This window comes from Ruditapes philippinarum, unplaced genomic scaffold, assembly GCF_026571515.1.
Source record: "Ruditapes philippinarum isolate M1 unplaced genomic scaffold, ASM2657151v2 ctg306_1_1_1_1, whole genome shotgun sequence".
Taxonomy (NCBI): domain Eukaryota; kingdom Metazoa; phylum Mollusca; class Bivalvia; order Venerida; family Veneridae; genus Ruditapes; species Ruditapes philippinarum.
Window position 1 is genome coordinate 245,386 of NW_026852218.1, and position 120,550 is coordinate 365,935.

Consider the following 120,550-nt stretch of genomic DNA (forward strand, 5'->3'; position numbering starts at 1 on the left):
TAATTGCTTTCTAGTCACGGCAAATGACAATTGTCACAAAAACAACGATCGACTTTGTTACAACGTTTAAATATGATCAGATTTAAACTATGAAATAACATATTGGATTTATGTTCTTATTTGAAAGTTTCAGCAACGTTGAACAATCATTGTCATTACAACGTTGAAAACCCACAACATTTCTATTTTAAATATTTCATTTGTTGTTGGATATTAAGTCAGAAAGGTTGTAAAAATAATGGCCTTATTAATCATGCAACATTTTAATTTATTTTATTTATGTGGAAATGGCATCACAAACAAACATCATTTGTATACGATTATTTTGTTTGCTTACAATTATTATAATATCTTATCACATTGTTTTACTTGTATCTCCAAGACGGGTTCTGTTCAACTGCTTATATGAAACAAAAACGAACACGAGTTGCACTGCAATTTATCATTATATATTGTATCTGACATTTAGGATTCAAAAACAAATAGCAGGGTTTAACAAATAAGAATCAAGACAATATTGGAAAAAGATAAATATTTTACTTCAAACATCAGCTAAGGTCCAGCTCATATTCATATGATTTAGTCTCTTAATTAGTTTAAGTCTTGAGTTACAATCTGTTACCATCGACATGCCAACCCTTAAATTATAGGTCTTTTTGGAAATAGTTTAATGTTTCATTGCTTCTTTGGCTTTCTCTTAATTATTGAACATTTTTGACACGCTGTACCGTTTGCGTATTACAGTGGTTGATATATCACAGGTGTGTGTGTGTTGAGTTTATTTACCCTCGCCACCGGTTAAAAACCATATGGGCGAGCATATGCTTCATTTATTAAAGGGAAAACACTTTATCTAGTTAATATCTGCATATGTGACTAGTGAGTACAATATTTCCTGCCCCAACCATGCAAAATAATTGCACTGAATGGGGCCGGAAAACGGTGGGATTACATCCCACACTAAGATTAAAAAGCTGTATTTAAAATTTAAACTTAAATTAAAAAGGGGGGAAGACGCTTATACGCGGACGTCTTCTATATAGGGAACAAAAAAAACCCCTAATAATTATGTTTAATGATAGCTTCATTTATTGCAAATCATATTTATAATGTTAAAACAAGTATTAAAAGGGGGGAAGACGCTTATACGCGTACGCCTTCTATAACAGACCAACACAGTTAGATTTGTAGATCTTAGTTTTTTATAAACTTTATTTAACACATGAGAAGGTTTATAAATATAAACCTTAGCAACACGCCCGAGAACATAGTTTTTTACAATTGGCCATCATTTAATAATTTACTTTTCGTAGGGAGAACAGTGCAGAAACGATTTTGACAGATAGCGCCGAACCACGTTTAGTAGGTAAATTTTGATTGGCCGAAAAATGGTGTGATTTGTATGGCTAATTAGGGATAAGATATGATTGGTTGATAGTAAACAGATTTCATTGGCGCATTTACTATCCGATTTTGGAGCTTAGCTCGAAGAATTTTGTGGTCTAGACCACGTGGTCTCTGTATTGACATTTCTGCACCGTCTCCCATATAGTGCTAAAAATAGTAACAACGGTGTCTGTTGGAGACCAACCACGACACGGCTGTTTAAATATTTAAAAACAAGGAGGGGAATAGTACTGATACAATTGGTACATGATCTTATAAGAATAACAATGATATTCAGTAATTATATTGTTATTCTAGACTCTCTATAGACCTATACAAAAAGAATATAGAGAGATAGAAAAATTATACCCTAAAATGGCTATTAATAACTTGCTTGGTTACCTACAATGTGATGAGTACTGCCTTTTAGAGAAGAAAAAAGCTGCCTCATACTTGTTCTACTCAATGAATTAACGTATGCTCCATTTTTGTCATTGAGTAGATCACAGTATAAACTGTTTTATAAAATATTTGTTTATATGGGTACAATCTGATATGGAGTCTTTGCTAACATTAAGGTTGTCTTTAAGAAAAAAGAACAGCATTGTAGTCCATAGGGACTTGTTATGCTTGTTTTGAAATAGAATAGGACATCCTTAATGTGATGAAGTCCTCTTATTAACATATAAAAGAAGACTTCATACTTGATTGAGCCCTATATAGCCTTTGCTCCATATTATTGAATAGGGCTCAATTTTAACATATAGTATGTTATAGATTGTACCCTATATAAGAAAGAATAAAAATTAAGAAGATATATTATATATTATATATTTACAAACAGACCAGCTGTTTATTATTTACAGGGGATAAAAATATAGATAAGAGGTATAAATCACAGGGAACACGTCTTTAGCTATTTATATGACGAATTATGCCCAAACTGTAGGCTATACATTTAATGATCGCCGTACATATCAAAATATGTCAGTTTTAATGGATTATGAACGTTGTATTTCACTTAATTCAGTCACTGAGGAATCATACATAAAGCTTTTCTTTTTCTTTTCATTATTCTCGACTTAATTTAGTCTCATACCAATGAAAGAAATAAAAATATTGAACTTGAATATTGAAACAGAACTGTTTTAATAACTTACATATTTTTTAGAATTTTTTATCGGTTTTGTGCGCATCGTACATGACTTTAGCTTAATTGTTTACATTCCAATAGAAACAGGTGCTTAATCGTATAGAAGTATAGAAACGCAAACATTGACTATATATAGAAGCCGTTTTGGTTAGCCACCTTGTATTAGGACTAACTTAGAACTCTGAATTATCCGTTAATTTAACCTGTCACTTGGCTCTTGTATAATCAGAAATGAATTATGCAGGCATTTATTTTCATCACGGACAACGAGAAAGACGGATAGTTTATAATATTGATATAATAAGCTCCGTAATTTTTTTGCAGATTTTTTAAGTACTGTACATGTTTTGCTAAAGCGCATGGTATACTATCGGTAGTTTGTAATATTTGTTTCACAGGTTAAAATGGACTGTTTCTTAGGAATGCCGGACATATTTTTTAAGCATTTCAATTCCAGAAATCTATCTTAATTTAATGTATACGGGTATCTAGAAACGTTAACTTGTGGTATATATGACAATATAATGATAATATCATCACGTTAAAAACACGAAGCAGAAGAAAGCATCACATAAGATCTAAAAAATTTCAAACATTACACATAGCATTCGAATCCAAGCTAATCCCCATTTGAATGTCCAGCTGGGTGTGTTAAACTGGTCCAGAATAATTCCTTTATAGTATGAACACGTGGTTATTTACCATTCGACATCTGTTTTCGACATATGGATTTGAAAAAGGACTAAAAGTCACATTTGATATGATTAATTTATAACTAAGTAATGGATAATATCGATAGAAATATTAATAATAAATACGCAAAAAATCAGGGAAATATACATAAAACACATACTATATATTGTAATATATGTCAGCATGCATATAAAACACAAAACATGCAACAAAAATGTAATTATAAAATTAAGTAGTATGTTTTTATGATAGGCCTACCCTAAGATTGTCCATTTAAAACATGTTTCCAATGGGGTCCAAATTATTACAGGTACATTAACACACTAAATTATATAATAACAATTATGAATTTAAAATAATGAAATTAAGTGTAACATAAAATGTCCCTAATTGGCTGGGACTATATGTAGTTAAGTAAAATAATTATGTTCATTTTGTCATGTTGACCAAAACGGACACTTTTCAGTGTTTTATATTTATTTTCGGCGTTTCAATCCCTTTGAGTTGATAAATATATCGGAAGCGAAATTCTGTTCAATAGAAAATAGATATGTAATTGAAATGAATTAAATCCAACAATATCTGTGCAATCTTTTATACATATATTATCTTTTTTTACTCTTTGTATTTTAATAATTTAAATAAAAATGGGAGATGTTGAAAATGGTCAAGAAATTGATCCGTTACAGGATGATCAGGATGGAGTAGGCGATTTTGACGCTGACGCAGAGGTTTCACTGGATGAAACTGTGGAGACAGAAGCGACGTCTGGACAAGATGCAGGCATCGAAGATCCAGTATGTAGTTGATCGTATATACTGTGTAGATCTAATACCACATTAATTTCATTAAATGTATAAACACAGCTGTTGGTCCGAAAGTTTTAGAGCCAGCTTACGCCATATCCAACGTTTCACTGACTATTAGGACCACAGGGGGCCCATACAGTGTTTGGATGGTATATACTGCTTGCTGGTGACCTTAAAATGAGAGTTAACTGTATAATATGTAAATGTATATATAATATATAAATAAAAGATAGCCTGGATTAGACCCCGGGGTCTAAACCAGGAGTATATATAAGGTTCATTCCGTTTTCTTTAGTGTATTATATGCAAGTTTTACTCCTGAAAAATACATAGGGGTCTGAACCAGGAGATTGCCCACGTTTTCATTTACTTGCCACAATTATATCTTTCTTGCTGAGAGTTTTATGCAATAAATTTATGTTATATTATAATAATATATCATATTTGAAGCAACCTTGCTTAGCAATTTTGTCAAGAAACTGTTATCATTATTTAATAAGCAAGTATTGTTTGGCAATATTTACCCGATACTCAATAATTTTCGGGAGCTGTTTCGTTTGCTTACAAAACTTTATCTTATTATGATTAATGTTAACGTTTTTATTGTAAGTATAATTACATGGCTCCCGAGTCACCTATTGAAGCATATTGTTGATGCGGGTACCACGGCGAAACAGTCAATAATTGTGGTACCCGTATTAGCCAATAGTCTCTATTCATCGAATCGGGAACTAGTGTTTTTTAATGAAAATTGTACACCAGTCAACATACTTCCGTTGCGTTAAAACATGGTGGCTGCGAAACCTTGTAGTATTTTATATACATGATATAAAATTTTTTTTAAGTAAATTAAAATCATAGAAGGTTTTGGAACCGAGTGCCTATGGCATTGACCAGTTTTTGGTTGCATGTTATTCAAATTAAATAATTAACGCTACATTGTATTCCGGTTCATTCCAGAAATAAGAACCCTTTTTTGTAAAACTGTCACAATGTCTTAATTAACTCTTAAATGACCAAATTTCGAATCACTTCATGAATACATCTCCAAATCCTACTCTTTAGTCAGCAGTGTTTTTTTTCACTTTTGGGGGAAGGGGGTCGGTGCCCATTGGAGGGGGAAAAATGCAATAGGAGGGGGATTTTTATACAGATCTAAAATATTGATGTGTCACATGAGAAACTTGTTGGGATACCAGAAGTAGCTCCCCTTACCTATATGAAAAACCTTGCTTAACAGTAAGTCTTACAGGCATAAAATAAAGCATTTTTCGGCAGTTAGTTGCAAAAAAAAATGATATTTATTGCAGGCAAACTTGGGCTGCCATATTATAGGGGGAAATTTCAGCTTTGAGGGGGAAAAAAACATACTATTTTGAGTGGGGAATAGGGAGAATTTCGCCGAATATTTTGGTGAAAAAAAACACTGGTCAGTCATGAATCAAATGTTTGGCTTCAGACAGTATGTCTTTTTTGTTTATAACATACTTTTTCACTTAATTATTGGTGTATATTGAAAGGACAAATAAAGTAATAGTCCTGTCCTGCAGGACGAGTGACTGTAAATATTTTCCGATGCCTGTCATCATTAGTTTAGTCTAGATGTGTACATTCAAAATTGAATTTGCAATAAAAGTAATGAGCTTTCTTCACAATAGATCTTGAAGAAATAAAGATATAATAATAAATAATATGGTTTTAAATTATTGATGTCTTGTTTTAGGAACTTGAAGCTATTAAAGCTCGTGTCAAAGAAATGGAAGAAGAGGCAGAGAAATTAAAAGAAATGCAAAATGCTGTTGATCTCAAAATGAACATGTCATCACCAACATTATGTAAGTATGCCTTATTTTTTAAACAAATAAAATATTTCTAATAATGGAGTTGATGTGGAGCAGTTTTACATATTACTTTTGTGGAAGAGAACTATCTCAGTATGATTGGAAAGGATAAGACTATGACCCGTTAGTTTTTAGATCCTTACTCAGTGATTTTTTTCAGCCGAATAAAGGCTGTTTCCCCTAGCCCAAAATAGGTATATTTTCCCCTAAAAATGCTAATATTTTCCCTTAAAATGCCTTGTGCTCTTCCTTACCAGAACCATGACTTAACAGCATCTGACATATATCATCTAGAACACAGAAATCTGTCCCTATATATAGCCTCTGCTATAAACCATGCATGTTAAATTGAATTGATATTAATTTTTTTTCATAAAATGTGTGGGTAAATTCCATTTTCAGTTGTTGGAATGTATTTCAGGTTTTCCCCCTTTTCTGATTTATCACGCTATATTTTCCCCTTCGGAAAGCCACAAGTAGTTTTGAAAATTGGAAAAAAAATCACTGTTACTATTTTACTTAAGATCAGCTCTGATGGTAATTCAAACTTCCTTGGCCATTTTAAGAGACCTTAATAGCAAAGAATAAAATATTTTACAATAAGCCAATATATCTTTAGATGGATCATGCAAATTCTTTGGTTCCTTTGTGGAGACAATCATAGTGTGAATTGTTTTACCTTACTCAAGTATATATTGTTTATATGATATCTCAGAATTAATGATTGCCTGCTGTCCATCTATCCATCCACAGCCATAGTCTGTATTCTAAGTCATTTCCATGCCCCTAGCTGATAGATATTTTTGGAAATAATTTGTCGCATTTTGATAAATTTGAGAAATTAAAAAAGGTCTTCATCAGTAAAGCTAGATGGTCACCATATATCAGTGATTCAGATTAGACTGTCTTTCCTTTGGACAAAATTGTCCAAAAAATTACATTTGTCCTTAATTACAAAAATAACTCTGGAAAAATTTTTATGCGACAGTAGCATAATTTTTTGTTTATATTATATTGTAAATAATACAGCTAGCCATCATTGTTGATAAGCAATGCCACTGTTATCTTTAGGGATTGAGTTATTCAATGATATACTGACTTTTTACTACGAAATATTTCGTAAATCATCATAAAACCCAACCAAAAGAAGAAAAAAAGAGAAGAAAATATACTAGTATTCAGTATTACGTTTATGTGTATTGCAGCATCAGCATTTCCTTCAATTGAAGAGAAGATGGAGACGGACACTAGATCTATCTATGTTGGTAATGTAGACTATGGTGCCACAGCAGAGGAACTAGAACAACATTTCCATGGTTGTGGCTCAATAAACAGAGTCACTATCCAATGTGATAAATTTACTGGACATCCTAAAGGGTAAAACTTTAATTTCCTCATTATTCTACCTCAGCAAATGTAAGGCTAAGCTTTTGTTACAAAATTTGGTCATAATGAAGTTTCAAATACTACATGATTCTGACAAATTTCAAGAATAGCATCTTTTCAAATTGAAATGGTGTATTTATTTCCTTAAAGCAAATTAAAATTTAGATGAACAAAGAGAGACTGTAAGCTGTTGTGTATTCTACCTGATCAGACAGCCTTGACAAAAACATGTTGGCTTTACCCTATTTTTAGTTGTCTTTGACAGTCAGACAAGCCTTGCAAATCTCTTACTTTTCTGTTTCTTGCTGTATACTAACTCTATACATATAAGTTATAAAATGACAGTGAAAATATTATTTCAGATTTGCATATGTAGAGTTTGCTGATAAAGACTCTGTGGCGACAAGTTTAGCCTTAGATGATTCTTTATTTCGAGGCAGGCAAATTAAGGTAAATTTATCAATCTTAATAAATGAAAGGCTTGATTCTTTATTTCGAAAGAAAATATTTCCTGACACTCCATTGTTATTAGCATACTATAATAGATTTTGGCCCAGTCACACCACTAAAATATAAAATGGAGACCTTCAGAATTCCTGGTCACAACCATATTTGTGTTGTAACTTCCATTATTTAGGTTACTAAAGTAAAATTGTTATATACACTTACCTTGATTGCTGTAAAGACAACTGCGTGGAATCTTTCTTTTTGGTCTCTAGTGTTGTGTTTATTTGCTTTTAAGTGGATGTGAGTTTAAATACCACGAGTTGTAGGATGTTTCAAATATAGTTGCATATTTCTCTTTTGATTTTATATATTTGCACTACTACAAGAGCTAAGAAAGACTTCTTTTTATGCCACAGCAGCATCTGTGCTGCTGTGGCATATAGCGATTCACCTGTGTGTGTGTTTGTGTGTGTGTGTGTTCTATAGATTATATAGTGAACTTAAAAAGTCTTCTTTTGAAAAACCACTAGTCCAATTTCAACCAAACTTGGCAGGATTGATCCTTGGGTGAAGGGCTTCCAAAGTTGTTCAAAGAATTTCATTCCATGCAGAAATCTGGTTGCCATGGCAACCAAAAGGAATTATAAGAATAAATTTAAAAAGTCTTCTTGTAAAGACCCCAAAGGCCTAGAGCTTAGATATTTTGCATAAGGCATTGTCTGTTAGACCTTTTATTGGATTAACAATAGATTTAACCACTAATCTGATAATAAGAATTAGATAGGGTCAGGGATCTATGCATTAAGACAATCTTCAATTGTATAGAAACAAAAAAAATCTGTTCCTACACTACTATTTAGTGTTGTATTAATGCGGTGGCATAGCATTTTCTCAAATGCAATCTTGTTTTTTAGCTCACCTGTCACAAAGGTGACAGATCGCTTTTCGTCCGGCGTCCGTCCGTTAGTCCGTAAACTTTTACTTTAAATGACATCTCCTCATAAACCACTAGGCCAATTTCATCCAAACTTCACAGGAATGTTCCTTTGGTGGTCACCTTTAAAAATTGTTCAAAGAATTTAATTCCATGCAGATCTCTGGTTGCTATGGCAACCGAAAGAAAAAACTTTAAATATCTTCTTTTAAAAACCCAAAGAGCTAGAGCTTAGATATTTGGCATGAAACATCTTCTAGTGAGTGTCTACCAAGTTTGTTCAAATAAAAGCCCTTGGGTCAAAATTGGCCCCGCCCCAGGGGGTCATTGATTTTCCCTATATGCATATAGTAAAAACTTAAAAAATCTTCTTTAAAAGAACTCAAAGAGCTAGAGCTAAGATATTTAGCATGAAACATGTTCTATTGGGTGTCTACCAAGTTTGTTCAAATAAAAGCCCTGGGGTCAAAATTGGCCCCGTCCCAGGGGGTCATTGATTTTCCTTATATGTGTATAGCAAAAACTTAAAAATCTTCCTTGAAAAAACCCAAATAGCTAGAGTTTAGATATTAAGCATGAAACATCTTCTAGTAAGTGTCTACAAAGTTTGTTCAGATAAAAGCCCTGGGGTCAAAATTGGCCCTGCCCCGGGGGTCATTGATTTTCCTTATATGTGTATAGCAAAAACTTAAAAATCTTCCTTGAAAAAACCCAAATAGCTAGAGTTAAGATATAAAGCATAAAACATCTTCTAGCAAGTGTCTACAAAGTTTGTTCAAATTAAAGCCCTGGGGTCAAAACTGGCCCCGCCCCGGGGTGTCATTGTTTTTAAACTATATGTGTATAGTAAACTTAAAAAATCTACTTTTAAAAAACCCAATGAGCTAGAGCTTAGATGTTTAGCATGAAACATCTTCTTATGGGTGTCTACCAAGTTTGTTCAAATAAAAGCCCTTGGGTTAAAATTTTCCCTGTTGGGGGGGGGGGATAATTATTTTTAACCAGGTTTTCCGAAGGAAAAAACTGGTTATTAGATTGAGGTATGTCGGCGGGCGGACGGGCGGGCGGGCGTAAACAATTTCTTCTGTGCGCAACTCCTCCTACATTTCTCAACGGATTTTGACCAAACTTTCTTAGAAGCTTTGTTATCAAGTGCCTGGCACATATTGTCAGGGTTTTGTGATTGGATAATATTTGACCGAATTATGGCCCTTTGTATATTTTTTCCTTATACAGAATATATAGAGAACAATTTCTTCTGTGCTCAACTCCTCCTACATTTCTCAACGGATTTTGACCAAACTTTCTTAGAAGCTTTGTTTTCAAGTGCCTGGCACATTTTGTCGGGGTTTTGTGATTGGATAATATTTGACCGAATTATGGCCCTTTGTATATTTTTTCCTTATACAGAATATATAGTGAACAATTTCTACAGTGCGCAACTTCTCCTACATTTCTCAATGGATTTTGACCAAACTTTCACAGAAGCTTTGTCATCAAGTGCCCTGGCGCTCACTAAATTCCCATGTTTCTTCCAAGACATCATTCAAGTATTTTTTTTAAATTGTGAACATACTTTTCTTGATATCGCACAAAACACCACACGCCAATATTGTTGACAAAAGAAAATGACAAGAGACGCAAAAATGCAAAAATTAAGCAAAAATAAAGTACTGTTTACCTTTCTAAAACATTTGGGAAAAAAAGGAGAATAGACAACATAAAATTTCTCAATCATTTTTGTTTGAGGAATATTAAAAAAGCCATAATTCCTCCTAAAAGTTCAATTAAAAACAAATGCCACTTCATGACAAAGCTTCTGTGAAATATTTTGCTGAAAACCTGGTTGCATCGCATTGCGATGTTCCTTGTTCATTATATGTGTGTAGTTAAAACTTAACATCATGAAACATCTTCTAATGGGTGTCTTCCAAGTTTGTTAAAATAAAAGCCCTGGGGTTTAAACTGGCCCCGCTCCAGGGGGCCTATATACAGGTGAGCGACCTCAGGGCCATCATGCCCCTCTTGTTTTGGAAAACAACCGATGTGTTAGAAGATAATATGTTTGTAAATGTTTCACGTGTACAAAGCTCACTGGTTTTATGAGTACATGTATTAACTTGAAATTTGTTATGTATCGCTTAAAGAGAAAGAGTGCTGTGTTTCAGGTGTTTGCAAAACGTACAAATAGACCTGGTATTAGCTCAACAAATCGTGGTAGAGGTAGAGGTCGAGGAAGAGGTAGAGGGGGTTTCTATGGTGGTTATGCTCCAAGACCAAGAGCAAGAGGGTAAGCTAGATGTATAGTATAATTATTGGTGTACTCCTTTATGTTTGTCTGGCTGAAATGAATTATCATGATATGGTCAGCTTTTATCTACTGAGCATTTCCTGTTCTTTTAATACAAGGAAACTCAGTTGAAATAACATATTTTATGTTCCTATACAAGGTAATTCAGTTGAAAAATTTTGATAGTTGAGCATGTGCATACAGAGTGTTGCAACGTGTTCCTATTCCTCATGGCAAATTGAACCAAAGCTGATATGAATGTTCAGAGAACATAATACAATTAGTCATTGTTATATAAATTCATTAAATGCTTTTTATACGCCCGTTTGAAAAACGGGACGTATTATGGGAACGCCCCTGGCGGGCGGGCGGGCGGGCGGCGTCCAATTTTGTCCGGAGCATATCTCCTACATGTATGGAGGGATTTTAATGAAACTTCATATAAATGTTCACCACTATGAGGAGCAGTGTCGTGCACATGAACCAGGTCTCTAGGTCAAAGGTCAAGGTCACACTTGGAGCTCATTGAAAAATGCTTGTCCGGAGCAAAACTTCCACATGTGTAGAGGGATTTCAATATTACTTGGCACAAATGTTCACCATTATGAGGCGGAGTGTCGCGTGCAAGATTCAGGTCCTTGCGGCCAAGGTCAAGGTCACACATAGAGGTCAAAGTTCAGATAAAAATATGAAGATGTGTAAATGGACCATTTAGTCATCATTTATTGAGGGATTGTAACACAAATGGTCATTATCAAGACTATGGCTGTGATACATATAATTTAGGTCAATATATACAAGGTCAAGGTCACTAAAGATGATGAAATATCAAGATTTTGTAAATAGAATTTAATCAAAGGGCAACAACAAAGTTATTACTTTGTTCATAAATGACTTACACAATTACTCCCCTTGATCTACTTTCACTTTCAATTCTAAAAATAGAATTTAATCAAAGGGCATGAAATAATCCTCTTTCTTGGACTTGAGTATGTTCTAAAGAATGTAACATTTATTTGCACATGTTTCATTCATTGGTCAAAATTTTTAACTGTGATAACTATGGTGTTCTGTAGACTTGGTATTTGTTCATAAAGATCATACAGTAATTACCTTATCAAATGTAAATACTTTCTCATAGAAATTTAATTATATTTTAATTTTCAAGTAAATATCAGTTCAGCTCATTCAAAGATTAAGAATTGTAATGAAATGTATTTCCCTAGAATAAAATCTTAAATCAGAATTTTTTAGTAATTAAATTACAATTACATGTACTTATACGCCCGTTTAAAAAAAAGATAAAAATATGAAGATGTGTATAGACGATTTAATCATCATTTATTGAGGGATTGTAACACAAATGGTCATTATAATGACTACAGCTGTGACACATGTACTTTAGGTCAATATATGCAAGGTCAAGGTCACTAAAGATGGTGAAATATCCAGATTTTGTCTGGAGCATATCTCCTACATGTATGGAAGAATTTTTATAATACTTTATGGAAATGTTCACCACCATGATAAGTATTGCTCCATGCATGATCCAGGTCTCCAGGTCAAAGGTCAAGGTCACACTTAGAGCTCATTGAAAAACGCTTGTCCGGAGCAAAACTTCTACATTCATAGGGGGTTTTCAATATAACTTGGCACAGATGTTCACCATTGTGAGGCTGAGTGTCGCATGCAAAATTCAGATCCCTGCGACCAAAGTCAAGGTTACACATAGAGGTCAAAGTTCAGATAAAAATTTGAAGATGGTTATAGGGACCATTTAGTTATCATTTATTGATGGATTGTAGCACAAATGGTCACTTATCCATAATGCCCCCATCTCCATCTAAAGCTTTTTCGTAAACGGGCGTATTTTGTGACTATGGCACCCTTGTTAGTACTTCACATAGGATGATTGTCTATATTGAGTAGAAGACCCCTATTGATTTTGGGGTCACAAGATCAAGGGTCAAGGTCATTATTACCTTAAAACTGAAAACAGTTTCCGGAGCATAACTTAAGTTCCATTTGGCCCACAGTGTTCAAACTTCATAGGATGATTGTCCATATTGGGTAGAAGGCCCCTATAGATGTTGGGGTCACAAGGTCAAAGTCACTATTACTTTCAAACTGAAACAGCCGGAGCATAACTCCAGTTCCATTTGCCCTCAATATTCAAACTTCAAAGGATGATTGTCCATATGAGATAGAAGACCCCTATTGATTTTGGGGTTACAAGGTCAAAGGTCAAGGTCACTATTACTTTAAAACTGAAAACAGTTTCCGGAGCATAACTTAAGTTTCATTTGGCCCAAAGTGTTCAAACTTCATAGGATTATTGTCCATATTGGGTAGAAGACCCCCTTTGATATTGAGGTCTAAGGTCAAGGTCACTATTACTTTCAAACTGAAACAGTTTCCGGAGCATAACTTAAGTTCCATTTGGCCCACAGTGTTCAAACTTTATAGGATGATTGTCATTGTTGGGTAGAACACCCCTATTGATTTTGGGGTCACAAGGTCAAAGGTCAAGGTCACTATTACTTTCAAACTGAAAACAGTTACTGGAGCATAACTTAAATTCCATTTGACCCACAATATTCAAACTTCATAGGAGGAAGGTTATACTTTATTTAAGTCCCAAGTCTTACAAGTGCTTCATCCTTACTAAAAAAAAACAAAAACACAGGCATATAATGCTCCGCCTAGCTGTGCTCTTGTATTTTACTTGTAACACCAGCTGTTATGTTTTACTCGTGACTTTGCCACTTATAAAAAAATGGCATTGAATTTATTCAAGATTGATGAAGCTTGAAAGTAAATTGAAATGTCCTCTTCACATTTTATTCCAACTACATAAAACTATATATGTATATATTTGTTTGTTTTTGTTTCAGAAGATACAGAAGGGCTTCACCTTACTACTCCCCATACTGACGTGATGAATAGAGGATACTTGATGGATAAATCTATTAATAAACACTATTTGCTTAAGAATGAAGAAAACACAAACAAGAAAACAATCAAAACATATGCATTTTGACTTCTATAAATAACAGATAAATAACAAATAAAAGGACATGAATTCAGATAGAATGATCTGAAAATAGATCTTGTATAAATATTTGAGAATATCCAGAAAGATTTTCAGCTGAAAATAAGTATATAATGCTGAGCTCTCAACATTCTTGAGCTGTTCCATTTCAATTAATATCTGTACAGAAGAGAAGGTATAGGCTTGTTTATATTGTTCTAAGTCATAATATTTCCTTATAATTTGACAGATATTGTTTTCCATTGCAAAAAATGTGAAAATAAGGTGGGAATAGTACTGGTTTTAATGAGGATTTAATAGTACATTGGCATTTTGTTATCAGGAAGGTAAATGGGTTGAGGAAAAGTAATTTAAGAACTTTCATTTTAAATGTAGTCTTAAAAAATATGACTTATTCTATATATTGATTCCAGCCCATTTTGAAATATTTTTAATGTTGACCCTCATGTGACTAGAATAACTTGTAGAGAATTTAACTATCTGTCAAAACTGTTATCTGAACTTGTCTCTTAGGCAAAAGCTGTAATACTTATTCACAGAATTCAATATTCTTTCACAAAAAGGGGATAAAAGATAATGTAAAAACTAGCATTTGTCAGCTTCATAAAAAAATGTTTGGCACTTACAAAGAATATATTAAAGCTGTTTGAATTGTCTTATCATGTGAGAAAGGAAACTTTCTTTTTTTAAAAAAGTATCAATTTGCACATAGAATGGTGATTCTAATGTTGTTTTCCCCCACAGAGATTGGTAGAGTGAATTTTAGTCATACGGTTTTAATATATATAGAATTAGTTTAAATTATTCACCTGAACTTTTTTAATAAGTTTTTATTTGTTTGATTATCACTATCATTTGTGATTTTATTCTAAACCCATTTCAACCAAGAACTGCATTGATTAAACATGGTTTTCATGTCGAATTGATTATTGATAGTAACATTTTTGTTGATGTATTGTTTGAGATGAAAAAGGTACAAGGATTTTTGTTTTGATGCAAGAAAATAAAATTTCTAGAATAATTGAAAATAATTTTGCTCTTACTAATCTGGAATGATACAAGTATTATTGTATGTTGGCCTGTATTAATCTTTATGTTATTATCAAGGTATTTTACCAGCTTTTTTTACAGTGTAGCTTCAGATGAGGATGGCATCTTTGGTGAGTATATACACATTTATTTTATACATTTCATAGTATTTCTAATGATGCTGTAAAGGATTGTTCTCATTTCATGAAATGAAAATAAGAAACTGTAAAATATATTCAACAGTTTGCCACTTCTATTACTTACAAATTCTCAAGGCATATGAGATCTTGAGCCAAATAACTGGGGTGATATTTTAGTGATCGTCGCATCTGGTTTGATAAATAGCTAAAATTTATGCATGCACTACAGAAAATGCATTGATCTACTTCCAAACATTGATGAAATTGTTGATGGTGTTCATTTAGAATCATTTTTTAAACTTTAATTGTAAACATACATGGAATTGGATTTGTTACCTAGATGTGGTTGGTGTTGGTCCTCGGGTTATGCAAACTTTTCTGTGACAGATTAGTCTCGCCTCTTCAGAAATCATGTTGGATAAGTAGTCTGTACTTTAAGAAAATTGGTAACTACTGGTTAGTTACCCAGGAGAGCTGGTTAGGTAGACCAAGGTATGATCAAAATCAATGTGAAAAACTTACCAATCAAACAAGATTACCAGTAATCAAATAAATTCAGAGCTTTTAACTTGATTACCTGTCAGTACATTTCCTGTGCTTGCTTGTCATTTTGATAGATAGTATCTTCTATCTCCAAATTATGTCTTAACAGCTGACAGGTATGTTAATTCCTTGACTAATTTTGGAAAGTAAGTATATATTGCAATATAGATTGACTTACTCACATAATATGCTTTTTAATTGACATTCAACATTTCAGGTAAAAATGTATAAACAAAAGAAAAAAGAGAAAAATGTAGAAAAAAAGAAGAGAAAAAAAAGAAAAAGATGTGAAAAAAAAAGATAAATATGTATAAAAAGACATGTAAACTGTACAAAAAAAATGTTAATAGAAATGTAGAAATTGTAAACAACATCGAGAAATAAAAATCATAAAAAATATTTTACATTTTGTTTCTTTCTCCCAAGTATATTTTACAATTATTGGAGCCCTTTTTCAGCTGTCTTAAAATTATTTTCTTTGCAAAATAGTTTGGTAGTTTAGAGCAATAAAAGTTATGTTTATAGTATGACCCCCCCCCCCTCCCCCAAATGGGCACCATAAGGAACAAAAAAAATCATGGCATACCAGCAGGTCTGAGTAATATGCCTTTAAGGACATCTCTATGCCAAATTTGAAAAGTAGACTTAGTTTACGAGTTAAGGCATTTTTCTAAATCTTGGATATTAGATCTTTTTAAGAAATGAGGAAACTAATTAATCTTTATCATCGTTAAGAAATCACACAAGCAAAATGATTGTTACTACTCAAAATGTTTGAAATATGCATAAAAATGTTTCCCTACCCCATCCATTTCAAACACTGGATCAGAGAGATGCAGTTTTTATGCAGTTGAAAGTAATGCTAGCCTGTTTGAATACTGAGGTAATGCATGACATCTGATTGTAAACAATCTTTACTTAGTATAACGCTGAATCAACTTAACAAAACATGTCAAGATTGTTTCCATGTGGTTCATTCCGTCTTCTTGTTTGAAACTCGTTTTTTCATGGAAATGACAAAAGTTATCGATTGTTACACAGTTGTTAACTGGAATGTCTCAAGCTTACCAGAGCATAATTTGAACTTATCTGATCACTTGATGTCTGTTTACATGTGTCTTTAAACATCTAGTACTTCTCCTTTCAGTTTGTTAAAATTTTCATTCCATGGAACTTGAAAAATGTTTGTGTCATTATTTGCACATTTAATGCAAAATTTTCAGTCGTATATATAGTCAAAATTGTACCAGTGTTATATCCTATGACATGGTCAAAAATAATTGAGGCCTTGTATGCTCTAGTAAATAATAGAAAGTTGTGTAACAAATATATGTATGATGAGGCAAATTGGAAAGTTATGTATACGTGTCCCAAGAATGCGGATCGAGATTAAGGAAATGTCAAACTTTTACATTTAAATATTCAGAAAAATTAAAGTAGAATGTTTCTGTACATTGTTTTCATTGCATGTTTGAATTAAGAATGATTTCGATTTATCAGAAAAGATCAGATTGGAATGGAATGTGTGACAATATGTACAACTAGTAAAATGATATCAAACTTGTCATTTTCATAGTTGATGCTATATTTATATCCAAATGACTATCAGTGTTGACTATGTTAAAGATTTGGTTTATGCTCTACAGTTTCTGTCCAAAAAAACAGCCACTGCTTCAACTGCTGGCTCCTATCTTTTCAAGTTAAATTATTTGAGACACATCACAAAACTTGGGAAAGCTATGCTCCTGCTTATTGTGTGCTATGAAAACTAACAGTGAAAGAAGAATATTATCACCATGAAAGATTGAGATTGAATGTGACAAAAATCTGGTAACACAGACGGAACAGATTTTTGAGACTTGTTTCCATTGACACTAACACTCAATATTTCGGGGGGGGGGGGGGGGAAAGAGAGAATACTTTATACTGGACAACAAAAATAAAAGAAGTGATATAGTTGATTATTTTATTTCTCAATTCTGTACAAAAATGTATAAAATGTATTTACAGATCATAAATGATTTCATATAAATGATTTAAAGTTCTAGATTTATACTGATACACAGGAAATCTTTTTGTATCTACATATACATTTACTCATCTATAAAGTATATATTTCCCGTAACTATGTCGGTATGTGTTTCCTGAAAAAAATATTGAAAGATATATGTAAACTCGTTGTACAAAATAACTGGTACATGTCCATGTGCAAATTTTAAATGAATTCATTAATGTAGGCATGTTTTTATGGCAATCACTTTTCTGGATAATCCATCATGCACTCACTAGTAAACAAATACATCATCTACAATTAAAAACATTTTTGGACCATACACAATTTTATCTTAACAAAAGTTTAGTAAAAGATACAATGTATAAAAACACAAAATGGCAGGTAATGTGGAACTGTTTTACACATTATCACTTTTAATTATGTTGCCACAAGAAAGCTGAAAGATGCTAAAATGGTCTTGTACATTTAAAAACGTTTTATTTAAGGCACCAGCAGATAGAGATTCAAGAAAAAGGTTTACAAATATGTATATAATATCGCACATTTTTATTTCAAATTGACCATAATAGGTTATTGATCTGAAAATTAACATTCATCGAGTTGTATATAAAAATACAGTAAACGGCACAACTACATAGTTTGAAATAACTGAATGCATTGCATACACAGTTGAGGCTACATCTAATATAAGGCCTATATGAGATGCAAGCTAATAAAAATAAACAAATATGTAAAGTCTTGGTAATAATTATTGGATACTTTTTAAATTCATCCGTAAACAAAGCTGTCGCTATTGATAACAGACTGTAGCCCACATTTCTAATTGTTGTCACAGTACCCTTCAATAAATTCATATCTGAGGTTGAACTGTCTGGTTTACAGGCTTTCTTCCAGATTATTAATAACACCCATAGATGGTAACTTCTACATTTTCCACAATTGCCAATTTTAATCAATGGGATGCAAGGCAAATGAATTACTTTTAAATAAACATTTTGCAAAAGATACTGTTCCCTATTGCTAATAAGAAATATATCTGACATCCCTTATATCTATAATGCACAAGTTGATATGTATATTCTGAGCGACATTCAAACACCGTATAGTTTGGTATTATCTATATACACATAAAGATATCAGGTGAATAAATGGAGGATCTATAATTAGGCTTTAATAAAAGAAATTTCCCCAGATACCATTAAAGAGGTAGCATATCAAACACAAGAACAAACTCTGGAAGAACAATATAAATTATAAATATAATCATTGAAAATGACCCACAACCTACAATAATAAACTTAAAGCGTGCAAACTTAACACACATGTATGTCATACAACCACTTATTGATTTATGATCTCAGCCACTGAACAATAGTTCAATTTCAGTGCCATGTTTTCACATTAATTTTGTATAGCAAAACTGATGAATAAAAGAGAACCTTAATTAGTTGTACTCAATTTGCATAAAAAAAGTTCCATGTTAATCAACAGGTTCACAGAAATTTGTATGTTCCTGCTTTTTCAAGTTCAGATAAATGTTTTTTTTAAGACATAATTTTTTAATAATGGGTTATGGCTGAAATAAATGTAGCTGTGAATTAAAAAAAGAAAGAAGATATATCTTCACATTACCAACAAACATCAGAGTGGCAGTAACCTCAGCCATTCACATAATAACACATTTATGATTTTTTAAAAGGGTATAAAGCTATATCTAAAGAATTGTTTTTTTTTTTTATAAAATCTTTTGAATAGTTATATTGTTTTCATACTGTGTGGTAGATTCTCGAAAAAGTTGTCGCATAGAATTTCTCTGTTTTTTAACACATGAACATAAACAGAATAAAATGTTCTTGAATAAAACATTATCTGCTTATTTATGTAGGGTTTAGCCGTTTAGCAATGATTTTGTATCTGCCACATACTCTCAAGGTAATATACAAATATTTTCCTTTCATACAGGTATTTTGAAAGTATTCTTTTTCAAAATTCATGTAACAAATTGTGCAGCTTTATACACTTAAAGAAAAAGGTGTTGAGAAAAATTACTTAAACACACTAACAAATATCTGAATTACATTTGTTGTAGTTAAATAGTATCAGACAAACTATTCTTCAAAGCAATATATGTTGCCCGAGCTTAAATTTGAGATAGTTTTTCCTTAAAGGCCCATGAAGCCTCAAAAATGCTATTATCTTATAAAAAGCGTTTTATTTTTGGTGACCAAGTTACTCAATGGCCATATACCTAAGCCGGCTTCTGCTCCTCTTGTGTTTTGGCATGTAGTACACTTACAGTAATTTAGTATATTGTATGGAAGTCAAAACATCATGTTAACATTTTGCTACCATTAACACAAATCATTTAACATTCAATGATACTTTTTTCAAGTGATAAGCATTTCACATGTTCTTAATCTGTGTTTACAAGATAATAAAACAAATGTTTGCCCTTTCTACAGAAGTAAAACATATTTAATGAGTTTTAATGTGCCTCCAAGCTAACATAAATAAAATATATAAATAACATTACATAAAATGTATAACTAACTTCATTATAAATAACTGCTGAATATTCACATAAAGATATCACATATTCTGAACTTGGTTTTCAGTATTTCTTCATATAATAGTGTACACTTCTAGCACATTCACAGATTAACACGTCAACTTTATACATGTATATCACTAAACAGTTGTTGTATTCTAGATGAGGAATCTTTCATCAACAAGTGTTTTCTTGGCTAAATTTTTCTGTCCTCCACCATCCCTGGCTACACATACAATCTAAAAATAGATCAGAGGTTTAAATTTAGTAATATACAACATCATGTATCAGTTCCAGTGTGCCATCCATCTTGCAGCTCTTGTTAGCTATTATTAGCTTTTTTGAATATTCTTGGCATATTTGAATATTCTTAGCAAATTTGATTATTCTCAGTAGTTCATAGTAAAACAAGATCCTTGTTTATCATTATGTCAGCATTTTCCAAGTTATCAAGGGTATAATTCAGTTGAATTTTATGCTTTAGTTTTTGGTCTTAAACTTGAATTTTTTTTAATAATGGTAAAGACAGGTTTCATTGAACACACTCGATGGTTATAAAGAACAATTTTGCAAGCATAAACATCATCATAAAGACAGAAGTACATATAGGAAATTCAGTAAAATTCCATGTTTTGAAATTATGATCTTGCAAATATGTTTGAAGTGAATATTTTCGAAGATAAATGAAAAACAACTTTAACCAATTGTTATGCAAAGAAAAGAATGAGTGTGATAGATCCACTTTTCTTTGAATAGCTGAGCTAAAATGCGACGTAACAATAAGAGAATACTTACCTCTGAGAGAAGGTATGTTATGACACCGGCAATAACAAAGTTAGTGAAGATAAGATCACTGATACAGAATGTGAGAACATCAAACAGTAACAGTGTCATCTCATGTCCATAGAATAATACATTGTCAAATGAATGACCATCATCTGTAATATAAACAAAGTTTAAACTTAATTTATCATTTTCAGTATCTTCTTTCACAAAATATAACAACAACAAATAGTTACAAATGATTCAAATGAGACATGCATGCTATAAATTGATAACTTGGAGTTATCACAGCATTGTTTATACCAAGTCTGATGAAGATCCATCAAATGATCAGAAAAATTGTATAAAGTTTTCTATTATTAAGATAAAATATCGCCAGAATGTATAAACTTTGTGAAGACGATCAAAGAGGGTAAAGAAATGATCAGTTAAGATCCATCAACAGGTTCATAAAGGTAAAAACTAAAGAAATACAGCTTGTAGAATACCTAACAGTTATATGACTGTATTGTAGTTATTATTAAGAATTCTGTATTCAAGCTATAATCATTGAATGTGTCATTTACTTTATTGTATTAAACAAAACAGTTTGGAATCTTGTGAAGTAATTCAGCTGTCAACTTTCGTGTCATTGTTTTATATATTTTAATATTTAAAATATTACCATTATAAAAGACCCCAGTTTCTGATGTATCATCAAACTCTGTATCCATGATACTCTCCAAGATTGTCTTGTCTTTTATCACATAGTCCATATCTCTCAGTGACTGAAATTTTATATAATTTTATATTTTTATGACTTATTTGTTTGTTTGATTGGGTTTTACGTCACACCGACACATTTCACCTATATACAGGTTTGAGGAAGACCTCAGGTGCCTTTCTGTGCATTATTTCAGGCATGAATGGGCACCCGAGTAGAACCACCGACGTTTCGTAAGCTATCTGGATAGTTTCCTCGCATGAAAGAATCCAAAATCCCTGTGGGAATTTGAACCCACGTCAGTGAGGGGCAAGTGGTTTGAAGTCAACAACCTTAACCACTTGGCCACAGAGGCCCCTTTATGACTTATCAATATATAAGTGTATAAAGATTATTTTTCCTCTGTGTAATATATTAAACTACAGGAAACATAATGTTCAGATTATTCTGGAAATTCAGATTTGGATGCTCCAGGAGTACTTTTGAGGTTGATGTAATTCCAATGAGTAAGGGGTGTTACGTAAAAGTTTTTTGACTATGTACAATGAAATTTTTACTTTGTTTAAACAATAAAAGTGACTGAAATATCTGATCTGACATATTATATTTTGGAAAAAAACCCACATTTTTACTTAAGAGGGATCTGAAAATGCCTTTAATCATTTTCAGCCGTGGGGTTATGCCCCTACATGAATGCCATGCTACCCATTTACCCTGCTTGATACCTGCAGATATTTTCAGAATTGGCAATCTTGGACTTTTGTGATCCCTGTAAACTAGAACATAGATGCAGCAACAATCCTCTGTTTTGTAAGTCTAAAGACAAAACATGGGCAAATCTATACCCAAGTTATGGTACATAAATGCTGAAATGAACATACCCTGTCAATGAATGCTGAGAAGAATCTGTTTATTGTACAATAAGCTTCCACTTGTTTTTCCATGGCTGAACCAGATAACCTCCCCCCACGTCCTGAATCTGCCCTCGTAGCAGCTGCGGCACTCTACAAAATAATATTAGTTAAAATAGTAGTCTATACCTTACATTAAGAATCATTTGTTGTTATAAATGATATCTTTTACATGCTTCCTCTATTTCTCTTTAATCATTTAAAGGTTCATAAAATTTGGAACTGGGTGCACAATAAAAACTAGTGCTTAGAAAATGTAAACAGAAAATACATGTTGTAAGAAATGTTTCATAAATGGAATGTTTCATAAAAGTTATTGATCCAGACCTACATCAAAAGCTACTAAAATCTTGAAAAAAAAATTTCCAGTCCCTTTATGCCCAAAAACCAAAGTAGAGTTCTTTTAATTTTTTTATTATGCATAAAAATAAAGCTGAGAAAATAGTAACATTTTATGATTATCTGTACATAGTATTACTTTCTAAAACAGTCCAAGAGCTCTCTTTAAAAAATATTAAGTATGTCTTGACATTTTACATATCCCTCAAAGTTTTCATGAAAATTGAAAATGTAGTCACAAAAGAAAATGAACATTTGTTACTTTTCTGTTTTTTTTACACCAATATAAAGATATTTTGGTCATACCTTGGCAGTCAGTCACCCTTACTGGTTTTCGTGGATAACTAAAGAGTGTTTATTCTCCGCAAATGAATGATTACTTATCCCATATGATTTTTGAATCGGCATTGAGAGACAAACGACCGTTAGGCTCATTATCCCAGATCAGCTGTCATGGAGAAATTTCGCTTTGCCCAGGGATCAAACCAGTGACCCCTTAATAACAAATCCAATACTCTCCTTATTGAGCTAAACGGGTGGACATGGTCCTTCTTGTAAAAATTGATTGTGTTTTTGTATAATTGATATAACCAACCTCTAACTTAGCAGGTAAAAGGACAGCCTCATATCTAAGCCTTAATCTTTTTGGTAATGCCATAACAAATGTCTGTTGTTCAGTGTTTGGTAACAGACCTCTTTGTCCACACATATCCTCCTGAAATTAAGATTTCATCAATGTCACAATGTCGACAAACAGATTACATTTCTTCTCATGATACTGTATCAAATACCTTAAAAGTTATAACATTAAATAATATATAGAAGCATGGCTAATTTGCCATGGTTTTGGCATGACACTGGTTCAGTAACTAAGATACATTATAACTTGATCATGAAACCTGAGTTTTATAATTTAACTTTCAATATTTTTTACCAATTTTTCTGTTATGCACATAAAACAAACATTACTTAGTATCTAATTATTACACAGTTTTCAACAAAAATCAACAATTGGTGTTCTTGTCTAATGAACTGGTCTTCTTATGAATTTGGAAATGTCCTTAGTCAAATATGGTGGATTTTGAAATCAAATGTTAAATTCAAGGAGGTGAGAAATGTTCTGACCTCTTCCTTCTTCATTAGTTCAGCCATTTCCTTCATGTTGGTATCAGCTTTGCCGTGTACAGATCTACCATGTATATAGTGACCAAACTGAGCATGGGCCATCACAAACACACTGATGTTACTCATTGAACAAAGGTCAACAAACTGACGAACCTTGTCCTCAAAAAATCTCTCATAGATAAAGGTGAAGAAAATCCACTGTAACACTCCTATTGATAGTAAAGAAAAACACCGAGTAAGTCAGCAAGCAAAAGTATACAAAAACAAATGACAAATAAACTAGATTTTCATGTAGAGATAGTGGAAAGTATTTGACTACATGATAGCTTTAATTGTTTATATCTTATATCACTTGAGCAGAACATATGTTAGAATAGTTTGCTCTTATACTGCCTTACACTAACATCATGTCTTGTTTATTTAAGCATAGAATGTTGTAAGGTGTTGATTTCAATAGCATAAAAATATTTAGAAATAAAAAAAAGCAACAACAACAACATTAGCTGACTTTTATTCTTAAAATTTCACCATATGAAAAAGTTAAGATGGCAAACTTTATGATGTTTATATTTCACATTCTGCCCAAATTGACACATTTCCTACTTTCAATAATTCACTTTAAGCTTGCTGACAGAAAATCCTACCTATAACAATATAGACCAGAACAGCCACAGCGTATCTGTAAACACGACTGTATTCCGCCTTGTAAGCATTACTATCCTTTGTAACACTTCCATCAGGATCCTTTGTGGCAGTATTCTCAAAGCCAACAACAACCAGGAAGAACACTGCTGCCCACACTTGGAATGTTTTGTTGATCTTTCGTACAGCTTGAATCTCATTCCATTCATTAGCAACAAAATATGTCCTCCATATAGATACTGGAACCTTATATTGAATGAAGATTTATACATTATATCATTCAATCACATTATTACTGATTTAGTACACTTATATAGCAACTGAACAAAATTTGATAAAAATAAACAAAACAAAGACGCATAGCTTGCATTAGTTCATGTACTCATTTAACATAGTCATTTAATGTAGTCAAACTGACAAAGTAAACACAAATTTATACTGCCAGTTGCCATGAGCAATCTATAAGGGTAACAGGTTTGGTCTACTAGTCTGTACTACGAGCCTGCAATGTATGCATTATAAATTCAGTCATGTAAAGACAACAAAATTAAAATTACCTCTTTTGTTTTGGTAGTTTCAGCAGAATTACTAATAACACCTCGTGACCGTTCCCAATCAATGAAGAACACATCTATACTACACTGCAAGAATATCATATGCGCAACTTCTAGAAATTTTAGGGCAAATGCAGCCCCAAATAAACCTAACCAGTCCCGTAACTGTTTGTCTGTTGGATGTACAAGGTATACAACACTTTGCCTCTGAAATAGTCAAACATTTCCTTGTTAAAAGCACAATGAAATTTATTATACACAATATTCTAACATTAAATATACATTCAAGCATATTTTGTAATACTTCATTTCATATTGATATGTTAAAATCAACAGTTATAACATTGTTACACATGTAAAGTCTAAAGTCTCCATTATTTAGTATATAATTACTGTTTGATGATGATATATGTTGTGATATTAACCAAGGCCATAAGCTAGGTCAACATACTTGAATATTTACCCAAATCTTCAAAACTGCCATGTGACCATGTGTTGACCAATCACAGAACAGAATATTGTTAGACATATAATAATTGTGTTTTAACAGAGAAGGGAAACATCCAAACTTTTATTGATGCATTTAGATGATATACAATTTACATCAACATTAAATGATGAATATGATATTGATATCAATACTGGTCGCAAATGCACTATGTTGGTTTTGTCATGGCACGCCTTATATAAACTGAGCTTTAAAACAAGTTTGAAAGGCAGAATACAAACACATAAAAATTCCTGTGATATGAAATAATTTTATTGAGACTATAACTGCATGTGTATTAAATAAGAAAAGCTTTCTACACTCTTACCTTAAAAAATATGAACCAATAGAAAGCCATTCCAAATGTGACCACAAAGAAGACATTGGCCAAGGTTCCAGCACAGAAGAAGAAAAAGTTAGCAATGGTTGGAAAGTCTATACTTGGACGTCCTGACCTCTTGGACCAGACCCAGGATCTATAGCCAGCATAAATCACACCTAAAGTACTGAGTGTTCCTACAGCAATCTGGAAATCTCTACGATAGCTAGTGTCTGAATAGGTGTAATCTACATCAAATGATATCTGCAAGAGATTATTTTTAAGTATGCAAGATGTTCCAAGTAATCCATAAACGTGAAGTCAAATAAAAGACACTAGAGAGAAGACACATATTATTTCGAAAAATATCAATGATGAGTCTTTGTAATTTGTATGTATATTTGCTATGGTTTGGGAACTCTTGATATTCAATCTAGCACACAAAAATTTAATGCTCCAATATTTTTTTTACTCCTTATCAGCTATGTAGCACTTGAGTCTTGACCTTTGCATTATAGTCAAGAATCCCACCACCTTAGTCACACTGAACCAAAACAAGACAGTTGACAGGTCATCTTGCTTTGTTATTATTACATTCCAGCAGAATGATCTATTATATGTCTAGATAGTATTAAAGTTTGGCAAATCTGCATGTCTATACAGTCTAGCCAATCTCTATAGCTTTTACATACCAAAAAGCCTTAAAATAACAATGGATAGTTTAAAATTCAAAGATGGGTAAGTCCATTAGTAAAAGAGTAAAGATAAAGACTAAACAAACCTCAACTTCAACTCCAGCTTGGGCATCAGCCAGTGTAACAGTGCTATATTCTACCTGTATGGCAGGAGGGTAAATTACACCTTGTGTTGTATCAGTCTGTAATTCTACATCTATTCTAATACTCTTAGCATACCTTACAAGCGTCGCTTCACCACCTAAAATCATAATAAATAACTATAACAATTATCTTTATCAAGCTTTTCAAAAAAAAGAGAATATTATAACACTTCACACTTTCAGTTGAGAGAACAAAGTTAAAAGAAATGCAAACTTTGTCAATATTTAATGATTAAGAAATGTATAAATTGTCACAAATTATACATGTGAAATAAGCCAGAGTTTATTTTTATAGCCACAAGTTTTTTGACACCATAAGCCTTGTTGTTCATTACGGTGCCTTCATTTCAACCCTGAGATCTTAGGTATGAGTCCAGCTTGGATAACTGCTTATGTTTTCCTCATATGACAACTGTACAGTTTAGTTCCATGATGCCATCTCATCAAACTTGTTCCTGAAACGAGCTGAAATAAATATATATTAACTATGTTCCAGTCTTCATTAGTTGAGGCTTAAAACAAACAAACAAAAAGTATTATTACCAGTTGTTGGAATAAATCCAACATTATCCACAAGGAAAAATCTTCTAAATAACTGCATATCTACTTCTTCATCTGAAAAAAAAGAAGAAAATAAATTATTATAATCTTGAACCAAATGACAAACAACAGAAAATAATATGTAGCATCACTTTGTGAATTGTTTCGTTCTTATTAAAATTTTGGAATTGATCTCATTACTGTTTTGTATTGTTACTGTGTCTATGTGTTTTTTTGTTGTTATTTTTTTGGTGGGTGGGGGTATGGTTAGTCATGACATAGTAAATATTGTATGGTAACCAACTATACTGGTGGAGGAAAATATCAGGTCATTATTCAATGAAGTGTATGCTGGGACTTGGACCCACAGCAGTGCAGGGCCAGTGGTTCAAAGGCAGCAACTTTAAGTATTCAGCTACAGGGGCATCGCAAACATCTCATAATGTTTCATTTTTATAAAGTATTAATGAACACTTTACATGTTATATAGGAAGAGTATGTATATCAGAGTCCACTTCAAGATACATGTAGTTGACTTTTACTGGAGAATAAATTTATTATATTATAGATTAAGAATAAATATTGATGTATCAAAATATATTCACTAATGTGATACATTATTATCATTGATAAAACTGCTCAACCTGATATGTGAAAACTTATGATACCTTTGGCATTCAAGATTGTGAAAATAAGAATATTTATGTTTATACAAGATTAAAATAATGAAATAAAGAGATATATGACGTATGTACCTCTATTAATTTCTTTTGACAAGTCAAGACTGTAGTAATTAAGTACATTGACTGGTATAGGGAATAACTTCTTCTCGCCATCTTCTGTAATCTCTATATCTGATCAATCATTAAGGTGATTCCTGCTTCTCAAGACATTCATATTTGAAAACTTATCTTGCTGAATTTTAAGACACACAGGCACTGTTATATGGTGTCTTTCCAACTTTCCTGTTGGAGGAAGGCCTCAGGTGCCCCTTAATGTATTATATAAGGCACAAACTGGTACCTGAGTAGAACCACCAGTCTTGCGTAAGCTAGCTGGATAGTTCTTCACATGTAAAAATCTAAAGTCCCTACTGATATCTGTATAGGGATAAACAGATCTGCTGACAGACTGACAATTTTTTTACTTATATAACATAATCAGATAGCAGAAAAACCTTTTTTATTAACTAAAATAGCTGTTATTGAAATTTACTTAACAAAATGCATGAACATTATTAGTTATAAAAATTTTTGACAGATTATATGGCCCTTTATAATACTGCACGTTTGTAACATTGCTTTTCATTGGATAATCGTGACGTTTATATAGTTTTATATACACGGCTGTTGTCGATTCATAAAGAAATCTTAATTTTTTCTCTAAAAAATGATGCTTGCTGTATTATAAATTTGTTATAAAGATTGCTGACAGGTTATAAACGGCTGTTTGCAATATAACCCTCGCCTAGTGGCACCGGTTATATATTTACAAATAGCCATTTATATAGGGCCATATAACCTGTCAACAATCTTTATAACTAATATTATAAACAGTTGTTTGTACATGTATACAATGTATAGCGGTGAGGGTTATATTGCAAACAACTGTTTATATATATACGGCCATATAATCTATCAGGAATCTTTATGACATGTTTATAATACAGCAAACTTCCTTTCTTTAGGGTTAAAAAATGTGATTTCTTCATGAAATGACAGTAGCTGTGTATACAAAACTATATAAATGTCTCGATAATCCAATGAAAAGTAACATTACAAACATGAATTTTTATAAGTATATTTTTACACTGTTCTTGTAAATGTGTGCTATGAGATTATCATACATTGTAGAGTAAAATACTGAATTCTATTGGACAAGTACACAGCTGTCAAATCTATATTGTATGCAACGCTAGCGATTGTTCTGTATCGTGTATGTATTGCTTATTGCTGCATCATAACATAACTGTATATCACCAAATCAGTGCACCTCAACTAATAAATCCTAAAAATGTTAGCATTAAGTGTAACTGACAGATGGAATATTTCAATTATCTATATTGTACACTGTGGAATATAAAAGGATACACACATCAAAAAACTCAACTTGGTATTTACTCTTATCCCAGAGGTCGATTGCTGCTATCTTACACTGAAAATAAACACTAGTATTATAAATACATGATGAAAAATGAACAAAATTACATAATATTGTACATGTAACAAGTTATGTTTTCAGTCAAATGAAATTGGTTAAATCAATAATACCTTAATAGTTAGTTGAGTGAAAATGTGTATTTCATCTTAAATTTGATTTCATCAATTATAACAGGATTTTACTTTTAAATATCAATTTTATCCGGTGCTATACTGGATATATGGATAAAAAGATTATTGTTCATTATAAGGTTTATCCATTAACTATTATAACCAACTCAAAATTACAATATTAAAAAAAAAGATGAAAAAAAACTATTCTACTATTGGTAGGAAATATCTCTCTTTTGAAGAAAACTTGGTAAATATGATCAGCTATTTAAAAAAAGTTTTTTTTTCACAGCAATTTTTCAATATTTGTACTTTATGAACTTCTGTATCAGATTTTCAAAGAAGAACAAAAATATCATATATTGAAGAACGATTAACTTGTTGTTATAAATAATTTGAATGCCAGGTAGGACCTATGATAATTTCTAACTGTGTTACTTACAGACTGTGAATAAGTTGTACCAAACACAAAGGCTGCATCCAGTTTTTCTGTAGTATCAGTACACAGTTGTATACGACCATTTTGAGCTGTATTCAAACCAAGATATTTTCCATCTAAAGAGTATGTTGCTAACCTATACTCTAGCCTTGACTCGGGACTAAATGTGTACCGTGTTTGAAGACGATCATCACGTAACACATCATCGCCATCTGTTGGGTTAATCTGTGAAGCTATCTGAAAGCCTATTGTGGCATAATATAAACGTGGAACCTCTAGTGGTCTGTAAACAAATAACAAAAATCAGCAATTACATAAACAAGAATTTGTAACAGAGCTACCAACGTCCCCCGCCTCAGGAAGTTTTATATGAAGCATAAAATTGAACTATTTCAAAAGATTGAGGTATGAACCTCAGGACATTCAGTCCAAAATTATGATCAATGCTAGATCTGCAAAAGCAACAATAAATTTGTTAGAAAAATAAAATGAAACACAGAATTTAAAAATCTATCATGTTAAGCTTTGACCTCTAAGTGTGACCTTGACCTTGGAGGTAGGGGAGCAGGTCTTGTGCATGACATATCGTCTTATTATTGAGACTATTTGTGCCAAGTATTTTCAAAATCCCTTGAACTATGAAGAAGTTATAGATTGGACACAAAATATACCCTATAACAGACTATGTAAATCTTTGACCTCTAAGTGTGACCTTGACCTTGGAGGTAGGGACACAGATGTTACGCATGACATATCATCTAATCATTGTGACTATTTGTACCAAGTATTTTCAAAATCCCTTAATCTATGAAGAAGTAATGGACGGGACACAAAATATACCAAATAACAGACTCTGTTCACCTTTGACCTCTAAGTGTGACCTTGACCTTGGAGGTAGGGATGCAGGTGTTGTATTTGACATATTGTCTTATTATTGTGACTATTTGTGCCAAGTTATTTCAAAATCCCTTGAACTATGAAGAAGTTCTAGATCCGACACAAAATATACCCTATAACAGACTATGTTAATTTTTGACCTCTAAGTGTGACATTGACCTTGGAGGTAGGGATGCAGGTGTTGCGCATGACACATCCTCTTATTATAGTGACTATTTGTGCGAAGTATTTTCAAAATCCTTTGACCTATAAAAAAGTTATGGACCGGACACAAAATATACCCTGTAACAGACTATGTAAGTATTTGACCTCCAAGTGTGACCTTGACGTTGTAGGTAGGTGACCGGTTTTTGGGCATGACACATCTTCTGATTATTGTGAACAATTAAAGCAAGTATTAACAAAATTCCTTCATAGATAAGAAAGTTATGGACCGGACACAACATATACCCTCAAATAGACAATGTTGACCTTGAATGAGCAAGTGCGACCTTGACGTTGCAGGTAGGGGTCTAGTTGTTGCGAATAACACATCATCTTATTATAACAAACATTTGTGTCAAGTTATTTCAAATTCCTTTGATAAATGACAAAGTTATGGACCGGACACGAAATATACCCTGTAACAGACTATGTTAATATTTGACCTCCAAATGTGACCTTGACCTTGAAGGTAGGTGACTGGTTTTTGCGCATGACACATCGTCTGATTATTGTGAACAATTATGGCAAGTATTTACAAAATCCCTTCATAGTTAAGAAAGTTATGGACCGGACAAGACATATACCCTCAAATAGACTATGTTGACCTTGAATGAGCAAGTGCGACCTTGACCCTGGAGGTAGGGGTCTGGTTGTTGCGCATGACACATCGTCTTATTATAATAAACATTTGTGCCAAGTTATTTCAAATTCCTTTCATAAATGACAAAGTTATGGACCGGACACAAAAGTGTGACGGACGGACACGAAAGTGTGACGGACGGACGTTCTCACAGGACGTGTTTGTGGGGTTATTCCTTTGATCTCTTAACCCCACAAGAGCAAATTTTTTAACCCCATAAGAGCATTTTTAACCCCATAATACATGTCTCTACGGAATGAACCCCATACAGAGTGCCTGTACATAAACCTAAACCTCATAATGTAGCTCTCGTATGCTCGGACAGACAGACGGACGGAGCCTATTTCTATATCCCCCTTTTTTCTTCGAAAAGGCGGGGGACAAAAAAATAAGAATTAATTTTTTGTAAGTATGTTTATAGTAATCATGATGGTAGACAATAGTATTCTATTTGATATTGAATACTTACATTATCTTACTCTCTCATATTTCATTCAAAAGAATCTAAATGGCAGACATTATATTTTTGCTTCCTAAAAATTGAAAAATTAAAAATAATTTTGAAAAAACATCGTGCAATTCAGAAACAAACAACTTTTATAAAATAAATATATGCATAAAATGAATATAATTATGCAAAGTTCACTTAATTAAATCATGGTGATCATCTGTGAGTCATGACTTTGCTTGCATGTGACTCAAGATTTATAATACCGTAGAAGTGGTTTTTTCTGCGGTGACTTTAGTTCTGCGTATTCTGAGGTCAGTTTCAGGACCGCAGAAATAAAAAACAATATATTTGTTTGTAAATACTGTACAGTTTTGTGGTGACAATGATAGACAATGTGTACATGCAAATAAAATATGTAGAGTAATGTGACTTAGATCTTGATGAGATGAGCAGCAGAATTTAGATCACGATTTTTTCCAAAGAATGTGCTGCAGAAATAAAGTCTGCAGAAATAAAAACATGCCAAAATTTGGAAAAAACGCAGAATTTGCAACCTGTAGAAAAAAACACTTGTGCTGTAAACAGAAGCATCAAATCAAGCTTCATGCAACTATGCAGAGTGCTTAACAGTAAAATAAACAGCTGGGCAGTGTAGTAATTCACAAAAGGAATAAATCAACACAAAACCAAAGTTAGAATTTTTGGTCTTGATCAGTGACCTTAAAATCATTATACTGAAAACATATGTGATGTTTCAAGTCAATATATCCAGTGATATATCCCATATATCCATACTCATCTTGTGCAACTTTTCCTGTTCTTTAAAGTATGTTACAGATATTGTATAATAACTTACCTTGAAATCAATGCACTAAGATACATCTCACAGGCATTATTTAGGGTAGCAGTTGAAAAAGCTTTATTCCTATACCGATACTCAGTGAGAACACACATATTTGCTAACACAGTACAAGCTGTCTGGTTTTTGTAGAATTTACATAAGGCATATGATGAAACCAAGTTGTGAGAGAAAAATTCAGAAGCTTCACCAGACTGAAATTGAATAGAATGAAAATTAAAATTTTTTATTTCAAGCATCTAGATTAAAGCTACATGCCTCCAGATGAGTCAAAATATTTCAATGAAATCAAACTTGAGAAAAATGTACTACGATGTAAGGAAAAGTTAAAAGTTTCAAGATTCAAGTAACTATCAGTAGTTGCAGATGTAGTGGCAATATTTACACAAAGAAAAGTAATATTCCTAATGACAAAACAATTCGAAAACAATTTTGAAACTCTGAAATATTTTTTAATGCTTAATTTCACATGTAGTTTTCCATTAAACTTATTCAACAAGATATGAGATTATGCAAAAGAACTTTGATAACACAATTACTTACAGGGGGTATCATAAGCATTCCATCATCCCCAGTAGGAATGTTTGCTAAGTTTCCAGATGGTAGACAAAATCCTCCAGTCTGAAAAACACAAAAGAAATAATAAATGAAAACTCATTTTCTATAACAACAGACTTTTATTAGCATGTATCACCAACACGTTAATGTGTTCCTTTAGAACACATCTGGTTTAGCAGACATCGGAATATTAACAATAATCACATCATCTTATTTGGGGCAAAAGCACCCCTCCCGCCTCCGCCCTACTTTTTTACATATTTATTTTTCAGAATTACAACAAAATTCAGAATCTTTAAATCATTTGTACAAGACAGCACTGTATATGTGTGCTCCAGCCATAATAAGCCAACTATGGCACTCTAGAATTGTTAACCTTTGACAAAGATAAACTTAATTTCTATGAAATTACTGGTTAAATTGTTATGTTTTCAGGATAAATTATTTTGTTATCATGTGATAAGAACTATTCTATTATATTATTGTTCTTCATATAAAATTTCATATCACAACAACTGTAAAGTATCTTGGCATCTTCCAAGCTTTAGGTCACCATCAAAGTATTATTTCAGACATTTGCTGGTTAGTGATTGACAGAGATGGATTTATTTAGCAAAATAAGGCACATCTTTGTAAACAAATAAATATGAATTGTTAAGGAACTGTTGACAATCCTAAAATTGTAGGAGAAAAAAAAAGAAGCTTTTTGAGATAATAAAATTCAGCATTACAAATGACAAATAAGGAATTTGGTAATTCGAATATTAATGTTACACATACTTAAATATTCATTTTCATAAAATATGTTCCAATCCAACATGTCTCTTCCTCTTAAAGGAACTTCCCTGAGGTCCATAGTTTAAAAACATACAAGAAACATGGCAATGCCATGAAACCAGGTTTTCAATTATCACCATTGTAGATAAATATGTTGTATTTGAAATACAAATACAAGCAACAAACAATGTAACTATGTGCAATGTAAAACATGAATAATGTAGGAGGAATTGCCACTGAAGAAGTGTTCACTATAATATTATGTATAAGGAAAAAAACAAAGGGCCATAATTAGGTCAAAAACTATCCAATCACAAAGCCCCGACAATATGTGCCAGGGTGCTTGATGACAAAGCTTCTGTGAAAGTTTGAACAAAATCCGTTGAGAAATGTAGGACGAGTTCAGCACAGAAGAATTTGTTCACTATAATTATATTGATAATTCTGTATAATGAAAAACAAGTTACAAAGTAGACATGAAATAATATATCATATCTTTTTTAAATTACCTCCAAAGATGATATGACCTTTGACTGCCAAATCAAGTTAAAATCATGTAAACAGGATTTTCAATGTTAATGTCACTGTGACCTTGACCTTGGAGCCAGCCATGCGGAACATGCGTTCTGCACGTCATCTTGATGTGGTAAACATTTGTCTGAAGTTTCATCAAAATTCTTCAAAGGGTTGAAGAGTTACAGAGCGGACAGGATTTTCAATGTTAATGTCACTGTGACCTTGACCTTGGAGCCAGCCATGCGGAACATGCGTTCTGCACGTCATCTTGATGTGGTAAACATTTGTCTGAAGTTTCATCAAAAATTCTTCAAAGGGTTGAAGAGTTACAGAGCGGACAGGATTTTCAATGTTAATGTCACTGTGACCTTGACCTTGGAGCCAGCCATGCGGAACATGCGTTCTGCACGTCATCTTGATGTGGTAAACATTTGTCTGAAGTTTCATCAAAATTCTTCAAAGGGTTGAAGAGTTACAGAGCGGACACAATTTCGTTTGACGCCCGCCCGCCCATCCGCCCAATGTCACTGTGACCTTGACCTTGGAGCCAGCCATGCGGAACATGCGTTCTGCACGTCATCTTGATGTGGTAAAACATTTGTCTGAAGTTTCATCAAAATTCTTCAAAGGGTTGAAGAGTTACAGAGCGGACAGGATTTTCAATGTTAATGTCACTGTGACCTTGACCTTGGAGCCAGCCATGCGGAACATGCGTTCTGCACGTCATCTTGATGTGGTAAACATTTGTCTGAAGTTTCATCAAAATTCTTCAAAGGGTTGAAGAGTTACAGAGCGGACACAATTTCGTTTGACGCCCGCCCGCCCATCCGCCCAATGTCACTGTGACCTTGACCTTGGAGCCAGCCATGCGGAACATGCGTTCTGCACGTCATCTTGATGTGGTAAACATTTGTCTGAAGTTTCATCAAAATTCTTCAAAGGGTTGAAGAGTTACAGAGCGGACAGGATTTTCAATGTTAATGTCACTGTGACCTTGACCTTGGAGCCAGCCATGCGGAACATGCGTTCTGCACGTCATCTTGATGTGGTAAACATTTGTCTGAAGTTTCATCAAAATTCTTCAAAAGGGTTGAAGAGTTACAGAGCGGACACAATTTCGTTTGACGCCCGCCCGCCCATCCGCCCAATGTCACTGTGACCTTGACCTTGGAGCCAGCCATGCGGAACATGCGTTCTGCACGTCATCTTGATGTGGTAAACATTTGTCTGAAGTTTCATCAAAATTCTTCAAAGGGTTGAAGAGTTACAGAGCGGACAGGATTTTCAATGTTAATGTCACTGTGACCTTGACCTTGGAGCCAGCCATGCGGAACATGCGTTCTGCACGTCATCTTGATGTGGTAAACATTTGTCTGAAGTTTCATCAAAATTCTTCAAAGGGTTGAAGAGTTACAGAGCGGACACAATTTCGTTTGACGCCCGCCCATCCGCCCATCCGCCCGCCATACCCCAATCTAATAACCAGGATTTTCAAAATTGAAAACCTGGTTAAAAATCTGAATTTCTAACATAGATCATAACACAGAAAGGTATGCAAAAGATAATTAAGAAATATATTAAAAACAAAATTGAGAACGTATTTTTGTGCTACTCTTAGCCTGTCTTGAGTGAAATCACTTTTCAATTTTGAGTAATTTTTCGCAAATAGAATGATAACAATGTATACTGAAAAAACAGATTAAGTGAAAAAACGGAAATTTTGAACACAAGTTAAAATGTTAGATCTATAATCAATAAGAATATAAATCTCAAGAAATTATTTCCAGTTCAGTCATGTAAAAAAACCTGTGCAGTCTGTTAAAGGCTCAGAAACAAATAAATTTTTATTTCTTTAGAAAAAGCAAACATGAATTTTATATTAGATGCTTGTAACCTGAAAAAAAGCATTAAATGCGAAATAATTTGTCATAAAAGTAGCAAAATGTAAACAAAGTAGTATTTTCACTTCCATACAAAATACTAATTCTCTATAACTGTTCTTATTGCCAAAAAGTAACGTATGAAAAAAATGGTTTCAGGTCATTGGCCAATTGGTAGCTTTTTGGATACTTAAAAAGTACACAAAAATCAAAAAGCTTTTAAATAACAACAAGAGGGCCATGATGGTCCTGAAATCTCTCACCTGTATATAGGCCCTGGGCCAAGGCCAATTTTAAACCAGGGACTTTTATTTGAATAAACTTGGTAGACACCTATTAGAAGATGTTTCATGATAAATATCTAAGCTATAGCTCTTTTGGGTTTTTATAGGAAGATTTTTAAGTTTTTACTACATAAATATAAATAAAGGGAAAAAACAATGACCTCTCCCCCTGGGAGGGGCCAATTTTGACCCCAGGGCTTTTATTTGAACAAACTTGGTAGACACTCACTAGAAGATATTTCATGCTTAGTATCTAAACTCTAGCTCTTTGGGTTTTTTATAAGATTTTTTTTTAAAGTTTTTACTATGTATACACAAATAAGGAAAATCAATGACCCCCAGGGCGGGGCCAATTTTAACCCCAGGGCCCCTTATTTGAACAAACTTGGTAGACATCCATTAGAAGATGTTTCATGCTTAATATTTAAGCTCTAGCTATTTTGGGTTTTCAAAAGAGGATTTTTTAAGTTTTTACTATATACAAATTAGGAAAATCAATGACCCCCTGGGGCGGGGCCAATTTTAACCCAAAGGCTTTTATTTGAACAAACTTGGTAGACAGCCACTAGAGGATGTTTCATGCTTAATATCTAAGCTCTAGCTATTTGTTTTTTTTTTAAAGAAGATTTTACAAGTTTTTACTATATACAAATAAGGAAAATCAATGACACCCCATCCCCCCTGGCAGGACAAATTTTGAACTCCGGTCATTTAATTGAACAAACTTGGTAGACACTGACTAGATGATGTTTCATGCCAATCATTCATGCCAATCATTTAAGCTCTAGCTCTTTAGGTTTTCTAAAAGAAGATATTTTAAGTTTTTTCTTTAGGTTGTCATGGCAACCAGAGTTCTGCTTGGAATTAAATTTTTTGAACAATGTTTAAAGTTGACTACCAAAGGAACATTTCTGTGAAGTTTGGATGAAATTGACTTAGCGGTTTATGAGGAGATGTCGTTTAAAGTAAAAGTTTGCAGACAGGCGGCCGGACGAAAATCTCTAAAGCTCACCATGTCAATTTGTGACAGGTGAGCTAAAAATAAAAGCATTTTAGAGGCATAATGGGCCTTAAATTTTTTGTCAGATATTGTACAATGTTATTTTCCAACAACAACTGCCTGAATAATGAACTGTTCAGACTATGATTAGGGCTGGGTATTGATCAGAAATTTCCGATACGATACGTATTGCGATACAGACCAACGATACACAATACGTATTGACGATACAGTACAATGATGTTTCATTGTTAGGATGTACTTATTAAAAGTACTTTTTACATTTCATATTGAATCTTACTTATATCTTTTTTAGATTTTGACTTTGTTAATGATGATATATAATACAGAGCAGGTGCATAGGTACCTTAATTAGTACATTTGAGGTAATATTTTAAAAATGACATGATGGTCCCTTTTTTAGATAAAACAATTATTTTGAAAAAAAATTAAAAAGCTTTGTAGAGAAATTATTCAATGCAAAAATATAATTATGTAAATACTAGGAAAAGTTAACGCAGAAAATAATTAAAACATCACTATTTATTATGGCAGGAGGCTAGTACTGTCTACAAGTCAACTGTTCTAAATTATAAAATCTTTATAATAAAATCAAATTTTTGTAGAATTTGAAATATATACGCTGAGAAAGTATTGGAACATTGAAAATTTTCTAACAAATCATGTTTTTTTCTTTCTTAAACGGTAAAATTACAATAAAAATATAAATATCATGTCATGATGTTGTGGTGTCGTAATCCGTAACGTACCGGGAAACGGTGTTTAGCTACATCTTCGCGCAGTCACATTTATTTACGAATTGGCTATATTTATTTAGTTAGCAAACTACATCTTGGAAAATTAATAAATTTGTAGGATTTATGTGTTCACAATATGTGTTTAAAAAATTACAAGTAAATTTTTGGTCTAATACAAACTACTGCCGACCTGAAAGTAGTTTTTACCAGTGTTAGAAATAGGAGATTGAATGGCCGGATAAATTTTGTCACGGATTTATCCGTCATTTTGTGTATTGACATATTCGTTGTTCCACCTGAACTAATCAATGCAGCCTTTCAAATATTGATGAGGGCCTTCTTAACATTTACTTTAGAGAAAATTCCACACTTTTGACTTTTGTGCGGACATTTTAAAGACGATAGTTTTAATGTAAAGCCATCATGTTTATAAGTTATTAGGTTGTCTCCCTTTGTATCGGTATAGCTAAAACCCGATAACCGTACCGTATTGAAAAACGGAAAATCGATAAATACCGATTTACCGGTATATTGATCCAGCCCTAACTATGATTAGATGGCACAGAAATTGCATAGGTTGGGATCACTTCCCGCAAGCAACCTAACAATTAAACAGATCGAACAAATGTTTAAGTGAGTACCAGTAGACACTGCAAGATTTTTTAAACCATAAATGAAACTTAATATCACAGGTTAAAGGTACAGCTGAACTTTACTAAGGTTATATTTACCCTTTCTTTCCCAGTACAATCACAGCTGTTATCTCCACTTAATGGGTAAACATTGGTACATTTCTGACATCTGTAAAACAATATTCAACTATTGAACTTATGAGACAGGAGCACCATAATACACTGACGTAACAAAATAAATACACACATAAAGCATGTATAACATTACAGAGTAATTTAACAATCTTCTGGGTAGTAGTGAATACATGTAGTTAAAATATCATTTACTTAACAACATCTGAAATTGGCATGGTAAATAATAATTAAAATAATAAAAGAAAACATGAGCTATGTAAAGGAACACATTTTTCCTTAGCTTCTAAATAGTTTTTATTTGTTACCTTACTGTTCTGTTATTACAAAAGAATGATTGTATACTGACTAAGTTAAAGTCAGTTCTTATGTTGTTGTTTTTAATTTGCTTGAGATTTGAGACAGCATTTGATTTTCATGGTAAAAGAGTTGTCTACCTTGTGTTATCAGCACTAGGCTGGGTACCAGCTGTACATGTTTGACAATTTATTGTATTATCTCCTCCGTCTGTATACCACTGTCCTAGAAGGTCACGCTCTGGACTGATTTCTGTAAAATAATGACTTTTGGTAAGATTGATTTCAATAAAACAAAACTAACAATTTACTGTACCAGGAAGATCCTTATAAAGAATAACATTTATTGTGACACTTAACTACAGCTTTTAGAGATTGATCAGATTGGTTCACCATAGTATTTTGACTGTCTCATTACTGAAACGAAAATAGATAAGCCTTTGCCACTAGTGGAGAGCCATATCAGTCAGTACTTTCATACTGTCTTAGTAACCAGACACTATACTGTTGGTAGCTCGATTTTTTTATTTTCATATTGAAATCCCTTCAACTTTGAATGAACTGTTCCAAATGTAGGTAAATCTAGGTAAATCCATTACACAAATTTACCAGGTAACGGCTTAAATGAAAATAAGAATTTCTTACCTAAGTTATTGGAGCAAGATGTACATGTTTTAGTCGTTTCATCTATTCCTCCTGGACATTTCAAACAATTGAACCCAGAAGACGAGGCGACCTGTAAAACCAAAGAAACACATACATGTACAGCAAATTCACACAGATCTCTCAATCTTAGAAACATATTTATTTATCATATAAACCTAAGATATTTATTAATTAGGTGAGGGTAGTCTGGTGAATAAAAAACAAAACAATTTGTAGCCTCAGAGACCTTGGCTTTATGGACCCCAAAACCCTCTGTTATTACAATAACCTGTTTATAATTTTTTTTCAAAACAGCATACATTAAGTTTTACAGATAAGATACCAGCATCACATGCCAAAAATTACAACCTTTAAAACAGACCACTTATCTCATCAAGGAAATTTAAATAGCCTCAGTAATTGTTCTTGTAAATTACCTGACCAGTTGGACAAGCCTCGCATGTAATATTACCTCCACCATAGTTCTGTATGTACTTGTAACCTTGCTTACAAATACAGGAGTAACCTGTAATTAAAAAATATATATATACATTAAAAATTACATCCACTGTTGATACCGCCTCCGTGGTCGAGGGGTTAGAGTCGATGACTTCTAATCCGGTTACCTCTCTGGCGTGGGTTCGATCCCCGGGAGATGCTTTGGTAGTTTAGCACGGAGGAAGGTGGTCTAGTACTGGTGTAACTCTCCAGGAACGATGGTTAGGAAACTACCCGCCTATATCATAGTATATGACTGAAATACTGTTGGGAAAAGGCGTAAAATCAAACAAACAAACAAACATCCACTGTTTTATGCCATATTTGTCCAGATTCATAGTACACGAGATGATTTTGTGTCTCATTTTGACATTTCTTAAAATAGTTTTTCTTTTAAGTTATGTAGTTAAATCTTTTGGAAATGCTTATAGCATGTTGTTGTTTTTCTGATGTGGTATACATGTGAGTGGCTGTATGTACTATTTTTTTTAGGAGCTATTCACAAAGACAATGGACATTGTTCAACCGGACGTGAGAAGTAAAATATGAAGGAAAAAAATTATTATTATATTTTAATTTATGTGTACAGAGCAAGTCTAAATCTAATTGCAACTTCTGCATGTCTCAAATAAACATTGTATTGCCTTTAAACATTACTAAATAAAAGATTAAAAAAATAACATTACATTGCCATGAACAAGCAAAGCAACAACTTATTCAACAAGTTTAAAAACCTAATTATTTAAAAATACCAGACTATTCTCCCCTTCACTAGTTTCTCTAAGTTCTCCCCATAACAGCTTCCTACCCTGTCAGTTCTATAATCTAATATGAGATGGCTATAAATTTTTAATTTACGGTTACCTGTTTTTAAGGGATTTTATTATTATTATTTTTTTTAATATAGGGTTAGCGCACATTTTTTCGTGTTATAACGTCTGCAGAGTCCTGAGGAACGGTTGGTGCCCGAGTCCCGTAGGGCAAGGGCTCCAACAGTTCCGAGGGACTCTGCCAAATCGTCAATTTTTTTGTCTGTTTACTTGGCCCTGTATGTATTGCGCATAGGTAAAACCGGGCTATAACAAGAGCGCGTGACTATGTTAACACATGGTTTTGGTCCCGTTATAACATGGGCTAAAGAGCGAAAAATAACCGATTTTATGCTATAATATAAATATTTACCCTACGTCAAAATTTTATGAGATTTATATTCATATTCTGTATTCTTTTCATATTCGCGAATATGAATTCATATTTGGTATTTAGTCATAGACTACCCGTTTGAAAATGACTCTTTCATAAATTATTTGGCAATCGCATGTATTAATTATGGAATGCCGGTATACATGGTTAAAAAATCTTACATATTTGTATCGAATTCCGCACTGCAAAATAGATTTAGTTATGTTGTTACTTTACTAGAAGATTTAAAAAACATGCGACATCACAACTCAAAAACATGTCTGGACTCACCATCAGAGCTCGTAACCTGAAAAGTTTCATCTTGAGAACAATCTTTACAACTCAAAGTTGTAACATCATAATATTGCCGCACTGTTCCCACTGTAGTACAGCTAGACACATCTTCAAGTGGTATTGGATTAAACAATTGAGCATAACTATAGCAGATATAAATGGAAAATAAAGATGTCAATATTGATAATGCGTTAAACGCCGCCATTTTTGTTGATTCTGGATACCATTCGGTGTACTTTTGTTATTTTCCTCTTTTCGGTATCTAACAGCAGGACATTACGGACTACAATAAAGGCGGGAACATAACATATAGTACAAAAGGACCGATTACCCCTGATTAGGATCATCCTTGGAAACAGATTTGAATATGACAGACCATAGACCGACAAGCTACGAAAGAAACCGTTTAACAATTTATACTTTACTTTTCAAAATGTTTATCACAGTAGAAATGTTTATATAAATATAAAACCTTATTGTGCTTTGAAGACATTTTAGTGATCAGAAAGTACTTTATTATGCCACTTTCCCTGAAAAACCCTCTTCTTTTAACACTAACATGATATTATCTAGTCCTTTTATCAAATTTCGTTTATTTTTTTTTCTTTTACTTTTATGGCTGCATATTTGTTTTCGTTTTCACACTGTCAACATGGAAAAAGTAAAAATACACAATTCCTCTATATTTATTTGACAAAAGTCAAAAGCAATCTTAGACAATTTACAATTGAGACGCTTCACTGCCAGGACAGCTAACATCTAGACGTTTCAAAATTCACTGGCATTTTTTTTTTGGGGGGGGGGGGGGGGGGTAATTGATAGAAAAGTTACTTTCAATTGGAACACGGATTTATATTACATATATAAATCCGTGATTGGAATGACAATTAAATTTTATATTCCCTTTTTATATTATGAGTATTGTGTCTGAAAACTTATGTTTTTGATGAAAATGATAACAGAATTTGCTTTAACTGTACATTATATTCAGAAATACTATCTGAGTTATTAAAGCCGCGTGATTTATTTCTAGCCCCTGGTGACTGAGTTTTTGCCTTTACGGGTTGAGTCATTAGAATTCCAGCAATCGTTTAATGATGCGAGTTCGTAAGAGGCGAATAAATGTGTTCGAATTACTGGAATCTATACATCTCTTAGGTTCAGCAGGTAATGTGGTTTTGACCCCAGGTATTAGCTTCAAGTTTAGCTTCCGAGATTAGCCGTATCATTTTTCCTGTTTCGACGTCATGTGACCAAAAATGTGTTGGTGCGCTTTAAACCCAAAGGAAAAGACTCAAATAGAAAAAAAAATGATAAGTATACAACTTTCTAAAATCAAAAGAAATTTGTTATCAACTTCTTCCTGAAATTTAATTTCATTATTTAGTTTCCTTATTGAAAATGTAATGTAAAGTATCTCACTTTATAACAACAATAGATCAATTACTGAAAAGATATTTCAAATTTAGAGATCAAACATATATATGCAATTAAGTATCGATTATTTAATTGAACCTATGACAATTATGATATACAAACTTAAAGTGCAATGTACATAGATTTAAAGTCACTGAAGTGCCCCTATTTTCATTCAATTTTATTGTCATTTATTAATCAAAATACCGTTCATCTCATGATGATCTTAATTTTAAGAAATCTTATTAAATAAAACGTGTCAAACTGATTTTGGCATAAAAATAGGAATGGAACTTCTTGGTATGAATTGTTTTGGGAGTAAAATGTCCGTCTACCTCTCAGAATTATAAAGTATATTTTATATTTTTGCCTGTGTTTAAATAAGTGTCTAGTATGAAAATACACAATGTACTTTAGGACCAACTGAGAGAAGAAAAATAATTATAATAACGAAAACACACACACTTTTGAGAAAATAACACCTAAGTAAAACTTTCTCTCAAATCTCTTTCATACAACGTACAATTGGACATTCAAAATTCACAAAGTTGCACGAGATACAGACAAAGTTGAATTGTTTCGGCCGTTTTCGTGAATTTCCGCTTATAAGCGTACGTTACGGAACCATCCGAAACAATACAATAGCAGACGATAAAAGACGCCACATAGACAAAAGATAATCGACGCATGCGCGGACATTAAGTATACTGACAGTGCACGGCAAAATAAACATTTAACTTAACAAATAATCGACCCGTGACAAGTGTTTTATTTGAATTAGTATGTATGTATGTATGTATGTATGTATGTATGTATGTATGTATGTATGTATGTATGTATGTATGTATGTATGTATGTATGTATGTATGTATGTATGTATGTATGTATGTATGTATGTATGTATGTATGTATGTATGTATGTATGTATGTATGTATGTATGTATGTATGTATGTATGTATGTATGTATGTATGTATGTATGTATGTATGTATGTATGTATGTATGTATGTATGTATGTATGTATGTATGTATGTATGTATGTATGTATGTATGTATGTATGTATGTATGTATGTATGTATGTATGTATGTATGTATGTATGTATGTATGTATGTATGTATGTATGTATGTATGTATGTATGTATGTATGTATGTATGTATGTATGTATGTATGTATGTATGTATGTATGTATGTATGTATGTATGTATGTATGTATGTATGTATGTATGTATGTATGTATGTATGTATGTATGTATGTATGTATGTATGTATGTATGTATGTATGTATGTATGTATGTATGTATGTATGTATGTATGTATGTATGTATGTATGTATGTATGTATGTATGTATGTATGTATGTATGTATGTATGTATGTATGTATGTATGTATGTATGCAAGCATTTTGTCGTTTTGATGCGACAAAATTAATCACTCAGGCCTACGGCCTTCGTGGTCAATTCCTACGCATCAAAACTCCAAACCGGTGTTAAATAGCCGATATACACCTCTCAAGCCGATGTTATTTCTTAATCATTCAGTGAATTACCGAATTCAAAATTTATAGGTCACCTTTTGGTTGATAGTAACATTTAAGGACATGAAGGGTGACATGTCCGGAGTCCGTACTTTCAGTGCCCGAAAGGACGGATGGACCCTCATTAAGCCTAAAATACATACATACATTATGCAAGTCGATTTTTGTGATGATACAATTTTGATGCACGGGAAACCAATGAGACCATTATATGCATCATGGAGAAAAATAAAAATGAGCTTGACTGATCGATAAGATGTTACAACTGGGACTGATACCTGACACATATTTTCTGTATGCACGACCGACATGCACGAACATTCTTTCCAGGTTTTAACAAGCGAATTTTGAATGGAATTGCCAAACATTGGTGTCTTTTTCAATTTTGTATAATAATAATAATCAATGAATCAATATGTTCTTTATCTGGTATCTTTTATACTTCCTAAATTGTTCTGTCCATTGCTGGCTAATGTCTCCAAACTGATTACGATCCGCCTCATTGCGATTCGCCCCACTTTAGTGACAATTTGCACTAGACTAGTGTTGATTTGCCCCACTTCAAAAAGAAACAACAACAAAAAGAAAAACAAGAAAACATTTAAAACACACTCAAAAATATTTAAATTACAGGTACATTATGCTTTAGAAATGAATATTTTTTTCTTTTTTAGAACGATTAAACTTGATATCTATAACATTGAAATAATTGTTTTAGATATTTATTGCTTCTTTCCTGAAATGAGCAGCGCAGAATAAAATTATTTTTCATAAAAGTGCAACAGCAATATTCTGCTACTATTGATTGGATCCTGACAGCACTATATTCCTTACTACGAATAGCAATTCTTCTTGGAGATTGACAACGTAGCTGCAGTCAATGAAGATTCATTGTAAAAAAACTGTATGGTTAAGATGTTTGTAGAAAATAAAAGTAACTGCTACATGTACAAGGCTATATATAAATGTACATGTATATAAACTGAAACACTGGTACATGGTGGGTTTAGTGCACCTCTTGTGTACTTCTATGTTCCCAATGAAGTGCACAAGAGGTGCACTAAACCCACCATGTGTGAACATTGAAGTGCACCACAGATGCAAATTAATGCATATCAAGTGCACTTTATGTAACCTTTAGTGGAATCCCAATTATTTGACCAACCGAAGCAAAGCTGAACATTAAGACATGGAAATGTTGTTTACTTTACACATGGAGCAAAATATATTATATAGTATATTGTATATATGTCTGTGCTTTACAGCAAAATTTAAAGTATCGTAAAATTTGTTCATACAATGTTTTAAGTCATTTGATATATTCTTCTTGACAAAACACGACAGTTGTCATTTTATAACTAGCTAGTATTATGAATTGTATACCTAAGAAATTATCATAATTATAGAAGTAATGAATTCAGCATGCAAGTATTTAGTGGTGTTCAACATTTTAAGCTTTGTCCCTCGTCCGAAATGTCTATATGCCGTCTCGTTCATTCTATTTTTATGTTTGCAGTGAATATTCCCCCTCCCCCTGCAATATATTTATTTTATTAGTCACTTATATATTTAAAAAATGTGTGTGCTTCAGATTTATTTATTTACGTATACAAAATTCATTGATCGAATTTATTTTTGTCGGTTAGAATAAAAAATAGATATTCGAAAAAAAAATATTGACCAATAACTGGTCGAAATTATCTCAAGCAGCATGCCGCCATTTTGCAAGACAACAAACTAAAGAAGTATTATTGAGGATTCATTTACGTACACAGAAGTAAAATTATTTCTTACTTTTACGTCACAAAGCAGGTACGAAGTTACTTTCAGCCTAATGTTCATGTTTTAAGTTTCAATATTCAATAGGTGCTTTGCCGCGAATTGATTTTGGAGGCCACCTGCCATGCCATGGCGTTGGGCATATTTTTCTTCAGTTTGTAGTTTTTCTTCTTTATTTGGCATGTGGACATTAACTATTGTACGACATTTTCTCTTTCAATGAAAGTGTCACTAATATAGATTTATATGATTGTGTTAGCATTTAATATTGAATACAATTATTCACTTAGTTTCAACTCAGCATATGTAGGTCATTTCGGAACGCTATCAAAAATTATATGTGATAATGAATATGGCAAAGCCTCAAAGCGAGCTCTCAGAAAGAATTAACTTTACATAACTTCTATGTATTTAGGACTTAAATTCGTTTAAAATCGGCCTTAAAATCAAATTTCGGGGTTGGGGAAAAGGATACAGTGTAAGGATTTGAGTAATTTCAGCCCCAAGACCTAATCAGCCCCAAATAACCCAAGGCTGCCACGGATGTTTCGGCCCTTTATCAAATCGGCTGCATATTTAGTACAGAAAGTCTTTATACATTTACATGTTTTATATATTAGGCCATTATTTTTTGATATTTCGGTTTACTGACCTGCCGACTCTGTATTTTGGGAAAATGAAAAAAAAAATCTGCCCCCAAAAAAATTCTGTGTTGTCTTGAAATACGCTGCTAATAATACGACTTGTCAAAGAAATGTCGCGGTAAGTTTAATTAACTGTTAAACCTACCATATGCCAGACTATTTTACATACAATTTATACAGTGAGATACGCAACCGGTTATCTTTACTAGAGAATAGCCTGTCGTCTGCTAGTTGGGGAAAGTGTTTATTGGTGTATGATGAAAGAATGTCTGTTAAATGGGGTCAAGCCATTCTCACAGAATTATAATTAGGCTTTGATCATATTTCATCAATGCATTGAAGGTCGAAATGCGCAAAAATGTAAAAAAAAAACAACCAAACAAAAAAAAAAACACGCCAAATTACGTAAGCAATTACATTCAAGGACAGAGCTGCAATTGACAAGATCAGTATTTTCAGATTTAACAAAAAAAAATTAGTCTTTAAAAGCAGATTGAATACAGGTTTTCAAACAAACAAAATAAAAAATGCCCGCACTTACTTTTAATAGATTTTTATGTCAAAAATTGACCTAAAATATTTTCACAATGGGCAAAATTGAACATGACTTTGTGTAATCTTTTCTTGACAATTTTTTTTTAACATCTGATCTATAAAGAAATGAGTGCAAGTCAGCTGATTTTCGGCACCTTTGATGATTCAGATTACACAGCAGTGTGTAAACATCAAAGAATGACAGATTCTTTTGAAGGGCTGGCTTGCCACTTGTCATAAGTCATCGTGTGTAGATTTCATGTGTGTTTTTAAACAATGGCAATGTGAGCAAAAGTTTTTTTTTGTGTATTTAGACAATCTTTGGAATAGACAATCGGCGATGTATTTAATTTCATTGCTCTAGTAAGTACTATGTATATGTATGCACCACATTTATAGTTATGAAAACTTTTTTTTTTTTTTTTTTTCCCGCCGCCGACCCTACCTTTTTTTGGAAAAAATCAGTAAACCAAAATATAAAAAAAATTGGCTTTAGTAATCAAAATGTATAGAACAGAACATAAACTTTATCAAATAAAACATAGTACACCACACTGAAACAGACATTTATTATCAACAACTATTTAACAAAATACAACAAATTATTTGAATGATTAAAAAGCAATCTTGACGAAGACGCAGACATATATACAACGGATAGGAAGCCCCGAAAATAGATGACAGTCAGATTCAGACCTCACAATTTCACCAATTCTGAATTTAACTGTGTGATGTCACAGTTTCTTCTCCATCTATATTTCGGAGCTCCATGACGTAGAACACTTACATGAAACAAACACTTACTATCAAATATTATTTAATTAATAGTAAGTGACAAGTTTGAACAATACAAAACAACACAGAGCAGTTAAACAATTATACTTGTACTTTTAATATGAAATAAAACAAAAATATTGCAAACAGACATTTTTTATGATTAACATTTTTTACAATGAAAAGGACAGATTTTTAATCAGAACGTTACAATACCAAATACTGTCAAGAAATTATAACAAACCATTGGTTAATAAACTTGAGTTTTTTGTGTTTTTTCTTTTATAATATAAAAAACTGCTAATTAGCAATAACCTATGAATAGTTAATTTGTTACACTTTGGAAAAATAACAACATACATTTAAATAGTAAAGAGATCAATAGATAATGATTTCTGAGGTACAATTGTAGTAAACTTTGTTTATCAAAAAGTTTTTGCAGTTTGTCATCTGTCTTATTATAATTAAGGATTAGTGTCTTAATTAATTGTTACACCTTGAAAAAAAAAGCATATAATTATCTAAATAGTTAAATTAAGAGATAGACAGATAATGGCATTAAAAGGGCTGGATTGTCTCAAGGAAAAGGGTCAAACGTCTTGGGGGGGGTCTGATTTTTGCACAGGGGCCGATTTTGTTTGGGGCTGAAATGTCCTTATTGCCAGTGCAATGGGAGCCTGTTGAATTTTGATACTGACTCAGTGTCTGTGTTTATTTATTCTATATTTTTTATTAAGTTGCTTATACCGCCTCCATGGTCGAGGGGTTAGAGTCAGTGACTTCTAATCCAGTTACCTCTCTGGCATGGGTTTGATCCCCGAGAGATGCTTTGGTAGTTTAGCGCGGAGGAAGGTAGTCTAGTACTATTGTAACTCTCCAGGAACGATGGTTAGGAAACTACCCGCCTATATGACTGAAATACTGTTGGGAAAAGGCGTAAAATGAAACAAACAAACAAACAAATTAAGTTGCTTTATAATTTTGCCTGTAATTTATCATAAATTGTTCCTTATACTTGAATCAAACTTCAGGGATGTCATATTTCCGTGTAAATCCATAGATTTCAAGGTCGTCCGGATGTCATTTGTGAACGATGTAAATCTAATGAACAATGTAAATGTCTATCTCTGAGTTTGCTACTGTCTATTGTCCGATTGTTTCGTATATCTATTTGTTTAGTTATTGCCGCTTTTATAATAAGCCAATGAATGATAGCATTACATATACTGACCAGTCGTAACATAGCCTCTCTGTAGTTGAAGAAAGGAAAACCAAATGTCCGCCAATTAGCAAAAGTGATATTAGGTAATGAAAATGTTTGATAAAGCACTAAAAGAAAATGAATTCTTAAGGATGAAAATCCAGGAATTTTGCTGGTGACCCCCATGACCTCTAAGTCTTGTGTTCATTTTTTCTCTTCAAATTACCTGTTGGCATCCCTGAAATTTTACACTTTTTACATTCATTTTTATAAAACAATCGTGAACACGAAAAAAGTCCCAGATTGTAATCGGCAAGGTTTTCTGAATGTCAATTTGAATGGGAATTGTGATGAAAAAACAGTTTTATGTGTGCTTTAATAAATAATAGTGCAGGTAACCTGCTGGTACTGATTCCTGGTGTGCTCCAAATATAATAGGACAGGAACAAAAAATAACCACCAATCAAGAGCAGGCAAACTTATTACCAATAATTTTGCTGTACTTTTGGCAAAAGTATTCAAAACCATCACTTCTGGAGATACTCTCGTTCCTGTAATGCTTGAGCAGGCTGTTCGAGCTCGGTACTAAAACTTTCAGGCTTTTAACAAATTGATATCCTATACTATGTATGCATAGTTTACTCCCATTGAACATGTCTAAAATTTTCTTAATTCATAAATGTCAGGGTTCGACATTAACGGGATCCCGGGATTCCGAGGATCCCAAAAAGTCGGGAGGAATCTCTGTGATTCCTAGCTGGGGATTCCGTTGGGATCCCTGAAAAATTGCTGTGTAAATTTTTGAAATTGTCTGAATTAATATTGAATCACAAATATTCAAGAAAAATGTTAATAAAGACTGGCACAACTGCAATGTTCAAGAAAGAAAAGTAAAATCCCGCCGGTAAAATCTACGCTCTTGAATCATGTACGCCAGATTTCCTTTGTGCAGTGACTGCTATCAACTCATTTGCGATATATAATGAAAAATATTTTGGCTAAAGAAACATTCTTGAATAATTTTATATCATGCATTGACTTCATAATATTAAGTTGTGAAAATTCAAGAAAGAAATATAATTATCGTATAATTTTTTACACGAGCGGTGTGTACTTCAAATATGTGCAGATCGGCGTTGCCGGCGGTAGCTAGGAAGTTAACAATACGTGTTTTTGTTTTTTTTTGTGTGCCAAACTTCGGCATTTGTGATCATTGTAAATTTTCGTAAAAAAGTGAAAAAACAAAAAGATTACTGATGTATTTTTTTTTCTCCCTGTAGTACAGCAAAAGTATAATGAATAAATATAATAAAAAGAATCCATACTTTTCAGTTTAAAATCCTTTTTGAAACTCTGCAGCCTTAAATGCTAAAAAATATTGTCTAACTAAAGACTGAAGTGTTCTAAGGTCAATCAAGGTCACGCATAATTTACCGACAAAAAAATAGAAAAATCCTTAGGTGAAACATACACCAAATGACGTATATTTCATCTGACAGTTCTTTGGGCCAATCAGTGTTCTGAACTACATGACTGCTGTATGCGGTGAGTGCCTTTGATGTGACATATGTCAAAACTTTAAAAAAATCAATACACATAGGGAGGAAAAGAATCGGACATTTCAGTGTAAAAATTGAGAACAATAAATTTGGATATTACACATCCTGTCATGGACTTGGAGCAACTTTTTACTTTTAAAAACGAAATCATTTGAAGGTACCCTACTTGTAATGCAAACAAAACTTTTTTCTTGATATTTTAGCTTTAGTAAAAATTTAACAAAATATTTTATTTACAACAATCTATGGGATATTTCCTTTTAAACACAAAAAGTGTACAGTAAGCTGAAAATCACTTATTTTTTTAAAGTGATCATAATTAAACTTTTCTTTTTAAATGACATGAAAGTAAATATTTTCTAAAAGTTATCCATACCAGAACTTACTGGAATTTGGAGCCTAATCATTACCTGTAAGTTTTTAAAGATCTACAGATGATATGTTGGCTCTATTTCAGTGAACCCTAGGCTATCTGGGAAAATGTTTCCCCAGTTCCTACTTAACTTAAAAAGTTCAAACCCTAAGTCCCATTGCCCAGTCACTTGCATTATACCTTCATTTACAGAAACTGGTTCACAATTATCAACCCCAGGGAGAAAACAGGTTTTATTTTCAAATCGAACTCTTGTTCAGTGGGTGAGCTTAATGTTATTCTGTTTACGTGCATGTAAAAATGTATTATGTTTTAATTTATCTTAGCAGTCCAATTATATATATACTAGTAAAGTAAACACTTTGAAACACTTTTAAAACTTTAAACAGCAATATTTCCAAAGGGCTCATATGGCCAGTTATGTGTTGACGGCACGTAAAAATCCAAGCAAACAAAAAAACCCAAAGGGTTCATAAACTACATTTTCTGCATCTGAAACAAGGCAATATATCATGTAAGTGGTCTTTAAAAAAAGAATTTGAAATCGGATTGCTGCACTTCCTTGTTATTCTTCGCCTTCATATTTTACTATTTTGATCTGAGGAATCCCTGACATTTAGGAGGAATCCCTGAATTAAATCTCAGGGATTCCTATGGGATCCCTTGTTAAAACAGTTAGTGTCGAACCCTGAATGTTAATAAATTTAAGCAATATTAACTATAGATATTTATATGATAATGCTGTTTAAATAATAATACATTACTCGGGAATAGGTCAACTTCATTGACCCATGCCAAGTTGGTATGACTCTTGCAAGACTGTTTTTGGACTGTTCTGACCTTGATATTAAAGTGATATAAGAATACTATAATATGACAAGAAGGTATTGATTAGATGAGCGTACTTATCATTATTATCACTTTAATATCAGTATTATAATAATGTCCAGTTGATTGTAGATTTATAGATTAGTGTTTTAAAGCAGATATTATACATAAAGTTTGTCAAAATTAAAGTGAGTATACAAAAGTTTATCAAATCAAGCCCTTTTAACAATTGCACAACAAATACGTATGTATGTAATTTTAGTAATAAAATGGATTTGACCGATACATAACATGTTGTGCATAAATATGTACCCAACCTTAGCACAAATTAAAAAAAAAACCATTTAAGTTACATGTGGGTATATGTGTATGTATTTACATGAATTTTAGCATATACTAGGCATACATGTGCCATGTGGAAATCATTTATTTATGGTAAAATATGAAAACAAAGATCAAGAAGGAAGAGTGACATTCTGTTTTTGGATAATTGGTCTTAAATGCATGAAGGTTAACAAAGATGTTTATAAACTCTATTCCAAGTCTTACTAAGAAACAGGAGTGAGGACTACATTAAATATATTTTAAACTACATGCCATGGGATGATATAAGAATTTATTTTTATCTAAAGTCAGAAAAAATCTATTATAGCAAAAAGTTAGCCATTGTTTTTTTTGTGAGAATTTATATTCATTTTTTAACAACAAAGGATATTTTAAACATGTTTCTTTCATTATAAATAACATTTCAACTTGTTATAATCACTAGCTTCATGGTACAAAATAACACCCTCATAAATTGATTATAATTTCACAGGGGTCACACATTTCATTTTTTATCGTAGATATTCAAGTGCATCAACTGTGCATGCATCATTATCAATTATTAATGCTTTTTTACAAACAAGCTATTATCAGTTATGCATTCAATGATGCAAAGACCCTCTGCCATTTTACAAAAGAAACAACAACAAAGCAAAAAAAAAAATGAAAAGAACACAAGTTATAAATAAACTGACATGTGAAATTAAGTTACTTGTCGTAGAGACTGATCAAAAACATTCACAGACAAAAATAAATAAATGAAAATCAGAAAGTTTAATATCGTTTTTATTTGTTTGGGTCGTCAGACCAAACAAATAATGGTAGCGAAATTTCAGACTCTATTGCTGTTAATTGCAATTGCCGAAAGTAGTCCGCTTTTTTGAAGCGGTTACTTCCCTTTATATGTAAACTAACACCGAAAAATTCAGGGGAGATCACTGCGTAAAGATGGTCAAATGACAGGCGCATTAATTTTCAAGCAAAATAATTCCCGAATGGTCGAAGATTTCTAATATTGTTTTATATTCTTTATAGATATACATGCTTATAGTAAGCTCCATGATTATTTACATCCGTGTTAAACAACAGTTAGCGTCGTTACAAACCCTAATCTAGAATAATATAGTTTTCTTCAGGCTGTTAACATATAAATTCACCGTGGCCGAGGGGTTTGCACGCTCGCTAAGGAAGTGAGAGGTCTGGAGTTCAAATCCCAGTTAAGGCAACTCATTAAATCATTTTTTTTTCAAATTGTTTTACGGTAAGTCAAATAAACAATGGATTGAATATCAGTGTTTAAATTAGTCTTATAGCCAATTTACTACAATTAAAACGCTGGAAAGCATTGGTGGCACTTTACAAAAACAAATTGGTTTATAATCTCACAACCTTCACCTTTCTGACATTCTGAGACCCAAACAAATTCAGCGCCTTCTGTGCTTTGATTATCTATCATAAACATAAAGGAAATTACACTTAAGACTTGATCACACTCATAGTGTTCTGGTAAATGTACTACAATTAAAGGTATAAATTTTGATAAATGAGTTATGAGCTATATAGATACATTAAGCTTATAAATATGCAAAACTTGAACAATCATTAAAAAAGAAAAAAATGTCTCCATCTGTTTTTCTCTTGAATTAATCATTAAAGGAAAAACGATGGTGGCAGTTTTTGTTTTAATACAATTGGGTTGTAACAATCGACATTGTAACGGGCATTTTTGGATATCCCCAAATTGTAGTAAAATTTTCTTCATTTTTACATACACTGTACTTTATCAGGTTGTTTTATGATGGCTAACAGTGTGTATAAAGTATAATGAATTTTATGGAGTACAATGTTGTTCTAACGCAACACTTCAACAGGTACAATATATGAAATGACCTAAATGTAAGTCATTTTATCCGTTACAAGCCACAGGTATTTTCACTCCATATGCAGCATTGCTGGAATACATGAATACATTTCTCAACCATCAATCTACAGTCTGAAAAATTGTAACATTCACACAGAATCATGAAAACTGTTTTTCCGTGGACATGAGATCTAAATCATTTAAAACACTACAGCCAGTGGGTTTAAATTATTTTTATCCAGTCTTGATATCAAAATGAACACTTTAACCAACAAATTAAAGTGAACAAAACTACAGCTTTTGAATTGTTTTAATAGGTCACCATGTTAGAATATCAGATATAAATAGACGAGGCTATTATGTTGGGGTATAATTATTCAAATTATGAATGTAATCTCAATGGGAGCATACACTTGTACGTAGCTAAAACCTTGCCATTCTACGTTCAATTTTTCAAGGAAAAAAACAACAACAAAAAACATAAATTTTCTCACAGCAAGATCAGGAGGCAAAACTGTACTGTATTCATTCTTTTGCAAAATGTATAACTATGATGAATTTAGGCATTCTACATTCTACAAAAAAATCAAAAGGGGAAGTCAGACGTTTTTTTTGTGACCTAAAAGAAACAATAAAAAGTTTTTCGAGTATACTTTCTATTTCAAATCAGATTCATTGATATACATTATTGGTTTAAAGTGTTGTTGCATATGGGTGCTGCTTGTTCACCCTTTATATCTTAAAATTTCGAATTTCACGTCGGCACATTGGTTGAAACGGAAGCAGCAACTCATTTTAGCATTGAGCTGATACTATTTTGATCCAAGGTCTATGATTTTTCGTCAAATTATAGTGCTAAGTACTATACTTATGCTAGTACTTGTCTTCAGTCAAGGCCAGCAGAGTGAATGAAAAGAAAATGTAGATGGCAAGCCATCTTCATTCTATTTGAGTTGGTTTAACATAACTTGAGAGTTGAGCGCAAAAAATAGATTGTTTTGAGAAATTAAGACAGAATGTATTGAAATAATGTGATAATGCTCCGGAAACCCAAAACTATAGTGTAAAAATGCAAAGCTTGTTTCATTGTACGCCAGTCATTTAATGTCATGACACATTTGTATGCCTATCTATCCTAATTTTTTTCAAACGACATCTCTAATTTCAGGAATTACCCATTTATGTGTTAAGTAATATTCCCTTTGAATCATTTTGAACGAACTAAGTATAAAATATAAAGATTTATGAAAAACTGTCCAGTTAAAGAAATGTTTATGTAGATTTAAGCTCATGTGACAACCAATGAAATCGTTTTGAAATTGTTCCATTCAACGTTAAAATAGGCTACAAAACAGTTAATAATTAAAAAGTTGTTCATTTTAATTATTAAGTGTTCAGCCATCAATGCACTAGCGAATTTATTTCTGTACAGCGGACTACATTCATTCTGATGAACTTAAACATTCGAAATAAAATAACATCATCACGAAGATACTTGACATCGATTTTAATAATTTTATTTATATCTATGGTATATTCTCAGACACAAATGAAACCTGGCACATTTTGATGTGTTTGTAGATTAAATTTTAAGTGCTATATCTGTAACCGCTTGAACAATATCACTATAATACAATACATTTCTATGCATACACGTAAGTTTGTGTCGTTTGTCAGAATTCAACGTCAACAGAAATGGGTAATTAGGATGTTTACATACCGTTGACACTAGCACGATGGACTTGTCATACCTTCTATTAATAGGTGATCGACCGTTCATCCAAGGGCATGTAGACCGTGAGCAACTAGCGGAAAGAATTATACAGAATCAAATATCCAATTGGCAACTTCATTTGATAATGTTTTATTATGTTAATCTCAGCTTTGTTAAAAAACGTTACTAAATTCATTTTACAAAATTTGTTAGTCTGAGAATAATAACACCGTCAGGTTTCATTTTTGACTGAGTATACATTTTGATGGGTTTGGTTGTACGGTGCATCAACACAATTGGAGGTCATATGACGCCGAAACAGAAAAGATGATTTTGGGTAACCTCGAGTGTCAAAAACTCGAAGCAACACCAGGGGTCAAAAACGCCTCAGCGATATGTAGATCCCACTATTTCGAACCCATTTAATCGCCTCTTACGATCACGGTGACTGCAGTTCTGATGCCTCAGCCCTTGAGGGCAACCTTTCAGTCACAAGAGGATTGAGTAAACATGATCACAACATTGGATTTTATAGTGTCGCATAAGAGTTGGCACGGATCTATAAAGTATAAGTGAGATGTTCACCAACTACAAAGAGCACACTGCATCCTTGTTGCAGTCATTTCGACCTGTTCATGTTAATCATCTGACAGAATCTGTGGTAGTTCCGGCCAGAAGAGACAATTAACCTATGCGTTAAATGATTGACGTCAAACAATTAAAATATTTAACTTACAATTCTGAATCACATAGGCGTACTTTATCTTCAATATCAATTATTCTAATTAATCAATTACATACATTGTTTAATTAATCAATTACATACACTGCTTTACCACCGTCATCCCTGCAACGTCATTTAGTTATTGGATATCCAATAGAATCTACTGAATATGAAAAGACAGTTAAAGTGACTTCTTTTACACAATTCCTATAATACTATATGTGGATTTTTATTTACATTCTGAAACAACCTTTTTTGTTTGCAAACTTTTTTGAAATATTCAAATTGACACTTCAATTTCCCTCACATTTTCTTAGAAATTACATTTATACTTTTACGCATTGGTGAAAATTTCAGGCTTTGCCGAACTTAGTTTATGATACTACTTTTGACGTTATAAAGTACATGTAGTTGATGCACGTGGTAGTAATGGCAAATGCTAAATACAGTATACATGAATATTTCTCATGACACACATAGCAACCGCGGATTATGAGTACTACTGACTGAATATTTCTCATGACACACGTAGCAACCGGATTATGAGTACTGCTGACTTAATATTTCTCATGACACACGTAGCAACCGGATTATGAGTACTGCTGACTTAATAAAATTAAAGTTAAATGATTAAGGAAAATCTGTTACCAACCGGAACCAAATAGTAAACTAATTGCTGATGCAACATATAATTGTATTATATTCCTAGTATGGCAGTCTTTGACAGCATAAATTTAGAAGTTTCAAACATTATAAGCTTACTAAGAGTTCCGTTACTTATGAACAAATAAAATTGTTTACCTGTGTAATGCTTCATTAAATTATTTTCAAACTGTATTACACATAGTCCTGTGCTCACAAGTATCATTCTTACCAAACATTTGTAGATCAGAGATTAATAGAGAACATCTGTCGATGGCCATACAGTATCCGTACAAAAATTATTCTGCGTTCATACACCTTTACCTTTATCAGACTTTCTCACCGCCTCCGTGGCCAGTTACCTCTCTGGCGTGGGTACGATCCCAGGGAGATGCTTAGGTGTTAAGCACGGAGGAAGGTAGTCTTGTACAGGTGTAACTCTCCAGGAACGATGGTTAGGAAACTACCGCCTATATGACTGAAATACCGTTGGAAAAAGGCGTAAAATGAAACAAACAAACAAAATCAGACTTTCAAGAAGGTATTAAATCGCCCATTGCCAGTGTTGTGTAGTGGACTTTTACACAAAAGACTTAGAAAAATTAGGGACAGTTCGTAATTCACAGCCTGAAATCTTAGACATCATTAATTTAACCCTTTGCAAACCTGATTAAAGATTGTCTGGTGTTTTCAATTTGTCCTTTTGTAGTTATGCAAACACAAAACTATAGAGTGACTGTTTGTCAAGAAATAGTTCGCTTATTTCCAACAATATTTTGTACTTCCATGCTAAAAAAATAAATAAAAAAAATACACTTAAAATACCATTCAAGATACACCAAACTCAAGAGGAACAAAACACACACAAACAACAATAAAATGGAAAAGAACGATAAAACATAATTTAATAACAATTAAAAAATATATGTATAACTACTAAAATATCTATTACGCATGTTTAGTGGTACAATATATTTTAGTAGTTACACTAAATAGTATGTTACATGTATGTAGTAGACTCTGTTTCTTTGTACATGCGGACAACTTTCATCCTTCATTTTGAATAGAACTTCATTCAAACATTGGATGAGATCCTATTGATACGGATACCTTACTTTGACATTCAGTTTATTTTTTCACAATTTATCAAATGTCTCCATGTATTCAGTCCTACGCATAAACCCAAGATTTCCAGTTTTCCCCCAAAATTTGCTATCTCTGGCCAGTGATGAGCATTTAATTATAATTACATGGCTTGTCACAGTATCACTGATAGCAGCACCCTAGAATGTTTTATGATCCTATCATGTTTCAAGAATGTATAGAGAACATTTCAGATGATTTTCATAGGTACATTCAATTTTTAATAAGAGTTAAAGACTAAAAAGACTGGATTACTTTTAAAAAAGCTTTTTATTCACTTACAACTCAAAATCACAGGGACTCGGTTCCGTGTTGGGATAGTGTAGGGTAAAAATTAATTTTAGAGAAAAAACAATTTATAAGTATTTTTTTCTAAAATTGCTTTTTACACTACCCCAACACTGTGCCGAGTCCCTGTGATAACAACAAAAATACTAATGTAAATTACTTTCATTCAATTTGGTAGAAAAAAATCTCTGAATGTGAAAAAAAAATGTAAAAAAGAGAGCAAAATGTAAACAAAGTAGTATTTTGACTTCCGTACAAAATACTAAATCACTTTAACTATACCAATTGCAATAAAGCAGAAAATAGTAAAACATTGATGACCTTTACATTATAGTAAAGTTATAAGTTCAAAGAGAAAATATCTCTTGAAATAAAGATGCTAGAGTTATAAACCTTGTCATGCATGATGTAAGTAATAATGACAAAGAACAATTATTAGTAGATATCATTTCTAGGAACAAAGATTATCCTTTGAAATAAATGAATTTTCACTAAATCCCAAGTTCAAAAATGAAATGGAGATAATTCTAGAAATACAGCTAGAGTTATAAATCTATTCGCACCTGATATAAGTGTTAAGAAACATATTTTGAAGTGCAAAAAAATATCAATATGCAAAAATAATATATAAACAAGAGCTGTCACAAAACAAGAGCTGTCACAGAACGTGACAAATGCCTCAAAGGATTCTAGTTATAAACCACATATTACATGTTAAGTGTGGTGGTAAAAATTGACATAGTTCGAACCTCAGCAGTGACCTTTAAGTTAGACAAAGAAACCTGGGTTAAGTTTACAACACATTGTCCATTTATGGTGACTTAATATTTTTTTTAAAAATTGAAACTTTCATGTATGGAAGTTACAGAGCGGACACAATAACCACCATTTATATGTATATAACATAAATATTGAAAAAGTTTAAACCCCAGCAGTGACCTTGAACTAAGGCGTAGGAACACGGGTCTTAAGCGCAACACATCATACATTTATGATAATTTCATATGCGAAATAAAAAATATAATCCTTTCATTTATAAAACATAACAAATGAAGTATGCACCTCCACAATGACATTGACCTTAGTTGTAGAAATCTTAGTCTTGTTCGTGGCACACCATATATCTATGGTTATTGAATATGTGAAAGAAAAATTAAAATCCTTTCATGCATACTGAAGTTTAAGAGCGGACACGACCACAACCTTCTATATTTATATAACATAAAAAATGACAAAGTTTGAACCCCCACAGTGACCTTGACCTTAGTCGTAGGAACCCGAGTCTTGTTCGCGACTCACCATACATTTATGGTTGTTTCATATATGAAAGAGAAATTAAAATTCTTTCATGCCTACTGAAGTTTTTAGAGCGGACAGGACCACCACCTTCTATATTTATTTAACATAAAAAATGACAAAGTTTGAACCCCACAGTGACCTTAACCTTAGTCGTAGGAACCGAAGTCCTGTTCGCAACTCACCATACCTCTATGGTTATTTCATATATGAAAGAAAAATTAAAATACTTTCATGCATACTGAAGTTTCAGAGCGGACACTACCTCCACTGTCTATATGCCTGATTGACTGACAGACAGACAGACGGATGGTTCGATTTTAATATGCCACCCTTCAGGGGCATAAAAACATCTAAATTCAAAGGGGAAATAATTCTGGAAATATTTATGCCAGAGTTATGATTCTTGTCACACATGTATAAGGAACATATATTTTTAAGTTAGAAGTAGATACCTTAAGAAATAAAGAAGTAAGTAAGAAGGTAAAAAAATGAGTTCATGAGAAGATAATTCTGGAAAAATATTGGTGCTAGAGTTAACAGCATTGTCACATATGATGTAGCTGATGGTAAGGAACATATATTTGAGTTTTAAGTCAATCCCTTATTATGAAATAGAAAGAGAAAAAAATTACATTATTTTATGGAAAATTATATGTTCAAGGGGATATACATGTAGTTCTGGAAATACTGGTTTTTGAGCTTTACATCTTATCACATGATGTGTATGATCATAAGGAATACATGTGTACATATAAGGAAAATATTAATGACCCCTCGGGGCGGGGCCAGTTTTTACCCCAGGGCTTTGATCTGAACAAACTTGATAGACACTCAGTATAAGATGTTTCATGCCAAATATCTAAGCTCTAGCTCTTTGGATTTTTAAAGGACATTTTATAAGTTTTTTTTTTCGGTTGCTATGGCAACCAAAGTTCTGCATAGAATTTAATTCTTTGAACATCTTTGGTAGAGCCTTATGCAAGGAACACTCCTGCAAAGTTTCAACAAATTTGGCTTAGTGGTTTAGGAGTAGAAGTCTTTTAAAGAAATTTTTGACGCACGGACATTGTCCTCAGATGAGCTAATAAAATAGTAAGAGATAAAATGTTTACTGCATATAAGCATTAATTTAAAGTATGTACGCTGGCGCTGGCTTACAAGCCGAGGTGAGTAGGACAGCTCTCCATATATTTTATATAGTTGAGCTAATAATAAAAATATTTTTAGCGGTTTTTTTTCGGGGTGGGGGGGGGGGGGGGCAGTTCACTCAGTAACATGAATAACACTGAACAGTGACACTTTACTATGGAAGTTTATAAATTAAGAAGATGATTATCACTTATAAAGGTATATCCTAACATATAATTCATTTAGTAGCTAAAATTTATCTTGTGATATTAATTAAGTATATAATTTACAAATAATTCAAATAATTGCTAAAAGTTTCACAATTCACTTGGGCCGCAGACCCAGAGAAAAAAACATCGATAAAGTTAGTGTATCTTCAGAAATTTGATCCTTCAACGTTAGGGCCATTAGATAAGAATACAGAGGGCCAATTAATAATGACAAGACTCTCAGCTCAGTGGACGTGTTAATGGGAGATATACAGTTAATAGTGATTTACTAGCTGATAAGCCCTTACTGAGATTCAGCAGGCTGGGAGGGTTTATGCGTAGGACTGTATTCTATCATGTATATTTTATCAGTCAATAATTGGGTGTGGGTGCATTTAAATCAGGCATTGCTCAAGTATTCGCAAAAGTAAAATTAAACTTTTGATGATTCAAAAATGTACAATTATCACTGTGAAGAAACTCATCGCAAAAAAGATAATGAATTGTATATGCTTACAAAACATGATGAAGAAATGGTGCTTAATATAATCGCAATAACCTATACAGTTTTACACATTGGATGGAATAGGCTTGCAGTAAATGATACAGCGATTTCGTTTCTTCTAAACAGTGATTAAATATCTACACATATTATAAAATTTGAAAGAATATTTTTGAGGCTATATTTTGACCTTCGTGGCAATGCCCACCCATCAAAATCCCAAACCGGTGTTAAATAGCCGATAAACCCTTAAACACCGCTGAAACCGATGATAAGAAATAAACAAAACCTATAAAGTTTTAATTATGCTTAATATGTATGGATTTCGAAAATTATACACGTACTTGAATTTTGCGAAGGCATTGTAAGTCTTGTCTTAAGCAAATGAAGTTAAATTGAATTGGATTTTTGAAGTATAAACTGTATTTGATTAATATTAATAAAAGTGTTAACAACTCAAGTCTTTTGCGTTTAGTTTAAGAAGAGTAAAACTTCTAGTTTTAATTAATAAGAATCAATTTTCGTTCCATTTTCTTCTCATGTCTTACAAAAGAGTATTGAAACAACAAGAAAATTATTACCTACAGGTCTGTACTTGTTTGGCACTTGAAAGTAATTTGTACTTAGAAAAGTCTCCAGGGACGGTTTTTGATAAATTTATGTCAAAAATATCTGCTTCTACAGTTCATAATATATTTGTGAAAACGTAATGTATTTTTTATTTGAAAGAGAGTTGCTGCTTAAGAATGTTTATAATTGAAACTATATGGACATTTCTAATGGAAACTCTCCTGCCCTAGATTCGCATAGATTTGGATCTGAAGTCGACGACGTTACAACACTTCCTGCTTATCAACATCACTTATTATTCTTACATAATATATAAAATTCTCAATTTTACGAAAACTTGAAGTAGACTTTAAAAATGTACGTTGTCACAAAGTAATTGTCAGAAATGTCATAAAGTAATTATAAACACTTTGACTACGGTATATATTTTACTTTTATTTAATTAAAGTGTTAAAATGGCATTGTAATTAATACTTAATTAAATCGAGTAAATTATTCAGAGTCTGAATAACTTAAGAAATGAAAATAAATATAAAAAATATCTACCTGCATATTTATAAATAAAAAATTGATCTTTCGAAGTTTTACACAATTGTTGAACTTAATGCTTGGTATTTAAAGATAAGAGGATTTCATACAAATCCAGGGCAGACTTCTGGTCCAAGAAGCAAAGACGAAAACCTCGAGCGATTTTGAATTGAGCCTTCTTTTTGAACATAAATTGTCTACATTTCATCAGATGTCAAACCTAATTAAATTATTGAACTATTGTATGTACATGTATGTAATCGATAATTTAACCAAAATAATAAAAATCTTTACGAAATTTCCGAAAAGTCTTAAGTCTTTCGCCAAATTACGATACGCCAAAGTACGAAAATTCTTTTTAATTCTTAGTTTACTCTCTCTCATAATTGTTCTATTATAAAGTTTAACAACTATAACAAAAGCATACATGTAGGAAGATGTTTTCAAACTATTATCTTCAAAGCTTCCGACTAACCACCTTTAAACAGGAGATGCCTGCATTGTTAGTGTGGATATCTTATAAAACTGCAGAAGATACTGTTGAATATCGCTAATGAAAATACCTCGTACACCTGTTAATATTATAATAATGAACAGGTTGGTATGAATATTCTGGTCAAACAACGTCAAATCATTCTAGTCTATTGGTGTTTATACATCTGAATGTTTTTTCTCGTATATGGGGATTCGGTAATTTCTTAATAGCGTTCGTGCGTTTGTTGATATAACTGAACGTAACAAAAACATATTTGACTACTTAATTTGTACATAAATATTACAACAACTGATCAACATGCATAGTGTTGTCATTCCGTAATCGTTACGATATTTGATAAAAAGTACTTAATGATTTTGTAAAAAGAAAATAATTGCAACTGTAAATACAATGTTTTAAGCAGTGGTTCCTGTGTTTCATGTACAAATTTATACAAGTAAACAGCGAATATTTATTAAAATTAAGTATGATAAAGGCTGGCAAGGTGGGCTGTGTGTAAAAAGTAAATAAAAGTTACAAAGAAATCAAATCATACCCGATTCAAACACGAAATTCACGTGCACAGTTAAGCATAAATGCACAAGTTATCACTCCACACATTTTAACTGAAGAAAGAAAAAATAGTAAACACGTTCAAAGTCATTCGATACCAGAATAAATATCTGTCTATATTAAAAACGCTTACTACTTATAATAAATTAGGAAGCATTGTTAGAATTTTCTAATATATAGCCCTTCTCGTAGGGCGTTCACAACATAGGTAGGTAGGGTTCGTGCGCTAACTATGTTCACAGCAGTTCGACTAGACAACACAAAAACTTACAATGGTTACAGTAGACAAGTAACGTCACGTCAATTTTCTCAAATCAAATTGCCATCACCGAAACTGTTTCGCCTTCTTACCGAGAAAGCTGTTTTTAGCCATGCAATCAAACCGATTTTAACTGACAAAGAAGTATCAAACACCGTTAGCCTTTGAAGTTAAAAATGTTGATTTTTGTTAGAAATAAAATATGTGAAGTAATTTTAACTATTTTACTTAAAAAATAATAAAAAGTCAATTTTCAATGGGCAAGTTTACCTGTCGGCTATATGACAACGCCACGTTTGTCTCGGAATCATGAAAAATACCTATCAGTATTGGTTTTCCAAGGGTAAAAAAAACTAGAAACCGCATCGCTTTCAAAATAATGAAAGCTTGCCAATGATTGGTTGTTTGAAAGACTAATAGAAGGTGACTACCTATATCCTAATGGTAGTGTTTTTAGGGGACGTAATACCCAATGGTAGGATGCTATGTCATTGCGCACCTGCTGAATGCCCTCACTCGGAACATTTTTTTTCCAGAAAATCTGTCGAATAAGAAATAGTAAGAGTATCAAAAAATCATGTAGCGCTCCAGAGAATGGCTATATATAGTACTTTAGATAATTGTAAAAAAGGTTTATAGATTTATTGCCTGGTTTAGGCCTGAAAACGGGATAAGTGTTTTTCTCTAAATGCTTTTTATCTAAAGTACTATAGCCATTCTTTGTAGTATCCTACCATTGATACCGAAGGCGAAGTTCTACCACATTGGTTGAGATGTAAAGAAACAGAGGGTGTAAATCTTTGATAATGTATAGCACGTGTATATATGTGGCATCCGAGGTCCTTATCCGAAGTATGACGGAAAGCGCCTGGTTTTTATTTTCACAATTGATACGTAGCACATTTCTTCAGTAACGTATTTATAGGTTTCTGGATTTCAGAACTAAAAAAATAACACATGTAGGCACATTAAGCCTCAGAAATAAATGAAAATTTGTTTCAGGAAATAGGACAAAATGTTGATATAATAGATTTAGAATATGTGAAATGCATATTACTTAAAATTCAGATTTATTTGAATTATTTCTTACACGTTGATCTGATTGCCACACCGTATTTGTTTCGCCTTCATTGCGATTCGGATTCCCCGAGAAAAATAATTTTAGCCATGCAATCAAACCATTCTTAGACGAAGTATTAAGTGGAAGTAAAATGAATTATTAATTTTTGATAAGAAAGGTAATTTATGTTATGAAATTGTTTGAAGTTACTTAATAGGTACAATTTTTAATGGACATGATTGTTTGCTAGTTTACCTGCCGGCTATATCCTTTCCACGACCGACCCTCTTTTTCGGACTGACATCCGTAACGTTTTAAAACGTGCACATTTTTTCAAACCCTAAAATCTAATTAGCAATAATTAATCATCTTGTCTTTAGAAAAAATTGACATAAATTAGGTTTTGACAATTAAGACAAACATAATTATCTTCTATAAGGTAAAACATGTTTTAGAAGCCTTATTATTTGTTAAATGGAAAAACGCATGGTTGAAATAAGTTAGTATTTGTAGCTAACTTTACCTTAAATTGATTTGAACTAAATTACCAATTTTATTATCCAATAATATGATTAATAAACGATCAGTGACACTCTTAAACCGATTTTTATAAAAATGACATAATACTTTTAAAAAAAAACTTGTTTCTTAAAACATTTATTTTATTTACCATCTTTTGAAAAATGCTTTGAAAGTAACTAATGCAAAATAATGTGATGAAAATATTGCCGGGTTTCCTACGACAAAACAACATCCGCTTTTGAGAATAGAAAATTTTGACACGTTTTATTACGTTTTGGGTGTTCTTTCGTAAAATAGGGTCGGTTTTTGGAGAAACGAAAAAACGATACGTTTAATTTATACGTTACTGCCACGGAAAGGATATGGACAAAAAAAAGTTAATTAAATAAGGATTTCAAGGTTAATTTAGCGTTGGATTTATTTCGGAGTTGAAAGTTTAATCTCAGCGTCAACGTTGAAGTTTCCTAGACATAACAACGTTGAAAACCCACGAAATTTTGCTATTGGATTTAGTTATTAAGATAATTAAAATGATGTGCTGGTGTATTCATTTGTGTCTATCATGCAATACTGTCACTCCTGAAATTGAATCATAAATAGTAGTAAGCCTCATTTTATTATCTTTTATCACATTTTACTTGTATTTTGCAAACGCGTTTCTTTTCAAATGTTTATATGCGGAACAACAAATGCACTATGAGTTTCACTGCAATTATCCTAAAATCAAATCTGACTTGAAAATATTGTGACATAGTAAAAAAGGTTACATAAATAGATGCTTTAGACATTTAAATTAAAAAAAAAACAACAGTGAAATGACATGAAACAGAACAGAAATTTAGATTATAGCTGAAGTACAATTTTGACAGCAAATGATGTATATTATCATAAAAAAAGCAAAATCTTAAAACAAGTCTTATCATGATCCTGAAAACAACAATTAAATATACAAATTTAACTTTAAAACACAGAAAAAACAACAACAATTAAGTCAAAACTATCAAGTCGAAATAAATATCCAGTGGTTGAAATATTTATTCTTTGTCAAAAGACATTTTTGTTTTTGAAGAAACATTGAAGCATGTGAAGTAACTTATTTAGAACAATTTTAATGCTGAATTAATGGCATTTGACTTAACATGATGAATAAGAATTCTGATTTAACAAACATGATATCCTGTCCATGTTCAATGTATGGTAGGCTTATATATACTGTAGCTGCAATTTGCTCATCTTCAGCCAGAGCCAGCATATAGATCTATTATTCCAGTGTCTACTCTAGGATTCGAATAAAGGGGGATTTTTTATCGAAAACTGAGAATGTTATTACATTTGTTGATCTTTTCCCTTCTTTCTCTATACATGTATAAGTTTCCCTTGCCTCTGAAAAAATAGGGGGGAATTCTAAAAAATATGAGTGAATACCCCCACCCCCCTCCTAGAATAGACACTGTTATTCTATATAAATTTACGACACTTTAACTCGACTTTGTTTTATAACTTTAATAACGTGTTTAATCAACGTTACTGTTATCTAATGTTTTTAAACTAAATAACGCTGTGTTATACTTTCATAGATATCGACTTATGTTTCAGATTAAATAATAGAAAAGCTTCAAACGGACACACAATACATTGCGCGAGATTCATTGGCCCTTGGAGTTGATCGATTTCCGTATTGTATTTACGTGACCATTTCATCCATTCCTGAGAATAATTAATATTTTCTTTGTCTTCTTTGCTTTTTTGTACATTTTTGCGCTTCTATTTTTTTTACTCATTTTTGATTACCATTACTAATTTTAGATAACTGTGTCCGTAAATTTACTTGTGTCAAAAATAATATCAGAAAATCTCGCAAAAAATGTGAACTTGCGGGATAATGATTTCACTCCCTGATACAGATTTTAAGTATAGCTTCCCCTCCATTTAAATATAGCTCTGTGATACTATCACTAAAATATGAATGCATATTGACGAATCGACTTTGGACGTAAATTATGTTGGGGGAGGGGGTTACCACGCGAAGGTTACAAGTTCATAATTGATTGAATATTATTTAGAATACAGCACAGCGAAATATTTATTGAAAATGAATTTAAAAAGCAAATGACTTGTTAAATCACAAACTGTCTAGGTTATCACCAACTTTAGTAAGGTCTACCAAAAACCAAAACATTAAATTATGTCTCAATAACGTATTAAAATAACCCAATTTAACGTTTTTTCATCTTTCTCTTCTTTGATAAAGTAAACTCTTCTTTGATCTTTAAAGTAAATCAAAGCAGAATATAAAGAACAAGAAATTATACATTGGTAAAAATCAGCCAATGAAATTAAACCATTATCTTTGCAATTTAGATAAATCATTGACTGCTTTCATTTCAGAGTTCAAAACAACCTTACCATTTGAAAGAACGATAATCATATACAACAAAGTAACTGCAACAATTACTCCCCCTAATCAGGGATAATCTGATGTTTATTGTTGAGGAATATCAATTAATTGTCATTCATAAAGAACAAAAAGAAAAAAAAGAAACATATTTATTGATTTATTTTACAGCACTTAGAGAAAACGTACAATTATTTTCTACTCTAAATTTTTTTAAAAGCGCCAATTAAAGAAACACAGTAGATCTTTATATTGAAAATCCAAGAAAAAATTGTATATAGTAAATTTCCTGACATAAATCACTTGTACAGACTAAGTAAATAATGGAATAATTACACAAAATTAGCGGTTCTGAAGTTTAGATAATGATTTAACTAAAGGTAAAACTTAGAATCAACGTTGAATCGTAAATGTTGAATATTTGTTGACAACGTCACGTTATTTCAAGGTGTGCATGCTGGGAAAAGAAGCAAATAATTGTTCAGCTATTTGACAAAAAAAAGTATCTTTTTGGAAACTATAACACTAAACAGGATACCAAAAATGAAAAGCCTCTGAAAACTATAACGATAACATTTTAACAAGACTTTTCCGAAAGTTGCTCCGTTGCATTGGCCATTAGCTATTTATTTTATTTCTGAATGGACTGTCTCAACAAGCTTCGGGCAAGCCCTTCAAGTAGACCAGACTGAACTTAACCTCGATTCATAAATGACATCGGTTTTGAAGGTGAAATGTTTAAATTTAGCATGATTTTTGCAATAATTGACTAAAACTTTGTATTTAGAAATGGATTGTCTTTATATTTATATAACATAAACAATCCTTTGGACAAGGAACTAAACTGATTCTGGCCTTCATTCGTCAATGACCGTGACCTGGAATGTCAAATTATTTTAATTTCACATATTTTGGCGGTAACATAGTAAATTCAATTATTTCATGATATCTTTTACATTTGGAAAGGTACTTTCAATTAATGGTCCTCTAACGTTTTGTGGAATTAGGGATCACTGGAGTCGAGGTCAAGGTCATTGGAGTTAAAAAAAATAGAAATTAAAATTGAGAAATCTTCCTTCAGATGGACTTATGGGCCAGTTTTATATTTGACAGGAGGGTAACTTGCAAAGTATTCTTCCTTTAGATTTGAGCTAGGGGTCAGTGTGCCAAGGAAATCAAATAAACTTGGAAAAAGGCAAGACATGTAAAATCATAAATTCCCAAGGAAATCCATCTTTACCAAACCCAAATCATTCAATTAGGTCGCGAAAACGTGTCAAATTAACTCAATTGTGTTTTCATCTCTCATTTCTTTCATAAAGTAAATCAAAGTAGAATTTTAAAAATATTGCAAAATAATCAGTAAAGTGAAACATTACGGTCATACCATGAAATCCAAATAAATTGAAGTATCTTTTCAAATTTCCAACCAGCGCCACCATTTGCAGGAACGATAATCAAACTCCAATCTCCTATGCAGTGATTTCCCCTTATCAGTACCGAGATCTCTGCCGTCACAAACATTAAATATTATCAATATTTTGATATTTTTTAGCTTTTTAATTCATTTTTCATTATTTAATTTGTATACTTTTGATATTTTTTGATAAGATATAACGGACATAGGTACGAAAAGTTAAAAATAAAAGAGAAAAATTCTCTTTCTGTTTTTTTTTTTACTTTTTTGTACCTACGTCCGTTATATTTTATCAAACAATTACCAAAAATATACAAAATAATAAAAAATAAATTAAAAAGCTAAAAAATATAAATATCAAAATTTTGATATTTATTTCAATGTTTGTGATGGCAGAGATCTCTGTACCGATAAGGGGAGATCACTGCGTAGGAGATTGCAAACTCCACCTCCCTTTACAGATTGTATTGATAAAGGGAGATCACTGCGTAGAAGATTGCAAACTCCCGCAGCGGTTGCTTCCCCTGATCAATACAGTGTAAAATAGCAAAGCGTGACGTAACCGCTGTGAGGAGTTTGAGAATATTGACAACAACGTATCCGCAAAAATTACTTCCCCTGATCAGCGTTATTTTATAAACGGTGATTTGACGGTTATCAATTCATTCATAAAGAACTAATAATTATAATAAAACAACAGCAAAAAAAAAAAAGATGAGTGGTCATCGATTTTTTTTATGCCCCCGAAGGGAGCAAACTCCCCGCAGCGGTAACTTCTCCTAAAAAGTACAGTAACCACTGCCACCACAAGTAAATTGGTCGTTAGAGAGCCGAATATATTTTTTTTCACTTTTAATTTTAAAATAGAATACTTTATATCATTTTAGTTTTCTTTCCTTAATGTACAAGAATGTAAAAAAATATACGTATAAAAATTGTTTTGTAAACATAACGAAAGATATTTTCACTGACACCATACATATAGCAAACATGACTCAAGTGAGACAGTTATTGAACGATTGCGCAAAATAATTTGATCCGGTTGTTGTTTTAAAGTGTAAACAAATTGAGTGTTTTGAAAATATTTTATCTGGTAAGGATGTAATTATTAATCTGCCAGTTGAATATGGGATCATTGGCGTACTGAAACTGGCCGCCATGTTTTTGTCACATGATACAACTATTGTCACGTGATTTCAGTGGTTAAAGTAGCAAAGCGTGACGTAACCGCTGTGAGGAGTTTTCGAAGGGAGGCATAATATAATCGCACCGTCTGTCCGTCCGTACAAACCTAGAGGTACTTGTGTGACTTGGAGAAGCCTTGTGTGACTAAAATGGCCAAACAGACTAAAATGGCCAAAAAGAACAAGGAAAAGTCACATAAGTACCATTTTGTGAGTACGTCCGTCCGTCTGTGCGTCCCACTTAATTCGTGTCCGGTATGTAACTTTGTCATACATTGAGGGATTTTGAAATAACTTGGCACAAATGTCTACCACATCAAGACGATGTGTCGCGTCCAAAAACCACGTCCCTACCTGAAAGGTCAAGGTCACGCTATCATTTTGAAGTTTCATATTATCGAAATTAGAGTACACACATTCGTGTCCGGCCTGTAACTTTGTCATGCATTGAATGATTTTAAAATAACTAGGCATAAATGTCTACCACATTAAGACGATGTGTCGCGTCCAAGAATTACGTCCCTACCTCCAAGGTCAAGGTCACACTATCATTTTGAAGTTTCACATTATCACAATTAGAGTAAAAAGGTACACACATCCCTGTCCGGACTGTAACTTTGTCATGAATCGAATGATTTTAAAATAACTAGGCATAAATGTATACCACATCAAGACGATGTGTGGCGTCCAAGAATTACGTCTCTACATCAAAGGTCAAAGTCACACAAATATCTTGAAGTTTCACATTATCACAATTAGAATTAATAGGTACATACAATCGTGTCCGGGCTGTCACTTTGTCATGCATCGAAGAATTTTAGAATGAACTTGGCATAAATGTCATGACCATGGTAACCTTCCGTTGTCCTTTATTTTATACCATATGGGTTTCCCTCAAAGAAATATCTATTTTTTTTGTAAAATCTAGTAAAAATTTTATGATTTTTCCAAATGTGAAATAAAAAAGATGTGAGTAGATTTAAGTGAAATTTTCTTGTCCAGGCTATTTAATTTTTATTATATTTTCCAAAGAAATCTTTAAAACTTATTATGTATAGAATAGAGTATGACCGTAAGGGCATATTTGCTCCAAATGAACGATATTTTAGACATTTTTATGGGGTATAAAATTAGCATATTCTGTTTCTTTCTTATACTAAGAGCGCATGTATAGTGTCATTTATATAGCATTTGGCACTAAAAGAAAACACATAAAAACCATTGAAATATGTTTTTATTCTAAAAAAAGTTAATTCATAAACAATAATGTGCTGACCTTGTATACATGTAAACAGTGATCGCCGACAGCCCAAACCTTGTCGTAGAACTTTCTTTTCAAATTCGACATATGGATACGTCAAAGGAATGCGCAGGTCAAGTTCGAATTTGGCCAAGGTTCGATGATTTCTGGCAGAGTTATGCCCCTTTTACTTTGAGAAAAATAAGAAATTTTCAGTTTCCGTTCATTATCTCTCCAACCGTAGTACACATTCTATTCAAATTTGACATATGGGTACGTCAAAGGAATGCGCAGGTCAAGTTTTAATTTTGTCATGGTTGGACGATTTTTGACAGATTTACGCCCCTTCAACTTTGAAAAAAAAACTTTCAGTTTCCGTTCATTATCTGCCCAACAAAATTGAGATATGGATACATCAAAGGAATGCGCAGGTCAAGTAAGAATTTGGTCATGGTTCAATTTTGGCTGAGTTATGCAAGGGAACTTTTCAGTTTCCGTTCATTATCTCCCCAACAGTTGTACATATTCAACCCAAATTTAATACATGTATATGGATATGTCATAGAAATATGCTGGTGAAGTTCGAATTTGGTCATGGTTTGATGATTTCTGACAGTTATCCCTCTTGAACTTTGAAAATGTTTTAATTAGTTTCCGTTCATTATTTCCCCAACAGGTATACACATTCAACTCAAATTTGACATAAGAATAAGCAGGCCAAGTTTTTATTTGGTCATGGTTAGATCACAGGCACGAGTATCGGACCTGGGAAGAAAAAATATGACCAGATTGATAAAAAAGAAACCTGTGTTCATCTTAAAAGTGTAAAAAAAAAACAACAAAAAAAAAGTAAATAATGACCCCCGTTAAAAATATACTATAAGTTAACTCTTAACTTTTAAGATGAACACAGGTTTCTTTTTATCAATCTAGTCATATTTTTTCTTCCCATGTCCGATACTCGTGCCTGTGGGTTAGATGATTTACGACAAAGTTATCTCTTTTTAACGTTGGACCGGAAGAAATATTGAAATTTTTAGTTTCCGCACTGTTACTTTTGTGGAAATGCATGTATTTATTATATCGGCTACAAATATGCAATTAAAGGTTAACACTCGATATTTTCATGGCCTTGAACTGTGTATATACACGGGGGAGAAACCCAAACAAACAAGATGGTGGATGCAGCCAAAAAGTAGGGTTTTCCCTTTTTAGCTCACCTGAGCATGCTCAGGGTGAGCTTTTAGGATCACTGATTGTCCGTCGTCCGTCGTCCGTTTACATTTAGTTGTTAATACTCTAGCGGTCGCATTTTTGCCTCAATCATCATCAAACTTGGTCAGGATGCTTATCTAGTTGATAGCTCGGATGAGTTCGAACATGGGTCATCTCGGATGAAAAACTAGGTCACAAGAGCTAAAAATAGAAAAACCTTGTTAACACTCTAGAGGTCACATTTTTGCCTCAATCATCATCAAACTTGGTCAGGATGTTTGTCTAGGTGATAGCTCGGATGATTTCGAACATGGGTCATCTCGGATGAAAAACTAGGTCACCGGAGCTAAAAATAGAAAAACCTTGTTAACACTCTAGCGGTCACATTTTTGCATCAATCATCATCAAACTTGGTCAGGATGCTTGTCTAGGTGATAGCTCAGATGAGTTCGAACATGGGTCATCTCGGATGAAAAACTAGGTCACCGGAGCTAAAAATAGAAAAACCTTGTTAACAATCCAGCGTTCACATTTTTGCCTCAATCATCATCAAACTTGGTCAGGATGCTTATCTAGTTGATAGCTCGGATGATTTCGAACATGGGTCATCTCGGATGAAGAACTAGGTCACAAGAGCTAAAAATAGAAAAACCTTGTTAACACTCTAGCGGTCACATTTTTGCCTCAATCATCATCAAACTTGGTCAGGATGTTTGTCTAGGTGATAGCTCGGATGAGTTCGAACATGGGTCATCTCGGATGAAAAAGTAGGTCACCGGAGCTAAAAATAGAAAAACCTTGTTAACACTCTAGCGGTCACATTTTTGCATCAATCATCATCAAACTTGGTCAAGATGCTTGTCTAGGTGATAGCTCGGATGAGTTCGAACATGGGTCATCTCGGATGAAAAACTAGGTCACCGGAGCTAAAAATAGAAAAACCTTGTTAACACTCCAGCGGTCACATTTTTGCCTCAATCATCATCAAACTTGGTCAGGATGCTTATCTAGTTGATAGCTCGGATGAGTTTGAACATGGGTCATCTCGGATGAAGAACTAGGTCACAAGAGCTAAAAATAGAAAAACCTTGTTAACACTCTAGCGGTCACATTTTTGCCTCAATCATCATCAAACTTGGTCAGGATGCTTGTCTAGGTGATAGCTTGGATGAGTTCGAACATGGGTCAACTCAGATGAAAAACTAGGTCACAGGAGCTTAAAATAGAAAAATCTTGTTTACACTCTAGCGGTCACATTTTTGACACAAGTTGTCATCAAACTTGATCAGGATGCTTGTCTAGGTACTTGCTCGGATGAGTTCGAACATGGGTCATCTCGGATGAAAAACTAGGTCACAGGAGCTAAAAATAGAAAAAACACGCTAGAGGTCAAAATTTTGACTCAATTGTCATCAAACTTGGTCAAGAAACTTGTCAAGGTCATTGCTGGGATAAAATCGAACATGGGTCATCTCGGATGAAAAACTAGGTCACAGGAGCTAAAAATAGAAAAATCTTGTTAACACTCTAGTGGCTACTGTTGTGATCCAAATATTCTGTAAATTGGCCTGAAAGTTTGTTTTGATGACTTCTAAGTCAAGTTCGAACATGGGTAATCTTGGATGAAAAACTAGGTCACACCGCCCAAATATGGAAAAACCTTGTTAACATTCTAGTGGTCACATTTTCGACTCAAGTATCATCAAACTTGGTCCGGATGCTTGTTTAGGTAATTGCTCGGATGAGTTCGAAATCGAATGTGAAACTAGGTCACCGGAGCTAAAAATAAAAAAATCTTGTTAACACTCTAGTTGCTACTGTTTTGATCCAAATATCCTGGAAATTGGTCTGAAAGTTTGTTTTGATGATTTCTAGGTTTGAATATGGGTCACCTGGGTAAAAAACTAGGTCACACTGCTCAAATATGGATAATCCTAGTGGTCACATTTTTGACTCACCTTTCATGAGACTTGGTCAGAATGCTTGTCTAGGTAATTGTTTGGATGAGTTTGATGGGTCAGGTGAGCGATCTAGGGCCATCGTGGCCCTCTTGTTTCTCTGAAATTCTTGATGCTCCAATGTTAAGGTACATATAATAACCTATCCATAATTTTCCTGACACACAGGATTTTATTTCATGATGTTTCATCCCGTACTTCATCTGAAATGCGCGTCACCAGATTCGAAGCGAGAGAACTTTCGACCGGTTTGACCGTGGTAACGTACGGCTTCTTCTCTTATATACACTTTCTTCTACATATACGTATATTAACTGAAGCCACTGACTTTAAAGATTTGTACGATGTCGTCAAGTAAGCATCCTTGCCCATTCTGGCTAGATTTACCGTCTCGGGACAATTTCCGGAAACGATAACGTATGGCGCACAAAAATCAATGATAACGTACGGCGCATTTTTCTAGCTTCTTCAGTCTGCTGACAATGAATTATTTGTATGTAGGAAATGATAGATATCTTAAAAAAAGGTGTTTGTCAGTTCATACGTTATTAAACAATGCTGCACCATCGGGTATAAATAGGGTATAGATAACTTTCTAGCTGCATGGTGACATAAAAGATATTCGTTGTAAATATATCAATTAAGTTTGAGAATATTTTTGTATAAAATGCAGAATGCAAAAAAAAACCCTCCACTTTCATGAAACATTTGTGTAGTGTTGTCTTCACATTAAATTTTCCCCTTATCAGATTCAGCAGAGCATAAACGTTAAAAAGCTTGATATATTTTCTTTTCCAAAGAAAATGTATAAAATCATTTCTAACAAATTTCTGATAAGGAATTCTTAATATTTGAACAGCGTCAAACATAAACAAAACGAAAAGTGATTGCGACTGGCTTACATGCAGATGAGAGGAGCCTGTGTTTATTCAATCTGGTCGCTCATTGAGAGAAAAAATACATTAATACAGAGACTAATGAATGAGTGTAGGTTCTATATTGAATGAGTTAGAAAATTATGTAATGCGAAAAAGTTCAATAAATTTAGTAAATGTTTATTTGACGGGCCGTTAATATTGAAACGCTACACCATTTAGCGTGACGTTCTGTCACGTTGTTGTCAGATATATTTGCACGACCTAGCCATACAGTTTTTTTATTATTATAAATGAAAGGAACGTCATAATTTGATCAAAACAATTATATGCAATTCATGAATTTGCCTATCATATGCTGGCGTTTTTGAAAACAATATCTTAAAGGTATCAGCAATAAAAGAGTGACATTGAAATTTGCTTATTAATTTCTAGTGGTTAACATTTTATCGACCATGAAATATAAAGTTTCTAATCGGATTTGGATTTCGATGTTTTTATCCATGCCGGAAAATCCGTCTGAAACGCAAGACCGCTCATGCGCTCAGATAACGTCATATTATCTCATTGAAAGAACGGCTGTAAAAATGACTACGCTACTATGAAAATAGTATTTACGAAATATATGTAAGCGTTCACCCGTGCTGTTCTACAGAAATTAGAAACTTCGACGGAAGGATAGCGACCAGAGAATATTTCTTGTTTCCGTAGAGCATCTACATATGATTACTTAGTGTCAAGCTTTATTTGGCTTCATTAAAATTTACTTTATTTCGTCACTTTATCTGTCTATTTTTTCGAACGCGATTCTATGAAGCACTATGAAAAATAGAAGGCTGCTATGAACGGACTTTGATATAGTATATTGACTTTTGTTCTGCTATGGAAATTAATACAAATATTATTTTGTGTCCAACTTTATTTGTCATCCAATAAAAGCGCTGTATTTCTTAAAAATTCTGTGCGTTAATTTTCATAGAATATCAAAAGACAATACTATATCGAATTCCGTTCATAGTCGACTTCTATTTTTCATAGTCGCATAGTGCCGTAATAACGTGCCGAAAAAGCTTGACACTAACTAATTTCTATAGAAAAGCACGGATGAGCACTAACATATACTTAGTGTCCAACTTTATTTGTCATCCAATGAAAACGCTGTATTTCTGTGCGTTAATTTTCATAGATGAACAAAAGCCGATACTATATCGAATTCGGTCCATAGTCGACTTCTATTTTTCATAGTACTTCATATAGCGGCATAGTGACTTAATATAGTGAGTGATTATGAGGCCAAATAAAGTTTGACACTAAATATGTTAGTATTCATCCGTGCTGTTCTACAGAAATTAGAAAAATTCTCCTGTCGCTATCGCTCCCGTCGAAGTTGAACAGCACGGATGAACACTAACATATACATAATGTTGAATTTCTCTATTTGGTTCTGTACATTCTCTTATATCTGGTAAACATAACTTTTCTATTATATAGACAATCAATTAAGAAGAAGAAAATGCGCCGTACGTATTGATATTTTGTGCACCATACGTTATCATTTCCGGAAAATGCCCCGATATTAATATTTTCAGCGGTTATTGTAGTCAGAATGGGCATGAATGCTTAGATGACGACATAATTATCACAACTTTTTAAAGTCAGTGATTTCAGTTAATATACATATATGTAAACAAAACAGTGAATTTGAGAGAAGAAGCCGTACGTTACCACGATCAAACCGGAGGAAGATTCTCTCGCTTCGAATCTGGTGACGCGCATTTCAGACAAAGTATGGGACAAAACATCATGAAATTAAATGTGTGTGCCAGGAAAATTGTGGAGAAGGTTATTATATGTACCTGAACATTAGAGCATCAAGAATTTCAGAGAAAAAAGGGAAAAACCTACTTTTTGGCTGCATCCGCCATCTTGTTTGTTTGGGTAACGAACGGCGTGATTCTCCCCCGTGATATAAATGGTTTGTATTAACGGGCTTTGAACTTAGAATGAAAAAAAAAATTGTGCAAACAAATTTGGAACTAAATATTACTTAAATTTATATCATTTGAAATTTTGGTTGCATGCGCCAGGCGATGCATTTTGTTTAAAACCTTGTTTTATGGCATGTTTCTTGTCTTGTTAGCAATTACACCTTTAAGGTCAGTTCCATAGTTTTTGCTAAAATTCGCACATAATTTAATTACTTTGTTATTCGTACATAAACCTTTGGGGAAAAGCATTCAAGCATGTTAAACTGATCGAATTTGGCCATGACCTTTATATGACGCAATTGTATGTTTGGCTAAAACGGACTAATTTTATTCATATTTGGAAAAAAAAAACAAGACGAACAATCCAACTATGACTTAAGAGTTGAACATGACATAAAACGCAGTGTTCAATCTAGAACAAATTCCCAGGGGGCCCTTCGGGCCCATAAACTTTTCAAAAGGGGGTCATTTGAGAAAAAAGGGGGCCCACACTTAAAATGAACATCAAATTCAAATAAGCTATTGTATCTTTTAAGTTACTTGTTCACGTACCATATTTAGACCAAAAACGGTTGCAAAATTCCAAAACAACTCAACTAAAAAAAATGACATTAGCGTTGATACAGGCTCAAATTTAAGAACTGATTGGTAAAGAAACGCGATGACATAATGTTCAAAGAAAAATATGAATCTTATTTTAATGTTACCAGCGATATTTGACAATAATGTTCAGTTTTTTAATCAGCGCCCGATATATAAAGGAAAATCATATTTTGAAATTAGCTTTGTTTATGAAAAATATAAACTTACAATAGTCGCTAAAAAATTTACTCTTCTCAATATATCCAAGCGAAAAACAAAGTGTCAACAGGTGCTAAGACAATGTATATTGACATACCGGTACCTTTGATCTTTTGTCAGGGCAGCAGTTCTTACGTCACGCTTAAGATGTCTGTATTGATTAATGATATGCACAATGTTTTAGCGCCGACCAGCAAAAGACCAATCAAAGTTAATTTACTTAATTGTCAGACACTCCCTAGCCAATCGTGTTTGATTGCTCCATCTTTAAGACATTTTTAATTGGATGAAGGCGTGTTCGTATTAATTTATGCACACTTCTATAATTAACTCGCATTTTCACATACATATATATTTTTTTCCTTTGGAAAGTTATTACATATTTATTTGTTTTGACTGTGAAAAAACTATAACTACACGCACGTATTGGATTATCTGTGACGATTTGTTTTGCTTATAAAAACTGTGACTCAAAAGTAAGTAATAGTTACGGTACGGACAGGTCTACATAGTATTTTCAGACGCGGACCGAGAGAGCGTAGCGATAAAGGTTTTAAATGGGTTACCGAGTGCGGAACTATCTTACCAACATGCTCTTGTTTTTCAATACAAACTTCAGTTTTGAATTCAGTATTTATTAATATTATTCACAAGAAACTTCTTTTATGTACTTAATCAGGTTTAAGAAAGCATTCTAATGTCATTTAGGGCATTTTCTATGAGTGCGCCCATCGGGCCCACAGTTGATTTTGTTTTGCGCCGGCGGCCTTTTCAGGGGTCAATGGCGCAATGGCGCGCTCTAGATTGAACACTGAAAATGTCAAATTAGAATGATTGAATTTTCTTAAAATTGCCCTAAGCTTTATAATAATATGGAAATTTGATTCATTCTCGGGACAAAACAACACTTGTGATTGGTATTTGATCTAGACCATGTAAAGACTTTAACCTTGAAGATCAAATATGAATATTTATTTTGATATTAGTATTACAGGTGTTTAAAAATTCTAATTAATGAAGCCTTGGCTTGTTATTTTACTACCAACTTGCAACATTATTCTAAGGAAATTTGCCAGCAAATCATCAAGAATATACATATATACGTATATCGTATGCTGATTTTATCGTATACGTGTCTAAACACGATTAATACCCCGAAACGAAGTTTTTTTTTTGTTGTTTTTTTTTATTTTATTTTTTTTTTTTTTTGGGGGGGGGGGGGGGGTTAGGAGTCAATCTGTGGTCGGTCGGTCCAGCGTCCCTGTCCGGAGCACAACTTGAAGAATAATGGTTGGAATTCAAAACAACTTCATACAATGGTCAAGCACAATAAGGGGAATAGCAGTGCACAAGAACCATAACTCAATCTAAAGTAATAACATAGTTGTTGCCCTTTGTTTCTTTTCCATTGCTTTTTTTTTGTCCGGAGCATAACTTGAAGACTAATTTTTGTAATTCAATACAACTTCATACTATGATCAAGCACATTGGGAGGAAATGCAGTGCACAAGAACCATTACTCTATCTTCACCAATTACAGAGTTATTGCCCTTTGATACTTTTCCTTGTCCGGAGCATAACTTGAAAAGTACTAGTTGGAATTCAAAACAACTTCATACAATAGTCAAGCTCAATAAGAGGAAGTGCACTGCACAATAACCATAACTCTGTCCAGAGTAATTTTAGAGTTATTGCCCTTTGTTACTTTTCCATTGCTTTTTTTGTCCTGAGCATAACTTGAAAAGTACTAGTTGGAATTCAAAACAACTTCATACAATGGTCAAGCTCAATAAGAGGAAGTGCACTGCACAATAGCCATAACTCTGTCCACAGTAATTATAGAGTTATTGCCCTTTGTTACTTTTCCATTGCTTTTTTTCTTGTCCGGGGCATAACTTGAACAGCACTAGTTGGATTTCAATACAATTTAAGAGTTTTTCCCTTTGTTACTTTTTATTGTCCAGTGCATAAATTGAAAATTAATGGTTGGAATTCAATGAAACTTCATACAATGGTCAAGGGCAGTGAAATGAAGTGCAGTGCACAAGAACCATAACTATTTGGACAAATTACAGTTATTGTCCTTTATTACCTTTTTTGTCCAGTGCTTAACTTGAAAACTAGTATTTGGAATTCAATACAACTTCATACAATGGTCAAGCGCAATGAGAGGAAGTGCAGTGCACAATAACCATAACTCCATCTTCAGTATTTGTAGAGTTATTGCCCTTTGTTCCTTTTCTTTGTCCGGTGCATAACTAAAAACTAATGTTTAGAATTCAATGTAACTTCATACAATGGTCAAGCGCAATGAGAGGAAGTGCAGTGCTCAAGAAGCGTGATTCTTTCTGGACTTATTACAGAGTAATTCAATAAAACTTCATTCAATGGTCAACCTCATTGAAAGGAAATGCAACATACAAGAACCACAACTATCTTTAATTGCCCAAAACCATAACTCTATTTCAATTCTTTTGCCAGGTATTTTGTTACACTTTATAGTAACTTCCTTATTTCCGAAGCAGTCTTGCGGGGGTAGTAATCACATTTAGTGATAGTTTTAGTTTGATTTTAAAGTAATAATGAAGGTGTGACAATCTTAAAGATAGTGGCTTATTAATTACTTGAGTAGGAATAAGCCTTTGTAGAAATATTGTCCATATCGAGAAGATTAGTTCTCTGTATCATTAAGGTCAAAGTCAACGTGACACTGTATGTAAAATCCTTCACAATTAATAGCGTGATAAAAAAACTTAAGAAGTCTTAAGTTTGGGATAGGGCCTATTCCTTGAATTGATTTTAAGGTAATGGCGAGATGAATGGCCACATGAATGGGACACCATATTAAACCATTGTCAGATCGAAAAAAAGTTTACGTTTGTTATTGTTAGAAGGGACATTGATCTCGCCCAGTAGTAGAGGTAAAAGGTTAATGTCCATGTGAAACTTTGTGTAAAACCCTCGACTGATAAATAGCTTGAGAAGACAGTAATAAGCATAATTTTATTTAACTCTGTAAGGACATTGCAGGTTTTTGTGTGTGTTCCAAGGTACACAGAAGCTTGTCCAGACTACTGGACTACTCCTCAGCAACTGCATCCAAACTTTAGAGAAATGATCAGTACCAAGTCTTGTTGTGCATAATGTCGGAATTTTCTGCTTCAGTGATTTTTGTCAGAGTCATGGGCCTTTTATGATTTTTATGGCCCCTACGAAGAAGTGGGGGTATATTGTTTTCCTATTGTCGGTCGATCTGTCTGTCCGTCGGTAGACCATATGGCTTCCGCTGATTATCTTAAAAAATATATATCACAAAGTTTTCATATTTCACATACAGATTGGTCAAAACAAGGAGATGACACATGGAGATGTCGTCTCTAGGTTAAAGGTCAAGGTCACAGGGCCTTAAATGTCAGTATGATTTCCGCTCATTATCTTGAAAATTCTATATCACAAAGTCTTCATATATCTGATATGCTGATTGGTCGTAACTAGTGAATGACCCCTATTGATTTTGGGGTCAGTAGGTCAACGGTCAAGGTCACAGGGGCCTTAGATTTCATAATGGTTTCCGCTCATTATCTTGAAAAATATTTATCACAAAGTCTTCATATTTCACATATTGATTAGTCATATGTAGTAGATGACCCCAATTGATTTCGGGGTCACTAGTTCAAAGGTCAAGTTCACAGCGGCCTCTAATGTCAGAATGGTTTCAACTCATTATCTTGAAAACTATTTATCACCAAGTCTTTGTATTTCACATATTGATTGGTTATAACTAGAACCCATATCAATTTTGGAGTCTTTTAGGTCAAAATTAAAGGTCACAGGTAGCTTAAATGCCAGGATGGTTTCCACTCATTATCTTCAAAACCACTTGTTATCAAGTCTTTGTGTTTCACATTTTAATTGATCACCACTTAAAGATGATTTTGAGGTCACTAGATCAAAGGTCAAGGTCACAATAACCTTGAATGTAAAAATGGTTTTCGCTTATTCTCTTGAGATCAATTGGTACCAAGTCTTTATATTTCACGTATTCATAATTGATTGGCCATAACTAGTAGATGACCTTTCATGAGAACCCCCCCCCCCCCCCTACGAAGAAGACTGGGTATATTCTTTTGCTAATGTCGGTCTGTCTTGCGGTAAAGTACATGGTTTCTGTTGATTATCTTGAAAAGTTTTATTCACAAAGTTTTCATATTTCGTATAGTGATAAGTCATAACTAGTAGATGACACTTTTTGATTTTGGGGTCACTAGGTCAAAGGTCAAGGTCACAGGTGCCTTAAATGTCAGAATAGTTTCTGCTTATTATCTAGGTTACTATTTATCATAACGTCTTCATATTTCATATATTGATTGGTCATAACTAGTAGATGACCCCTATTGATTTAAGGGTCACTAGGTCAAAGGTCAAGGTTATAGGGACCTTATATGTCAGAAGGGTTTCAGCTGATTATCTTGAAATGTATTCATCACAAAGTCTTCATATTTCACGTATATATTGTTTATAACTATTAGATGCCCCCTATTGATTTTGGGGTCACCTGGTCAAAGGTCAAGGTCACGGGGGCCTCAAATGTCAGAATGGTTTCAGCTCATTATCTTGGTTACAATTCATTGCAAAGTCTTCATATATCACATATTGATTGGTCATAACTAGTAGATGACCCCTATTGATTTGGGGGTCACTAGGTTAAAGGTCAAAGTCATAGGGGCTTTGAATGGTAATATGATTTCCGCTTATTATCTTGGTTACTATTTATCACAAAGTCTTCATATACTACAAAATCTTTCGATAAATTCAATGGACCAGACTATGGACAGCTATGAACGAAGCTATCCGATTATGTGGCCCCAGCTTTGCCGTGTGCAAAATAAGCAGTGCTTTTAAGTTTGGGAACCACATAATCGGATAGCTTCGTTCATAGCCGTCTGGTCCATTGAATTTATCGAAAGATTTTGTAGTTGGAGGAAAACGGCGATAATCTTGATGTTTATTTCGGCTGTTGCGTTGTTTATATTACCGTTGAAGTTTAAAATTGACCATCATCGTGAAGAATTATATCTTCTGTGTCGATGAACCAAAGGATTATGTGAAAATATTGGAAATGGAATAAAATACATGGTGATTATGACGGTAGGGGTGCGGATTTTTTCCGGCGAACATTTTTATCTTGTGTATTATTATAGATGTTGAAATATGATTTTTTTTCAAAACGGCTTATATTAAGTTTTTTTGATATATATGATCAGTACATGTGCTGGGATTGACAAATATGCATTTTATTTGGATTTTTAAGGCGTTTTGAGCTCCAAACCCCAAGTGTCTGTGCATGTAATGGCCGGGGCATATAGTGTTACCCTGTTCCGTCCTTCCGTCATTCTGTCATTCCGTCATCATCAGTTTCCGTTCATTATCTTAAGAACGGTTGCACACATTCAACTCAAATTTGACATATGGATATGTCGTGAGAAAATACAGGTCAAGTTCGAATTTGGTCATGGTTCGATGATTTTTGGCAGAGTTATGCCCCTTTTACTTAGAAAATAATATAAAATTTTAAGTTTCCGTTAATTATCTCCCCAACAGTACAACATATTCAACTCAAACTTGACATATGGATATGTAATGAGAAAATACAGATCAAGTTCGAATTTGGTCATGGTTCGATGATTTTTGGCAGAGTTATGCCCCTTTTACTTTGAAAACAATATGAAATTTTCAGTTTCCGTTCATTATCTCCCCAACGGTACAACACATTCAACTCAAACTTGACATATGGGCACGTCAACGGAATGCACAGGTCAAGTTCAAATTTGGTCATTGTTCAATGATTTTTGGCAGAGTGATGCCCCTTTCACTTAGAAAATAATATGAAATTTTCAGTTTCCGTTTATTATCTCCCCAACGGTACAACACATTCAACTCAAATTTGACATATGGATATGTTTTTGGAATGCCCAGGCCATGTTCGAATTTGGTCATGGTTCAATGATTTTTGGCTGAGTAATGCCCCTTTCACTTTGAAAATAATATGAAATTTACAGTTTCTGTTCATTATCTACCCAACAGTGTTACATATTCAACTCAAATTTGACATATGGATATGTCAAAGGAATGGGCAGGTCAAGTTGGAATTTGGTCATGGTTTGATGATTTTTTGGCAGAGTTATGTCCCTTTCACTTTGAAAATAATATAGATACATCTTAGGAATAAGCAGTTTTGAAGTTTGAATTTGGTCGTGGTCCGATGATTTTGGACAAACTTATCTTTCCTGAATGTTGGAAACATTTTGAACTTTCAGTTTCAGCACTCATACTTTTGTGGAAATGTATGTAGCCATTATTTTGGCTACAAATATGCAATATGCTATTTTCAAAAGGTTAAGACTAAATATTTTCAGTGCCTTGAACATTGTATGAAAATGGTTTGTGTTAACATTGAAAAGTTTTAAGGGCTTTGAACTTAAAATGAAAAAAATAATTTGTGCAAACAAATTTGGAACTAAATATTATAACATCTGAAATTTTGGCTGCATGCGGGGGCATCCGTGGCATGATGACACATTTCTAGTTTTCATAATTGAACACTTCCATGTAACCATTTGTGGCAAGTTTCTATAACAAAATTACCAATAATGTGAGTCAAGGGCTAGAAAGGGGGGGCACATGTGTCGTTTGACATTTCTTGTTTGATTTTGGGGTCACAGGTCAAGGCCACAGGTAATCTCAAATATAAAAGTCGTTTCCGATTAATAACTTTTGAATGGCAAGTCTCACAAATGTCAAAGTTAGTTGAACACTTCCATGTTCCTATTTTTGGCATGTTTCTGTAACAAAAATTTCAACATTATAAGTCAAGGGCTAGAATGTGGGGCATATGTGTCGTTCGATATTTTTTGTTATTTTGTACCTTCAGTACCAAGGCTAGTTTCGCATATCCTCGGCATTTTGGCAGATGTATGGCCGTTCAATGATTTTAATTTTTAAAGTTTGTTCGGACTACTGCTCTTATACCACTGAGGCAATTTTAATGAAACTTTACAGAATTGATTGGTAAATCAAGTACTTAGGCATATTGCACGTGTTTATTCACTTGAATGATTTTTGACCGAGTTGCCCATGAATAAAAAAAGGTAACAAGTTTGTCTCATACTCCTCTTATACCACGTATGCAATTTCAATGAATTTTACAGGACTGATCAAGTATTTGCGCATATTACACGCGTTAAATGAGAAAATAATATTCACTTTGAACTTTGCGATATAAAAAAATCTTGTGAATTGCATATTTGCAAGTAAATACATTAAAGCGGCGTTTATTTGTATACAGATGTACATATTATAACACTGTTCTGTGGGAGTGTTTCTTAAAGAATTTTAAAAGAATTTGTAATTAAATTCCATGTTTAACATTGCACTAACAAAATGCTTAATATATAGTTGCCGTAAAACTTGTTTCAAAGGTTGTCATAAATTACTATGTTAAACTTAGTTTAATAGATATGAATTTACATTGTTATAACGTTATAACACATGTACGTACCCCTTAAACATACTGCTTCTTTTTACTGTCCTTTAAATGGTTTGAAGATTGTATCCGTGCTTTTTGTATTTATCTTATATATGTTTTCTTCAGAATCAAGGATGTCGGTGATAATTCGACTTCAGGGATTGTCGTGGTCTGCAAGTGCGATGGATATACGAAATTTCTTCAAAGGCCTTAGTATTCCTCCTGGGGGTGTGCGTATTATTGGTGGAGACAATGGGGATGCCTTTATAGCATTTTCAACGGACGAGGATGCCCGACAGGCAATGATGCTTACTAATAAACCACTTAACGATAGCCCAGTACAATTATTTTTGAGTAGTAAAACTGAAATGCAGAATACAATCTCGCAAGCGAAGGATAAATCCACAAGCGTTACTTTAACAGATGCAACGCCAATGAATAATGAAACTACGTTAAGTCAACAAATACCTTCAGTTCAACAAATATCTCGTGCTTTCCCTGCTGTAGGACAAATAATGGGAACATTGGGTATTCAACCGCCACAGTCCATGCATACCAATCAGCCTGGAAGTGGAAACCAACAAAGTATCACGCCTCATGGAACACTACAACAACCATCTGGAGTATTTGGTTTTATAAATAAGCAACAGCAAAACGTCCAATCGAACGTTGGCAAACAGTTTGAACATGATTTACCGGGTGAATATTCTGTTGGTGGATTTCAAGGAATAAATAAACAGTCTGAAATCAAACCAAATAACTTAGGGCAATACGGTATGGTTGGAAAATTAGAAAGTCATTTTCATACAAATGAGATGAGAAATGAGCTGCATCCAGGAAATAAGAATGCAACTACTGTTCAAAATACTTTTAGCAACCCAGGCCCTCAGAATAATTTTCATGGTGAAGTTTATTTCCCACAAAAGCTTGACATGCACGCAACTGTATCTCAAAGTCAATCATGGGAAAGTAATTTTCAACAGAAAAATCTAAATCAAAACAGTCAAAACACCCCATATGTAAACCCGTCTAGAAGCTCTAGTGGTCATGGTAATATTTTTCAAAGTGACCAAATGCACATTAATAAAAATATTGGAGGTCATGGTAAACAATTAAAAATGGAACATTTTGACAATTTACCAAATTTTGCTAATCTTGTAACTAATGCGAAAATATCTGAACACGCTAATTTTCCGCAAATTGGCAGACAAGGTGGCCCAAATATTCCACCAGGTAATGCTAACTTTCCGACAAGCAGCATGCCATTTGATCCTCATTTTCCACCTGGTAACAGATCAAATGACCCATACAATCCTCCAAGCGACGTTTATTTGAAGAATCAACCTAATCTTTCAGCTGAGTCGAGATTTTCACAAGGTGTTGTTGATAGGCAGTCAAATGTTGAGTCATCACTTCGTCAGAATTTCCCCGTTTTAAGTCCTCAAGATAATACCAAGTTGCCTGCAACAAGTCGTTCATTTGATCAAACTTTTACAAAGTCGGGAATGACAGAGACATCCGCTGTGACACCAAAGTCACGCCAATCAAGGTTTTCTCCGGCAAACATGGCAACAAAAGGTCCATCTGACTCATTGTCTCAACCAAAGGTTGCAAGTAGTCTGACTGGATCAACTATATGTAGCACTAGTGAGAAAAAAGATAAAATTGATCAAGGGAGGTGTCTCACGTCAGGTAAAAGTGCTGGGAACTTAGTTTTATCAAATAAGCAAGATGAGTTCGGTAGAAATCTTCCATTTGCTGGACGTGATAGTAAATTAAGCGATTCTTCAAGAACTCCAACGCGAGATGAGAAGTTGGAAGAGACCAGTCAAAAAGATAAGATAACTAATTCACGTTTCAGAGAATCGAACAGAACAAGTAGCCGAGAGAGAGACAGGTCGCGTGACCGATCAAATCGGCGTGATAGCCCTCGCGATAGACGAGAGAGGGACCGTGAACGACCTCGAAGGGACCGAGATGATGAAAGAAGGTCAAGAAGAGATAGAGATCGAGATAATGACAGAAAAACACGAGATCGTGACAACGAAAGATATGATAGGAGCCGAGATAGGGACCCTAGAAGAAGTCCATCAATTAATTCAATTCGAAAGACAAGAAAGAGGTCTTTGTCGCCAACGGATAAAAACAAATACGAGAAAGAAAAGAAATTCCAAACAGAAAAGTCTGAACCAGAAAAGAAAGACCAAATTGAAAAGCGCGAACCTTTAAATGTTACAGCTAAGGAAATGGCTGCAAATAAAGAAGAAAGGTCTGCAATCCCTCCCAATTATGGTATTTCCTCATTGAAAGATACAGAAAAGAAAAATAGTAATGGCATACAAGCATTATTCCCAGTTGTTCCACCATCAAAACCAAGCAAAGGCTTACTTGGTGAAGCACCAGCTGCATTGACAGGATTTGGCAATAGAAACATGGTTCAGCACGGAGGTCCTCTTTTAGATACACCTGTGGGTCATGTGACTAATGATTCAAGAATGGACGAGTTTAAACCTAAATTTGGTTTCAGAGAGGATAAAATTCTACATTCAGCTATGGATATAAGCTCTCATCCAACGGATATGTTTGGTGGTCAAAGTAGGGATGAACACCCAGAAGCATATGAATATGACAATTCACGTGAGATGTTTGGGCAGCAAAAAAGAGATCGATCGAAAAATGATGAAAATTACCGAGATCCGTATTACCTGAGAGATGATGACTTAAATAGAGACAAATACCCAGAGCGGTTTAGACATCCGCTTTTCTTTAACAGAAACCAACATGACATGAATGTACAACCAAATAAGGCGGGGTCATTTGAGCATATAGATAGGGAACATACTTTTGATGATCGTCGGCCACCAGGCTTTAAAGGAATAAATCGAAGCCAAGAAAATTTGTTCGATAACAATTTAAACCGTACACCTTTTTTTCAAAGAAATCAAGATTTCCAGGGTCGTCCTAGCCTTTTAGGTGATGGCGGAGTCCAACATGAATTTAGAGAGCGACACAGAGAAGAGTCTGAGTTTCATGAATTTCAGAGATCGGCAAATGAAATGCCAGGTCTGTTTGATGATATTCAAGACAGAAAGAGACCTGACTATCCAAGAAATGAAAGAGGTTTGCCGTTACAAAGGGGTCCTGAAAATTTGTTTCGAAATGAGCCTTCTTTTGGGCATACACGCGATACGTTTGGAAGGGATGATCAAAATGAAATTCACAGAGGTGGAAATGATCCAAATTTTTATGAAATTGGAGGTCCACATGATGAACGTTTTAATCCTGAACAAGCAGGGTTTAGAAATATCCGGCCACCATTAAGAGGACGAGGTTTTAGAGGACACGGATTTAATAACATGCGTGGAGGGTTTAATGGTCCACCAAACCGCTTCGATTCCCAAGAAGATAGAGGAAAGGGTCATTTTGAGCAGGAAAGGGGAAATCGTTTTTCAAACATTGAAGAACAACCATTGAATATTGAAAGAAGGGATTTTGACAGATTAGATAGGCATGATAATAGATCTTTCGAAAGGTACCAAGATCGGAGAAGCGGAGAAGGTAGATCAAAGGAACAAGATAGAAATGATAAAAACATTGAAAGTCATGGAGACAGATTTGAAAGAGATCGTTCTAAATATGCAGCTGGAAGGGGAAATGAAACTGGCGAAAATCGAAATAGAGATGGGAAGAGTAGTATTGATGAATCGTCTACCTCACTTGAATCAAAAGTAAACGATAAAAATCAGTATGAGACGATATCTTCTGAGAAAAATTTTGTATCTATGATAGAGCCAGAACTTATGAAGAAAAATGCGTTGTGTTCAGTTGTATTAGAAAACATTCCTGTTGAAACAACTTACAAGGATATTCGCAAACTTTTTGCAGGTTTGGAGCTGTCTAAAGATGGGATCAAGATTATAAACGACAACGAAGGGAAACGTATCGGAAAAGCATATGTAAGGTTTGGGACTCAAGAATCCTTCAAGAAAGGACTGCAGAAAGATAGAAGTAGGTTAGGAAATAAAGTCATTGTTATCAAACCTGTTCCTAGGAGAAGTTTTGATAGTGCTATTGATTCATATCTCCCACCTGATGATGACGATGACGTAACACCGGATATTGACATGTGTAATTCATTAAGCGCAACTTTAAGGGCATTGAAAGGTGAACCAGAATTAAAACTTCAAAAGAAGTCAACAGCGTCTCAAAATGACTTAGTTGTAAAGATCACACTCTTACCAGAATATGCCAAAGTTCAGAACATAAAGTCATACTTTCAAAACGATTTTAAAATTGCCAACAATGGTGAAGCGATAGTTATTGAGTCAAGCCGTTTTAAGGCATGTACTGGGTTGTGTTATGTAGAGTTTGCAGACGAAAAGTCATTCCAAAAAGCTATTGATCTGAACCGAATGTTTGAAAGAAAGACTATCAAAATAGCAAAAGGAAGTAAAAAGGATATGGATGAACTACGTGATAAAATGAAAAATAATGCACCTGTTGATAAAGACGCTAATAGTAATGTCAAAGATGCAGAAAATAAAAGTAAGGAAGTCTCAAGTTCAGATTCAAAAGCCACTAGTGCCTCTAATTCTGAACAGTCGAAACCATCATCTCCTGTAAAGTTATCTCCAGCATGTATTTGTGTTCGGGTGCAAAATATTCCAAAATCATTGAAAGTGTTTGAATTACGCAATTTATTTGAAGGAGTGGGTGTTAATGTACGAGTAGCTCAGATTTGTCATGATGCAGTTGGTAAAGCTATTGGTGAGGGTTATTTAGAATTCACTTCAAATGTAGAGGTGCAAAAATGCTTAGTTAAAAATGGAACTTTCATTAACAAAAATAAGATAACAGTTTTACCTGTAACTAAACCGGAAATGATCGAGAATATGCGTTTGCTGAGACAATCTTTACAACCAGAAACCCCGACTTCGCAAGCTGTTTTCTACTATGTGAAAGCCGAACAGTTGCCAAAGAATGTCTCTACAGGGGAAATCATGAACTTTTTCTCAGGATATAACCCTGCACCTGAATCCATCAGATTGAATATAGGTGAAAATAAAGATCAACCCAACTGCAGTACTGCTCTTGTTGGGTTTCGTTCACGTGGAGAAGCAGAGAGAGCGATAGCCGCAACAAATGGAAACATTCTAAGAAACCAGACCATTAAGCTTTCAAAAGTAGTTCTTTAAGGTAAGATGAATACATGTATACATTAATTGTATATCATTGTTTTGAGAATAAAGATAATAATGTTTATAGAAGAATTACAACAAGTATAATATGCTTATTATTTTGTTTTATGATATGATTAAGAGGGTTGGTTGTTGCCATTCATTCATAGCTTAAGTATTTCAACTTTAAAAAATTAAAACTGATATTAAAATACATGTACTGCTTTTAACTGTTATCTGTAATTAACTATGTCCAAACTAATTTCAATTTTATTTATGATTTATTTTAATCTGATCATACTCAATTTAAGGTGGTCAATGTTTATACGTATAAGTATCATGACAAAGTTTATTTTTATTACGCTCCCCGAAAAATTTCGGGGGAGCATATAGTCGGCGCCTTGTCCGTCTGTCTGTCCGTACGTTGTCTTGTCCGGAGCATAACTTGAAAACCCTTGAAGATAATTTGTTTAAACTTCAAACAGTGATAGAGGGCATTGAGGGGGAGTGCAGTGTCAAATAACCATAACTCTATTTTGCCCGGTTTTTGAATTATCCCCCTTATAGAAAAATCTTGTCCGGGACATAACTCTAAAACTATAAGAGATATCAACATGGAACTTTGTAGGTGAATAGATCTCAATGGATAGATGTGAAGTGCATAAGAACAATAACTCTTTTTTTCCTAATTTTGGAGTTATTGCCCTTTGTTAATTTTAACACTTTGAACTTTGTCCGGAACATAACTCTAAAATTATAAGAGATATCAAGATGAAATATTGTAGGTAGATAGATCTCATTGAGTAGAAGTGCAGTGCAAAAGAACCGTAACTCTGTTTAGCCTCATTTTTTAATTATCTCCCCTTTTAGAAAAATATTGTCCAGGACATAGCTGTAAAACTATAAGAGATATCAACATGAAACTTTGTAGGTAGATATATCTCAATGGGTAGATGTGCAGTGCACAAGAATCATAACTCTGCGTTGCCTAATTCTAGAGTTATTGCCCTTTGTATATTTTTACTTTTTGAACTTTGTCTGGGAAATTACTCTAAAATTATAAGATATATATCAACATGAAACTTTGTTGGTAGATTGATCTCATTGAGTAAAAATGCAGTACAAAAAAAACATAACTCTGTTTAAGCATAAAGTGTACTCGGTACAACATGATGTTTGGCTCAATGTCTAAAAATGAATAAGCATTTTCCAACTATTGTAGATTTTGACAAAATATAAGCTATTTTGGAAGTTCTACTATGGCATTATAAAAGTTCCAATGTGATGTGTAAACATTTCAAAGAAGCATCGATTGTTTATAAAGAGGCCTTATGGTGATATATATATATAATATGTGCTGGATGTATTACAAATTCTTTCTAATGTTATCATCTAAGTGATAGGCGGTAGTCACGAATGAAATATGAGAATTTTCATGCCACGAGATGAAAATAAATCCTGTATTTATAGAAAAAAAACATGCATTTTCTGTTTAATCTAAGTGATTTCAGTCCTAGGTAACAAACATTACAATGACTTACTGGAAAATCCTTTTGTTAGAAAATATATGGCCCAAAGCGTATATTCATTTACAATACTACATAGGGGTTTACATATACTAGTTTTTATAAATTATATAAAAACTGTTTTGTCAAACATACCTCGCTGGAATTCCCATATATATTTGAAGGAACATGTTGAAATCTTTTTTACGAGTACATGGACAAAAAAAACCCAACAAATACATGTATGTATTATATGTATGTGCTATTGCGGGGGCCTCCGTGGCCGATTGGTTCAAACCACTGCCCCTCACTGCTATGGGTTGGAATCCCATTGGGGACTTTGGATCCTTTCATGTGAGGAAACTATCCGCCTAGATGGTTCTACTCCAGTGCCTGTTGGTATATGAAGCAATGCACGAAGAGGCACATGAGATATTCTGCCAGCATGCAGTAAAGTTGGAAGTCGTCATAACCCACTTACAGTGTCAATGTGGCTTAAAATCCAACTTAACAAACAAACGCAAACTGTAGGCTACCATTGCTTTTGTGACATCTATTCTTTACCAGTCACGTTTTAGTGTTAAAAATAGCTCAGTCCTTCATATACTCGGTAAAAAATATCGGCAAAAAAGACCCCAACAAATAAAATCGTTTCTTCTGTATTAACATAACATGTAACTTTTTGAAATCATATCCTTTGAATAAAAAATGACAATGTAAATGATGTTGAAGACAAACTGATAGGATTGTTTTATTGTCTAGAACTATGTATAAAGTACGGGGCGTCCGTTTACTAATGACTTTCAGAAATAAAAAGAATGTAAAAATCTTCATCTCTAAAACAGGAGTTTCATCAAAATTTCCCTTTGTGCAGGTGTGTATAACAGGCCCACTGACGATCTGAACTCTTGTTATTAAAAAAAAAAACTATATACGCCAATCATCTCTCTGATTGAAGATTTTATAATTTATGTTCCACCAAAACCAACAGTAATTATACAATATTCAAGGATACAATGTGAAATATAAACAAGAAAAAAACATTCAAGCCCAATTTCTGTATTTTCTTGAATTCTTGTATGCATTTACGGTTTATCTTAAAATCGCTATTACTTACATGTATATAGAGAATATTCAAGTTTTTTTCTATAAATACAAGATTTATTTTTAACGAGTTGTTTGAACATACAGATATGAAATATAAGAATTTTCATGCCACGAGATGAAAATAAATCCTGTATTTATAGAAAAAAACATGCATTTTCTGTTTAATAAATATATTTTTCTCTTTTTGACATACAGTTTGAAAGAGATCCATGAAATGTTGTATATTGCTTGAATTTAGAAGAAACTAGTCGGGGCAAGACACCAGTGAAAATACGGAAAATATGTTTCACTGCATTGAAAAAAAAAATTTTTTACAGTAAAAATATGGAATATGAAAATACACATTTTAATTCATCAATTTAATATTTCTCAATATTTCCTATATAAGTACAAGTATGTAATAAACTTTTTAATTTATATTTTCAGGTACATGAAATTACACGATGAAAAACGAGTTGCCAGTGAACACAAATCAGAGTAAAAACTGATGTTTTTCCGTACTTAAAGATAAAGAAGAAATAGTGCATAAAAATTATTATATTGTGAAAGACATTTAAATAATGTACACACAGGAGTCTGTCGACTCGATTTTCAAGGAAATAGTAAAACTGGTATTTAATTGTTCATAAATTCATTTATGTATATGCTCATTGTATATATATTAAAACTATATGTTTTGATCAATGGCGTACTGAGTACTTGCCATTCTTTACATTACATGAAAAGGCAACATGTTGAGAGAAAGTAGTTAGTTTGAACTTTTGCCTTTGTAAGTGATTTTTAAGCTGACTATTAACTGTGTACTTCATTTTACATAATCCGTTTAGTCAAAATGTCTTTATTCAGCTCAAGTAGTATAACGTTTGATTTGTCTAATGACAGTTGATTTTTGTGTTTGTTTTTAACTTTATAAATGGAGATAAATTTGCAAGAAAGCACATTTCATAGTGGTCCAATGTCTAAAATTAACGTATTTATAGAATCATTCATTTATATTTTTTCTCCAAAGCCTTCGTCTCTAGACAGTGTATAATTATGTAAATAATGTAAATGAGTTTTTATAATTGTATGATATTTGAGCAGTTTCACAAGAAAGTATCAACATTTCCGTATATGCTTTTGCAATTCATTTCATTTATATTTTCAATTAATAAGAAAATGTGACATTCTTACGTTGTTATATTGTTGTGTATACCTGATGAAAAGTGCATTGCCATGCATTACCTTGGTAAAAGGATAACAATGTTACAGTGTAATAAACATTAAATATGTTTGTACATACATGGTTTCTCTATAATAAATCATTTCAGCTCATCTGTTTCAAAGAAAAAGTCGGGTGATTATGGTCGTTGTAGTCGTCACGCAAAAAGATAGATAAGGGACATAATTCTGAAAGCTATATTTATTCTGAAAGCAATATTTTTTAGCTCACCTGTCACAAAGTGACAGGGTGAGCTTTTGTGATCGCTTTTCGTCCGTCATCCGTCCGTCCGTCGTCCGTAAACTTTTACTTTAAATGGCATCTCCTTATAAACCACTAAGCCAATTTCATCCAAATTTCACAGGAATGTTTCTTTGGTGGTCACCTTTGAAAATTGTTCAAAGAATTTAATTCCATGCAGAACTCTGGTTGCCATGGCAACCAAAAGAAAAAAACTTTAAATATCTTCTTCTAAAAAACCCAAAAAGCTAGAGCTTAGATATTTGGCATGAAACATATCTTCTAGTGAGTGTCTACCAAGTTTGTTCAAATAAAAGCCCTGGGGTCAAAATTGGCCCCGCCCCAGGGGGTCATTGATTTTCCCTATATGCATATAGTAAAAACTTAAAAAATCTTCTTTTAAAGAACCCAAAGAGCTAGAGCTAAGATATTTAGCATGAAACATTTTAATGGATGTCTACCAAGTTTGTTCAAATAAGAGCCCTGGGGGTCAAAATTGGCCTCGCCCCGGGGGTCATTGATTTTCCTTATATGTGTATAGCAAAAACTTAAAAGATCTCTTTGAAAAAAACAAAATAGCTAGAGTTTAGATACTAAGCATGAAACATCTTCTAGTGAGTGTCTACCAAGTTTGTTCAAATAAAAGCCCTGGGGTCAAAATTGGCCCCGCCCCGGGGGTCATTCATTTTCCTTATATGTGTATATAACAAAAACTTAAAAAATCTTCTTTGAAAAAACTCAAATAGCTAGAGTTTAGATATTAAGCACGAAACATTTTCTAGTAAGTGTCTACAAAGATTGTTCAAATAAAAGCCCTTGGGGTCAAAACTGGCCCTGTCCCAGGTGTGTCATTGTTTTTCACTATATGTGTAAAGAAAAAACTTGACCAGCTAGACCTTAGATGTTTAGCATGAAACATCTTCTAATGGGTGTCTACAAAGTTTGTTCAAATAAAAGCCCTGTGGTTTAAACTGGCCTCGCTCCGGGGGCCTATATACAGGTGAGCGACTTCAGGGCCATCATGGCCCTCTTGTAGTTGTGCCCCTTTTTAACTTTGAATTTTAGTCAAAAGTGACGAGCAATAATACCGCATGCTTTAAATTCTATTCATATGGGTTTATTTAGAACATGTTGCTTTAAGTCAAGACTGCTAAGCTTTGTACATGGAGCTTATGAACATGGTGAAAAGACATTGAACTTATTTAAGATTTCATAATCTTTGTTTTCCTTTTAAACTTTTCTCTACCCACTCACCGACCCACTTTCTCCTCTGCGCTACCAAAGGTTTTTGTATGAAACGTTGCAATGATACATTTTGCATTATCTTTGAAAGATAATATGAGCCGCGTCATGACAAAACCAACATAATGGGTTTGCGACCAGCATGGATCCAGACCAATCTGCGCAGTCTGATCAGGATCCATGCTGTTCGCTATCGGTTTCTATACTGGTTATAGAGTTTGTAAGCGAACAGCATGGATCCTGATCAGACTGCGCGGATGCGCAGGCTGGTCTGGATCCATGCTGGTCGCAAACACATTTTATGTTGGTTTTGTCATGACACGGCTCATATATTATTTAATAGTTATAAAGATTTTTGACAGGTTATATGACCCATTTCCAAAGATAACTTGAGCTGCTAGTTGAGCAATATTATGAAACAACCGTTTTAGCAGCTATATTTCCTTTTTAGAATCGTATATAAACTTGTTATACAGCATAAAACAACTGCCTTATCAGAGGAAAACAATAAATTACATCATAATTTCACAGCATCCGTGTATATAGTTTGTATAAACGTCACGACTGACGTAAAGAACATATGCAGTATTCACATCATAACGTCACCTGAGCACGTAGTACTGATATGAGAGCTGTTGTGGTCGATCGCTGCCTGGGAAAATTATAAGCCATTTGTTTGATATAGGGAGCACTTGATAAATGGTCCAGAGATGTTTATTCATAAGGACAATCGCTGTCAATAATCATTTGTCCACAGAGTTAGTACCGCCAGTAAATGTTGGTTACGGTACTGTGCTTAAGTTGTCCGGTGTCATCATGATCGTCATTGCAAAGAGCTTAAGAGCTACGTCACTGAGTCATCATTAAGTGGCCAATTTCTTAAAAACATCGTATGTACTTCTCCTGGGGTCAAGGTAATCTTTACTAAATGTTGAGGGTTTTTTAGCCTTCATTTATTTACTGTTATCTTAGATACTAGAAAGTCGCCATATCACCTTTTCTAAATGGTATGAGAAAAAAGCCAAAAGAAAAAGAAGTAACCATATGACCTTTTATATGATATGAGGAAAAGCCAAAAGAAAAAGAAGTAACCATATGACCTTTTATATGATGGTATGAGGAAAAGCCAAAAGAAAAAAAAAATACGCATTCGGATAATCCTGCAATCAAGTGAGCGACATGATAGCCACTGCCCGCTGGTATTACCGGAATTTATATCTGGACACCATTTCCATAAAATTGTCATGATATTTTTAATGAAAAGTGCTTGATTTGTTGGGTAAAGCGCCACTTTTGCAATAATTTATAGGCGTGTAATTAGTTACTGGACGAGAATTCTTTGATTTGTGACAGAAGTTATCCTCTTTATTTTTGCTTTTTTTTTAAAGTAAATCGACGGGTACTCCTTTGCTTCGGCGGTGAACTCCTCACACACCCGCACATTATTGTGGAATATGCCCATCTTTTTCACATAAAAGGATCAGTTCTGGCACAAACTCCGAGACTTTTTACAATTGACCGGTGCATATGTTTTGCAGTGAAACAATTAGTGTAAGATAAAAAAAAACTGCAAACATTTGACGTTAACGTTTAATTAATACTAAAAGTTAAGGCTTTGTCAAATGCGACTCAAAGTTAATCAGCATCGATTCAGATTCTCTCTGGAAGTCCTGGAAAAAGGCAAAAAAATAAAGAAAGAAGTAGAAGAAAAATATCGTTCTTTCCGTCCACGCCCTCTAGCACCGGACAAAACTAAAGCCCCCTCCCTACCCCACTCCCCGACACACACGTACCACCACAAAAAAGGAGCAAAAATATGACTTGTACAATGAAAATATCTCAAAGTAGTGCTTGCTGTTTTCTGCAGGAAGGGAAAGCTGTATTTAATCAATTATAATATCTTAACTGTAATTATCTGATAAAACTCTTGAAAAGAGTTTACAATCGCGACTCCGAACTCCTGTAACTGTGCACTGAATTTAGTTCAATTACCCCGCAAAATAGCTGAAACTTAAAATCTGATTTTCGAACTCCCGGAAAAAGTAACGCCCAACAAGGAGCTACAGATGGTAAAATATCCGATAAATTTGAGCTTGGAATATCCCACAATGAAAAAGATCCATATTAGACGTACACTTACTGAACATCATAAACTAATTAAGGGTACCTGATAAGTTTTGATATTATTCTCGTTATTTTGCACAAACTTTAAAAAAAACTCAGAAAGTGTGTAAAAACAAACTGTTCACTAGAAAATGTAATCAGATCTGAATGCAAGAAGTATTGTTAAACAAAACTTTAACAAAGTATTCTATACTTTTTTAAAAGCTCACCTGAGCTTGCTCAGGGTGAGCTATTAGGATCGGTGAATGTCCGTCGTCCGTCGTACGTCCACAATTGCTTGTGAACACACTAGTGGTCACACCTATGACTCAATCATCATCAATCTTTGTCAGGATGCTTGTTTAGTCAATTGCTCGGATGAGTTCTAAACTGGGTCATTTCGGATGGAAAACTAGGTCAAAGGAGCTAAAAATAGAAAAACCTTGTGAACACTCTAGTGGTCACATTTTTGACCCAATCATCATCAACCTTTGTCAGAATGCTTGTTTAGATTATTGCTTGGATGAGTTCGAACATGGGTCATCTCCGATGAAAATCTAGGTCACAGGAGCTATAAATAGAAAAACCTTGTGAACACTCTAGTGGTCACATTTTTGAACCAATCATCATCAAACTTGGTCAGAATGCTTGTCTAATCAATTGCTTGGATGAGTTCGAACATGGGTCATCTCTGATGAAAAACTAGGTCACAGGAGCTAAAAATAAAAAAACTTGTGAACACTCTAGTGTCACATTTTTGACCCAATCATCATCAAACTTTGTCAGGATGCTTGTTTAGATAATTGCGCAGATGAGTTCGAATATGGGTCATCTCTGATGAAAAACTAGGTCACAGGAGCTATAAATAGAAAAACCTTGTGAACACTCTAGTGGTCACATTTTTGACCCAATCATCATCAAACTTTGTCAGGATGCTTGTTTAGATAATTGCGCAGATGAGTTCGAATATGGGTCATCTCTGATGAAAAACTAGGTCACATGAGCTATAAATAGAAAAACCTTGTGAACACTCTAGTGGTCACATTTTTTACCCACTCATCATCAAACTTAATGTGGATGCTTTTCTAGTCATTTGCTCAGATGACTTTGAATATGGGTCATCTCTGATGAAAAACTAGGTCACAGGAGCTAAAAATAGAAAAACCTTTTGAACACTCTAGTGGTCACATTTTTTACCTGATCATGATCAAACTTTGTCAGGATGCTTGTTTAGATAATTTCTTTGATGAGTTTGCACATGGTTTATCTCCGATGAATAACTAGGTCACAGGAGCTATAAATAGAAAAACCTTGTGAACACTCTAGTGGTCACATTTTTGACCCAATTATTAAGAAACCTTGTCAGGATGCTTGTTTAGTCAATTGTTTGGATGAGTTTGAACATGGGTCATCTCGGGTGGAAAACTAGGTCACAGGAGCTAAAAATAGAAAAACCTGAACAGTCTAGTGGTCACATTTTTGACCCAATCATCGTCAAACTTTGTCAGAATGCTTGTCTAGTCGATGCTTGGATAAGTTTGAACATGATTTATCTCGGATGGAACACTAAGTCACAGGAGCTAAAAATAGAAAAACCTTGTGAACACTCTAGTGTCACATTTTTGACTCAATTATCATCAAACTTGGTCAGGATGCTTGTCTAGGTAATTGCTCGAATGTCAAGCTCGAATATGGGTCACCTGGGGTCAAAAACTAGGTCACACTGCTCAAATATGGATAATCCTTGTTAACATTAGTGGTCACATTTTTGATACACCTGTCATGAAACTTGGTCAGAACGCTTGTCTAGGTAATTGTTCGGATGAGTTTGACGGGTCAGGTGAGCGATCTAGGGCCATCTTGGCCCTCTTGTTTTAGAACTATCCTTTAAATTTTATTTTATAATGGCAAGAACTATCCTTTACATTTTAGTTTTGAACTATCTTAGAATGACAAGAACTATCATTTACATTTTTATGTCGCCTCTACGGAGTAGTGGCGACATAAAGGGGATCGCTTCTCCGTCGTATGTCCGTCTGTCTGTCTGTCCGTCCGTCACAAAACTTGTCCGTACTACTCCTCATAAACTACTGGTGCAATTTCATTGAAACTTTACAGGAATGATCAGTACCAAGTCTAGTTGTGCATATTGTCAGCATTTTCCGGTTCAATGATTTTTGTCAGAGTAATGGCCCTTTAATAATTTTTATTTTTAAAGTTTGTCCGGACTACTTCTCTTATACCACTAATGCAATTTCAATGAAACTTTACATGATTGATCTGTAGCTCAAGTCCTTGCGCATATTGCACGGGATTTCCGGTTGGGTTTTCCGGTTGAATGATTTTTGGCCGAGTTATGGCCCTTTGATAAAAAGGTGTTTTTTTTCTGTGTGTTGCCAGATACACAAAAGCTTGTCCGGACTACTCCTCATAAACTACTGGTACTTTTCATCCAAACTTTACAGGAATGATCAGTACCGGTCTAGTTGTGCATATTGTCAGCATTTTCCGGTTCAATGATTTTTGTCAGAGTTATGGCCCTTTAATAATTTTTATTTTTAAAGTTTGTCCGGACTACTTCTCTTATACCACTAATGCAATTTTAATGAACTTTACAGGATTGATCTTAGCTCAAGTCCTTGTGCATATTGCACGGGTTTTCCGGTTGAATGATTTTTGGTCGAGTTATGGCCCTTTGATAAAAAGGTGTTTTTTCTGTGTGTTGCCAGAAACACAAAAGCTTGTCCGGACTACTCCTCATAAACTGCTGGTGCAATTTCATCCAAACTTTACAGGAATGATCAGTACCAAGTCTAGTTGTGCATATTGTCAGCATTTTTCGGTTCAATGATTTTTGTCAGAGTTATGGCCCTTTAATAATTTTTATTTTTAAAGTTTGTCCGGACTACTTCTCTTATACCACTAATGCAATTTCAATGAAACTTAACAGGATTTATCTGTAGCTCAAGTCCTTGCGCATCTTGCATGGGTTTTCCGGTTGAATGATGTTTGGCTGAGTTATGGCCCTTTGATGAAAAGATGTTTTTTTCTGTGTGTTGCCAGATACACAAAAGCTTGTCCGGACTACTCCTCATAAACTACTGGTGCAATTTTGTCCAAACTTTACAGGAATGATCAGTACCAAGTCTAGTAGGGCACTGTCCGTCTGTCTGTTCGTCTGTCACAAAACTTGTCCCAACATGAAATTGGCCATCATGAGGCGACACATGTGATCACTGATCGCTCTTGTATTAGAATGGCCAGATTTCATTTTGTAATTTTAGAATATTTGCAGTACATATTTTACATATTCTTTGATGTTTGAAAATTGTTTCAGAAGCATAATTATATACATATATAAAATTTCAATTAATATACTGTGGTCTTTAACTCCGTCCAAAAACTAGTTCGCCGTCCCGTAAACTATATATTGAGCTATTCGTACCAAGAAGTCATCCTGAATATAACCATAACGCAAGAATACATTTCTTCCATTTAATATTTTTATATTGAGGTTTTGTTTAATTTGTACAGATGAATATTCTATGTATCACATAGCAACTCTTTTAACTAAAAAATTTTAATTGTAGCGTTATCAATGTACCTGATTATGATTCCTGAACTTTAACTCCAGAGAGCCCAGCTATAGTAGTATAGTGTTCATTTACTAAATTGATTCTCATGGGACATAGATTGGAAATAAAATAAAACTAGAAATGAACTGCTTTCATTAACAAACTTTTATTATACAACTCATAGCAAACAACAACAAAAAAGCCCGTAACAACAGAAACAAAAGGTTAAGAAGAGAGGCGTGGTGATAATGCGATGCAGTTAATCAGCATTTAAGTCGTGGAGAACCTGGAAAATAAAACATGTTAAAGTATATACCAACTGTTAAGTTTATTGCTTATATTCTACATACATATAAATTTATTGAACTTTTTACGCTTCAACTTGATAAAAAAAGATTTGTGAGAAACTGATGAAAATTTAATACACTGCATGCTTGTATGTCTTTGACAACATCTATAAACATTGGTAGTTCTAAAGAATGAACATGGTAATTACCACGCTATTACACGTGCACAGAAATAGACGATAAATTATTTGTACCTGATTAGAATTTAGCTCCAGAGAGGCCAGCTGCCTTCTCTCTCTTCTCACGTAAAATGTCGTTACGAAGAAGCTCGGCTAAAATCTCTTTTTCCTCAGATGTGTAGATGACCTGAAAATGGAATATAAGTAAACTCCTAGTAAAATTCGTCTAAACTGTACCAATAATCACAGGTAAACGTCGTGTGGCCATGACTTACACTAGACCCCTGTTCCCCCCTCTACAACCCAAAACCCTTAAAAAAAATCTTATCAAAAAAAAAAATTATGACCCATACAATATTTATGAGTCATAAAAATTATTTTTTCATAAATTTTTTTTAAGGGTTTTGGGTTGTAGAGGGGGAACAGGGGTCTAGTGTAAGTCATGGCCACACGACGTTTACCTGTGCCAATAATTCTATACAGGCCTATATATAGTTGTTGTCTTTTTCCCTTCATTGTAATTTATTCCACCTTCCCACAGTCCATGTTGTTTTAAAATGACCCGGATATAAAATCTACCAATTTCTATTGAAAATACGTTATAAAAATACATTATTTAGTTCATGTACATTGAAGCACGCTTTAGTGGTCAGAGTAATCTGCTACTGTCAGTTAAGATAGACATTGCCTTCTAAGTACATATGTATAATGTATCCTTATAACCTCTCTTAGTTAGTTTTTATGAAAACATTAAAAGCTATAAACTATCCCTCGGGTCTGTGTTATAAAACAATCCCGTTAAGGATCTGGTTATATTTAGAACACTGCCGTCAATTACCTCATTATTATCCTCGGTTGATTTGTCAGTCCCATTAAGTCGGTCTGCCAGCCTGGATGGCATTCTGGTCAGGTCTCCATCTTTGAAATCCACGACAAATGAGACACCAGAAGACGCAAATTTGGAATCCTCGACATTTGCTGTAAAATAATTATTATCGAAATCTATTTACTGCAAACATTTAACCTTCTTGTCTTTGTTATTACAAACATTTTCCTGTAAAATTTGATCTTTTGATGTGACCAGTAGTCTTTGTTATGATGACATTAAGCATAAACACGTAAATAGTTAAGTTGGCAGTAAACATATACATGTTAAAATCTCTATTGTGTTGGCAAATCAAAAATCTTAGTTATTATATGCTGTTGATCACTAAACGTAAACACACCAAACGTAGGTCCTTTTTATCATGTTGTCATCAAACGTAAACATGTCAATAGTCTGTCAGCATAAATCTGTAGATTTCATTATGTTGTCAGCTAACGTAAACATGTCTATAGTTTTCATTATGTTGTCAGTGAACATAAACATGTCAATAGTATTCACTTTGCCGTCAGCAAACATAAACACAGTACACTAATAGTCTTCATTATGTAGTCAGCAAACATAAAGACAGTGCTGTAATAGTTTCCATTATGTTGTCAGCAAACATAAACATGTCAATAGACTTCTCTATGTTGTCAGCGAACATTATAAACGCAGTACACTAAGTAATAGTTTTCACTATATTGTCAGCAAACATAAACGCAGTACACTTAATTATAGTCTTCACTATGTTAACACCGTACACTAATAGTATTCACTGTGTTTTCGCAAACATACAGACAGTGCTATAATGTCTTCAAAATGTTGTCAGTAAACATAAACATATCTTCATTGTGTTGTTAGTAAACGTAAACATGCCAATAATATTCATTATGTTGCCAGTAAATATAAACATCATCACATCACATATTTAGTTGGCTGTTCAGTTGCAATATGCCAACTTGACCAAACACATACAAAACTTACAGTACCGTCCATGAACAGGCACAATCACACCGAGCCTGCAACATTTTCAATTTTGCCGTGTTGGGTTTTCTTTGGGGATTCTTATTTTCTCTATTTTAGGATATATTATTTTGAAGGTATGTTTCCAGGTTAAACGGCTGGAAGAATTAAGAAATGCAGAAAAAATACACTGTACTTCGTGATGAAATACTATCTTTAGATATTTAGAAAAAAATGTATCTTAATTAAACTCTTAAAGGCAAATCGATTTGATAGTTGATGCATTTACAACAGTAGATATTGTATACATGTACCTATGTTTATCTTACATTTTTTCTGAGCAGATTATATTTATAATAACAACTGACCTTCTTCGAGATCCCTCATCATATCTTCTGGTGCTTTCTGTCGCGGTGATCTGTCGTGAAAGGACGGACACACAGAGTTCCGCTTTGGTTTACGTGTTCCTAGACAAGTACCCATACTTTAATTATTTTCTTCTAATTATATAAACTTATTTAAACAAGCAATATAATTTCAGCTTTAGATTGCCGCTGTAAACAATGCGCATATAACATAGAAACAACGTCAATTATGACGTCAGAAACGTTTCAACGTCGATTTTCATTGGTTGATCGTGACGTCTATTTTCATTTCATAACCAAAGACATAAATATTAACAGTTATTATCATTATTATTATCATTATTATTATTATTATTATTTTTATTATTATTATTATTAAGTAAGTTTATTGTTGTTGTTATCGAGGTACAACACCAAGACAGTGGACATCTCCGATATTCATTATAATACTCCACGTTTATAACGTTACTTTTCATTGGATAATCGTGACGTTTATATTATTAGTTATAAATATTTCGACAGGTTATATGGCCCTATATAAACGGCTGTTTGGAAATATAACCCGAGCCGCTAGGCGAGAAAAAGAAAAATATTCTGTAACAAATTTCAAACTTGAAAAAAATCATTTCAGACTATTGTCTTTTGATTTATTAACTAAAGGTCTATGATGAATTATGTGTACATGCGTTATTTTAAGAAAAAAATGTTTATAAAATGTATGGCACGGCGCTTAAGTCATCATAAATTAATGATACATGCATTCCAATTCAAGACATCTCTAATGTATAATAACATTTTGTTCAATAGGTAAAGCAAAATTTACTATATATTTGCCACTTTTATGAAGCCACTTGAAAACTTTTCTATATTACTACTTTAAAGAATTCTAACTCAAATTTGAATATTTTCATCTTCATTGGTGTTTCACCACATATTACAACCATTGTGTCCATTTCTTTATTGAAACACATAGTCACTGGATAAGCAACATGACAATCCGCTAATATGTCAGCTCTAACTGACTGTATACTGGATATGCACGGTGGTAACGCTGGAAAAGTAACCCAGAATTGTGCAATAAATGGCGGATACCTGGCAGGATTTCCAACGCAGTAAGTAAACTGGCCAATATATTCTTATTTAACCAATTTGAAAAAAGGAATAGCCGCATACGGCTGCGAAGACATTATACTTTATCCCTCCTCAAGATTATTTCCACAAAATTGCCTACTTTTCAAGATCATTCCTGAAAATAATGGCTTGACCACTGTTTTGAGCGTGATTTTGACTTTTTGTCGGCTCTTATTAGTACAACAATTCATATAATACCGCATATAATTTCGATTTTGGTATGCAAATAACATTAAGTTAACTTCTGGTGATGTAAAAAATTCAAAATACGCTGATAAAATATGGTTCAAGCCATTTTTATGAAGTATCGCCCAGGTTCGTGAATAGTGCTTCGCGGTAACGCCGGAAAATGTGATTTTTTTCATATAAGGTACTGAATTATTACACGATTTTAACGCCATTAATCGGCGAGTATAAGCACTTTTCAAAAATATTTTTATGGGGAAAACTTTTAATTCATTTCATACAGAATTCATTTAGAAAATATAGACACCGAATCCGTCCCAGAAACCACCGAGCTCGCGAAATATAAATCTTTGTTGAAGTGAGTATGAAGCAATGCGTGAACAATTTCTTACTCGGGGAAACAATGGGGTTTGAACCATAGCAATTTCTTAATATCCAAGAGCTTTGTTAAATTATTGCTATATCTCTAGTAGAATTATCTTAAAAGTAAGCAATTTCGTGGAGGGATAAAGTATAATGTCTTCGCAGCCGTATGCGGCTATTCGATCCTTTTTTCAGTTTGGTTAAATATTTAAGAATATATTGACCAGTTTAATAAACACGTTGGAAATCCGGCCAAGTATCCGGATCCATATAACGCAAAAATACATTTCTTCTATTTAATATTTTTATATTGAGGTTTTGTTTAATTTGTACAGATGAATTTAATGATTAAGCTAGACTTACCTTCGTAGAAGTAAGGCGAAGGTTGATCATAATTTCATCCGACACAAAACTCCCTAAGGGCTCACACAGATTAGGAACGCAGCTACCAGCAGCCAAGGTATTCATTTTTTAGAGAAAGTAACGTGTATATATTTTGGAGCAATTTTTATCGGGTGGAAGCGGGCGGGCGTGTGAGCCCTTAGGGAGTTTTGTGTCGGATGAAATTATGATCAACCTTCGCCTTACTTCTACGAAGGTAAGTCTAGCTTAATCATTAAATTTCATCCAACACATAAACTCCCTTAAGGGCCCCACAGATTGTTTAGAGCAAATTGCTACGAAATATTCCAATTCCACTCAAAATAATTATATAATAATTATTATACATGTACTTATATGTACTATGACAAACAAAACCCCAATAAACATTCCAACGACATATTATTATTTTATTTATTTTATATATTTCATCATTTAATAATACTCATTTGTAATTCATTAGTATCTTTTGAGAATGTTTTGTTGTAAAATTTTTCATAAGTACTTGAATTGTTCCAGCCTGCCGCATATAGGAACACATTTGTATAATGCATAAGAAGTACTGGCATGTCTTGTACTATGTGGTTTAAAGTATTCCTGAATTCCGGCTTTTAACATTGTAATTTTGATCCATCTGCCGACAGTTTGTTTTGAAACTGAACCATGTGGCTTCACTGTTGATATAAGTAACTGTTTATCTTTTCGCATGTATATTGTCCTATTTAGATATTCTTTCAAAGTTTCAACAATGCACAGTCGAGAGTTATCCACGACATAGTATCTCGTGGCCATGACATAGTATCTCGTTCCCACGACTGAACTATCTCGTGCCCACGACTTAGTAACTCATGGTCACGACATAGTATCTCGTTCCCACGACTTAACTATCTCGTGGTCTCGACTTAGTTAACTCGTGGTCACGACATAGTATCTCGTTCCCACGACTTAACTATCTCGTGGCCACGACTTAGTAACTCGTAGCCACGTCCTAGTATCCCGTACGCACGAGATAAATAAATATAACACACACATGACATCTGTGCCACCGTTAAATAACGAAATAACACATAGTTATATATGGGACTCAGCCAGACCGAGCGGCAAATGCTTATATATATGAAGTATGTAAACAATATAGCATTAAAGGGACACCATGTGAATTTTAGGGCCTGTATTTCTTTCAGAAAATTTACTCGCTTCTTTTATCCATAATAAATTCATTATTATCATTTTATGTGAAAAAGAACCCCAAAACTGAGATTTAAACGCTTTTAAGAACTGCGCAAAAATCTAATAAAAAACATTTTTCAGCGAGTGAAACACAAACACGGATAATTTAAAAATGTTTTCTTCACGTTGTGAGTTCTTCAGTATGGAAGAGCATTAGTGTCAGGGTTTGTTTTTTAATAACTCGAAATTTCGAGTTAGTAAGTCGAAATTTTGAGTTACTAACTCGAACTTTTGACTTACTTATCTCGAAATTTCGACATACTAACTCGAAATTTCGACTTACTAACACGAAATTTTGACTTACTAACTCGAAATTTGGAGTTAATTAACTCGAAATTTCAACTTACTAACCCAAAATTTCGACTTATTACCTCGAAAATTTGACTTTGTAACTCAAAATTTCGACTCACTAACTCGAAATAAGTTACTCGAAATTTCGACTTATTAACTCGAAATTTCAACTTACATTGCACGACTTACATTGGTTGCCGGTGAAAGCAAGGATTGAATTCAAGATACTTTCTTTCATGTGTAGTTGTTGCACATTGACAGAGCACCTATGCATCTACTCTACCTCATTTATACGCGAAACAACGCACTTTTGGACTTGTGAGAGGCTAAAAATGACCACAGGTCGATGATAAGGTAACGTGTAACCAACGATGAAAAGCCCTTGACTCTATCTGAATCCATTGAGAAGTTGCAGCACTTTGAAATCAATTTTGATGGAAAAAATCAATGCAAAATAGGGATTTTTGGCAATTTTAGATGTCCCCTTATTGTTGCCATGGTAACAGGAAATTTTAGACTGAGCATGTTGTTACAAAGGCGATTGTCCAGTCAACTTTTGTGCCAAGTTTGATTAGTATTTAAGAATGTTTTATAGTTTTATAGCAGTTTGAACTGGCAACGGGAGACTTTTCAATGAAAACAGCCATTTTTCACAAAATGCTCATGCAGTAATATTAATGGGTTAACAGAACAATTTAATAGAGTCAAGTTGTCCACACATACCGAACATATATCCTTCCCATTTTCTGGATTGCTTTTTTGTGTGCGGCTGTAAAATCACGCTTTCAACATTTTCGTGTTAACCGGATATGTTTCTTGTGCACATACATGTACAACCATCATGTGGAGATATAGTCCTATAAATATGACGTCGCTTTTTTTGGCAGTTTTGGACAAAGCAAGCTTGATTGTCAGAAGTGACCAACTAAAAGGTTTAAGTTAAACTTTAATAGTATGTCCAGACACCCGTTTCTCCATCTCCATTCCCTACTATATATCTTATATTATCTAAACTCTTGGTAACTCATAACTTTACCCATTCTAGTACTGTAACTTAGTCGAAATTTCGAGTTAATAAGTGCTCCTGTCATGCTTGAGATAGTTACAGATTGGAAACCAATATTTATCCCTATAGTCCTGTGATATATACAAGTTTGTGAAGGATTTTGAAAGGTGCACAGGATAAGAGCAAAATTGACAATAAATCAAAGCCTGTTATCTGGGGGAAAAATATATTCTTCTTCCAATACTGTACATAACCCACTCTGGGGCATTGCCGTACAGGGTGACCACCTGAAAGAAAATGACCCGTGTATTTCAGCAGTACTTTCTAATTTCTAAATCAAGTGGAATCTCAGAAATGCGTTTTAGGGTATTCAACCTTACAGTTAAACTATTGGGTTCGAGAAATATTGAGAACAAAATATATCAACTCTTCAATTGAAGGTAAATATAGGCTCCTGTCATGTTTGAGCTAGTTACAGATTGGAAACCAATATTTATTTTATTATTTCGTCCCTAGTCCTGTGATATACAAGCCAATGTAAGTTTGCGAATGATTTTGTTTGATCCAATGCAGGAATTCCCATTCAATATAAATGCAGAGCTGCATGACACTTGTTACGAGACAAGAAGTCTGCCCCCAATATTCAATTATGTTGCATGTTGATAACCACTATTATCAGTGAGTAACCTGATAACAGGTTAAACGATTCTGTCCATATTGTTGGCTGTCCGTGTATGTTTTCTAAAAAAAAAGAATATAAAGAGACATACATCCAATCTTTATTGTTAATATATATGAACGATACTGCATATAATACAATTATTATGAATAATCTCTATTACACTGCAGTTTTCAATCTAGCATTTCCAATTCCAACTAATTAGACTTATCAAAGAGACATTGAGATATTTTTTTGTATGGGTGGTGTCTTTTTCCAAGTCGAACGACAGACTACATTTTTCATTTTATACATGAACACCAGGGGCGTAGCTAGCGTTACGCACCTACGCACGTGCGTAACATTGATCCAGGAAAACAAAAACTCAAATATACTAAAAACGGTGAGAAAACTAAAGGGTATAGGCGTGGTAGGTGTTGGAGTGTTTTGAGGCATGGTTCCAACATTTATATAGATCTAGCTCTAATTATATCATTAATTCTAATATAGAAGTATTTAGGTAGATCTAATAAGTTCCAATAATAATATAACGTAAAGAGTATTAATCCATAAAGAACTATATGAAGCATAATACGGTTTTAACGCTCGAAATACACTTCGCCCAACATACAGAACGAGTTACTGTATGTGGGAAGATTAACAGCACAACAATTGTGGAGACCTGCAACGCCACTCCATTCTTTGGCTGTATCGCCGACAAGGCCACTGATGCGACGCCCATGGAGCAAATAGCTAATGTTATCAGGAACAGATAAACTTTATAGTTTCAATGTTATTAAACGTTTGCATTGGGGGTTCCAGAAAGATAAATCACACGACGTCGCTTGTTATAACCACGTTTTATTCTGTCGAGAAAACGGACAATTATGCCTCAGAAATGAATATATTATTACTTCTTTAAAAAGGAGAAACATGATCGAGATCAAGTTTTAAAGCTGCACGCCTCCAAATGAGCAAAACTATTTCGATAAAATTAAACCTGAGAAAAGTGTAGTAAGATTTTAGATAAGGTATACAGTAAAGATTCAAAATTCTAGTAAAACTTTACATGTAATGTGCTATTAATGACTGAATTTTTTAGTATGTATAAATAAATGTTATTGCGTTACGAACGCAGTAAGGGCTATTTTTGTATATTTTGACCTCTTCATAGTAATTTACATAGGTTGTAAGTGGCATTGATAATGTCTAAATTGCATTTTATTTTGGTAACTTTACAACATTATACCGTTAAATACATTTTCAAATTTTCATAAAAATTAGCATGAATCTGGAGGTGTGCTGCTTTAAAACATTTAAATAATAGTTTCAGAGCTTGTTAAATGCTTCTAACATGACGAAGGTAGCGCTTAATGTGAAATTATTTGTCATAAAAGTAGCAAAATGTAAACAAAGTAGTATTTTGACTTCCGTACAAAATACTAAATCCCTTTAACTGTAGCAATCGCAAAAAATGCACAAGAAGAAAAATATGTACCTATATAACAGTAAAAACGTTTTTCTTGTGTTTGTTGTCGTTGTTTTCTTTTTCAGTGACGCTCCTAAAGTATAACCTCAAAAGGCCCAGTACGCCATAGAATTCTTTTATTTTTATGTCTGAAAGGCATTTTTTTTACTTTTATAATTTCTTTCATCAGTTACTTATTGGCAAATTATATAATCCAACACGAATATATCTGAAAGATGTATTCGTGTGTGATCATTATTTAATTTGATTGAACTCTTTGAAAAAGGCGATATAACTTTTATTTAATTAACTGTATTTATTTATACAAATTTGAATGCGATTTGTTGTGTAATAAAAATGAAACTTACATGTATTAGTTGGCATTACTTAAAAAATTCTTAAACTCTCGTCAAAGGTTTGTAACTTTTTCTTTAATCGTTTTACATCATATTTTTACATCAATGACAACTCATGTGAGATCCTATACATGTATATATCATAGTATCTGTAATAATAAAATAATTTTCTATGCGTTTTATTGTAATGGCATTATGTATGTCACCTCTCTTATAAATTAAAAAAAAAGGAAAAAAAAACAACAAACAAATAACAAAAATTTACTGTATATATATATATAAATGAGTATGCTAGATATCACACTGAGAAATGAAAAATTGCAATATTTTCACAAATGCGGAGGACACTTTTCAGTGTGATATATAGCATATTAGCCCAAAAAGAAATCAGTTTTCTTGCTGTGTGCCGTATAAGTAAATGACAGCCATGAACGACCTTTTTCATCAAAGCACGAGAAACAGAGATGATACCAGGATTGCTACGCGAACATTGAGCAGACAAAAGTAATTTAAGATAATACTCATCGCTACGTAGTAACTGATAACATTTTAAGATTTTAGTTAGTAACGATATTTCAATTGAGGAAAAGCAATCTAAAAATGTAGAAACCACATTATTTTCTGTAAATCTATAACACGGTGCGAGACTTCACTGTTGCAGTCTCCGTTTATTATATAATCTGTGCTGTCTGATATACCGACAGAGCTTTATCCAAATGTAAACAAGTGTCTGCATTTCCTTCCAGCAATGCCAGTGCTGATCGTTCATTCATCAGATGGAAAAGGCTAAAGACTTTCTAGCGCTCAACGATGACCACTGGTCATCTCTCTGGCTTAGGACTTTTGCAGATCCATAGAGATAGGGTGATCTAGGCTGGCGTTGTTGTATATAAATTTGTGTTTGGCACTTTTCTTTGCTGACTAGTAAAAGCGTACACGTCATTTGTTTGCGTCTGTTTATTCAATGTATATCCTTATATAACGGTTATCAAATACCTTGAAATATTATTATACGATCTAGCAATTATATCTAAGACGTTTTCTAAATCACGTCACATATTAACACAACACATATCATTACATAAAAAGTTATTATAATTATAATATTAAATTCCTTCTGACTTCAATTTGTAATTTTATGGACCTCAATGGGCATGAAAATGCATAATTTTAACATCTCTAAATGGTGAAAATCAATGAGCTTCCGGGGGCTTCGCCCCCTGGACCCCTACCAGGGCTCTGCCCTGGACCTGCAAGGGGGCCTAAAGCGGCCCCCTTAACCCCCTGCCTGAGCGTGCGTAATATCGATTTCGGCCTAGCTACGCCCCTGAACACTGCCCAATTAGAAGTTGTTGGATGTGATAACTTGCAATGAAAGGGAAAAACGGTCCACTTTACCTGACAAATATTCATTTCCGGTCTCCACCCGAGTCCCAAATCGGCCAAATCAAGTTTTCATGGAATTGAATTTTTTATGATGACTATAACATGTTTGCCCATGTTTACAATACAAATTTACAATACAAATTTAAAATAAATCGCTGGTATGCGTTTATATGTCATTGAATACATTTTTTATTGAGATAAGTAATAAATTACATGTTTATAGTTTATTTCTGATTTTTACCGTTTAAAGCGATTTGAACTAGCAACAGTGTTACTGTGCTTAAAAAATGACAGTTAAAATTAGGAGTAAAGTTTTGACAGCAGGAAAAAATGTTAGTTGAATAGGTCAGTTAGTTGAATAGGTCAAACTTTTCAAGTTTAATATATTAGGCTAGCTTTTTCCCAAAGGTGGCCCATTGGTCGGATACTGAGTAGTCAACATCAATAATTCCGCATCATCATCATTTATTTCACAGTAATAAAATATTTCTGTGTGACAGGTGTTGATACAGGTCAAATCTGGCATTTTGTGTGACATCCTAGTGAAATCAATGTAAACAAGAGTTTCCTTAGTTATAGGTTTGTGAATAAAAAAGTACTGCTTATATAATTATATATATATGTATTGTGTACTTCCTAATATTAACACTTGAGCATTATGAAATATGTATAAGTATTTAAATATTCAAAGTACATGTACGTAAAAATTAAGGCATCATATTTAGTCATAACACATTTCTTTTATAATTTAAATTTCTTGTCAATGTCTGTAGTCATTTTCACTGGAGGGCTTTTGTCCACCTTGTTATTTTTGGACTGAGGGCTTTGCCCAAGTGGATTTTTGTCCTACACTTGTCTAAATTACTGCTGAATTGTTTTTACTGTCACTTTATAGTTATGTATGAATATTTCTATCAACTATCAAGGCCGTCGTCGATGGTCCGGCCGGTCCGGCCTTGGCCGGACCAATATTTTGGCCAATAATGGGTAAAAAAAAAAAAAAAAAAAAAAAAAGTAGGGGTCCTACGAAGTCAAGTTCGCGTAATTTTTCGGTGTAGTGCTCGCACACGACATCCTAGCATGTCATATTAATGAATATATAAGGACCTCAGCAAATCTCCTCAACAAGTTTCATTGTCAGCATCCGAGGGCCAGCGGCTAGCAGAGTAGACTCTAGATAGTCAGACAGACATGAGATAAGACGACAGTTTTGATTCTAAATGGATTTAACTTCAAAGTGAGAGTGATTGCGTCGGTGTTAACGATCCAAATGTTCTGCGGAAGAGAAAGGCGCCCACACGATTCGAGATGGGGAATGATGTTGGCTCCACCCCGTTACAGTGCAGGACGTGTTCCTGCCTAAGTACTTTGATGCAATCGATCTTGCCATCGTCAGTGTTAAATAGAGATTTGACCAACCGGGTTCAAACGTACGTGGAGAATTTACTTATAAAGGCCGCACAACCTTTGAAGACCGAGTCCACTAGAGAGCTTGGTTCTGTGGTAACGATATTAACCGAGACATCTTAGATGCGCAGCTTCAGCTGCTACGTTCACATTTTGACAAATCAGAAAATAGTACTGTTACTCTACCCGACATTTTGAAATTTGCGTCAGAACAGTTGGTGCTAGAACGAGCACTGTTCTCTGCTCTGAGGTCGTTGTGTCGCTTAAGATTTTGTTAGTAATACCTGCTACTAATGCTACCAGTGAAAGGACATTCTCGGCGCTCAGAAGAATTAAGACATACCTGAGATCGACAATGTCTCAAGTACGTTTGAACAATCTAATGGTGTTAACTGGACAGATTCACTCAACTTACGTGTACGTAATTGCCGACGAATTCATTACTACCAGAGAACGACGGCGATGTGTTTTTGGAAAATTTACATAAAATGAGACTCTGTGTTATGTAAGATTATTGTTAACAAAAATACAAGTTACTGCTAAGCAAAAAGTGGTTATTGTTGACTCGTTTCCTATGTACTTTTCTTCCATCATGTCATCGATTGTTATTTAAGCTAATACCATTGTGTGATTTATGCTAAACAATAATCCACGTACTGTAATATTTCTTTTGTTTGTTTATTTATAATCATCAGATAGAAATGGATCTAAAGAATTATAATAACATCAGTTATTGTTTATTTTTCATTTGCCAAATATCAATTCATGTACACATGTCCGTCCGTCATGCGAACCTTAAATTTCACCCTTAAAACTTACGACGCACTTAAATCTGTAAAAAAAATCGTTGACATATTACTATAACATGTACTAGCTGCATGCTGTAAACTTTGCCAAATATATGGGAAAACGCCCCTGAGAGCATCCTAGAGTAAAAAATTTTCCGGGGGAGCATGCCCCTGTACCCCCCTAGGTTCTACCTAAAACCAATCAAATTGGCCGCACCAATCACAAAATCGTGACGACGGGCCTGACTATTGAGTAATACACTTGTATTTTGATTATTAAAGCAAGGTTTTGCTTTAATAATTAAAATACAAGCATATTACTTAATGGTTATTAATTATATTACTTAATGGTTATCAAATATTGTTTCTCAATAATATTAACTGGGTATCTTAATTAATGTATATTGATTGGATAAGATAATACAACTTGATGAATAATTAATTTGTTATTGTGTAAAAACTGACATTGGCTTAATTAGATCTAGTCAGACAAAGGAAAATCTATAAGAAGTTGTGATCTGTTGCCTCATATCAATCAATAAGTAATCTGTCTGAATACAGGATGGTTTTATCAAGTACCGGTATAACGATTCTGTTCTCAAAATCTGGAAGTTAATGTGTATATACAAGTGTCCAGCAATTGAGGACTTTCATATTTAAAACTGGTGTCAACAATTTTGAAAAGTTTCTAATTATATTGTAAACAAACAGAAAATTGTGTGGAAAATATTTGCATTAATTTTGCAAGATTTGTCTGAAAAAATCCCAAAATAAAAAATAAAAAAGTGTTGATTATATTAAAACAGAATGTCGGGAGGTAAAAAGGGTAAACATAATGTAAGGAGGTATAATTTATTGACATTTAGTGAAGATGAGGCAAGTATAGTATCAGATATAAGTGTACCATGTGAGACTATACAGGAGGATAAGAAAGTTAAGATCATGGATAATAAATCAGGGAAGACACGTCAAGTGAAGGTCAGTGGAAAGGGAGGTCTAGAGAAGGTAGAAGATGACAATGACTCTGTCAGTGATATGTCTAGTGATACACATACAAAGACAACTAGGAAACAGAGGCAAAGTAAAGATAAAGTAACTGTGACAGACATGGAAAGTAATAGAAATGCCAATGACAGAAGGAAAGATTATAGTGAGAGAAAAAACTCCTCGCTTTGTGAAAAAATTCTTGCAGAAAAAAATAAAAGATTAGCCAGTGATAAAATGAAGTCAGAGAAAAATGATGTTGAAGAAAATATTGAACCTGATAGTAATGTCAGTAATGATGATGATAGTACACTAACACGGCAAACACAAAATAAATCAAAACGTAATGTCCGCAAAGTTTCAAATGATGGTGTATCAGGAGAGGATAATGTCATTGAGGATATAAGTGACAGTAATGTAGAAGAAGTTAATGATACTGAACAGACACAGCAAAATCTGTCCAACCTTGAAAATGGGCCAATACCACTGTAAAGTTGAACATATCTTTAATCATTCATATAAGTTACAGATTTTAGAAATTGATCTATTATGTACAATTTGAGCTCAGGCAGTTTTCTATTTATTTTATATTTATAATAGCTGATACATACTAAACTGCTAATAAATTTGATTGATACATCTTTTTAAATTTTGCATGTTTGTTGTATTTTTTATTTAATTGTCAAGTTATGTCTAATTACAAGAAATCAAATATATACATTGATTCTGGAAAAAGTACTGTGCAAAATTGATAGATCAATTGTTTTCTATGGAAATATATAATCAATCATAGGTACATTAAAAAGGTGGGTATCAGAACATTTAGATTTGAAATTTGAATTTTATTCAGTTATTTAAAAATAAAAAGAAAGTAAATACATGTACTACTTTAATATCTTAAAACTAATCAGTGATATAATTTGTAAGTACCTACATGTAAAAAAAGGTCATTATATTCAACCCAAAAAAGGTCACTTGGATGTCACATTTTGTGAAAAATGTATGAAAGTATCAGGAGATCAGATAGATGTGACATATTGAAGAAGATAAAATACATGTTTTAACTTAGCAGGAAGAACTGTAGGCCCATGCCATCAATATTGACTGGCAGTTTTTTGTTGAACGAATATTTTCACAGAGAAGTGAATTAAGTTGAACAGTTATTTGTTGAATATAATTAAAACTATTAACTATAAAAGTATTAACAATATTTTCAGGGAGAAGCAAGTAAAGTTTTGTCAAGAGAGGGTTGCCCATATAGAAAAGAATTATGGTGCTTTTTGTGAGACACTTGGATCTATCACACGTAAAATGGCAAGAATGAGAGACAAAGGTATGATGTTATTTGACACAATATATTAATAAATAATTAAGTGACATGTTTACTTCATACTGGATATGATATACTTTAGATTTCTAGGGTATGTAATGTAGATTTTAAATTTTTATGCCTCAACACAATGTGTGTTGAGTGGGGGGAGGTGGGATGCTTATAGATTTTCCCATGTCTGCCCTACTGGCACACTGTCTGCCAGTAAGTGTATTTCTCCTATATATGTCACAATTCCTGGTAAACCCATTTACAATATAAGCAAATATGCATGAACAGCATTAGACTATCATGCAAACAATATGATCCAGCAAATAACTAGAATTATTCATTTCCTTTTGTACTTTTAGGTGATTTACTAGCGAAACAAGTGGTAGAGTATGCAGACAAAGAGAAAGTGAGTGTTTCAACAACAAAGAATCTCAAAGACTTTGCACACAATTTAGCAGCAATACAGGACTATAGGGATGCTGAGGTATACATGTAAATGCTACTTGTCTCTTGCCTTTATTACTTTTATTATTATGTCCGAATGTCCTTATTCTGTGAAAGAGAGGTTTGTTCTATCTCCATAAAGGAACCTCAAAGATCTCCGTCAATAAATCTATTCGAAACTCTTAATTGGTTACCGTACCTTGACAGATGTAAATACCACACGGCGGTGCTTGTTTTTAAAACTTTAAATAACATGGCACCGACTTATATGACAGAACTGATGACTTTATCCGACAACAAAATATATAACTTAAGATCTAGGTCACGAAAAGATATTGTATTATGGACAAGACCTAAAACAAATTATATTAAAGACACATTTTCTTATTATGGCATGAACATTTGGAACAATATACCTTTAAATATTCGTAATGCTAATAACCTTAAATGTTTTAAAGAAAAATACAAAGCATATCTTGAGGTCAAGGTCATTTAGGCAGAAAATAGGTTTTGAGTACTTTTTGACATAAAATTATGCACACACTTCTGGAGCATCATC

At 33.4% G+C, this 120,550-nt stretch overlaps 5 protein-coding genes across 5 annotated transcripts; 3 read left to right on the forward strand and 2 right to left on the reverse strand.

Moving 5' to 3' along the window:
• Positions 1–3,729: 3,729 nt before the first annotated feature.
• On the forward strand, positions 3,730–16,102 carry LOC132752937 (polyadenylate-binding protein 2-B-like). Its single transcript, XM_060743357.1, has 6 exons — positions 3,730–4,029; positions 5,765–5,876; positions 7,088–7,259; positions 7,631–7,718; positions 10,818–10,939; positions 13,834–16,102. Exons 1-6 carry the CDS (start codon positions 3,880–3,882, stop codon positions 13,871–13,873), a joined length of 684 nt encoding a protein of 227 aa, XP_060599340.1. The 5' UTR covers positions 3,730–3,879; the 3' UTR covers positions 13,874–16,102.
• Positions 16,103–17,788: 1,686 nt separating this feature from the next.
• LOC132752851 (meckelin-like) lies at positions 17,789–42,958 on the reverse strand. Its single transcript, XM_060743241.1, has 21 exons — positions 42,716–42,958; positions 41,182–41,270; positions 40,745–40,835; positions 40,241–40,352; positions 39,771–39,840; positions 33,810–33,887; positions 33,264–33,460; positions 30,219–30,498; positions 29,597–29,660; positions 28,262–28,360; positions 27,510–27,581; positions 26,910–27,064; positions 26,138–26,392; positions 25,326–25,529; positions 24,771–25,014; positions 24,127–24,335; positions 23,597–23,716; positions 22,633–22,755; positions 21,713–21,815; positions 21,061–21,203; positions 17,789–20,504 (listed from the first exon to the last, which is right to left on the reverse strand). Exons 1-21 carry the CDS (start codon positions 42,921–42,923, stop codon positions 20,424–20,426), a joined length of 2,997 nt encoding a protein of 998 aa, XP_060599224.1. The 5' UTR covers positions 42,924–42,958; the 3' UTR covers positions 17,789–20,423.
• A 4,373-nt stretch (positions 42,959–47,331) lies between these two features.
• On the forward strand, positions 47,332–96,852 carry LOC132752946 (uncharacterized). The gene is made up of 3 exons (XM_060743365.1): positions 47,332–47,483; positions 87,909–92,978; positions 95,998–96,852. Exon 2 carries the CDS (start codon positions 87,917–87,919, stop codon positions 92,975–92,977), a length of 5,061 nt encoding a protein of 1,686 aa, XP_060599348.1. The 5' UTR covers positions 47,332–47,483; positions 87,909–87,916; the 3' UTR covers position 92,978; positions 95,998–96,852.
• A 7,215-nt stretch (positions 96,853–104,067) lies between these two features.
• LOC132752867 (uncharacterized) lies at positions 104,068–106,794 on the reverse strand. The gene is made up of 4 exons (XM_060743257.1): positions 106,595–106,794; positions 105,237–105,376; positions 104,474–104,585; positions 104,068–104,218 (listed from the first exon to the last, which is right to left on the reverse strand). The coding sequence occupies exons 1-3, from the start codon at positions 106,707–106,709 to the stop codon at positions 104,478–104,480; spliced, it is 363 nt and encodes a 120-aa protein (XP_060599240.1). The 5' UTR covers positions 106,710–106,794; the 3' UTR covers positions 104,068–104,218; positions 104,474–104,477.
• Positions 106,795–118,049: 11,255 nt separating this feature from the next.
• On the forward strand, positions 118,050–120,069 carry LOC132752877 (uncharacterized). Its single transcript, XM_060743269.1, has 3 exons — positions 118,050–118,714; positions 119,444–119,559; positions 119,907–120,069. The coding sequence occupies exons 1-3, from the start codon at positions 118,050–118,052 to the stop codon at positions 120,041–120,043; spliced, it is 918 nt and encodes a 305-aa protein (XP_060599252.1). The 3' UTR covers positions 120,044–120,069.
• The last annotated feature ends 481 nt before the right edge of the window (positions 120,070–120,550 follow it).

Bases quoted from the DNA above. Each gene is read 5' to 3' on its own strand.
- LOC132752877 (XM_060743269.1), top strand. From the start codon at position 118,050: ATGTCGGGAGGTAAAAAGGGTAAACATAATGTAAGGAGGTATAATTTA. The intron at 118,715-119,443 runs GTAAAGTTGAAC...CAATATTTTCAG, and splicing joins GAAAATGGGCCAATACCACT to GGAGAAGCAAGTAAAGTTTT. The intron at 119,560-119,906 runs GTATGATGTTAT...TTGTACTTTTAG, and splicing joins GGCAAGAATGAGAGACAAAG to GTGATTTACTAGCGAAACAA.
- LOC132752946 (XM_060743365.1), top strand. From the start codon at position 87,917: ATGTCGGTGATAATTCGACTTCAGGGATTGTCGTGGTCTGCAAGTGCG.
- LOC132752851 (XM_060743241.1), bottom strand. From the start codon at position 42,923: ATGGCGGCGTTTAACGCATTATCAATATTGACATCTTTATTTTCCATT. The intron at 33,888-39,770 runs GTAAATATAACC...TGTGTTTTTCAG, and splicing joins ATTGTACTGGGAAAGAAAGG to ACTGGAGGATTTTGTCTACC. The intron at 21,816-22,632 runs GTATGTTCATTT...ATAAAATTTCAG, and splicing joins TCTCAGCATTCATTGACAGG to TCACTGAGAGATATGGACTA.
- LOC132752937 (XM_060743357.1), top strand. From the start codon at position 3,880: ATGGGAGATGTTGAAAATGGTCAAGAAATTGATCCGTTACAGGATGAT. The intron at 7,260-7,630 runs GTAAAACTTTAA...ATATTATTTCAG, and splicing joins TTTACTGGACATCCTAAAGG to ATTTGCATATGTAGAGTTTG. The intron at 7,719-10,817 runs GTAAATTTATCA...GCTGTGTTTCAG, and splicing joins TTCGAGGCAGGCAAATTAAG to GTGTTTGCAAAACGTACAAA.
- LOC132752867 (XM_060743257.1), bottom strand. From the start codon at position 106,709: ATGGGTACTTGTCTAGGAACACGTAAACCAAAGCGGAACTCTGTGTGT. The intron at 105,377-106,594 runs GTCAGTTGTTAT...ATTATTTTACAG, and splicing joins GATGAGGGATCTCGAAGAAG to CAAATGTCGAGGATTCCAAA. The intron at 104,586-105,236 runs GTAATTGACGGC...TTCCATTTTCAG, and splicing joins CAACCGAGGATAATAATGAG to GTCATCTACACATCTGAGGA.